Source organism: Glycine soja, chromosome 12 (assembly GCF_004193775.1).
Source record: "Glycine soja cultivar W05 chromosome 12, ASM419377v2, whole genome shotgun sequence".
In the NCBI taxonomy this organism is placed as follows: domain Eukaryota; kingdom Viridiplantae; phylum Streptophyta; class Magnoliopsida; order Fabales; family Fabaceae; genus Glycine; species Glycine soja.
Genome location: NC_041013.1, coordinates 7240131 through 7346977, shown reverse-complemented (window position 1 = coordinate 7346977; position 106847 = coordinate 7240131). Strand labels below are relative to the sequence as shown.

Here is a 106847-nt window from a genome sequence, read left to right as displayed (position 1 = left end):
GTGTATATATATGCAATTAATGCTAGTGTCATTCCACTCAAGCTATTCTATTATATCTCCTCCATTTCTATAGGATGCATGCTAGATTTAGTCTTATAGGAACTCTAACTGCATGGCATATACCAGGCTAATCCACTACCAAAAAATATTAATTATAAAGAATGTGTTAGAATCTAATTCAGTTTTATTTAAAACCAGCCATTCCCCACAGGCAAATGCATGTGTCAACTGCCTGCAAATCTGTATTAATATTAATTGGAAATACCAAACATGTAATTCTACAATAAGAATTAAGTAGTACTAGTGATTAAATTAGAAATTAAACATTTCATAGATTAAAGCTAATGTGGAATATATTTTATGCGTCATCAAAGACCGAAGTCACTAATTAAACCACTTGTGATAAGACAAATAGGAGAGGATTATTTATAAACCGTATCTGATATGCTGATACCCATTCATCATGCAAAATTAGACAAACATTTCATAGACGACTTATAGAAACCATAAAAATAAATAGACCAAAGATTCCTTGAACAGTATCTTCACATCACTTCCCCTTGTTCTTGTTCTTGATTCTGATTTTTGAGAATATTTAATGCGGCCAGGAGAATCCCTGTGAGCGACTTTGTGTAAAGTTAAAGCTGAATTCCTAAGTGGTTTCAAGCATGTGGATTGGAATAATTTTGGCATGAGGACTGATACCGAATCTGTTCCCTTAGATGGACTTAATATTACCACTTGGCAAATTCTCCAAATCATGATATATATGACAAACTTATCATTACATTTACAGCTAAAGGAAAATGATTTTGTGACAGTTGGTCGTATTAAAATAAGGGAGAAAAAACTTAGATCGAATTCTTGCATAATTATCATCAAGTTTTCAAATGAAAAGATATATAACATGTGGATTTTTTTAAAAAAAGAATAAATTCTGTAATATATTTTTAATAGAGGTTATTAATATTAAAAAGATTATGCACACGATGTCTTAATTTGAGAATTTGATAATAATATAAAAACTTGATTTATTTTTTTATTAATTAAAAAAGAACTCTCTAGTGAGTTTGGCAAATACTAATCCAAATATTTTGAATTTGATGATGTCATGCTGGGCATTGCCAAGTGAGAACGTCATGAGAATGGCTTCTTTTTTTTTGCTGGATCATGAGAATGGCATGAACAGATGAAGAGTAAAATATGTTTTTAATTATGGTGAATCATATAACTAAATTTGGTTTTAGTTTTTTTTATATAACTTTATTGGTTGATTTTAGTCTTAATTAAATACGATCACATAACACGTGATATGCCCATATTAAAATGATTGTTGATATTAGATAGGTTTAATTATTTTGCCGATCCTTAAACTTATTATCAAATTCTTAATGATTTTTTTCAATTGATTCTTGAACTTATATATGTTAATTAAAAAACAAATATAAATTTAGAAACCTATTTAAAATGACAATTAATTTAGGAATCTAATTAAAAAAAATTATAAATTTCTGCAAGCCGGTATTTTCACTTTTGTTGGAGGTTCTAAAATGGTTGAAGGACTTAAGAATATCGAGTTTAAAATCCAGAGAGAGAATATTGATTTGCAGAAGTGAGAATACTAATCTGCAGAGGTTGATATTTTTTAATTAAGTCCATGAACTATTGTCATTTTTAAATAGATCCCTTAACTAATTTTATTTTCAATCGGGTTCCTGACCTATTTATTTTATAATTAACTAAGTCCCTATGAAACTTAAAAAAAATTACAAGTTCAACAACTCAATTGACAAAAGTTTAAGAAGCAAACAAAATATTTAGATATCCTCGATAATATATTTGAGTTAGTTTTTAATTTTTTTTATTAAATGAAAAGTTTGTTCAACTGATGAAAAGTTTTTTTAATAGCTTTAATTTCAACATTTTTTTAAATGCTACTTAAAATAATTTTTCTTAAAACTCTAGTTTTTAATTTTTTATATTTTTTTCTTAATATATTTATCAAATTCTTTTATTATCTTTTTTTAATAAAATATGATTTTATTATTTTTTATCATTCTATATTTTCAGCTCCTCGAATCATTATTATTATCAAACACTTACAATTTAATGAATTAGTTTTTTAATTTTTAGCTACCAACTTTTAATTTTTTGCTATCAATTAATTTTTCAACTTTCAATTAATTTTTATGGAACATTAGTAATGTTTAAAACCACAGAATAATTAAAACTATTAGATATGTCACATTATTGTTAAGTGATAATATATGTCCTTTTTAATAATTTTATTTGAATCAAAATAAAAAACGGTTTAAAGGAATGTAATCAAATTTAATTATATATATATAGAATAAAAAAATATATGAACCTAGATTTAGGTCAAACATTTTTTTATAAAAAATTATTTTTTAATAAAAATGTGTAAATTTATTTTTTATGTGTTTGCTAAACTGTTTATTTTTTTAAAAAGAATTTTTCTTTGCTTTTTTTAAAGTAGCTACTCTTATCTTTTTCTTAAAAATGACTACTTTTTAAAAATTAATTTTTAGATTTTTTTTTTAATTTAAACAAACTGACGCTTTACACTAAGAGTCACAGAGATCTAGTTAAATTTGTTTTTCACAAACTTCTTAATACTTATTTTCAATTCCTACAAATAAAAAAACTTTAGCCCTTAACTACAACTCTCTTTATTATATTACTCTTTATGTTATACCACTACTACTACAAAAATTTCATTAATGAAAACACCTTATTATCCGTGTATGTTTTCACTTGTTTTTAAATGATAAATAAGAAAAAAAACCCAAACTAAAACATCCAAAATCCTACATAAGTTTTTTAGTTCTAAAAACTAAACAAATATAAAACAATCTTTAAAACAGATTTCGTAAAACTTGCCAATCAAATTTTCCAGTTTTTAATTTTAGAAAACTGAAAAATATTTTTAAAAAACTAATAAAACAGATCCAAATTAAGTTTTTTCTCCGAAAGCATATAGCAGCGAATGCAACTAAAAAGGGTGGCTTTACCGGAAGAAAAAAAATACTAAAAAGCGTAAAGATCGTGATTAAAAAGAAAAACACTTAGATCTCTTCATGTAAGTAAAATCAAGAGACCTATTTTTTTTTATACAATTAATATATTATATGTTTTACTAAAATGCGGAGGACTTTAAAATTTTGCTGGCAAGTGAGAATGGAAAAGAAAAAAAAATAGAAGACGCAATAATATTGTGAAAACAACGCATACCTTCCTATTGTTTTCTCAATAGAACAATTTCAAAATATTTTTACAATGATTTTTACATGAAAGAGAGAGATAGATAAATAGAGAAAAGAAAGAAGTGCATGTAACGAATAATCTGATATAGAGAAATGGTGAGATGGAAAAAAATGAGTATGTAAAAACTGTTGGGAAAGTTTATTAATATTGTTTAGATATCATTTATATTCACAAAAAATGTGTTTACAGAAATCGAAAACTTTAAATTAAAGCACAGGCATGCATTGATTGATTTGAGAAAAATAGGAAGCGATCGATAAAAAGAATAAGGAACGAATGATAATGAAAATATTTCTGTGAGATATGCGTATAAAATTTGTCTTGTGTAAAATATATCAGAACTCGCGTTGCCCATATTAGTACATCTTAAGGCTAATTAATACCTAGAAATGGTTTTAAATTAGGATTTATAGTAGTTTTGATGGTTGTCATAATCAATTGAAGGACGTACCTCTTTTCGATTTGTCTTCAATATTTGTGAAGGACGGGAAAAGAGATGAAGAATGAAAACAAGTAATTTTATTTCCATCACTATCAAACTGCAAAGTGATGATTTATAGACCAGGCATGCTAGTTAGTACGAAAATAACATACACGAAAATGACGAAAAGAAATCTAACTTATTATAATTTTTCACTTAATTTGACAAAAAAAGGATTTTATGCCATTAACATAGAAGAAATTATTTGATTTAATTTTTAAAAATTTAATTAGTATTCTGCTCACTTTTTATCTGTCATCTTTTTATATATATTAAGAAGAAAAAGTAGTACTTAGAATTCAATGGGGTTGTTTATATTTCTTAGAGTTAAGGAACTTGAGAATACCATTGAAGCAAATAAGTTCTTATAGAAGAACCACAGACAAGATTGTTTAACTATTAAAATGATATATTTTCCAAATTAAAATGAGGATTCTTGTATGAGTAGGGTAAAAGATCCTGCTTATTAGTTATTGGAATGATAATTTTTCTTAACATAATGAATCAAACTTGTGATCTTTATTTTCTTTTTTCTCTTTTAATCATCCAATTCATTTTATAACTTCCTTGTAGGAGTTTGTAATTAATCAAGAGATCCAAATTTGTAATCATCATTTATGTCAAAACAGCCCTAACATTTGCCTTTAACGCAATAATACGATTTGCAGTTGACATATATAATAATAATTCTCTTTTTTTTTTTGGTAAATAGTCAATTTTGTACCTCAATGTGTAATTCATTGAGAAATGCGTTCCTGAAAGATAAAAATATAAAATTTAGTCTTTGAAAGTATAAAAAGTGCGACAAATATGTCATGCCATTAACTTCCATCCGTCAACGTTAATAAAAATAGCCTATGTGATAGGGAGGGACAAATTTATTACTGAAATTATTGCCAACGTGTATTATCAGCATAGGGGCATATTTGTCATAATGTTTTTTTGACTTTTTATCTTCCCACACCGCTGACAAATGTGTTCCTGAAAAAAGAAAATGCAACAAATACTTCCGAACCTTAATAATAGATTGTGACTAATTATTATTATTATTATTATTATTATATGTTTATAATTTAGTGTTCCTATTTATTTAGTACTTATGCAATATATTTTTTAAATTTTCTTTTAATATATATATATATATATATATATATTTATTATTTTGATTTCGTTATCAAACCTTAATCTTTGTTGTTAAATAAAACTTTATCTTATATCTTATAATTTTATCAAATTTCTACTAAATTTTTCACTTTTAATCTTTAAATTATTTCATATCACTATTCCAACTTAAGTGCTCTCATATTTAGATTGAAAATAATATGTTGAGAGTTTTGAGTAGAAAAAACACAATTGACCGTGAGACCAAATTTATTTATTTATTTTAAAAAAAGAATTTAATCAACTATTTTTTTAAAAAAAATCTCACAAAATTTAAACTAGATGAAATTAAAGTAAAATTATAAGTCTTTTTCCTTAATCAATATATATATATATATATATACTTCAAATATGAAAGAATCCCTTGGATAAATCTTATGCGCTTTCATTCAAGACAACACTTATTATAAATAATATGAATAAAATGAAAATAGTTACTAATAAATAAAAAACCCAAATAAATTTAAATAAAAAATACAATAATGCTCAAATTAATACAGAGGTTAACTTTAAAACAAAAAAAATATTTCAGAGGTTTATTTTTTGTCTTTGGGACGTAGAGTTGTATCTCTCGCTGATTTAGGGATTGCAGTGACCTTACATTCTATTTGACATACCAATACGTAATAAAGATTAATAATTAATTGAAGAAACAAAAATTTTCAAGAAATAAAAGACTTTCATTTTTTTTAAATGGTAACTCAATTTTTTTATATCATAAAACTAAAGAATTTTATTTTATTTTGAAAAATAAGTAGTTATATTAATTAATTAAAAAACTAATTAACAATTTGATAGATGAATAAATAGATAGATAATCAAAGTATAAGAATTCAAATCTTATGCTTTATTTTACTGTTTTTTAATCCTTTTTTTCATAATTTCTCTCCTATACAATTCATTATTAACATCCGGATATATTTGTAGCACTTCTTATACTTTAAGAACTAAATTTTGCATTTTCATCTTCCACGTATTTGTCAGCGGGGTGGAAAGACGAAAAGTCAAAAAAATATTATGACAAATATGTCGATTAAATTTTGTATCTTCATCTTTAAATGATACATTCACCAATGAATTACATATCGAACGAAAAAGTGATTATTTACTCTCTTTTTTTCTTCAATTTTTTTGTTCATGACTTAATGTTACTTTCGTACATTATTCGAAAGTTTTATTTTAGTATTTTTTTTTTGTTTAAAACATTAATGTTACATTAATATTTTAAATTTTAATATCGTTAATTTAACATAGTCACAGTTAAACTTTATTTTATTTTAAAAATTATAAAGCGCCAAAATCCAAAACACAAAGTTTTCCCTTCAAACCTAGAACACTTTTCCTTTGCTACCCACAAAGTGGAAGGGATCTGTGTGACGACGTCAAGGACCTCCTGCCAATGTCGTTGTTGTTGTTGGAGGTTGCTGTGATTAACGGCGTCGACGATCCTCCGTGCATGCCCTCGACTGGTTGGGCATATAGGGTAAGTCTATGATGAGTGGGTTTCGCATTCTATCATAACCAACTTATTGGGTTTCTCTTGTTTTGATTTTGCTCATGTGAGTTTTGCATCTTTATGGAATTAGATTTAATGTATATTTTCTCTTTGGTTTAAAATTTGTGTTCATTTAGAGGATATGAGTTTCGTGTCCTTTGAGATGCATTTCCAATGAAATACTGTTGTGTGGAAATGTTTTAATTGATTTTGGGATTTTCAAGAGGTTTTGAATTTCTAAAATTGAGGATGAAGAGTTATTTTACACTGTTGGGTTATGACGGAGGGGCGCAATTTGGATTTTTTTTTCATAAAAGAAGATGAATAAGACTAAAATAGATAAAGAGAGTAGTGTTGATTTTTAACCGTGATTATATTAAATTAATTATTTTAAAATTTAGAACATGAATGGTTTTAAACGTTGTTAACAGAAATAAAAAAATAATCAAATAAAACCTTCAAAAACATAAATAATCAGAATTAAATATTTAAAATTTAATGTATCAAAATTAAATAATATTAAAATATAATAAATCAAAAGTAACATATAATAAAATAAGACAAATTTTAAGGATTGAGATTTGTACGTAAAACAACTTTTATTCCTCATTGTACTTACATTTCCTTGTTTAATTTTTATTTTTTTTTTACAGATGCGATATTAACATATATACATAGAATGATAGATCCACTTTTTAGTGCAGTAATAAACTTTGAAATGAGAAGCAACACATGCGAATCAACCACAATAGACTATAGTGGTCAATCTTATTATAAGAAAGAAAAAAAAAAAAACAACTTGTTAAGATGGTTGTGATTTGGTTGAGCAAACATGATGGCGTTGGTTGAAATGCAAAGCGAGAAATGACCACGGAATGCTATTCCTCACGGGGAGAAGAAAAAAGAAAAAAGTGGGAGAAAAAAAGAAAGTTTCAAAGATTCTTTGCAATGGGAACATGAGAATCTTAACTCAGACTATAATGCCCATAAATCATATTCTCAAGCAAAGAATTTGGTCGGAAAGCCACCAAAAATGGATTCTCATTCCCCACCAATATATCCTTTTAGTTAATCTAATAAGATGCCTCTTAGCATTCTTATATCATGATCTATCATGTCCTTAATGGCTTGCTATAATTTTCATGGAATTGTTATGCTTAGTTGTTGTTTGTTTTAACAATTTAATGGTGATTTAATCTGATAGTGCAAAATATTTTATAATTTTATACTATCTTTTAATTATAAATTATTATTGATATGATTTTTAATCTAATTATCATAAAAATTACAAACTTATGATATATAATGAACTGGAATTAAATGACAATTTTACACTACAATGCATAACTTATTTTCTCTTGTTTTAATTACTTCCTTTTCTCTCATCATTTCTTCGTCCAAGTACATGGTTGACATTAGCACTGCTTTCATAATTGGATGGTGTTTAACTGCCCCTTCATTTGGATCTCCATTGCCTTTTCTATTTGTTTATGTTCCACTTTAGTTTATTTTCTAATTCAATTAACTAAATATTTGTTTTTCACACTATAAAAAATGCCATATATTAACTATTAGACATTGAGTTACTTTTTATTAATATAATATTTGGTTTATAAAAATAAGTAATGAATATAAACATTATAAATTTACATTAATTAATAATATAATATATTAATTAATAGTCTATTTTTTTAAAAGAATTAACAGACTATTTTGTTTAGTACAAAAAATTGATACATACTTTTATTACTATATCAAATATCAATATAAGATATCATATACTGTTAATGTAAATCAATAATATTAATTTGTTAGATTAGTTTAACAAATACAATTTTAATAGTACTTAATATTTTTATTAATAATTGACTATTTTTTAATAGTGATGGTCAGTCTTATACTTATTTTTACATCAATTTTGATGATTTAATTCCATTTTTATATTTGAAACCTACAATTATTTTATCATTATTTTATAGCCTATATATTTTGGATTTGATCGGATAATTATGTTTAGGAACAATTGTTGAAAATGTGCATATATACCCTATTTATAAGAATATAAGTCCATATTATAAAATAAAAAGAGAGAGAAAGAGAGAGAGAGTTATACTCCCAACAAGTGGCACCGGAGCAGTCCTATGCTAAACTAGGTTCCCACTGCCCTTTCACTGTCCGTGTCCCTGAAAAATAATATAAATTTTTTGACTAATTAATTAAGGTGGTTGTTTATTGGACAATTTTCTTTAAACAAACTAAAGATAATCTTGGGTCAAAAATAAGATTAATTTTTCAATGTTCTGCTGTATATTTAAGAGTCTAATATTTTTAACAGATTCTTCATACACACTTAGAATCAAACCACAAATTATTATTTTTTATTCATAAAAATAAAATAAATCAGAAATTTCAAAAATTTATAATAATTCACAAATTTTCTCAATTAATTGAATTAGATCTCCTAAATAAATCATTAATTAATTATGTAATGACAAGGCTATTTGCTTATCCTATCACACCAGGTTAGTATTCATCAGATAATTTAATATTTGATGTATAGAAAAAATTAAATGATATAATGGAACTATTTTATTTTAATTATTAATTTTATGCTTATTCTTAATTTTTAAAATAGGCCTATAATTAAGGAATAAATATGTTTTATTATATTCTAACATATTTATTAAGGTAATATTGACAGTTAAATAATATATATATATATATATATATATATATATATATATATATATATATATATATATATATATATATATATGCGCTCCTAGGAGGATAGTTTTCAAGCCTTGTCTACCAGAATCAATGGGAAACTATTGGGCCGGCGTTGTGTGAAAACATTAATATTATATTTGGATTAGGAATTTTAAAATTTTAAGTAATTTGAAATATCTAGAATTTGAATTGTTTTGATTTTAATTTTGTTTATTTTTTAAATGTTTTGTTTGGATAAATCAATTCAAATTTTTTCTATTTTAAATTTTTTGTTTAGATAGGGCAATTCAATTTCTTCCATATGCAAAATTTCAATTTTATATTTTAAATAGATGAAATTTTAATATTAAACTTTATAGAAAATAAATACAATTTAATTTTGAAATATTAATTAAAAAATATTTTCAATTTTTAATAATTTATAAATACAAAAATATTGATAATTTTAACTAGGGTTGTTTTGTCTAACCATAACCAGTGATGTTTTTAAATCAACATCAACCAAAGCTATTTTTCGGTCGACATCAAATAAGGTTTTTTTTGTCAAAAGTATGTCGGGAATATTTGTTAGCTGATGTCAGTCGGGGCTATTTTTTGGCTCAGGTTGGTTGAGTCTATTTTTCAGCCGATGTTGGTTAGATTTTTTTACCAACGTCGGCTAGGGTTTGTTTGGCCGACACCGGCTAGAGTCTTTTCGAATGACATTGACCAAGGTTATTTTTAGCCAACGTCGGCTTAAAAAATCCTAGCAGGCGTTGACAAAAGAATCTACCCAGTATCGACTAAAAAATAACTTAGTTGATGCTAACCAATAGAACCTACCCGATGTTGACCGAAAAACATCATTGGTTAACGTTGGCCGAAAAATCCCTAGTCGAAGTTGGCTAAAAAACAGTCATGACTAATGTCGGACAAAAAACCCTACCCAACATTGACTATAAAATAGCCTTGGTTGATGTTGGCTAAAAAATAACTTTGACCGATGTCGACTGAAAAAACTCTAGTGAATGTCGACTGTAAGAACCTAGTCGATGTTGACTAAAAATAGTCATATCCAATGTCGGTCAAAAATACCTAGCTAGTGTTAGCAGAAAAAACCCTAATCAACATCAACCAAAAAACCTAGCTAATGTGGTTAAGAAATAGCTCTGGCTGATGTCAGCCAGAAAACCCTAGTCGATGTCAGCAAAAAAATCCTAACCGACATCGGCTAAGAAAATCTAGTTGACATCAACGAAAACACCCTAGCTAACATCGACTAAAAAATAATCCTAGCCGATATTGGCTAAAAAATAGCTTTGACTGATGTTGGCTAGAAAAATCTAGTTGACGTCGACTGAAAATTCTTAACATGTGTCTACTTAAAAGTTAGTCATGACCGATGTCAGTAGAAAAAATCTAACCAACGTTGGCCAAAAAAATCATTGTCAACATCAACTGAAAAAACCTGGATAACAATGACCAAAAAAATCCTTGGCCGACATTAGCGAAAATTTCTCATGACTGACGTCAGTGAGAAAATAACCCTAACCAACATCATCTAAAAAAAATCTTAGCCGATATCAACAAAAATAGCTTTGATTGACATCATACAAAAAAATTATGACCGAAAAAACCTCGACCAACGTCAGTGAAAAACAACTTATGTCGATATCGGTCGTAAAAATTTTGGTCACCCGTAGTTGTGAATGTTGAGCAAGAAAGAGTCCCGAGCAAAAACGTGAGTTAGAATTTCAAATTCTATATTTTTTGAGAAAATTTGAAATCTCATTGTTTTAGTTAATCAAAATGATTCATAAAAATATCAAAAATTAAATCTCCTTTCAAATACTCTATCCAAACAAGTTATTTTATCATGAATCATTTTAAATTTTTTGAAAAAATGAATTCTCCTACTGAATTATTCCATCCAAACACACTATAAGTGTATTTTTTGCAATCCTGGTTAGGTAAGGTTCATTAATGATACCTTGATCACTTTGATACCTAAAGTTGATGATGCTGATACTCTAGGGCAACTTAGACCCATTAGTCTTTGCAATGTGTCTTATAAGGTATTGACTAAGGTTCTTACTCAAAGATTAAGAGAAGTGATGGATGATCTTATTGGCCCAATCCAATGTAGTTTTGTTCTAGGGAGACAAAGGCGGGATAATATTATTATTGTTCTAAGAAAAAGGAAAAAGGTGATAAAGGATGGATGACTATTAAAATTGATTTGGAGAAGGCTTACCAAAGGATGAGAAGAGAGTTTATTAAGGATACTTCGATTGATGTAGGGCTACCAAATTCTTTTGCGAACATGGTGTGGTTTTGTATCTCTACTCTATCTATAAAAGTCCTTTGGAATGGTGAGGTTTTGGATGATTCCTTTAGGCCGACTAGAGGGATTTGTCAAGGTGACCCTCTTTCTCACTACTTATTTGTGTTTTGTATGAAGCGTTTGTCTCAACTGATTGTTGTGGCAGTTGAGAATACATTTTGGAAACCTATTAGGTTGAGTAGAAGGGGCCTAAAGTTATCCCATCTTGCTTTTGCCAACAACTTGGTTTTTTTTTTTTTTTTTGAAGCATCCATCGACCAAGTTGAGATCATTAAACCTTGTCTTGATATTTTTTGTGAGAGCTCTGGTGCCAAGGTTATTTGTTAGAAAACTCATTTTTTCTCTAATAATGTAGGATGGATTGTTCGTGAGAAGATTAGTGATGCTTTTCCAACATACGAATAAGCTTGGCAAATATTTGGGAGTGCAATTACATCATGAGAGAGTGTCCAGATCTACCACAAGGAGTGTCATTGAGAAAATGAAAAGAAGGCTTAGGTCATGGAAGGTTAGAATGTTATCCTTTTCTGGTAGGCTAACTCTTAACTAGATTTGTGCTTACTGTAATGCGCTCCTATGCTATGCAATCTGTTTTCCTTCCTCAAAGTGTATTTGATGAGATTGGTCAGGTTTGTAAGAACTTTTTGTGGGGTGATATTGATCATAGTAGGAGTATGCATTTGGTGTCTTGGAACCAGGTGTGTAAACCCAAATATGTTGGAGGGTTGGGAATTAGAAAGGCTCGTCGTGTAAATGATAGTTTCATGTATAAAATTGTCTAGGATCTTTGTACTAAAAACTCTCATTTATGGGTGAAGGTAGTTAGATAGAAGTATGGTTGTGGAGAGGATATTGTTCCCCTTATTAATAGGAACAAGGTTGGTTAAAATGTTTGGGCTGGAGCTCGGTGCAGAACAATATTAGATGGAGGGTAGGGGATGGTCATGATGTGCTTTTTTGGATTGATAGTTGGGTTCTTGGTGTTGGGTCCTTGCTGGGTAAGCAAATAAGCACCTTGGGTAATCAAGATTTGACTATGAACGTAAGTGATTTTGTGGGGGAAGATGGTAGATGGGATATTAATCTCATGCTACAATTCCTTCCCAGTTCTATGTGTGCGAGTATTTGCAGTTTGACTCCCCCTAATTTTGAGCAAGGAAGAGAAAATATCTAGGAAAAGCACGAATGATGGTATATTCTCGATGCATTTTGCTTATAGTTACCAGGTATTCACAATGGAGCCACTGAAGATTCCCCTGTTCAATTCAATACGGCGTTGGAAAGGTCCGGAGAGGATAAGGGGCTTACTTTGGAACATAGGGAAGAATTGTCTCATGACTAATTACAAAAGGTGGAGAATGGGCATTGCTATTGTTGCAACATGTCCAATTTGTCAGAACCAAGAGGAGTCCAACATGTCCAAATTGTCTCATGACTACCACTAGCTCGGTCCCTTGTATATGGCAAAGCTTTTTACCCCCATCAGTTTTAGCTACTTTTTTTGCAGGTGACATCCATTTTTGGATGCAAAGAAATCTTGACAAAGTGTTATCTGGTGTGTAAAATTTATCAAAGTTATCAAACTTATGTGTAAGTTTGATGAACTTGTCTTGAAAGAAATAAAAGAGTACAATCAAAATGTGAACAAAAATTTAAGAAGTTGAATGCGGTATGGAAAGAACAAAAATACAATTATTTAGTAAAAATTACTTAATTTGTTATAAAAATATATTCCTTCCGAGGAGTAAGTACAATTTTTATGACTAACACAAAGGTCACCAAGTGCAACATGAGTGGTCCCAAATCTTTGGGATGGTTCTTGATCACTTGTGGCGTAGAAGGAATAATTTCGTGCTTTAGAATACTTTGACTTCTCCAACCATTATCTCAATCCAAGTGGAGTGTTCTTTAAGGTATTGGAAAGCTTCAGTGGGGTTGAAGGATGATTTTAGCATTGGCCCTGACTCTATAAACCATTCGTCTATCCATTCTTGGGGTTCAGCAAGCTTAGGTAGAATCAAGGTCAATATCGATGGTGCAATTCGGATTAGAGATCATCTTGCGACATGTGGTGGAGTTGCTAGGAATCATCACTATGGGCGTTGTATGTATAGGTTTATGATTCATCTTGGGAATGTTCATGTGATCTTTGAGGAACTCTGGGTTATTTTTCATGGTCTCAAACTAGCTTTGGATAGAGGACAGTGGAGTCTGATGCTTTCAATTTGGTGAATGACATTCGAAATATGGCAAAGCTTCCTCTAAGGTTCTTGCTGCTTCATATCTCCAGGGATAACAACTTAGTGGTTAAGGAAGCCTTCTCTTCCAATGATCCTTCTTGTGTACACACTAGTTCCCCATTGAAGCGTGGCGCGAGACTTCTTATGGAAACAACACTAGTTTAACTGCTTGTTGTCTTTATTTGAACTAGCCAAAACAAAGCGTGCTGCATCCGCATTTCTACTCTACTGTCATATTTTATTATTGTGGTAAAATTTATATATTTAAATAATATATTTTATTAACTGTAAATTCATATACATATTTAATTTTTGTTTAATATGTTTTGTAATCAATATATAATTTTATTTTTATGTTTCTTTATTTGTTATGATAATATCATAAATTAATATATTATGTTTGTAAATAATGTTCATTTATACACCGTTGATCAAATTATTTGTGGTACATTCTTAAATATTATTTTATTTGATAAATGCATTTATCAAATATTGAAATGGTAACATTATTATGTCACATGTTAAATTTTTTTTCTTCTTGTTTTGATTTTTAGTTATATTTGCTCTTAGGGTGCACATACTTCAATTATAAGGATTTTTTTATATATTTTTTAAAGTAAGATATGCGGTACCATGAAGAGAAAAATGGATAAATATATAAAGTAAATATAAAAAATATGTGTAGAAAGTAAAGATTATCTAAACATTTTTCAAATTGTAATTACAAAACAAAAAAAAAAATCATTCAAGTCATGATCCTTTTCACAATGTTTTTAAGTTTGTTATAATTTTTTAAACATTTATACCCAAAATTAACAAATTATAGAAATATACAATGATGTTTATTTTTCCGCTAGCGTTTGATAAATAAGAAATTTTTAGGACAATGAAAAATAATTAATTAATATTTTTTATTTACTTTTTTTGAAGAAAAAAAATTAAAGATATTATTATGTTGAAGTTATTACAAGAACATGTTAATTTAAAAATATTAAAATACATTTTTCTGTTGTAACGGAACATCCATGTTTTAATGGTTTACATAAATTCATTTCATAAATTATTTTTAAGAGGAAAAGTCATTTTAAACACCTTACAAAAGTTCAATAAAATTATTTCTAACATTATAAACTATCGATTAAACCATTTCTTCACAATTTGATGTTCATGATCTAAATATAAAATTCAGTAATTTTAATATAAATTTGTACGATTAAATACTATAAGAATGACATGATCAAAAACAAAGATATATATATATATATCATCCTATTCTTCCCAAGTATGTTTCTTTTTTTCTTTTTTCTTTTTTATAGACTCATAACATGTAAACTTTAAATATTCCAACTACACACAAAAATGAAAAAAAAAAATCTTATAATAAAAAATAAAAAAATTAATAAAAGACAAAATTAATTAAAAATATAAATAAAAATAACACGTAAGACCACAAATAAAAAATCTATATTCCAAACTAAAACTAAATTACCCAGAATATGTTACAAATTTGAACTTCAATTGCAACCATACTTACCTACCTCATTGTCATATCTAGAAAAGAAAATTCTTTCATAAGTTGTCCAATGTTCCTTAATGATTTAGTATATCTAGAAAAGAAAATATATTACTTCATGCATCAGTATCACAAAACCAATCGACTATAAAAAGCACCGAAAAACACTTTATTTGAAGGAAGCAATTGAAGAATCCTAGTGACAGCTCAAATGCAAAGTGCATAAAACCTAGTGCATTATAGGTTATCATATACCATGCTAATTTGATGCTAAAAAAAGGGGTTATGTTTGTGTACCCGTTGATCCTTGTCTCCTTGGAGTAGAAGATTGGATCCTTATTTTTCCTATGAATGCCAAAAGATTAATATTATATTTGGATTTCAATGAAAAAGAGGATGAGTCTTCAAGAAGGAGAGAGATGGAGAGTGAGAGAAGATGAAAAGGAGAAAAGGAAGAAATATGTGAGGGAGATGGAGGTTTCTCGATTTCAGTTATAGATAGGATGTCATGGTTAGAAAGAGAAACAAGAGAATGCAATTATAAGATAACAAAAGATGGGAGAGTGTAAAGTTACCAAATACGAGAAGATCTAGAGGGTGTAGTTATTTAGTTTTCAAGCATCGTTTCAATAAATTGTAAGTTAGAAATTTAGGCATCACTCAAAGAGAATAATGTATAACTTATGATATTTGAGGGTAAAAGTGTCCAAAAAAGTGGAGGCCAATCAGAAAGTATCCCCTTTATCTATTGTTATAGATAAATATTCAACTTACTACCTAAAAGTGTAACGGACTCTTACATGAATCCTTCAAAGATAAAAAAAAAACTATTTTTTTATCCTTAAATGTGTAAAAATATCAATATTTTAATCCTGTTGTTATTTTTGTCCATCAAGTGTATCATTTTGTTGATGTGACATATGAAAATTGAAATGTTATGAGAAAAAATTGAAGTAAAATGTTAACTCAACAGACTAACTTATCATGGAAATTTCAATGAATTATTTTGTCAATTTTGAATTTTTTTACCTATTAGTCTTTCCCCTTCCTGTCAACAACTATTCTTCTCCATAAACGAAGATGTACCATGACTAAAAGTGGTCTTTGGGTATTTTTTGTTTGTTCGTTTTGTTAATATAAATTCTTAATCTTTCTTTTTCAATTTTACAAAATAGTCCTCTTCTCTAAATGAATTCAAAATTAAACCTTATAATTCTGAATCCTATTCAAAACCAAAATTCAGAACCTACAACAATTGAATTAAAACCAAAATGACAGCAAATTTGCTACATATAAGTGCGATAAAAAAAATTCAATGCAAGTAAACAGAGAAGAAGGCAGTGAACAAAGAAAAAAAAACAAAAAATAAGTTAATCTCTCTTTGCTTCCGCCATGAGCGTCACCGCATTCCTGGATGCAAGTTTATCAGAACTAGTATGTTCTTAAAGCTTCAACCTCAACACCATCCTTTCCCACACCATTCTCTTCAACTCTTTGCAAAGGATGACAATCGTGCACTATCACCATGCCAAACTTCGTCTTCTCTTTCACTCTAGCTTGTCGGTGAGCGCGAGTTCAAGAATGAGCCAACACCATCGTGTCAAGGCTAATGTCGTTGACATCAATGTTGATGACATGGATCGAGACACAGTAACCTATGAAGCACGGACACGCCACCGAAGTGCCGCGTCCCGCATCGAAGACGCACCAGACACACAAACGGGTGCGGCTCCGGTGCGACGCGATGTCCGTTGCCGCCGCCGTCGCTGGAAACGATTGGATGCAGGAAACGCGTGATCGGACGTGGCCCAACAAGTGGACACGCGCGTCCAAACGCGGCCCAACCAAATATTTTATTATTTATTTAAAAAAGACTTACCTAAAACGAAAATCACGTCTTCTCCTTGCCGCAAGCGAACCTCCACGTCGCCGCCTCCATTTCCCCCTTTGCAGGTAGGCCTTTCTTTCTTTTCTGAGTTTTCTCATGATTTCATCTGCTCCATCGCCTCCATGTTTCTGAGTTTTCTCTCTCGCCTCTTTTGTTTCCCTGTTGATGCTTTTGCCTGATTTTATGATTTCTAATTTCAATTGATGCTTTTGTGCTTTATGGTTTCTGGTTTTATGGTATTTTCTCTCTTTCTCTTTCCATGTGCAGTGGTACCCATTACCCAATGTCATTTGATAGTTACAAGAGAGTTTATTTTTATTATTTTATTTAGATACTTTTTTGTTTTGTTGTGTCATTTGATACATTCAAACGTTTAAAGGTGGCCTCAAGCACGTTACAGCAATTATCATATTTTCTAAATAAAAGTTGTGCCATTTGATACATTTAAACGTTTAAAGGTGGCCTCAAGCACGTTACAACAATTATCATATTTTCTAAATAAAATAAATGGGTGGATGTTAACATATTTTTGTAGGATTGAAATTTTACTTTTTCTTCAATTAAAATTTTAAGGGTTTACTTGTGTTTTTATTTTTTTATTTACTTTTTAATTATAAAATTGTCACATTAGTTTAAATCTATTTTTCGGTTTTAAAAAAATTATACAGAAAATATTAAAAATAATAAATGAAGATGGAAAATAAAAACACAAATAATAATGGAGCTTTAAAGTACAACACAAAGATTATTATTATACAAGTCCGGGTAGGTGTGGGGCATCAATTAAAGTATACTATTCAGTTTCCCCTACCTTAATTTTTATTATTTTATTGTAGCTTGTTAGCAAATAAAAAATAAAGCCTTGAGTTTTGTGATTTTTTTTTATTTTCTTATTTATTCTTAAAAAAATTATTTTCTAAAAAAGTATCTAAATTGTTTAAAAATAAAAAATAAAACAAATATAATTTACAAAAACTAAAATTATTTTGAATAGTCCTATTTTGAATAAAATTAAGCTACAACATGGCCAATAAGACAAGAACAACATTGATTAGAAATTGCTTTTGTTGTTTGTTTTTTACTTAGAAATTGTTTACATTGATTTTTAATTTTTTTAAATTATTGTAGAGATGAGTGCTTCTAGTCCTAGTCAAGCTAAAGAACAAGATGATGATACCAAACCTTTATGGACCTATGTTACAAAGATAAAAAGTGTAGGTGGTGGTGGAAATTATGAGATAAAATGCAATATTTGTGATTTTACCTTTAATGGATCTTACACTAAAGTGAGGGCACACTTGTTGAAGATGACTGGAAAGGGAGTTAGAGTTTGTCAAAAGGTAACAATTGACAGACTTATAGATTTGAAGAAGATAGACAATGAGACAACATTAAGGGTGGAGAAGTCAAAAACAAAATCTGTATCATTGCTTCCGGTTTCTACTCAACACCAAATGGATACAAACATTCTTGGTGTTGATCCAAAAAAGAGAAAGACATCAACTGTAGAAAATTCCTTTAATTTGCAAGCTAGAGAGACACTTGATCATGAAATTGCTAGGATGTTTTATTCTTCGGGGCTGCCTTTTCATTTAGCAAGAAATCCTCATTATAGAAAGGTGTTTGCCTATGCTGTCAACAATCAGATCAGTGGTTACCAACCTCCAGGTTATAATAAATTAAGGACAACATTACTTCAAAATGAGAGGAGACATGTGGAGAACTTGTTACAACCAATTAAAAATGCATGGAGCCAGAAGGGTATGAGCATTGTTAGTGATGGATGGAGTGACCCGCAAAAAAGATCTCTTATTAATTTCATGGCTGCCACAGAGAGTGGACCTATGTTTTTAAAGGCCATCGATTGTTCAAATGAGATCAAAGACAAGGATTTCATTGCCAAACTTATGAGGGAGGTAATTATGGAGGTTGGGCACTCAAATGTTGTGCAAATAATGACGGATAATGCAGTCGTTTGTAAAGCAGCAAGTTTAATAATTGAGGCTGAGTTTCCTTCCATCTATTGGACTCCATGTGTTGTCCACACATTAAATCTTGCTTTGAAGAACATATGTGCAGCCAAGAATACAGAAAAAAACAATGTTATTTATGAAGAATGTTCTTGGATCACCCAAATTGCGGATGATGCAATGTTTGTGAAATTTTTTATCATGAATCACTCTATGAGACTATTAATTTTCAATTCATTGAAATTACTATCCATTGCTCCAACAAGATTTGCCACCACTATTGTAATGCTCAAGAGATTCAAGCAATTGAAGAAAGGACTCCAAGAGATGGTCATTAGTGACCAATGGCCTTCTTATAAGGAAGATGATGTTACAAAGACTAAATTTGTGAAAGATACTTTGTTGGATGATAAATGGTGAGATAAGGTTGATTATATTCTTTCTTTCACTAGCCTTATCTATGATGTTCTTAGAAGAACTGATACAGAAGCTTCATCTCTCCATCTAGTATATGAAATGTGGGATTCAATGATTGAAAAGGTGAAGAATGCCATATATCAATATGAGAGAAAGGAGGAGAGTGAAGGATCAACCTTTTATGAGGTAGTGCACTCCATATTAATTGACCGTTGGACTAAGAGTAACACTCCTCTCCATTGTTTAGCTCATTCCTTAAATCCAAGGTAATTAACTCTATACTTTTTTACTTACCTTTTTTTTTAGAATTACATAAATTTCAATCATATATATATTTTTTTAATTATAGATATTATAGTCATGAATGGCTAAGTGAAGATTCTAATCGAGTTCCTCCACATCAAGACTTGGAACTCACTCGTGAAAGATTAAAATGCTTCAAGAGGTTATTTCTTGATGTGGATGTAAGGAGGAAAGTGAATATTGAGTTTGCCAACTTCTAGGATGGAAGAGAAGGTTTTGATGATCTTGATTTTTTAAATGATAGAGGTCAAATGGATCCAAAAGCTTGGTGGCTAGTTCATAGCGTTAATGCTCCAATACTTCAAAAGGTTGCCCTTAAGCTACTTGCATAACCTTGTTCATCTTCATGTTGTGAAAGGAATTGGAGTACATATTCATTCATTCATTCTTTAAAGAGAAACAAGATGGCACCACATAGAGCTGAAGATTTAGTATTTGTTCATAGCAACCTACGACTTCTCTCAAGGAATACTCCACAATATCATCAAGAGGAAACTAAAATGTGGGATGTAGCCGGAGATGATTTTGGATCACTTGATGATTGTGGTATTCTTGAAATTGCTAGTTTGTCTTTAGATGAACCAGAGTTAGAAAGTGTTTTTTTCAATGATGATTGCTAGTTTGTGGAATTCTTGAAGACTTGAAGTTGCTAATTCATCATCTTGCTTTATAATTTTTTTTTGTAAAGAAACAAAGAGTACAAATTGTATAATGAGGTCTCTTAGTATTTTTTTGTGACTCATTATCATAGGAAAAGTTCTTTTTAGATGATGATGAATATATAAATCTTGATTTTTAATTTAGATCTTTTATGCATATCACTCATATTTAATTTTATGTAATTTTATTATATATATATATATATATATATATATATATATATATATATATATATAGTCGTGTCCGTGTCCTACATTTTGGACATTACAGGTGTCCACGTGTCCGTGTCCGTGTCGTGTCCGGTGTCGGTGTCGGTGCTTCATAGACAGTAACAAAACCAAACACAAAATGCCTTCATGTAGTCACAAATCCAACAAAAGAGAGTATTATCTAGATCTCAAAAATCACCAACCTAAATTTTAATTTTTTTACACTAATTCATAAAACCAAATGCATAAGGATGCCTTCATCATTGTCGTTAGCGGCCCCAATGACGTTGGCAAGGACACCCTCATCGTGAGCCTCCGCGATAGCTGCCACAGACTCCATTTGCATCCTCTTTAGTCGTGCGCCTCATCGTGACTAGACTAGCGAGGTAGAGGATGGTGGCTTGCCTTCCTGGGTCGACGACAATATTCTGTACTTTCATCGAAGAGGTCAAGGTGGCACTATCCTCGTTGTCGTTGTGTTCATCCTTGCCTCCTCCCCAACTATCTTTCTCCATCTAGCATTTAGGATTAGGTTGGTGTTGTAGAAAGAGGGGTATACATGGAAAGATGGGAGAGAAAGAAAAAATAAAAATAAATAAATAAATTATGATGCTTGATTTAAAATGGAAAAGACTATAGGGTAAAAAAAAATTAAATTTGACAAAATAGTCCATTCAAATTTTCATGACAAAATAATTTTGCCAAATCATCATTTTATTTCACAATCTTTTCTCGTGACATTTTAATCCTCACATCTCATGTCAATGAAAATGTTAAATTTGATGGACAAAAGTATTGACTTTACTAAAATGTGGGCATTTTTACACATTGGGACAAAATAATTTTTTATTATTTAAAGATTCATTTGTCAATGAATTAAACTTTTAAGGATTAAGTTGAGTATTTTCTATATTTATTTTGAAATTTCAGCTCTTTGATGGAAAAGATGTGGTAAGGAATATAAAAAACTTCAAAAGATAGTAACGAGATTTTTGACTTTTTAGTCTCACTTAAGTGTTTGATTGAGGTGAAAAATGTAAGAAATGAAAAATAAGATTATTCACTAGAGATGAAAAGAGAAGAAATATTTGAATTAAAGTGATTTAGTAGATAATAAAAAATTAAAATTAAATATTTTTACAAATCCTATTCTACCCATGTTATTTCATATGATATTAATTATTGTTTCCTGTTGGAACAATAGTTTATGGCAAACCGAAAAAATTACTGGCTGAGTCACGGACAATGTCGCTTTCTTTAAGACATTTCGTGGCACTGCCAAACATTGTGCAAGCAGACTATCAACCACGACATCCCCAAGATAAAACAGCTCAGATCACTGTATAAGATTCTCACTGCACTGAGGGAACATTTTCTAGAATTACACCCTCTTGTATGACTTGAAAAGTCACTCTAAAGCCACCAAAAAATATGACTTGAAAAGTCACTCTAACAGCCAATCGAAAATATGACTTGAAAAGTCACTCTAATAGCCAACCGAAAAATATGACTTGAAAAGTCACTATTATAGCCAACCGAAAATATGGCTAGAAAAGTCACTCTAATAGCCAACCAAAAAATATGACTTGAAAAGTTACTTTTATAGCCAACCGAAAATATGACTTAAAAAGTCACTATTATAGCCCACCGTAATTTTAGAGCGACAGAAAGAAAGAGGGAGAAGTTTGCCGGAAATGCATCAGCTGAAATATGGGAGGGAGAAAGAAAAGTTGAGAAAATGATTCTCAACTGAGGCAAAGAAAAATGAAGAAATGAGCTCTCTATATATAGGGAGTGAAACACTATTCAAGTGTTTATCTTGAGCGATGTGAGACTTGAAGCCTTTTTTTCTTCTTTTTTTTTTCCTTTCTTTTTTTCAAACTTTCATCCACATTATCCTTTGTTCTAACATTTCCTTTTTAAAAAAATATAATATTAAATGACATTTTATTTTGTTATATATATAAAATGTATTTTCCTATGCTTAAATCCAATCCTGTTGGTATTGAAATATTCGATTCTCAGTTCCATATTCAAATATGGCTGCATCTTTTTCGAATTTGATAGAAACTATGTATTCTTTCCTCGTATTTCTTCTCAGGTTTGAGAAGAAATCTGCAAGCATGGACCCCACTTATTTCGTACGGAACGCACGAAATGCTTTCTTTCTTTCCTTTTCATCCATGTTTACACACTTTCAACGCTTTTCTTTAGTTAGAAACGAACATAGCTGTAGTGTTACGGGATACAAAAGAAATTGGAGCATCAAGTCCATACTAAGCGAAGAAACTAAGTATAAAACTTAGAATACTACCTTCATATGTTTTCATCCACGTGTGGTCACATATCATATTTCATATAGGATTCAATTTCATCATTATTATTTTGCATTTAGAAAATATTATCAAAATCTTTATATATTTATACACAAGAAAAAAACATTAAGAATGCGAGATATCAACCTAATAATATTAAAAAAAAACATTGAATCACGTCAATGGAATGAATGGTCCTAAATTACCCAATCAAATCTTTAGCAGAAAAAGTTCATCCTCTTGAATCCTAAATTTTCTTACTTGTTTTTTTTTTAAAAAAATATTTATCTCAGTGTGTTATATTTTACGTGTCTAATTTGATAAGTTAAGTCTAAACTTTTCTCTATACTTTCATGAAAAATAATCATCCCATTTGTTACATTTTTTCATACTTTCTATATTTGTAAATTAAAACATTAATAATTTATTTAAGTCAAGAAAGAGACAACCATAAATAAAAAACATTTAAATTAAAATTATTATGATAAAAAAATATAATTTCCCCATGATTTGACCTATTTTCTGAAAACTCAGTTCTTATAAGGAATCATACTAAAAAAATGAGAAAATATTAAACCTTATTACAATGAACTCTTTTTTTTGGACAGATCATTACAATTGACAAACTTCAGTAGAAAAGTAACACCCAAAAAAGAAAAGTTACTCAAACAACCTGTGGACTTGGGACCTGTTTGAGTTACATTAGAAATCAATTATTCACATTATACACACATTTTAATGTAAAATTGGTGGCTGGAATTATTTTTGGCACATTTTAATTATATTTAAGGATTTAAAATCAACTCTAATAAACTTCAAAACAAAAATAGACACTTAATCCTTCTTAGAAATGTCATTCCACTCATCTCTTTTCCCAGGGTAAAACGTGCCACCAGGAAGCCTCTTCCAAAATGTGCAGTCATGGAGTTGAGAAAAGTAAAATAAAGGATACATTGTCTGCACAAATGTCCTTTAACTAAAAAAATTCAAGGGATACCGTTACATCATACTGTGTACACTAGACTTTCCAAAGGGTAGTCCATAACTCAAGGAAGGGATACCCTTGCATTATAACCAATATTGCTTTTGCTTCTGAGATAGGTAACTCACTCTCTTTTAACATCGTGGTATATATGGCGAACAAATAGCAATGAAACTCGGAAACTAATGGCACCAAATATTAGGAAGAAAGCATAGCATAGGCATGCATTATAGCCAATAAAGAAGGATAGCTGCAAGAATCCACTCATATTTGATCTCACATAGAAGTAGACGCAATACCCAAACATGAAAATGGCTGTTGAGCCACCACACAGCACTGATCTGCACCCACAAAAAATAAATACATTAGTGATAAAGCCTCGTACTAAAGGGTGCCTAATGTTTATAGATTTTTTTTCCCTCCCAAATTTCTTATGGAAACATCATATAACATGTGAACATTATAAAATATTTGTACTCTTTCACAATTTTAATATGAATCAAACCATTTGAAAAAAAATTCAATAAAAGAATATGCGTTATTAAAAAGGAGAGAAAAAAGTACAGTGGGGGTGAGGGTAAGGTACCCTTAAGACTTGAAAGGAAGAACTAAATCAAAACAACAATAGATAAGGAAAGTTGGAATGTAACAAGGCAGCCAGCCTTATTCCTTTTTTCTTTATAAACCTTTGAAACAATTAAATGTATTTGAATTGATCATAACATAAACATTTTCTGATGGTGTTTTCCACAGTAGTAATGGCTGTCTAATATGACCATTTCCTCTAATCCTCTCATCTCCTATGTACAAGCTTTGATATTAAAAAAAAAAATACCTTATATCTTTATCTTTCATTTTGTAAGAGGGATAAGAGTTGTGATATCAGAGTGAATCTTAAACAATGCGAGGATCAATTATAGATTTCAGTTATCAGTTAGGATGTCAGGGTTATCAAGGATCAAATATTACCCAGGCACACAAACAAGCGAGGGAGGAGAATAGGGGAGAAGAAAAACATTAAACGGAAGCAAGCTGCAAGCATCAGCAACAAAACATACCTCCACCACCATTCATGGTCTTCCGCAGATAGTTGAATGTATGTCAAGCCAATACTGACAAGTGCAATGATCAAAATGACAGGAATGAATGTGGCAAACAAAATGCTAGGAAGAGTGTATATTTTGTAGCCCCACATACTAGCATATGCCTGGTGTAGTTGCAGGACTATTGCACTAAAAGGCACAAGACCCCCAATAAACATTAGAAATGGTGTTCTCCTGTACCAAGCAAGCTGTTGAATATCTCTCGGATGTCTCTTTGTGGCAGAGGAGCTTTGAAATTTAGATCTAAAACGGTATCCAATCACTCCACCAAATGCAAGCAATGGGATGGCGAGAAATGTTAATAAAACAAGAATCACAATAATAGAGCCGAATGGGAGTCCAATTGTAGCCCTGTAAGATATTGCGACAATGTTGAGGATAGAGGCTACAACAAACACTGGTCCAGTGTAAAGAATTGCTGCTAGACTAGCACTCCTTTCCTGGAATTATAGCCAAATCACATATATTTATAGGTAGTTAAAAATAACATTAAAAGTGTAACATTTTTGTCTTTCTTGTGGAATTATGTAAAGAATTACCCATCCATTCTCAGCAAACAGGCCATGGAAGGATGCTGCAGTGTACCCAGCAAAAACAGATGAAAGAGCATACAGCAAGACAAGCCAATTTAACAGTCCTCCACGATTGTAGGGATAGAGGGTGCCAATAAGTGCTAGAAACAGCAAGACACAAAGCCTGAAAGAAAAAGGGCATGTCATTTTATTTCAAAGGAGGAACAAAGTTATAAGCCAACTAGTTGTAATTATTTTTTTCCAACATTACACGAATGAACAGTGATAAATGATTAATGAGTTGGCTGTATGATAAGCTAGACATCTAAACCACACTGACTCCAGATCTCAAGTGGGAATAGAATAGATACTGCCTACTCACAATAGAAAAATGACTTTGAATTTTGGTTGAATCCTGATGTACAATTATTAAAAACAAACTATGTCCATTGTTAAGATGTATTTAGTTAGAAGATAGGTGGCAAGAGGTAGAAAAAGAAAACTATATATGAAAGGTTGCATAAGTAAAGCTGGCTGATAACCTCCACAGGAGAATTATAAACAAAGTCTGCCTCAGTTTAGTTTAAAGATTATTAGGCAAAGAATCAGAAGGAAGAGCGATCCACATCATAAACATAACCATACATGTGAGGTCAAACCGAGAAAAACATAAATCAACTGTAAAGAGAATGCTTTTGGCCTTTGCTATCACTTGATAGTCTAGATTCAGATTGCTAAAGGATTTGAATAAAACCTAGGTGGGTTGGTGCATAGATGAAGCTATACATCACACGCATTGATATATTATAGTCATGACATTGCCATGTAAAGACTGGAGGTTTGGTACATGGCTTTTGGGGAGAGGATCGGGGAATATGTATTTTTACCACAAAAGTAGCTTACAAGATTAGCAATTGGGTACCAGTTCCCACAACAGCAAAAAGTAAGGATGAGTTTGGAGGAGGTCTGAATACATCGCCATGTTGGAGGGACTTCCAACCAACCTCATTATCTTCTTCATTTGCATTAGAATACCTAAATTGTAAATGAAAAACTGTTAGGCTAACAAATAAAGACAGCCTGATTATATTCAGCTCTTATAGAATTATGAATAAAGAAGAAAGTTACTTTTTCAAATCACTCCTCAGATGCCGCATATAAAGCAGGGCAAGCAAACCAATCAAAAGCAAAATGATGACAATTGAGTTAACAAACGAGAACCAATGAACTTGCTGGTGGACAGGCATCAACGAAGCTCTCAAGTATCTGTCCATCCTGTTCTCAAAACGTACTTTAGTGGCATTCCAGATAATAGAATAAGTGAACTTAACATCAACACCAACATCTTTAGTAATATCTGCAGCGCGATTTGGATCACCAAATGCATTTACTTGTATGATCCGGTTCCCATTGTAAAGAACATCAAATTGAACATGTGTAAAAAGGTAATAGTTAGGTCCTCCTCCACCAGGTGTCCACCCATCCTCTTCAAGTTTACCAATGAACCCCCATAGTGGAAGATCGTCCAGATAAAACTGGAAGTAAAAGTCGCGGTTTATAGCTCGTTTAAAGGTTGCAATTTGATCAATTGTAAGCTTCTTTTGGCACCAGGTCTCATCAATCTTGTCCACCAGGAACTTAAACTCATACAAAGCATTGCTCAAACGGTCACCATTGAGAACTTCCCCAAGGGACTCTTTCTTTCTGACAATTGGGTCTGTGAAAAACACAACCTTTTTCACAATCCAAGTGGTTCCAAATTCCAATTCAATTTGATCTCATTTTTAAACACCACGAGATTAAGCCTTAAACCTAAGACCAAGAGTAACTACTAACCTGGGGTGCAGAAAGGCAAATCATAGTACTCATATGTCTCACTGCAACAGAGAAATTGTGTAAATAGAAATTCAATGAACATAAACATGAGGAAAAGCAATGAGAAAATTATGGAACCTGGGGTTGTTGAAGGGTCCCACTTTGTTGACAAACAATGGGACAAGTTCTCCAACATTGTACAGGTGATCGGAGGGTGAAGATGAAGAAAACTCAAGAGTGGCGCAGAGAAGAAGAAGAAGGAGAAAGAGATGGTGGGGTTTAGCCATAGATGCAGGTAGTGAAGCCAGATGCAGCGATCTCGCAGAGTCAAATGCTTACATTACAGCCACCCTAGTCATGACAATTTTTTTTTCTTGTCAAAGAAAATATCTGAACTTATAAAAATTCATATTTTTTTTTTCGATCAATTCTATAAAAAAAATTGTACGATCAAAGGAATAGTTATTGCCCTCTAGAATTTTTTTAAGAAAAATTATATATAATCCCTTTTAAGAAGGGTGTTCAGTACAAACAATTATCTGTTCAAATTTTAAAAAAAAATAATTTTATGCTATGATTGGTTTAAAATTTATTATTTTTAAATTTTAACGATTGAGAAAAAATGTTAAAACATGTTTTTGATACTTTCGTTTTAAAAAAATGACATAATTACTAGTATAATCTTTAAATATATGTTTTAATTTGATATTTGAAAATTTAAATAATTTGTTTATAACATGATTTATTTGAATTTCATTTATATTTAAAATATTTTTAATTTTTTACTCAATATTCTTATTTATTTTTAATCTTTAATCCTATTTTTTCTTAAATGAGAATCGTATAAATTGATGATTAGAGATTTATAAATTTATGATATCTATAAAAATAAAAAATATATATTAATCATCTATATAAAAAACATCATTTTTAAAAATGTTAGTTTTTTAATTAATTTTAAAGTCTCATAATTTTTTATTCTAAATTATTTTCATTTCATTTTTTAGTTTCAATTGTTACATTTTTTATATTAAATATTGTACTATTAATTTTATACTATTTTAAAAAATATTTTAATCAAGTTTAAAATCAAATTAAAAAATACAATTAAATAGACATTATACTTTTATTATTTTAATGAACATAATAGTTAAAATAAACCATCTAATATAAAATGATTCAAGAACTATATTTTATTTAAAAAATAATAAAGTTAATAAATATCTTAAGGATAAAAAGATAATAAAATATAAAAAGAACTATAAGTTAATGCTTTAATAGTGAAGGTATCTCAAAAGGCCCACACACATCAGAATGTACTAAATGAAGTAATCCTAATGCCCTTCCTGGCAAATGTGCATTAAAAATATGCCTAGGTTGTTTACTAGCAAAGCATCTTTCATAAATTTTTTCAGACACACATATTTTTGGTAATCCTATCACCATCTCATTAGAATGTAACTGGCTTAAGCTTCTAAAGTTTAAATGTCCAAACCTTAGATGCCGTAACCAGTTCTCTTGATCAGTTACTGTGGTTGAGAGGCACTATACTTAAGTGGTTTTGATATTGCCTTGAAATGTTCTATTCTTTGAAATAGGTGATCTCAACACCAATCTCTGCCTTGGATCAAACAGCTCCAGTTTTTCATTCTTCATAACTATTAAGAAACCCATTTTCAATCAGTTGCCTAACACTCATCCGATTAAACTTCATTCCTGACACAAATAATACATTTTCTATAATAGCTATTTTGCCATCATTACTTTTCACCACAATATTCCTTACACCTTCAGCAACCAAAGTTCTGCTGTCAGCCAGCTTGATCTTGGTCTTTCTGCTAGTGTCAAGATCAACTAGGAAATCTTTGCAACATGTCATGTGATTTGAACACCCAGTGTCCAAATACATGGCCTCTACAGGTGAGTTTCCTTCAACAGTAGTTACCATCAGTAAAACAGGATTTGAATCTAAATCATCATCATGTGCCACATGTGCCTCTTGATCATCATTTTTATGTTTTCCTTTGCCTTTTCCTTTACCATGCTAGCATTCAACTTCATAGTGGCCCCATTTTGCACAGATGAAGTGTTGTATTTTCCTTCTATTTTTTTTCTTTTTGTATCCTTGATTTGAGGGACCAACTTCTCCCTTATGAGAGGATTCTGGTTTTTCTTCAACCTTTGGCTTGCCTTGGTTGTGATTCCAACCCCTTTTGACAAACTTCCCTTTGTCTTTCTTTCCTTTCCACCTCTTTGATCCTCTATTCACTTGGGCTTGCTAAGCTTGATCAACCGCTTTTGCTTGATTCCTTTGAATCAATTTCAATTCATGTGCCTCCAAAAAACCTTGAAGCTCCTCAATCTTCATATTTTATACTTCTTTGGATTCTTCAATGGCTACAACGATGTGATCAAAGCTTTGATTCACCGTGCACATGATTTTTTTCATGATCATCACGTCTGTGATTTGTTCATTGCATCCTCTCATCTGATTGACAAGATTTAACACCCTGCTCAAATAATCTACTACTCGATGTCTTTCTTCCATCTGAAGCAGCTCGTATTGCTTCCGCAACAATTGAAGCCGCACCTTTCGAATCTTGTCTCCACCAATGAAACATCTTTCCAATATAACACATGCTTCCTTGGTTGTAGATGCCTTCAATATCTTATAAAAAATACTCGCATCCACGCTCTGATGAATCAAGAACAAGGCTTAGCTATCGTATTTTACTACATCTTTGTACGTGACTTTTTGTGCGTCTGTAGGATTGTCTCCTAATTCTGGGTAGCCCACTTGAACAATCTTAAGAACATCTTGAAATCGAAACAAAACCTTCATTTGAACATTCCATCATCCAAATTCTTGCCATCAAGTATTGGTAAATTGCTTAGAAAACCCAAATTCCCAACCATGGTTGCAGCAACGATGATCAACAACAACAACAAACATTTCTCTCAGTTTCAGCGGAAGCTCCCTTGATTGCACAAGGCTTTGATACCAAATCTGTTGGAGCAAAGGTGATTCACACGCACAATTTCTGTTTAGAGAGGAATTAAGAGAGTGAGAAAGTAAATGAAATTGGGAATGCAACTTGCATTTTTGATCTCTACAAAATGATTTACAATGAATAGTTTTTATACATGGAAGGAGTTTACATCATGAGACTCAATTAGTTGTAACTACCTAACTATCTAAGTGCCTTTCCCTCCTATGCTAACTACCATAAACTAACTCATGCAAGCTTTTGAATTAGTCTATTTCATCATATTGGACCCATTTGAATCCTATTGTATTTTTTCCCTAACATAATTGCTCTCTTACACATCTGTATTTTGTTTATACTTGGAGCTCGATGTTACATATTTAATTTTGTCTTTTTTATATTTAGAATGCTTAATTAAGTCTTTTTATTTTTGAAATTTTCACTTAGTTCCTTTGTTTTTTTAAATGCTCTAAGATAGTCCTTTATTTTCTTAAAAATATCTTAATGTGATCTTTTTTCATCCAATTGAGGCGGGTGATGTTAAGTTATAAATTATAGCAAAAAGGATCAAATTGAGACATTTATAAACTAATAAAATAAAAGATTACATTGAGACATTAAAGGACCATGAAGCATTTTAAAAAACAAAGAACTTGATAACATAAAAAAATAAAAAATAAAAACTTGATTGAAACTTTCAAAAATAGAAGAATCTAATTAAATATTTTAAATAAATAAAAAAGATTAAATTAATAATTAAGCCAGTAAAGCAATGACAAAAAATATTATAATTTTTATGAATACTTGAAAGGTAAAGTTATAAAATAGTTCAGGAATTGGTCCCACTTAAAATCAACATCTAACATTGACCGGTCATATACTTAAATGCGCATGATTAATTCTGTTTTTCACGTGATTAACTATTATTAAACATTTAAATAAATTAATGGTTAATCACTCATGAGATAAAATTATCCACTAATAAACATTTCAATAATATTGTGATACTACTAGCCCCACAACGATAATCAATACAACCAAATTTATTTATTTATAATCACGTATGAGATAAAATTAACCTATATATATATATTTATTATTTAATTTCATAACACTATTAAACATTTTGGATATAAAGTTAATCATATTTACACATGAATCATAATTTTATGATACCATTAATCATATATATTAATAATTATATGTAATTATATTAATTTATTTTAATTTTAAATGAAATAAAATTAATCATGCTTATATACATAACTAATTTTTTTATTCATACGATTATCAAATATTTACATTTAGATAGTAGATATATGTGTATAACTATCGTAGAAGAAATTGGAGAATCTTTTTCCCCAATACAAATCTAGTAAGCTGACATGATTGAATAATCCAATATGCAAGCCTCATCCATTGGATATCACAATTTTCACTACTAAGAACAGTACCACTGATTTTTAAAAATGCATCAAAATTCAAAAGTAAATAAGACAAAAAACAAAAAAACAAAAAACAAAAAACATAGCTGCTTGGAAGTGGGAACCATTGAACCTAGGCTAGCATATGATGTCGTATTGAACACTGACGGAGCCGGTATCTTGCATTGGATTTATCTTGAATTCAAATAATACCAAAAAAAGAAAGAAAGAAAGAGAGGTTCCTTTCAAAATATATTTACACTTTTTTTTAAATAAAACATAAAGTAAAAATTATCAATTAAAAGATAATAAAATAAATTCAAATAGTTTAAAAAACGTTTCCAATACATTTTTTTATTACTCTTATTCCTATTATAAATTTTTGTCTTCAGTTACTTTAGACAGACCAATAAAACTTAACAAATAGATAGAAAAATAATTTTATAAAATTAATCTTTTAATTATTAATTTATTTTTAGTTTTTTTCATTTATATCATTAATATTATAAGAAAAATAAGTAAAAAAATATAATTAATATTATATTAAAAAATTAAAATAATAATTCTTACACGACGATTATTAGAAATGGAGTATGAGTTAAATTACACCTAATTTATTCAACAATAAACAACATTAAATGTAATATTTCAGTCAAAAAAAGCATTAAATATAATATTAAAAACTGTATTAGTAGCATTTAATTTTTCAACTTTATGATTAATATAATAATAAATTAATAGTATTTTAATTGATAAGTATAATTAATATTTTATCCATCCAAAGAATTAAAAGGATACAATTGCCAGAACTCTAGCCAGAGACAGAGTGTATCTGTAACTGAAACGCGCTGGAATCAAATCTTAGCAAATCCTAAATCAAACTCAAAGGATCGAACTTTGGTTTGAGATTTCATCACTGATTGTGATTCTCTTCTCCTACAAAACTTGGCACCCGATCTCTCTCTATAATCAAATATCATTCAACAATAATCCTCATTTGTTATTCCCTATTTTCTAGGTAAATAAACAAACCACTTTCTCTATCTCATACTACCATTTTCTATTGTTTTCTAATCATTTGTTATTGTTATTGTTGTTGTTAATTTCAATTTTGATCCTAAATAAAGTCTAATTCCCCAAATCCCTCTTCTACCTGCTTGATTAAATCTTAAATCTTGATTACTTACTTTCCTAATTTTCGTGATTCCTGTTGCAAATTGATCCAGTGAGAAGAGATATTCATGAGAGATGTTGAGCATTTGCATCTGGTGAAATCCATTTGAAGATTCTGGCGTGATTTTTTAGGGTACTTCCGAAATCGCTCTTCGAATTGAATCGGAGGATTTAAAAGAAGTGTTTTTTTTTTTGTTTGCTTTTATTTTCTTCCTTTTGTTGTTGTTTGTTTGTTGTCAACACAACATACAAGAGAAAGTTGTTGATAGATATAGCTTTGTGAGGGGTTTGCAAGTTGGAAATTGCAGCATCATGGACCAGCTTCCTGTTGAAGTGATTGGGAACATTCTGTCACACTTGAGGGCTGCAAGAGATGTGGTGATAGCTTCCGCATCATGCAGGAAATGGCGACTAGCGTGCTGCAAGCACCTTCATACACTCTCCTTCAACTCCAAAGATTGGCCCATTTACCGGGATTTGACAACTACCCGCCTTGAGATTTTGATCACACAAACCATTTTCCAGACCTCAGGGTTGCAGTCCCTCTCCATTTTGATGGAAGATGTGGATGAATTCTCGGCTTCCACTGTTACTGCTTGGCTCTTGTACACCAGGGAAACTCTCAGGCAATTGCATTATAATGTCAAGACTACGCCTAATGTTAACATTCTTGAAATATGTGGCAGGCATAAGCTGGAAATACTGGATCTGGCTCATAATTCCATTGTGGGGGTTGAGCCTAATTATCAGCGGTTCCCTTGTTTGAAATCTCTTTCCTTGAGTTATGTTAGTATATCTGCATTGGATCTAAATCTTTTGGTGTCTGCATGTCCGAAGATTGAAACTTTTGAACTTGTCAATCCAGAGATTGCAATGTCTGATGCACAGGTGACCGTTGAATTGAGTAGCTCAACGCTGAAGAGTGTGTATGTAGAAGCAATTAGTTTGGACAAGTTTTTATTGGAGGCTGATGGGCTTGAGTGCTTGCACTTGAAAGATTGTGCACTCGAGTTTTTTGAACTCATTGGCAAGGGGACCTTGAAGCATTTTAAGATTGATGATGTTAGTGTTATACATCTTGATATTGGTGAGACAGTTGAGAATCTTGAGACTGTGGATATCAGCAACTTCCCAATTATATGGCCAAAGTTTTACCAGATGATTTCAAGATCGTCGAATTTGAAGAGGCTTCGGCTTTGGGATGTAATGTTTGATGATGAGGATGAGGTTGTGGATTTGGAAACAATCGCGACTTGCTTTCCCTACCTGAGCCATTTATCTCTGAGTTATGATGTGAGGGATGGAGTGCTTTACTATGGTTTACAAGGCTCTTCCTATCTGGAGAGTGTTGTTGTCTTGGAGCTTGGCTGGACTGTGATCAATGATCTTTTCTCCCACTGGGTTGAGGGTCTGCTCAAGCGTTGCCCCAATCTGAAGAAGTTGGTCATTCATGGGATTGTTTCTGAGGCTAAGTCTCATGAAGAATGCCAGATGTTAGCCAATTTCACTACATCCATGGTTGAGCTGATGAGGAGATACACACATGTAGATCCATATTTTAAGTATGAATAAGATTTTGTTAAATACCTTGTTATAGCTCGTGCTTTCTTTTTAAGTCTAATTGTGTAGGCATATTGGCGGGTAACTTATTGAATTCAAGAGTTATGCATAACTTTTAACTTATTGTTTGGAATCTTCATCTAGAATCTGTGACTGACCAACGATGATAGCTCATGGCAGACATTTAGAACTTTGATCCCTTCTCAGTAAACAGAATAGTCATGAGTTCTGGTAATTTTAATATTATAATTAAGGCCATAAATGTAAAATATGAAGCCACTGCAATGGATTCAATTTTGAGGGAAGAGAGTTATGATGAGTGGCGGCATTCCAGTGGCCTTCCAAGGTATACCATTAAAAATATTTTGCTCAGGAATTTCATATTTATTTGTTTCCCTTCTATTTAAATCTATTTTAAGATGTGAATTGATCAAACTATGCATATTTGGATAACCCATCATGGCACAAACTTACTTTTGGCTTCTCAAAATATATAGCGGCATTGGCTGACTATTGAAAGTATCCACTCATGCTCAAGCCTTGACCTGTGTTTTGACACATAGATGACCATTTTTACTTCACATTTTATTGTTCTTTATCTCTCTCCCTCTCTGAGCAGGGGAGGTAATGGATTTAGGCTCTTCACTCTTGAGGAGTGCAAGTTTACCCCTTTATTTGCTGGACATGTTATGGCTGTCTTTCCTTCTCTTGTGTGCCTTGTGCTTTTCTCTGCAGCCTCTTGTGTGGCCATTATTTTAGCTTGAGTATGTGGAGGAGGCCATGGTAGCAAAGCCCTTGACATGGTTATAAATTTGTGATGCAGTTGAAGTGTTGAACTTTAGATTTCTGTCATTTTTTTTTCGAAGAATGGACTATTGATTGCGAAGCTGATACTTTAACTGGTTTTTCAGTAGTGTTATCTATGTCGCATATGGAAAGCAATTTTTCTTTCTCAGATGTATATGCTGCAATTGGGAACAAGTTTATTACTGTGACGTATTCTTTGTGTCTATGCTATTGTTCTTCCATTTTGGTTTGTTTATGCACGCTTGTGTTTGCACTTTCTGAGATAGCGACTATAATCATTCATACGTTGCAAAACTTGCTAGTCTTTGTTTGGCATGATTTACAATGATTGGAGAGATGGATAACTCTTTACTGAGATGAATATTGTTGGCTAATGTAAGATGATGAAGTGGCGTCAAATAGAGCTCAAGTGATGATAACATGAAACTATAAAATCTTCTTTCAGTACGCTATCTGCTACTATGAAGAGGAACATAAAAACATGTTTTTGTGCAGATTTTCAGAGTAACAAGTGTTGCTCCTTTTCAAATACTCCCTGGATTAAAATATCAGAAAGCTTACAGTTTAACAAAAGCGTCAACTTAAATCCAAAGGTCATATAGCATCAGAAGAATAGCATTTGGAGGTGCTATATTTTTTGCACTAGGGTGTTTTCAAAATAGCTTTTTCGTTAACTTCTGATCCATCCTTCAGTGATCTTAAGGACATATTCATATCAGTTTAGTGCATGTAAATAAATTAAGCCAGCTCTAAGTTTGAACCTGAAGTAGTTAAGTAAAAGCAGAAAATACTCTTTTTCAATCCATTGTATTGAAGAATTGTTCAATTACATAATATCAATAAGAAGAATGTTATCAACATAAAACACTCCCTTTTAAACATTCTATTTGAGGCTCTTTAATAATGGTCTCACTTTTTAGAAATTCTATTTTTTTAAAAAATTATTGATGTGGGGGCGTAATTTAGTAAAAAAATAAAATTAAGAAAATGTTTAAAATTGTGCGAGTAATATTTTTCATATCATTGTATGCATCACAAAAATCATTTTTAATCGTTATTTTTTGTGGGTTTGATATATTGGTGTGATTGTAATGGGTAGGGGATGTTTTTATGGGTTTTGATTCCCATAGGTAAGCACTTTCTTTGTTTTCTCCCTATATCACTCTAAACATATATTATGTTTAGTTTGATTTTTAATGAAATTCAGTTTGACTTAAATAAAATATGTAAGTTTTTTGACGGTTAGATTATATTTGGTTGAATGGAGAAAAGAAAAAATGAAGGGATTTTAATGGAGAGGGAAAGGAAGGAATTTTAACGGAGGAGAGAGGAAATGGAGATACTTTTTTTTTTTTTATGGAACAAATGGAGATACTTAAAATTTAGTTTTATTCTTATTACATCATTTGAAACCTTATTACATAGCAATGGTTGACACCATGTAGCAAATAATTCAATACAACTTTAAAATAGATGCGCAACAATGGCAAACATCATGTAACAAAGTATAGAAATTTACCTGAATGCAAAAACAAATGGATGGAGAATAACTGGAGATAGATGGCGGGTGGAGATAGAGGATGACTTCAGCAACAATAGGGACGACATGGACGGATCATGCAAATGGAAAAATGGTAGCAAAAGAATAAATTAATCATATACCTAAAATGCAATGAGGGAAATTTTGTATTTCAAGATAACAGTAAGGATGTTTTAGTTACTTAATTTTTTTTAGATTCACATTTCCTTTGCTCCAAATCCTTCCAATATTGGAGGCTAAAATTGGAAGAGAATAGATTTTGCTTCCCTCCATTCTCCTTCAACCTTTTCTAAAGATTGAACTAAACAAGAAAAGTTTTAATAAAATCTCGCTTTCATTCTCCTCAACCGAACATTATCTTAGACTTTGCAAGTGATAGCAAATAGTGTATTTCTTTTTATATCCCCCATTTTCTCTTTGCCCCACTTACATGTTTTTATGTTTTTTTTATACAAGTACCCTTTTGGGAAACTAATTTTTAGAAGGTAATTTTGAGGAAATTTTAGATTTCCTAGAAATTAATTTCCTGAATGTATCAAATACATTTTTAAAATTTATTTCCTGAAGGTATTAAATGCCTTCTTGGTGATTCAACTGAAACTAGTTTCTGTTGTTTATGAATACACGATGCCAACTAGTTTCCATTTTGTACAAAAAAATAATATAATGAAAAATTGTTTTTGTGGTATTTTTTTTTTAAATTAACAAAACAAAAACTTGTTTTTTTTTGCATTAAGTATTTTTTTAAAAAAATTAACAAAAGAAAAACTTGTTTTTTTTAAAGGTATTTTTATTAAAAAAGGTGGGATGTGGGAATAGGAAAAGGGGGAGTTAGAATAACATGTGCCAATATAGATGTAGTGAACTTGGGTAAGTAGCCTCTTTGCTGGCCCATGTATTCGCCTATTTGCAAAGCAAAATGAAATTCCATGACACGGACTCTTCTCCATAAATATTTGTTCTTGGAACTTTCCTCTCGTGCATAAATGGATGGTTAAAATATTGATAACCTAAGAACAAAAATAATAATAACAGGGTCCCCCCTCTCCTATGTACAATAACTCCATTTATATGCGTTACTTTCTATGCTTTTTATTATTGGATATAAGCTATCTAGGTTCATCTTGAATTTGATCGGGTCAAACTATTTGGGAAGATAACAAACCAAAACAAAATAAAAAGGAATGGGTAAAAAAAAATTGAAATTTAGAACAACTAACAAGCTTTTATGGATTGCATGAATATTTTTATTTAATTAAAATTTATCAATAAAAGTAAATCAAAAATAGGAAAATGTTTTCGGTATTAATAATGAATATTTCACTATATTAAATAAAAATAAACTAAAGAGATAAGAATTTTAAAATCAAATAAGAAATTATAAAAATAAATTATTCAAATCAAAACATATAATCTTTATTGATATGGTGCATCAAAATTCAAAATTAAATTACCTTACTGAAAAGGAATAAAAATATAAAAAATTAAATTAAACATTTGATGTAAGAAAAATAATGTAAAAGGAGTCTAACTCAGTTAGTTGAATTTGAATATATAAACTGCTGTAAACTCTCTGATTTTGTCTTCAATCCTTACTAATAAAAAATGTCATTACTAAATGAAAAAAATCTAAAAAATATTATTATTTGACAAGTAAGACTTAAATTTGTAATATAAGGATAAAATGATAATTTAATTTAAATTAAAACATATCATAAACTTAATTTATTTTTGTGGGTCACTGTGATATTTAACAAAGAAGACTTAAAATTATAATAATATAAGAACAAGAGGGTACACTAATTTAAATTAAAACCTACCACAAACTTAATTTATTTTAAATCAACCACAAATATACTTTTTTTTTTCCTTTACATATTTCTGAATTTAAAGGAGACATGTAGTATTGGTGTTGGGGTCAGTTCAAGATTCTCATTTCCGGAGGGGTCCATTTTATGACTGCTAATTCCCACACACGGCATCTCTGCTTGATCCAGCAAACGGTCACACAAACCTGCTCAATGTCAGTGTCAATGCAATTGGTCTAGCAAAGGGGCCATAAGAAAAAGAAGAATAAGAGAAAAGTTATAAAGAAAACAATGTTCTTTTAGTTACTTGCTTAGACGACAAGTAAATGACATAACATAATATAATGGTTTGAACATAATCAACCAATGAATAATTAATTAATTCTAGAATTAAGAACAATTACCTCTCTCTGGAGACAGGAAACTGTGGATCTCAAAGAATTACGGCTCAAGGTAATGCCATATTCGTGGAATAATCTGCGGTCAAGAACCTTCACACAAAAACACTTCCATGTGAAGAACACAGCTTGTAAGGTATATTGGGAACAAAGGTACATACATACTTAAAATACTTATTGACCTAATCCTTTAGGAGTTTAGAGAATTTATATTTTTGAGCCAAACCACCTTTTTAATGACCAATCATTGACACCATAAAGGAATAATTGGTAGGAAGCTATAGAAAGGTATTAGATGAGCATAAGATTTAATATTTGATTTTACCTCTTTATAGGGTAGATCGGGTATATTGCCTAAATGTCTCCCTCGTCCCTCTTTTTCTCTGTCTGTTCCTACTATATTTTCATAATATATTAAAGTTAAAGTTTTATGTAGTATCAGTTTATAAAATTTTATATTATCAATCGAATAATCAAGATTCAAACTTGATTTTTTAGATTATTATAAAAATCAATAAATTTATCGGAGATGTTAGTTATAGTTAAATAATTGTGTATTATATATTTATTTCTTAAATTTTTTTTTTTTTCATATAAATGTTAATTTTTTAGTTTTTGTTAAAAATATGAATATATGAAATTTGAATTTGCGACTTCTTCTTCCGTTTCTTCCTTCAACCTTAAGTTTCCCTTTTCCAATCATAAAAAAAAATGTTGATCTTAATTGGAATTATATTTACAAAATTGAAATTGATGAAATAGAATTAAGACACTGTTTGAGAACTAGAAGACAAAACATAAACTATATATAATGATGGATTTATGATACTAAAAAAAATGAAAATAAGTTGCAAGTAGATTCATGATTGTCCTGTGTACCATATTGCTCTGCAGACATATATATGTCTGAGTGGAAAAGAATCTTAAGATGGCATGGTTTTAGGTGATGACAGGGAATGGATGTTGACTTATCAACGAAGGGGAAAATACCAAACAAATCCATCTCATAGCAGGGATTAAATACACAAAGTGGGTGTGCTTGTGGAATATTATTCTAATGTTTTGGTTGAAATGGAATGAGCACAAGTTTAGGGTATGATGTGTAAAATAACTCACTTTGTTATGGCTCTTAGTTGTAAAAAATAAAAAAAAGAGTGAAATCCATCACCCCCTAGGTATAAAAGGATAAAAAAAATCACCTTTAAGAGCTTTCTCTTTTCGTCCTCTTTTGCCATCTTTAACGAGAAAGGAAAAGGAAAAAAAAAAGCAAGAAAAACAAACTTGTCTCATCTTGATCTTGTAGTACTGAATATACTGTGTTCCTACATAAATGAATACATGACTTTTTCTTATTAAGTACATGCAGCCTGTTGAAGCCCCCACGAGAGAACCAATAAGAAAACACAGGCGGTTAGAGGAGAGAGAGAGAGGAGTAGGAGGAGGAGTCAGTGATTGCAGTGGTTTTTTGCAGAGGACCCCACCCCTTTTAGTTAATTTGATTTGTTTTTGTTCAATATGAATGAGTATTTTACTACACAATTTATGTGGAGTTGTTTTTTTAGTGTTTTTGGTGTACATTATAAAAGGATGAATGAAGTGGTATAGACTAAGAAGAGGTGTGTTCGAAAATCAGTTAGGATGACATTAAATATGGAAGAATTGTACTTTTCAATTCATTGGCAAAGAAGAAATGTGAGTGCTGAATTGAGATGAAAATGGCTTCTGTTGGATGAAACTGAAATTCAAACACACGAATTCTTTCCATTTAACATGTAGTCTTAAATTTAAATCTTTTGGTAACATTAAATTAAACGCATGTTTGAAACAGTAGTGCGTTCAACCAGAAATTGTGTTCATTCATGCGTTAAAAGCAAAGCAATACATAATTGATGAAAAGGTAGTTGTTGGAAGCTAAAAAATTAGTAGGTAAATAAAAGTTGAAAAATTATCTTATTTAATTATAAATGTTTAGTAAAATTATGTTGAAAATTATAAAATTATATAAAGATAAAAATAATAAAATTTTACATTAAGTAAAAAATATTAAAAAAATTAATAAATATTTAACGACAAAAAGAAAATAAAAAAGTTAATTTTTTAAAAAATACTACTTTAAATAATATTTTAAAAAATATTATTCACTACCAAGTAAAACTCATTTCTCAAATAGTCAAACAAAATTTTCAATAATTAGGAAAAAAAAGATAGAAACTAGCTAAATGCTTAAAAAAACACTTTTTTTTATGGTGATACATGATTTTAGCAAAAGGAATTAATATGAATGTTTTTTTAATAAAAACTTTATCGTTTATAATAAGTATTTTTTGTGTTAATTTACAACCCAAATTAAAATTTCACTTTCCTAATATATACTAATTTTTAATACAATTTTTTCTTACATGAATTATGGAGGTGAAACACCAATTTAATTAAAGAGCAATACTAATTTCTATACTTTATTTTATGACATTTTCAAACCCCACAAGCTTAGAGAGACTGACACAAGGTTGCTAAAATGCTAGGAAAAGATTTGGGGGTACCACACTTGACACTAGCACATAATGAGTTACTAAATCTGAAGTATTCACAACTAGGGGCAGTGATAAATTAAAGCAAGCCAAACACACTTATCAATCAGGTTTCTTCCTAGAGAAGGAGAAAAGAAAGATAGGGACACCCCATGAAAGATAAAATGTTGCAAAGAGATACATGAGAAAAAGACCGGACCCTCTTCTTGTGGCAACTTATATATTACTTTGACAAGAAAGCTTTGATCTTTCGCTACTGTGTGAACTTGTCCATATAGTATTCTTTTTGTCCATAGAATCCCAATTAGAAAACAGAGGTAATTAAAAGTCATATATGACTTCCTGGTTTTCATACTCAGAATTTCTCTCTATTTATATGGACACATGCACACACTTCAATTTTTATATTCTTCTACTTTGGTAATCAAGTTTTGTTCTTGTGATGAAATTGAGTTTCTTCAACTTAGTTAGAACCTTTTAGTTTCAGCTTCAGAGAAGGTGAGAATGGTCTAAGAAGCCTTGCATGGCGAGCCAAAGAATTGGAGAAACGGGTTTGTCTGAGTCGGGACCTTCAAGTCACCATGTTCCTTATGGAGTTCTTCATGGGATTAGTACTTCATCAGGCCTAATGTATTCTTCAATGTTTTCTCTATCTCAGGGCTATCAACACTTAGAAAAACTGAGTTCCTTACAAGGAATTTTTATTGTATAGTGTTTCTTCATTTTTATGAATTAGCCTTGTTTTAATTTTCATTTTTTTTACGCTTTGTTTCTTAGCAATCAAGGGTCTGCTTTTGATTTTGGGGAGTTGGAAGAGGCAATTGTTCTGCAAGGAATTAAGATAAGAAATGATGAAGCCAAAGCATGTATGTTTCATTGTTTCCCTTTCCATGGTTCTCCTTTTGATGACGTTAGAAAAGCATAATAGGCAACTCTTTCTCCAAAAGCATAGAGAAGAAAGAAGTGGGAAGAAGGAGGTTTGAACATGCCTAAAGTGCTGAGTGTGGGGGGAGTTACCATTTCCCATACCATAATGATAATAAACTTGGAGGATGGCATAGTCATAGAAACTTGCATGATTTTCTGACTCCATGAGTCATGAGTATTGAAAAGGAGGATAAGGTTCCTCCACCTTTTCATATGATTGATGTTCATAAAGCCTTTATTTTTGGTGATCCTCTGAGATTTTCCTTTTGTGATTGTAGCAGCTTTATTCACAGGCAGGCCTTCGGCCACACTGGAAATGTTCCCCTCATGGCCAATGAGATTCCAGCAAACCTCAAGAGTACTACTCTATCTCTCTCTCTCACTTCTCCATCTTTGACCAATCCATATCCATAGATGCTTAAAACTAGCGCAACTTCAATAATATCCCAATCTTTTCAATTTTTTTTTTTAATTTGATAAGTATATGGTTAAATTCAAATCTTCATTTTCAAAAGTCTAATATTCTTTCACAATTGGCTTTATTAAGTACTAACAAAGAAATGAAATATTTTTGGTCGATTCACAAACATAGGGAGGTTCAAAGTCCGGAGGGGAAAGCACTGATTCAGGATCAGGAGTGAACACTCTTTCAACCAAAAATGAGCTAAGATTTGAAACAGAATCTCCAATAAGCATAAAAGCATCTCCTTCAGATCATCATCAGGCTTTTGATCAGCACCTTCAACAGCAGCAGCAACAACAACAACAACAACAGGAGACAGCAACAGCAGGCACATCATCACAGAATCAATCAGCAGCCAAATCACCTCAAGAAAAGGTTCTTAATTAATAACAACTATTGTTTCCACTGTTAATCTCATAGTTTTCTCTCTTTCCATGTCCCCAAAACACTGGGAAAGTTGACCTCTTTTATGCAATTATTATTACTGTGTTGTGTTGGTTGGTTGGTCTTTCTCTCTCTCTCTCCCTCTTTGTGCAAATCTTCACAACACAGATCCCAACAGCCCTCAGAAAATCAAAGGGACACAGAGTTTCTCTGATTCCTGAACGATTTTCTGATGAATGTCCGACATGAAAATGAGAGAGAGAGGGGGGGAGAGAGAGAGAGAGGGGGAGGGAGTGTTAAACGTGACAAACAAAAAAACAAAGTGAGAATCTTTTCAGTACTTATCAATCAATGTTTCTCTTTTTAATAGTGACCCACTCCCACTTCACTTGTCCTCCTCCTTAGACAAAACTTGTGTGCTTTCTCCAAGTTAATTGTGGAGGAGTTACAAATCTATTTCTAAACCACAGTGTATACACCAAAACAATGGCAGATAAAGATGCTTTTTGCTACCCTTATCATGTTGATGATTGCACATCACCACAAGAGAATTTGCCTAATAAAGGGCCTTCTCATTCAGAAATGCTTCCCAAAAATTCTGTGAGCAAATCACATTCTTTTATGTTATCTTTCACTTTTCGTTTCAAAGCATGGTATCTCTATGAATTTTGCTTTAACCAACCTCTAAGCTAGGATGGATTTTAGTAATGTTGAGCAACTTTCTTCTTTTCCGTCACTGGTTTTTATTTAGTAGCTAGAAATCTACAAATTTTCTGATTTTTAAGTTCCTCAAATTTGAGTGCTTTAATTTAACATTTGAGTTTACCTTTCTATATTTTTCCTGACCCTTTCCAAGTCTCTTTTAATTCTTTATTTTTTGGAGTTCTTTTTATTCAGAGGAAAGGAGCTGGTTCCACATCAGAGAAGCCACTTGATGCAAAGGTGTTGAATGACACACACAAACACATTTATTTATAAATTCATAATATTAATATTATATTCCAAGGTATGTTTTTGTTTTTGAATTTTTTTTACGTGGGAGGTAAGTCAAGATATTCTTGTTTGGTTTGGATTCAGACACTGAGACGTTTAGCTCAAAACAGAGAAGCTGCAAGGAAAAGCCGTCTCAGGAAAAAGGTGTGTCCCATCATTTAATTAGAATAGAAAAATATCATATATTATAATGACAAATGTAACATTGTGGAAATGTGTTGTTCCATTGCAATAGGCTTATGTGCAGCAACTAGAGTCAAGTAGATTAAAGCTCACCCACCTTGAACAAGACCTTCAAAGAGCTCGCTCTCAGGTTCTTTTCTCTCTCATTACACACACAAAATACTGCTAATATTTTTTAAAAATTATTTATTTGACTTGTTCTTATGATTTGTGTTGTTTAATTTATTAGGGTGTGTTTATGGGATGTGGTGGTGCTGGTGGCAGTTTAAGTTCTGGTGAGTTTAATTAACTGTTTCTCTTGTTGGTTTTTCAAATTCAATTTCATTTTCTAATACTGCCTCAAATTGGAACAAAGATAGAAGAGGGTGATTATGTCATATTTTTCTGGCACATGATATGATTACGGAGCATGGAGAAACTTGGTACAATGAGTACATGAGAGATTTTGTTGGCGTGATCTTTTGACTCCTTTACTTTGGAACATGAGACATGGAATTTAAGAGACTCCGTAGGGAGCGAGCAGCAATTATTGTTATATACACGTAACTTCTTTTTATGTCCTTTGAATCTTCTATAGAGCCAAAAATAAAATAAAAAGAAGTTAAATTTAAGATTTTGAAATGGACTTTCAAAATCTAGAATCAGGTGGAGAAAATCTTGGAATTTGACCAAAATCTGTCGCCTAATTCATGTTTGAATTCACATTATTAAATAGGAAAAAAGTAAATAAATAATTAAACCAACAAACAGTGGACCATTATTCTAAAAAGATCTTGATATAACTTACTAAAAAGTGATGAAGATAGAAAAATTGTGCGACCCTTTCTAAACACGTATATAAAGGCTAGTTTAACTTTTCAGCGAATTATTGATCCATGATAACTGGTTTTTCCCTTTTTAGTAAAAGAACATGATGTACGTTAAGATTGAAAGAAAAGGTTTTGAGCATAGAATAATAATATCCCCCTAGATAATGCACTTAAGGATGATAATCCGTTGATTTTTTTTATTTATTGATAAGATGAATTAAATAAAAATGTGGTAGGTCTGTTTCATTACACGACCATATTTGCACAGGTCATCAAACAACCTACATTTTTAATTTTAATACAAAAATTATCACGTCACACATTATATATATTCACCCAACACATGGCACCAATAATTAAAAAAAAAACTTTATACTATACCAAAATGTCACATAGTAGCAAATGCAATGTTATTATTATGGTAACTAGTGGAGCATTAATTTGTGGTACGGTGTTGTAGGAGCTGCAATGTTTGACATGGAGTATGCAAGATGGTTGGAGGATGATCAGCGGCACATGGTGGAGCTCCGTTCGGGGCTGCAGGTGCCGCTGCCGGACGGCGAACTAAGAGTGATTGTGGATGGATATCTGTCTCATTATGATGAGGTTTTCAGGCTGAAAGGGGTGGCTGTTAAAACAGATGTGTTTCATCTTATTAATGGCATGTGGACTTCACCAGCTGAGAGATGCTTCCTCTGGATAGGTGGTTTTAAACCATCAGAGCTCATCACAGTATGTTTTATCTATATATGCATTTTTTTTGTCCCTTAAGATCACACTTCATCTTGCTCAATCAAATGTTATAATAAATATATATAATAGACTAATAAGGATGCATGCGTCAATACTTATATAATTTAATTTAATAAATATATATAATAGTCTTAACATAGAGTGAACTCGTTTTAGAGAATTTATTAAATAATAATGATGATGTTGTACTTAAATATCCATTAATTATTTAACAAGAACGAAAAAATTAGTTGTGTTAAGAAAAATATTAAAAACATATTTGAGGAGAGAAGAAATGTTTCTTATTAGACAAAGCTTGTTTTTCTCTTTTTCTCTTTTCTCTAATGCCTTCACGAAATAAATGCCTCTAAAGAGTATCAGAAAAAAAAAAAACTCCTCTAAAGAGTAATGTGTTGCATAATTAATATGACAAACGAATTAACACCTGAAAATATAAATAAACATATAGCAAATAAACCTTAAAATAAAAATAGGAGTCATTTTAGAGGTGAGACATCCGCGGATAACGGTTTTACAGAAAACCCAGGCAGTAATTAACAGTAAGATTAGTAATTTCAACTACTTAGATTACAAAATAAAAACAAGAAAATTTTAATTAATTTTTTATTATTATATATTAAGTCATTAATAGCATTAAAAAACATTTAATATATCCACTTAACATATTATTTACATAGTGCATGTTATAAAAAATAGATATTCATGAATTTATGCATGTATTTATTATTTTGGTCAGATGTTGATACCACAGTTGGAGCCCCTAGTGGAGCAGCAAATTATGGGCATACATGGACTCCGGCATTCGTTAGTACAAGCAGAAGAAGCTCTCACTCAAGGTCTTGAACAGCTTCAGCAGTCTCTTGTTGACACCATCGCCGGCAGTCCCGTCGCCGACGGTGTTCAACAGATGGTGGCAGCCATGGGTAAGCTTGGCAACCTTGAAGGATTTGTTAGTCAGGTAAATTAATTAAACTAGTTATAAAATTCTCTGTACAAATATATAATTATGTGCCATAAATATAATGTAGCATATTTTAATTAATTAGATATAGAAACAAACACAAAAGGGGGAGGGGGTCATAACTTTTTAAGCCAAAATGTCATACTATTGAATTGATTGATCGATCACATTATCTTATAGCTAGGGCTACATATATTTTTCTTATGTCTTAGTGTTAAAGTAATATACTTTAATTTTTGTTCACTCAATTTGGTGAGGAGGTTGACGTAAAGCCTCAGGTGACATCTGCGTCAAAATTATTTGTATAGCACAATTTCTATTTGACTGACGATAGGAGAGAGAGAGTCTTTATACATTCATGTCAAAGTTAAATTTGAATTTATACATGACTTATCCATCCCTGGATTTCTAGCTTTCAAAGTACAGCAATTGGTTTAAGAATTAAACTTGTCGTGTTTGAAATTTGGATCGGAAGAGAAGCCATTCAATTCTCGCTGGTTTAGAATTCTATGGTTTTATTGTTTTTGACTTGAAACATTTTTAAGGATCACCCCATTAATTAATGACACGTACTAATTTCAAAATCTAAATAGGGATAATGATGTATACGAAGTGCTACTAGTAATAGCTGATGAAATGTTACTTTCTAGTCTATTCTGTTTCTTTTGTTCATTCATCCGCTCTTTGCATGTTTTGCGCCGCAATTCTGCCTTGTCTTATACAAGAAAATTGAGTATATATGATCCTTAGTTTACATCTCCTTATCACTTAATTCAGCTTGATTAATTGTAACATGTCCATAATTTACTCTTTTTTTTTCGTATAGGGCTAAAATATACAAAAAGCCAAAGCTTGAAATATACTCTTTTTTATGATTAATCCTTACACACTTGTCATCTGATAGACATTACTTTAATTCTTAGATAAGCATCATGGCCTGGTAGAGTCTAATATTGTCTCAAGCTACAACCCTACTTCAACTTCTTTCAATATGATTAAATAACTTAATAATTTCACGTAAATAATTGGGTTGACTTAGATCACCTACTACATGTTGGACACGTATTTATCAGTATATATCATTATATTTTTTCTGGGTACTTTAAATTAATTACTTGGCGAGCTTTCTACTAATATTTAAGCTACATGCATGTTCATCTAAATGTTTGATGTAGTTTTTTCATCTCAAAATGTTCCAATCAGAAGTTGGTCGAAGACAGTGACGGGGGGATGTTTATGCATAAACCCTAGGTAGACTTACAATCATCAATATTTTAAAAACCAAATTGACAAGTGATTCCTAATTGATTAAATTCCAGTGTCATTAAATAAAAAGAAAATATAGTACTTTATACGTGTATTAGAATCAGTCTAATTAGTTTATAGATAAGACAAGTTCATATATCAGTATTATCAACCCTTCGAAAGCATAGTGCTCTTGTCCATATTTGCCACTGGATTAGCTGTAGGGACCCATCTCATGCGGTAGTTGAGGTTTGATTAGTACTAGTACTTGATAAATTATTATATCTATAATTAATGAATGAACTAAATACCGTAGTTTCTTCTGACTTAATTGTTTCAGTTCTCACCCAATTAATTAATCAATTTGTGTTTCTGAATTGAAGGCTGATAATTTGAGGCAAATAACCCTTCACCAATTATGTCGATTGCTGACAGTCCGTCAAGCAGCACGGTGTTTTCTTGTGATTGGAGAGTATTATGGCCGTCTTAGAGCCCTTAGTTCTCTTTGGGCATCAAGACCACGAGAGTAAGATTCACACACCATATCTTAATCACTTTTAACTTTATATATATATATATATATATATATATATATTAGTTTTTCCTCTTTTTAATAATTTAGACTTTCAAAATAGTTCTTTTTTAATTGAATTCTTTTAAAAAGTATTGTTCTTATTTTCTTAAATCTAAAATACTCATTTTCTATTTATTTAAATTTGTTATGTATATTTTCTTATAATTTAATTTTTTATTTGTATTTTTAAAATTTACTTAACTTCAAATTTTCTTATTATATGAAAGATAATTGATAATTCTATATATTTTATAAGAAATAAATTAGACTTAATTATACTTTTGATTCATCTATAATTTTTCAATTTTACAAATTTTATCCCTCAATCTTTTTTGTAAATTGATTATCCACTATTTTAATTATACAATTTCAATTTACCTATTAACTAAATGAACATCCAATATTTAATGAAAATATTGATGCGACTTTCTTTTTTATGCATAAATGTGACATTCTAGTGCATTGTTATGTTAGCATATATGATACTTTATTGTACTCCCACATAAACATTTCTATTAAATATTAATTTGATAAATAAATTAAAATTACACAATTAAAATAGTAGAAAATTAAATTCATGAAGAAAAAAAATGAAAGGATGAAATTTGTAAAATTAAAAAAAAATAGGAGGATAAAAATGTAATCTAGCAAATAAATCATTTTTAATTTTAATATCTTTTAAAATGTATAACGCTTGGATTAGTCAAAAGAAACTTGCATGGATGGTGTTGATTTCATTTCCTTTCAAGTTTCAACACTTACATATATTTGCAACTAATTCCAAACATGTTAGCTCCATTTAAATTATTGATTAAAAGATCACAAAAAAAAAAAAACCATAGTGACACCCTTTTCCTTTGGTTCAACAGGACATTGATAAGTGATGATAACTCATGCCAAACAACCACGGAATTGCAAATGGTTCAATCTTCTCAAAATCATTTCTCAAGTTTCTGAAATACATATATATATATATATATTGTGTAGTAATTGAAACCCGGTGCAAGTGGATTTCTTTGGGCTGCTTTAGAAGGAATGGAAAGAGTGTCAGCGTCATCAAAGAATTAATATCTTTTTTTTTTCCTTTCAATCTTCTGCTCTTGTGTCTCTTATGTTTTGTTATAATTAAATGGAATCCGAGTTTTATGTGAATGACGAGGAAGCTTCTACTTTAGCTAAAAGGAGTAGAGAAATTTAATGTTAAAGGAACAAATATGACATGCGAGATGTAGATATATATGTAAACATAAAATTGATGCTAGTCTTCTATATAGTATATTACATATAGCTAGCTAGTTGCTTCTTTTAATTTTCTTTTACACACACCATATATATTTTAAATTAATTAATTGTATATGATGGCTTTAGAAGTATGAGGTGGCACAAATTGGGAAGAGAGTTGCATTTATAGTAGTGGTTTTGGTTGAAAGTGGAGTATTCTATATATATAATGAAGAGGACGATGAATGGAAATTAACAAAAAGGATTTATATTTATATATAAATTAAGAACGTTGTCTGGTTTTGGTGGTTATAGCACAATTTGCGTAGAACTGTAGCTGAAAAGAAGAGATTGTGTCTCTTCGTTTATTTGAAGTGGTTTGGTTACATATATATATACAACGATAAGATTGATTAATTTATTCGAAAAAGAAAAAAAGAAGCGAACGAGGGAATTGCGCGTTTGTGTCTTTGCAGGCACATGTGCCTCCATTTGTGTGCGTTGAAAAGGAGAGTGTGGTCCATTTTTGTTTGCATGTAAAATCGACAAGTGTATATATATGTATGTTTCAGTCTCATAATTCATTGCATGCGATTGACACACCATCAATGAGTTCCACCTAAAATATTTTCTTTACAAAACAGAGGAATCAATTAGTATAAAATTATTTTAATTTAATTTATAATATCAAATAAGAGTAGTAGTAAGTGTATAGTTGTGTTCAATATTTAGAAAGAATTTTGATATTCTTAATGATTCTATTTAATCCAATAAAAAATTGTTGGTGGTAGAAGACATTTGTGGTCTCGTATAAATTGTTCTTAATTAAACACATAAAATAGTTAATTAAAAAATAAAAGAAAAATAAATCACACGAATTGTTATTATTATTATTAACTTTTTCATACATAATAAATCCTTCCTTATATAATTCCATTTAATTATTATTAATTGTTAGTTTTTTTTAGAATGTCACGGGAGAAATTTGGATTTACAAACTCTTTTTCTCATCTTTTCAATCATATTTTTTCGACTATCAAATTAATCTTGTAATTCTATATGAATATGCTGTTGAGTATTTATGAATCAAGCTATAAGACCTATTTTAGTGAATCTAATGCATGGGATGAGGATAACGTGAGATGGGACACTTTATTTATGAGAGGGAAGATAGACTAGTAAGAGTTAAGAGTTAGATAAAAAGAAAGGTGTAGTGTTAAATTATATATCTTGTAGTGCTGACAGATATGGCACCTTCGTACATATATACATGCATACGTACCATGCATTGTAGGCATAGCCTGTTAATTAGCCTGTCACTTTTTGTTCCCATTCTTTGAGTCTGAAAATTAATAATTAGCAGCTGGAAGTAAATGCTTTCGCTATTCTTCGTTCATGTTTCCACATGCATGCATTTTACACCTTTTAATTAATCCTCAAAGGTTGAGTGTGCGATGAATGGTGATGTACGTACGTGTGAGTGGAAAGGGACTATACATAATAACACAATTATTACATGCATGCTGAGTACTTGAATCACTACTGTGTGCGCACATGCATGTGAGAACACATTTAGTTCCAAGTGAAATTCATGTGTATGTGTTGACCAGAACTCGTGAATTATTTAAACAACAAACAATTGCAATGTTACTGTGACATTTTTATAATCTTCTCTCTCTCTCTTTTTTAATCATCTAAAAAATGCATTCATTAGAAATATAGCTACCTGTGATACCAATATAAGATACAAGCAAGTCTGTTTCAAACATATCTGTTACAAAACAATCAACTTAATTAAACCTTAATGCACTAAATGCTTAGGGGACATTAAATATAAAGGTATTAAATATTCTAATTCCTTTAGGGGGGAAAAAGTAAGTCTTCAATAAATAATTTTTTTCTTGACAACAAGGTATTCCCACATCAAAAGTTATATAAAATTAATCTCTCGAAAGAGTAGAGTATTAGTTAAGAAAAAAATTATCTCTCCACATATACTACTCTATTCACACATGCAGGAATTAAACTCATGCATATGCTTAAAGAATCTAAACTATATGTTACTTGTGTCCTTGTGGGTAAATGATTTTCAATATGTAGTAAATGTTTTTTAATATTCCCTTAGCACCTGAAAAATAGTAAGAAAACTTAAATATATTCTCTGATTAATTGCTTCAAATTAAAATAATTTAGAAAGCATATATTAAATGGTTTTTATATTTGTAATATAATAAATATTTTTTGTGTTTCACAAGTCTAAAGAGGAGCAATCACGTACTCCTGACCTTTGGGAAATATGTTGATCCTTCAACACTCAATACTCTACAATGGTGACCTGCAAAACCAACACTCAAGTTAGAATGCATACCTTGAGGTGGCTTGATTTAGGGTTTTTATAATTTCTGTCTTTAGTCACCGGTGTAGACAATTCATTAGGCCATTATTGGGCTGAACCGTAATCTTTAGTGTAGAACACTCTTAGGGTTTTCATATCCAGTGTGATAAAGACGTTGCTTATTTTCTTTTTAGCTCTGATTTCCTTCTATTACGGTATTAATTAGCAGTTTATTCATATAACACTTTATTATATTTTATTTTTTATAAGCCATATCGTATTGAATTAGCATTTAGCAGCCTCTCATATTCGATCGTTAAGAATTTCAAGCAACCTCCAATTGGATGTAGGAATAGAAATTAGTTGACATGCTCTAGAATAATATTGGTTGAACTAATATTTTACTCGGAATGCTGGATCCTTCATGATAATTTTTTATTTTATTTTTATAGTTCTATTAGTTTACCCTGGGGATTTGTCTACTACTTTTGAATCAATTATGAGCTATTTGGATTAAATTATTAGGAAAGATAGCAATATGGGTCATTATCAGCGTGCATATATATTAATCGTCCAATCTTGATGAGATTTTAGAGGACAACTTTATTTTGTATCTGTTTGTTTAATGCATACGTCTCTTTAGATTAGGTACCATATTATAATTATAATTTATAACAAAGTAATGTTGCTTTTGTCATTACTTGTAATGCATGAGATTGAGAGAGTGGGACCTGTATTAAAGTATTGAAATGAAATTAAATAGTTAACTATATGAATGAAAGAAAATATTTGTGTTTTAAGTCCTAAAATGGCCATACTTTATGTTACCAAGGTTATCTGATGCTTGTTGCCGTGAAAACTACCACTGAAGATTAAATTATTAGTGAATCATCTTGTTTCTGCCCACAATGATACGATATACTCATATAATGAACTTCTCGTAGGTTTATATTGTATTGCAAACTGGGGAATCAATTTGGTTAACTGTAAGTTTTGTTGAATGCTAGATATAACTTATAAGTAGGTAATTGAAGACATGAGCCGCAAACTATTGTTTTCGGCTTGTAGATACATATGTAGGTATAAATGAATGAGATAGTAAAAAAGGAAATACTCACTTTAATATAATGCACTTTGATTTTATTATATATATATATATATATATTTGAATTATGCCTACTCTTATCCCCTTCTCGTAGGCAACACGAGAAAAAACAGAAGAAAAAACAAATCATTTACGTGCATATATGTTATATCTTTTTTTTTTATCCATTAGAATCAAAATCAAGTATCAAATGATTTATAACAACTCACACATATTTGTTACATATGATAACAATTATAATGAACTAGAGTAAAAATTATTACATACACCGATACCCTCGTTAAATATTATGAATATAACAACAAATAATTCATAAGTAATAAAGTGATAATGCATATACTTCCAACAAGAAACATATCTGTTATGACTAGTATTCTGAAGGAGATTGGGCAAGAATCGCTTTCAAAGAGAGCCCAATCTACGGTAGTAAAATTCTTGAGTGGTAACTGATTTATTCAATATTTGTTTAACAATATTGTAATTTGTACTAAGTGATACAGTCAATCCATAGTTAATAAGTCGGTAACAAAAAAGTCAGAATTTGGCTAGTATCATGGCATTTTGTAATGAGAAGCTTTCGGAAGTGTATTATAAATATGTAAAAGACCAACCCTTTTTAAATTAAATTTTCAATATCATTTGTATGAATTAGCATATATATATTAACGTAAATAACATAAAAAGTAATTTCATGTTTGCCTTTCATGATTGAGCTCGTTCTATTACTATATCGTAACAAAACAATCTGATAAAACAAAGAAAATAGGAAGTTGAAAATAAATCCAATCAAAAAATGAAAAACTAATCTTCAAAAATAAAATCAGGATGGCCACACAGTACAAATGACTATAAAATTGAGTAAAGGTGACTTATTCTCGCAAGCATTATTTGTTTGCGTTTTACAAAGTTTACATGATTGAATGCAAGCCAAATTAAGAGAGAAGCAACAGAAAATAGGGAGACCCAAAAACTACAGTCAAGACAAATCATTTTTCTGTTCAGTTATATAACGTAAGCGAGTAAGTTGTCAATGGCGAGTCTTAGGTTTCTATAGAAGGGATTAATTACTAATTTTAATCCTAGAAAAACTTAATTAAAAACTCATTCTCCATTATTCAGGAGAAAACAATCAACATTGTGCGAGTTTCGGTCTACAAGAACAATAAACATTTTACATAGTATGGTAGCTGAAGTCACAGCTTCAGAAATGAAACCACTCTCAGGCTATAGCACTTTAATTAATCTAATCTCCTATAGAAAAGCCATTTCTGAGATCATGACTTTAACACAGCAAAACTAGTTTGATTCATGGGAGAAGGGAGATATCTGACAGCAATTTCATGAAATCCATGATTGTAGCTTCCTCTATACAACGTCCACAAAAATATCAAATTGCAATTTTAAGTCACTCCCCATCTCCCGTTCACCCTATAAATGTGTCAAAATTCATAATTCCAATCACAAAAATTTCCCCTCCAGAGAAACCCAAGTATACCATCAAGATCTTGACGCCCCACAAGGTTCACTGAGTACATACAAACTCTCCTTCAGATATAACACGTGTACATCCCTTCACATAAGCATATTTAAATCCGATAGGTCATCCATTGGAATATCAAGGCCAATAGAATCATGGTCTGGCAAACCATCTTCTTCAAAGTTCAACCATGAACTAAGATCTTGCGCACCACCAAATTCTTCTATTGAACTTAAGTCAGGTAGCGGCAAATTCCCAAAGTCATTGGATTCCTTTATTTGAGAAGTGTCCTGGTTACCAGATAACGTAGCCCCATCTTTGCTATCATTATTGATTGTATCATGAATTGGTAAACGAGCAGATTCCTTTGCTTCCATAAACCTATCATGTCCACTAGCAGTACTCTTTTGCTTCTTAGCTTTTGGTTTGTTCTCATTTTGGCTACTGTCCAGTGACATGCGTCCAGCTCTGCCAATAGAATTTTGTCTGCTCTGATCCCGGCTTTGATTCCTCTCCCTCTCGCTTCTCTTTCCCTTCACTCCACCATGAACAGCACCATCAAGATTTGATGCTCTTGAGGAAGAACCACTGACACCACCATTGACCAACATTTCCCTCTTCTTTTCCTTGATAAACATGGACCCATTCTTGGATGATGCTTGCTCTGATGACTGAATTGAACCTTGAAAAGAATCAACCATTCCCCTGTCTGCATAGTCTCTATGGCAATCATATTTCTCAGAAGCACTAGAAACTGCACCTGTAGCAGTAGATACAAAAACAATAAATTAAGGGGGCGATAATCCAGATAACCAACCAACACAGACAAATCTCTTACATGTTAGCAAAGATACAGTCAATGAAACAGTACTTGCAAACAGGGTGATTACTTATTAATGATTTCTAAGACCTAATATGTTATAAGAGTAACAACACACAACTGACATCAAATACAAAAGTAAACAACAGCAGAACTCTGAAATACCTGATTTTCTGGCTTCAATTTGAACTGAAGCTTTGTTACATGTATTGCTGGCTGTCCCAGAGACCATGCAATCTGCAGGTTGTGCATCCTTCTCACATGAAGGTGGGGTAAACATGATATTTTGTAGGGTAGGTTCACTGAAGCAGTTAACGCCAGCTTCTTCATATCTTTTACATCTTCCAAGAGTACGTTTGAGAAAAGCCGAAGCAACTTGTTTAGACACCTTGTGAACTGCACCTTTTGAATTTTTGCTTCCACGGCATGCCTGCAAATATTATAAATTGATAAAGAACTCACTATTACAGCTGATGAGATGAGTTGACTCATTCATTAAAATAATATTACCAATTGCCAGTGACCTTAGGTTTGTAACCTACATTACCCACAATTCATCTAAACTGATTATCCAGAAAAGGCTACATTAAATGTGGATAAATTGTCTATCTGTGAGCACTAGGTTGTCACACAGAAGACAGCAGGTCATCACCAATATCATTGAAACTAGCAAGAATTTGTGGGGAAACTAGGCAGAAATGGAACAGGAAAGGGAGGATTGGGTGGAATGCTATGCATTTCAAATCAAACATGAAAATAAGATAAAGAAAATAATTCAAATAACTACAGAAGTTACTTACAAACTTGTGGACCACTTGCATGTATGACTAAGAAAAGATAACCAACAACACAAATTAAAGGACAGAAACCCAATTTCTCAACAGAACAAGCAAGAAAATTATATGGTTTAGTAACATCACTAACATGTAATTATACACAATTGAATTACTAAAAGAAAGGATAGGACTAAGACTAAACAACATAAAACTTCAAATAATCTTCAACGCTATTTCCAGCTATCATAGTGGTGACTAGGTTAATTCCAAAGTACACAGTATTCAGCCCATTGATGATTGATCAATAAATAGCCAACACATATTATACTACTGAATAATGTCAACCAAAAAAAAAAAAACAAAGAGGCCCCGAAAGCCAACACCATCTGAAATGCAATCTTTCGAAATCTACAGTTCGTTCTAAATCTACAGTATCTACAGAATACAAAGCAACCAAATATTTGTACAGAAGGTCTAAAAAGTGTAATCAAGTATTAAAAAGCACGACATTTGATAACTAGAGGAATGTTTATTATTACCAATCTTGTAAATCTTAATAAAATCAAGTATCAAAATGGTAAGGAAATTTGTAAATCTTAGTAAAATAAATAAAAGGTTGATAGAGGAATGTTTATTACCAATCTCTTTCTGTAAGCCATTTCAATAAGATGGTCAAATGCAGCTTGCTCAATCTTCCTGCACAATAACAACAGCAATCATAATAAGCATCAATAATATCTTAAGCACAAATTCAAGAAATGGAAAGTGACAAACTACAACAAAAATGAAAATGAAGATACAAAGAGGGATCAGAGGCAAAACATGCAAAGTATGATTAGCACTTACTGCCTTTCCACATCCCTCCCTTCTTGAACAGCTCTATCAATCTTGTCCAAGTTATTCTTCTTACTCCCATTCTATTAGTCAATCAAAATAAGGGATAATGATATAAGAATGGACCAAATTTGAGGTCAATTAGATAGACATGGTCAAAACTATCAGGGAAAATTCTTTCAATACGCACCTGTTCGTACAGTGCTTTCTCAAGTTTCACAATATCTTGATTTATAGCTTCATCTTCCTCGGCTAAATCAGGCTGCACCAAGCAAAGTAAATTTAAGGAGTATGGCCATGAATCTAGTAAGCTCCAAATAACTGTGATAATTGCAATTTCATATATGAAATAAAAGCCTACCAATATTTCAGGATATAAGCCAATGCTCTGCAACTCAAGCAGCAGTCTGTCATCCAGTGGCATCAGCTGATACTGGCCATCAGAAGAAGGAAAGCTAGGAACAGTTAATTCAGCAGGCTGCAGTTGATCAAGATCATTTGAACATATTTCACTGGTGAGTGTGATATCTGAAAGAGAAAATTCTTCATCTCCCTGCCAAACTCCAGTGCTTTGTAAAGAACTGGATGTGTTTGGGTATCTAAATGTGTTGGACGTGGTGCTCTTATCACAAGATAGTCTATCCAACATGCAGTTCTTCTGAACTTGAAGATCCACCTCTGATTCAACTTCAGAATCCATTCTATCCCGATCTTTGGGTTCAAAATCAATTTGATTACAAGAACCACAGTGAGAATCATCACTAGCACATTGTCGAGATATATTCTTTGCATCACTTTGGTGATATGATTCTTCACTTTCATCTTCTTCGATTAGAGCACAAAGAAGTCTTTGGAATACTGGGGTAACCTTGTCCAGTCTTTCCATGTCCTTCTTTACACCTAAAGCATCAAACTTAGTTGATTCTTCATCACAGTGACTTCTCTTTCTTTCCTCTGAACCTTGAGTGGGCTTGTTATTTATAACAACACTCTGAGGAAACACAAATTTACAGGTTACCACATTCCTCCAGATGAAAATTGTGGTGTAATTGTGAAGATCTTAAATTTACTGATGGAGATCTACACAGTAGTTCTTTATTATTGATAAGGGGAAAGATATAGGATAGTTTATGTATAATGCCAAACACTTACCAACAAATCATGATCAATGCCAAACATATTAGATAAACTTTTATCAAATTCCTCAGAAATATTGAGCTGATTCAGCAACCAAAAAACAAAAAAAAAAAATCAGTAAGTTAGAATATATTCAACATATTGAGAGTCAAATGGTAACTTCACATTTCCAAAAAGACATGACATGTTCAAGACCCAGTTGCTACCTGTTGCTTCAAGTAAGATGCATCATCCAAGCTGATAGAAGCAAAAATAGACTCCATTTTCTTCCAAAATGGACCCGAACAAGCAAGGTCTACATAAAATAAGCCACCAAACTAGTGAAATCTAAAACTGAATATAAAAAAGAAAAACATTTTGGAGAAGGTAAAATGGTTCAAGAGGCATACTGCTAGCATTATGAGCAGCATTTGCAGCTTTATATAATTCTTCGTGATCATCATCAGGTTCACCTGGACAGTCACATTTCAATATAGTGTGAGAAAACATAATCAAAAGCAAATATAGATAAAAATATTTAACAGACTACATGTTAACCTCGAAATAAAATTATACCACAAATAAAGAAAAATAAACTTAATGATAGAACAAGTAATATGTAGAATAATGAAAATATAACTACTGAAAATTATTTGATATGCTAGCCTCTACATGACTGAACAGTTCAAAGTGCTACAACACAATAACTTGCGAAAATATTCCAGTTGGGTAAAACCTAACACACTAATATCACTACCATATGTAAGCGAATTTAGCCACCACTACCCTAAAACTAAAGTTCCCTAATAAACAAAGCTTAGCTTATAAATATCAACAGTACCTCCAAAATCAGGAGAACTAATGTTCAGTTGCTTCCCTACACGAGTCAAAATTTTGCGCTCTTTCTGCTTTTTTGAAGGAGGGCGCCCATATTTGCTGCATTGAACAAAAGGGTATGAGGACAGTTTTGGAAAATAGAAGTAGAAAGGATGAACTAGATCTAAAAATAAAATCAACTTACGTTCTACTCTTATCATTAGGCTTCATGTCCTGTACTGGCTTCATTGTTGGTACATTCTCTGACTTCTCCCTCCCACAAGGGAGGCCAGGCCTTACTAATGATAAATTCCTTCCACTTCTTCCTTGTCTCTGCACACTATCTCCAGATTCATCTGTTGATATCTTATTCTTCTTCATTTGAAACACAGAAGCCCCAGCCTTATCTGCGGCCATAGCAAAGTCACTTCCATTCACAGCTTTCTCTTTTATTTTGTTTTCCCCCGCTCCAGATTCTTCACTTTCAGATAATCCAAAGGGAGATGAAATATCATCAGGCGGTCTTTTATATTTTGGAGTACTGTTGTCTACACTGCTAGCAAGTTGAAATCCATTGTTGCCATCAGAAGAAGCTTTTACATTGAAGTCAGAAGTTAGACAGCCTTCGGATGAGACCTGAACTTCAAGATTGCGTGAGGCAGGAGAAACTACTTTCACTCTTCGTGAGCGTGAATTTTTAGGTGGCCTCTGACCAACCCACTGGGTCATTGGATGAATAGAAGAACCTATGGATGTAAAAGCTCTTAATTATTTGCCATACTAACCACTGACACTTTATATTAAAATTTGAAGGCAGTTACCAACCTGGAAATGTTGTAGATGAAGGTTGAATGTTAGATGATTCTAGTGCACTAACTGAACCTGTTCTTGGTGCCCGAGATACCTTGTTTTTTATTAGCGTGTTAGGGCTGCTAGCTGGGTCCTCCTGAGTGTTTCCCCTATTTATAGAAACATAAAAATTAATGAATTTGTAAATAGTTATCAACACATATAAATGTAGACAAGGACCAGTCTAAAACTTTGTTGTGTTAAATCTTAGCATAGAATCTCACGAAATTGACTGATAAAACAACTAGTCTGTAAAAATATATTAAGACCATGGTGATGTCAAGATATGTTCAAACCTATTGCTTCCTTTTGCAAGAACTCTCTGCTCAGCTATGTGTTCCCTGTGAAGAGAAATGCCTTGCTCACTTGTAAGCATCACGCGAACACTTGTATTAGTAAGCTCTGAAGAGCCCTCAGACTTCATTCCACCAGGTCCAGACTTCAATCTGCACCACAAAAACCTTATTAATACAAAAAAATTATGTTTTGCTTTTCTGTTCTCCAATAGCAAAAGTTGCATCAAACCATTTGACAATGATGTGACTACCTAAGATTTGAAGAGTCACCCAAGTAAAGTAAACAACATTCCAAAGAGGAAAATTGCTGGAGGAACAGATTAGCAGGAGAAAAAGCCCAAGCAATTAATGTAGATGAACATATATCTAATGCTGGTTGCGATAGGTTAGTCAATTGCAGAATATAAACAAATAATAAACATGAAATTCATACCTAAAAGAATGGAATTTTCCAAATGAGTCTAGCATATAGTAGTGAAGCTAATTCAACATAATTAACCTTGATGCATTCATCATTTATGAACGTAATATACAGAGAGGCAAATAATTCATTTATCTATGGCTAACAAGCTCACGCTTGGATGTATTCCTGCAATCCATCATAACATAATTTCACTACAAATCACACCAAGCAAGACATTTAGTCTTCCAGGTATTCCAAGGATTAAAAAAAGACTTTTATACAAGTAATTATTCAGAGAATGGCAAAGTTTAGTATAAGTACTTTTTTAACCAAATCTCTCTTTGAATAGAAATGGTGATTATCAGACACGTCTGCATTAAATATCAATTACTTTTTCAACTACAAAATAATTACAACGTGGAAAAAACAGCATGTCCAAGGGATCATTCAAATCATAAATATTACATGTGACTCTGAACAATCACCAAACAGGAAAAAAAAAAGTGTACAGAAACAACGGTTGTGCATCAGAGCTTTATCTTCCAGACCCCCAAAATGATAGTTCTACTTTTACCAAACAAAACAAAAAATGCTGCAGAGGCCTACACTCCACTTCTGTTTAATGGCCAATGAAGAGAATGCAAGTTGGAAAGTGTTTTCCCCCTTCTAAACAAGTAAACAAAAGGAATGCTTTGAAAAAGGAGCAAGAGCAACAGATTACTGAGCGAACCAGATAAGTAAACTGATCACTGATGATATTAACAGTACAACTATTGTTATTCTGAGACATAATGGGTTCCTTTGGAATGCTGCACTTCACACTTAACCGAGATAAAGTGAAATAATCTTCATATATGATATACAGAAACACCTTAAAAGCCTCCAACACACTCTCCAACTACAATTAACATTACATTTGAAAAATATATATTGCAATTTAAAAGAAAGAGAAAAATAAAAATTAAATAACTACCTGAAACCCTGAGCATCATAAAGTCGCATTTTCAAATCAGCATTTGCCTTTGGAAGAACAGTTCGTTTTACATCCCTTTCACCAGTTATAACTCTGTTTCCTACAGTTCCAACAGACCTCCTCTTCTTTATTTTTTGATCCAACCCTTCACCTCCAGCAAGTAATCTGCGAGTTTTCTCTTCATTTCGAACAGAGCTCCCACAAAGTGTCTGAACCGGATTTCCATCCTTCTCTGTGACAATCCGTGGCCTTCCGATAGCAGCAGACCTACTTTCCTCCTGGGAGAATTGCAGAGTGAGCAAAGTCATGAAGAAAGATGAAAGTAAACACAAACAGATTATTATCATAAATTAATAAATCTAAAACAACAAAACAGCATAAAATTTGTCCATTTTTAAAATCTGACATTAGTATTATTGTTTATCAATGCTTTACTTGGAGATTGACATGATAGATGATTCAAATTATTCCATCCTAAAATGTTTAAACTAGGCTTGAAGCAACTTGAATCCTTTCTTTTGGGATTAAAAAGGAGCTTGAAAATTTAAATGAGCAAATCAATGTGTATATAATGCATTCCTATTTGGCCCTCAAAAATATTAAAAGTCCATATAGTTAAAAAGGATTTAACAACATATATGACAGGTCTGCAATAAAGTATTTTAATAAAGGCAAATTATACAGATAAAGAATTAAAACACAGAAGAAACAATAGTGCAACACATACGCACCCGCACATCTGCCACTGATGTACGAATTCGCTTGTTCAGCATTGAATTTGAGGCCCTTGCTTCTGATCTCTGAGTTAGATTATCATTAGGGGTTTTGTGAATCTGGTTACCCATCTTTGTCAAGTTTACTCCACCTCCCCTATCACTTGATAAATCAGTCCTTTGTCGCTTCTTTATGTTCAATGCCTCGTACTTTTCCAATTTAGACAAAGATTCCCCAAACATTTTTGATCTATCCCTGGTCAACATTATACACTTATCTTAGGACATCAATATGAATATACTGTGTCATAAAGTAATAGGTAAACACACATAAAAAAAATAATAGGTAAACAATTTACATTTGAAACTAACACTTCTACAGTAGAGAAAACATAATCGCAAGTATTTTACAGATCTTAAGGTTGTATACAATAAAAAAGGGCCAAGCATATTGATATTGTCACCAATTACACCCTCATAAAAATTATACCAACTGTAAGAGAATGAGAGCATTCATTTCACAGCTGACCAAACCATACTAAATGTGTTTATCACTCAGCCTTACAAATAGAACTTTTCAGCTCTGAAGAGTAATGTTACAGGAAATTGGGTAGAATAACAAGTATATACCTTGCCTTTCTGGAGGCATCTTGTACACTTTCTTTGAAGTGCTTTAATTCCCCTGAGGCTCCAGGAGCCATGGGTTTAGGATGTGGACCTCCAAAAGAATGGTCTTCAGATGTGTTTCCAGCAGAAACACCAAGAACCCTCCTTAGCTCTCCTGTATATTTTCTATTGCCTACTGTAATTGAATCTAGTGGCAAACACTGGGGCAAGGGTGGCATATCTGAAGAAGTTATCCCACTGTTGCTGCTGCTACTGTTCAAGTTATTCCCAGAACTCAACATTAAGGCGTCAACCTTACTAAAGCTTAGAAGGCAGGTCAAAAGAAAGCCCCAAGATCAAACTGAATCTCTGAATTCCCTCCAGAAACCTAATAATGCAGAACAGAAGTATTCATTAATAACAGCAACAATAGCTAGATAAAGGTCCTGTTTGAATAAACTTCTCCATAAGCACTTGTAGGATATGAAAATAAGATGTTAAAACGAATTGAGCTTCTCTCATAAGTTAAAATCAGCTTGCACTTAACTTTTATAAAAGTTCTCTCATCTTCTCTAAAACAGAGATGCATAAGTTGATTTTAACTTGCCAGAGAAACTCAATTCATTCTACCTTCTTATTTAATTCTTCTGTAAGCACTTAAAAAAAAGTTTTTCCAAACAGTGCTTAAGGACATAATATTACAGAGAAATTAATAACCAGTCCATGTAAATCTCTGCATAGATTACTCGGTATACCACAAGATCACAACAGTTGAAACTAACTGCCTAATAAAACACCTTCACTGGATGATGCTCAATAGAGAAATGCACAAGTTTCCAGTAACATTGATGAAAGTTGACGCTCCCTAACGTACATTACCAATTCCACTAAATCCAAAATACCGAATTCCACAAAACGAATAAAACTAAATGCAGAACATCGCATAATAGCTCAGACAAGACAAGTAGAACCGCAAAACGAATTTCCCCTACTCGATCAAAAAAATAAAATAAAACGAAATTGAAGCCAAATTTTGCAGTAAAACCGAAACGGCAACGAATAAAGAGAAAACTAACTTGATAATAGCAACCGTAGGGTGTAGGAAGTTGTCCGGAAGATCGGAATTAGGGAAACGAGAGAGAATCAATTGGTTCGAAAAAAAAAACCTAGGTTCAATTGGGGGAATTGGGGCTTGGAGGTGAATTGATGAAAACGGGAAACAATGATTGAGAAGAAGGGTACCTCCTGGAAGTGGAATTGAACAAAAAGGGCAGATCAAAGTCGCAGAGTGAGTCACAAAAAGGTAAAGATATATACATATTATAATATATAGTATTTTTATATTATATAGACAAAAAAATGAAGTAGTACAGTAATAAGAACCAAAATAAAATAAAGTACATGAAAGAACCAAAATAACGCGGGAGGGTTCTGACTTGGAATGTACATTCTACTCCGCCTATACGGTACGGTATCCGTATGTGTTGGTGTATCTTTGTGAATTCAATGTAAATAGTAATACAACTAATTCCATTAAATATTACATCCTCCATTCCTATTTATAAAACACAAATTTATAATACTCTTGTTAGATTGTCCTTCCTCTCTTAATGAGTTCATACCGATAAGCTTATGTGATGTGACTTTGAACATTATTTCTAAAGTGTTGGTTAATAGTATCCAATTCTCTTAGATAATCCGATAGGCCCTTTACAAAACAATTTTATTCCAAATAGAGGGACTTCTGATAATGTAATTATAGCTCAAGAGATTACTCATCATATGCACAAGACGAAAGAAAAGTCTAATTTTTTTTATACTAAGTAGTGATTTCGAAAAAGCTTATGATGGAGTGGATTGGGATTTCTTGAATTTAACTCTCAATGAGTTTGGATTCCCTCAGGCTATCATTAACTTGATCATGAATTGTACTATGGGTATTTCTTTATCTCTTAAGTGAAATAATGAGATTTCTGAAAGTTTTAGACCAACTTGAGGGTTGAGAATAGGAGATCATTTATCTCCCTATCTTTTCCTATTGTGTATGGAGAAACTTGTTCTGTTGATTCAAGAAAAAGTTCAGAATAATAGTTGGAAGCTGACAACCATTACCAGGAATGACCCTAAGGTATCCCACCTTTCTTTGTTGATGATTTCCTTTTATTTGTGAAGGCAACATCATTTCAAGCTAGACTTCTGAAGAAGATTTTAGATGGATTTTGTCTTACCGCTGGTTTCAAGGTGAATATCCAAAAATCTAGATTTTTGCCATAAAAAAAATTGTCAAGAACAAAGGTCAAGATAAATATGCATAATCAATGTAAAAAAGTATTGCCAAAGGTTCAAATTTACCTCTGAGATCAAAAGTAACACATTTTAATTTTGTGAGAATAAAAATCATATTTTAGTCTACTTAGACTTAAATAAATTTTAACTACATGTAAAATAGATCATTTTGATTTTACTACTTAAACTATGATTTTTTAGTAGCCACATTTTTTATGTTTGATAGTATCCATCTTCATTGAGAATTCATTATGTGATATGTAACTAGTGGTATAACACTTTATTAATTTTTCATGTCATTATTAAATGATTTGTAATTGATGATGTAATATTATGTTAACTTATCACATTATTACTAAATGGATCTCGCAAATTCTTGGTATCATGACGAACATTGTTAAGTAATTCTAATTCAATTTTAAAGATAACTACAAATTTTAAAAAAATGTGAATTAATATGAAGTAACAAATTTAGTTGATCTTAAATGAACCTAATAAGTGGAATGGAGAAGTACTTTCAGACTACTTTATCCTAGATGGCCGGAAATCATTCTATTAAACTTTGTTAATACATGACGAACCTTTTAATATTTCTCATGAAGTTTTTAGAAAAAAAATATATACATAAATTTTATTGGCAACAAAATGATGTTTTTGTACTGTTCTAAATTTTTAGAAGAGGATGAATTAAAAAAATTGTATTAATCTTGTAAAATTATTAAGATTTAGTAAATATTTCAACATTGATCATATTCATTTGTTTTCAGAATTGAAAATATTGAGAAAAGTGTTAAAATAAAAAAATTATTATTACAATAGAAAAATATAAAATATATTAAAAGATTTTTTTTTCAAATGTATGCTTTGCTTATAAAATGAATATTAAAATATTACCATACCTTCAACAGTTTGTTATAAAAAAATATTTCAAAATAAAAATAATTAAATTTTATTTAAGATAAACAATGTCTTAACATAAATTGAATAAAATAGCCACTAAGAGTGGAATGTTAGAACTATTTGATTATAAAGCATTTATAAATGCTTTGTATCTTAAAAAGCTTAAAGACTAATATAAAATTGGTTAACTAATATTACATTGAGTTTTTTTTAAAAAAAAAAATTGCCTTAGGCCGGCAAATTTCTAGTTACAGCCATATTTTTTCTCTATCTGTTTTTTTTTATTGCAATATATTATCTATCGTGAGGTGTCCATGAAACACTTTTCTTAGAATTATGCAAATTGGTTTAGTTTGGCGCTTTGTACTTCGAGACACATTATTAATCTTCCCTCATTATGTGCAGTTTTGATGACTTGTACAAAGGCAATAAACTATTTAAGACTAGATTCATAAGATATATTAAAGCATAATTGAATCATTCCAAGTGTTTAATTATTGTTCAAATTTTGTCCTTTCACAGTTTCACTTGATCATTCTGTATTCCATTTCTTCAGATATCCTGAAGTACATTTAAACTTCAACAAGCTGCTAACTGAAACAAAGTGGAAGTTATTTCAAAATTTGCATTTCAAGTTCAAAAATAAATGATCTACTGAGGCTCCAACTTTGTGTTCCAGTTGCAGTGAATTACATGAACACCTATTGGATAGAGTAGTGAAAGTAGAAGAAATTATTTTCTTAGGGTCCGTTTCGGTTTGTGAGGAAAGAAAGAGAAATGAGTGGAAAGTTTCAACAATTTGATGAGTCCCACACTTTCATATACTACTTTAATTTAAATATTTATTTTACTTTAATTTAAATATTTCTTTTCAATTCTATTTTTTTCCATTTCTTTCCACTATACCAAACTGTACCTTAGGATTATGACTCATGACATTAATCTGGGTATCTCCTTTTCACCCTCTTTCAGTTTCAGGTTCAAGTAAATTTTGATGTATGCTACCTATAACTAATGAATTTGCTATATTTTCAGCCAACAAAAATGTCAGAAATCTGAGTTAGATTTCACCTTAGTAAAGATAATGTTGAAAAGAGAGTAAAAAAAAAAAAACATGTAAGCATTTCTAGAGAAAAAAAAAAGCAATTTACATCTATGGCATTTTCCTCCTTTCAATCAACGAATGTGATTTACATTTGACATTCTCCAAAGGAAAAAAAATAATCAACAATAAAGATATTGTATTAAGAGATCATGGTAAATCAAGATACAAATACTTCTGGTCTAGGTCTATATGAAAGATTTTCTTCTCCAAGTAAAAGTGCCTTCAGAATGGCCTCACATAAGCCACTATAGTGCACAATCAAATGGCCACCATCTGGAACTTCATGATATTGTATCCAAGGCAGCTTCTGTGTAACAAACCTTTGGATTTGAGAGGGCACTACCTTATCTTCATAGCCCTGCCAAATGTGAGCTGAACTTCTATTATCAGGGAATGGATTACTTAGCTTCAGAGGGTCAAATTCCCAGTTGCCAAAGGCCACCATCCAGTCACCCCTTAGAGTGTCAAAAACAACTTGTTCCCTTAATTTGTTCTGTAAGTGGGAACATACCATCATCACAATTACCTCAGAGGTTTTACCATGGTTCTGTTTAGATAAATTTCTCAATAAATAGTACTTGTTACAGAATTAAATAAAAAGAAAAATAAAATAAGTTTGTCTCACAAGTTAAAATTAGAATAAACTAATTTGTCTAAACCCTCTCAGAGTCTCATTTAGATTATCTAAAGGCTGATTTAAACTTATGCTTATGCACAAGCTTAGTTTATGCTTATGAGAGAAATTTAATTAATTTTACCTTCTTAATTTTCTTTTCCTACATGTACTTATTGAAAAATTTGTCCAAAAAGTGCCTATGTATATTCACATAATAGAACTAGTGAAAGAAACATGTAACTTGCCTTGGTAAGCATTGGGAAGCCAGGAATTGTCTCTAAAATATCTATATCTCTTTTGTTGAAGAAAGCTGGGTTTTTTTCTATGACAGAATTTGAAGGGAGCCACTTTTGAGTCACCCACCAGTACAACAATCTAGGAAAATAGTTTGCAAACCACATGGACCACTTGATAAGTTTCCTCCTATAGTCCTCTTTTATCAGACTCTCAGGGAAGGAAGGCCATAGATAATTTATCACTGGAGCTATCATAGCCACACCTGCTAGCCTGCACAAATTTTGACCTTGTGGTGAAATTAACAATCCATTTTCAACATAAAAAGGGAGAATTTTGACCAGTTTGGCTTGAGAAAATGTTATTTTCACAAATAGTTACAGAAAATGACTTTGTGCTTTTATTTTTACTTTCTTTCTGAAACCAAACATTGTTTAGAAATGTAATGTCGTTTTTATAATTATTTGTGAAAATAAAAAATGAAAATTAACATTTTCTGAAACCAAACATATGTTTAGAAATGTATATTTTGAGGCTTGTAATTTGCCTGTTGGGGATGTAGTTCAAACAACTCCATGTAGCATATGATCCCATTGAGACACCAATCAAATAAAATTTTGACCCTATCTGTAACAGATCAGCAAGCTCTTCAATGTCAAGTGCTTCACTTTTCAGTGAGCGTTTGGGGTTTGGATCACTCTCTCCATACCCAGCTCGATCATATTGCAGAATATATATACCCAATTCATCTATTAGTTCCTGTAGAATCAATGTCAATGTTATCTTAGTGGGGAAAAAAAAAGAAAAACAAAAAGGTTTAAATATTAATAAACATTAAACACCTTCTTTGTATCCAAGTATCTAATCAGAACTTCAATGTCTAATGGTTTCTGCATAATTTTTTTTTTCAATCAAACATGTCTAATTAGATCTAATTTTACTAATCCAATATAACATGTCTATTATTTTCAAATCAGCAGATGCAAGTTTTGTAAAGAGATATTGAGATTAGTATATATATACTTGGGGTGCCAGAAAATTCATATCTTTGGAGCTTCCAAAGCCATGTACAATGATGATGCTGTGTTTTGCTTGGTCCTTGGGGACACCCTTTTCTCTATAAGCCAAGTACCTCCCATCTCTGAGTCTGACTCTTGGTGGTGAAACTGGAACACCATCATCTGATGAATCACTGTTGTTTGGAGGGGGGAGTTGAGTGCCCTGGTAAAACATTCCCACAAGACCTATGAGTAACACTATTGCTGCTCTTGAAACCATCAATGAATGAAGGAATAGAGGGTAGATCTAGGATACATTTTTTTAGTACAACAATGATCACATAGATGTGCTGGAACAAAGGAAAAAAGGTGAGAATATATATGCTTACCTGTCACAAACTGCAGATGTTCTCTGTAAGAAGTTGGGGGATTTTCAATCAATGGTTTATAGATAGGTGTTTGTGTAACTGTGTTAGTTTTTCCTCTGCTTTTGACTTATAGATCTTGGGGAGCCTTCATGATGCATTAGAGATGAACGAATTTGACTGCTTAAAATGGAATTTTGTGCAATTTGACTTTCTTTAGCCTTAATCGTCTGTTGAATGTGGAAACTTAAGATTTTAAGAATTTGAAATATCAGAAAATATATTGCTGTATGTATTTTCTTTTATTTTTCTCATTTAAATATATCATAAAAAAAAAGATTGCACAATTTTTAATGAATAAATTATATACATACCAAAAATTTACATTGTTTTATAATCACGTAATTTAAGTTTATTAATTTTTATAATTATCTAAAAAAAGTGATACCGATGATTATTTTTAATTTATTGATATTATAAAATATTTTATACTAATTATTTATAAAAGTTAAACTCATTTCTAGTACATTATTGTAAATAAATTATTTATTATTAGATGGAATTTTTCATTTGATAAGCTTCACCGATAATTTTATTAGTTTTACTAAATTTCAGTGAATAATAAAATCTGCAATTAAAATAATGTGATGGTTGTAATAAAAAAAAATGTGCTGGTTCTTAAGTTTTTACTATAGTGAATATACCCTACCAAGGTTCCATTAGACACCATCATTTTTGTTGCCCTATATGTTGTTAACATCCTATTGTGGTTCAAACATTTCATGTTAGCTTTGCAGACTGGGCCACAGGGGTCTAGTCTATTCGGCTTTACCTCGAGGATTGTCAGATTTTTCTGCATGTTAATTTCTCTCACGTAATAAACTCATCTTTATTCCTTTTCTTTTTACATTTTCTCCTTTTAAAGAATTTGCTTTATAAATCAGAATCAGTGATATTTTTGGAAACATGTGTTACGATTAAGAATTTTGTATATGTGGGAAATTTTCTTCATGTAGTAGCAGCCAACTACCATTATATATATATATATATATATATATATATATAAAAGCAGCCACCCACCATGATCCTGTTGAAATAAATAATTTATTTGATCAAATAATTTATTTCTTTTACGGCTATACCTTTTAAAATATTTTTTTGTCACAAATAAGAAAATTGTCAACTAGGAATCTCAAATTGCTAGACTAGATCAAATCAATTCATGATTCATGTATGGATCAAATATCTTCTTTTCCTTTAACATGATTAAAAATAATTTTAAATTGTTTTAATAATAGTCTGAATATCTTTTTAATTACTAAATAAAAAGGTAATTCATTTTATTTAACTTCAAGTATTACAATCATTAAGATTTTTAGAAAATATAATTAAGATGTGTTTACATAATTTTTTTCAAAGAAGAGACATTTATGATGTAACTTTTTTTAACTTTTGAAAAATTTATATACTTTATTTTATAATTCGACACATATTTATTATTTAAAAAATATCTCAATATTACTGGCCTTATCAAAGCTCAAATAATAATGACTATTGACTAATTAAGTTCGGTAGGCCACATAAAATATCACGAATGTATCTATGGCCATCATTGCTCCTACATTGACATCATAGATTTTGGGTTTATACCAAAATATTAAGAATATTCTTTCAAAGCTTATAGGATAATTTCATCGGAAGCAATTTCATTGGAACATCTTTGTTTGCTTAAGTTCAAATTCTATGGCTCTTTGTTGTTGTTGGCATCTTGTGTGCTGAACTTCACATCCTTCCAAGTTTCAACCCTATCCCTGTTGCCAAACTCCAAAGTCCTAACTCACCTTTTGCCTGACTTGCTTATTTTGGAAAAGTTATTTCAGTATCACGGGAATACAATTTGTATTTTCCCTTTGTATAAGTTTGGCTCTAAAATCTGCCCCTAGATGTTGCACTATGGAAACATTTGGAAGTTTTCTTTTTTCAGAAAAATATTTTATTTTTTAATTTATTTTAACAAGTTTGATGACTACATTTGTGGTATAGATTTTTTTTACAAAAACATGTTTTTTCCTTCTCACAACATTGAAAATGAATATTTTTCATCATTGTAAAAAATTTGATATATTTTTTATTCTCATCAAATTAAAATGTATCATTTTTTATAAGGAATAAATTTCAGTTGTATCTAAATTTATTATTATGATTTTTTATATCAATAATATAACTGATGTAAATAAATATTTTTTTATATTGATTATTGTATATAACTGATATTAAAAAGTTTTACACATAATTTCAATGATATGAATCTTGTTTCGGATTAAAAATATGATATATTTTAATTTTACTATAATAAAAAAATGTATTACAAATTTTACAACAATAATTTTTTTTTTACTTTTATAAGATGAAAAATATATTTAAATCTAAATTTTTACTTAATAATAATTTATTTAAGTGTGTAAATAAATACATCCCGTATGTCATAATCAATCATTTAAGGTTGTAAGAGGAAGTCTTTCTTTCTCTAAAATCTATTAACCATTGATGACTGCCGACGGAACTAGGGTCTTATTCTTAGGTAAGTAGGACCAAATTCTTATTTTAGTAGTATTAATTATTATTGATTAAAAAATATAACTGAGTCTAACTTTATTGATTTGAAAATCATAAAATATAAAATATAAAAAAAAACTACAACATAATTGCTTATATTTTTTTAAGTAAAGATGTAAATTTGCATACTCTTAATTATATGAGTGTAAATTAGTCTAACCAAATTAAACACTAAAAATTTAAATATAAATTGTGAAAAAAATAAATGACTTAAGTTTAATTTATTTATTTAAACGAATCTAATTAAAAGATTGGATTTACTTCTTTGAAAAAAATTAAATCTTGAATTTGGCTTGTTTAACTTATTTATAATAAATTATTTTTTAATCTTTGAATTTTTTTCTAAATTTTTTTAACTTTATCAATTTAATATTTTAAAAGAACTTTTTTAGAAGAGTTTAATTTTTTTAAAATAATTAATACTATATTATAATTTACAGATAAAAATCATTCAGCCAAAAAAAATTACAGATAAAAACATATGCTAAATATGTTATATTATATTGTAGAATTTATATTTTACTATGTGATATAGATATAAATATGTAAAAGAACTATTAACATGAAATTTGTAAAGCTTGTACTTAACTTGTTAAAATAATCCGAGTTCAATTTCATATTTGAGTTTGTTTATTTAATTAAATATATAAATTTGATCGAATATTTTATATTTAACCCGATTCATTTACATCGCTATTCAATTATATGTAAATCTATCTCTTAGATTTTTTATCACGTTAATATTAAAAGAATTATTATTACTATAAAATTTTAAAAAATATTAAAAGGGAGTACAATTATATAAAGTGTTTATCAGATCAAATTGATTCGATAAATCTGATAATTCAAATCAAACTAATTAAATTAGTTTGGGTTGATTGGTTAATTGGTTCGTTTTACTTTAATTATGAACCAAACTGATTATAATTGTGCTCAGTTCTCAAATAAATATTTTTTTAAATTGAACTAAGCTGGTGACTTGATCTATTGTTTTGTAACTTTAGATTAATACATATTTAGACTTTGGTACGTATTTTTTTCTCTGTCTACTACTTTTTTTATTGTTCATTCAGATTAATATTATTTAGTATTATTAAGTGTTTGAATTTGTTTTCACAAAAAAGTGTCTTAATTTGGTTATATTTATTATGCATTTTTTTTTCATAATTCGAGTAAAGAAGTTGATGGGATGTATAAAGTGGTAATTATAGAAAAAAAAAATAAATACTTATTAGTCATGAAAATACATTTTGTCTTACCTTGCATTAATATAAAATAATAAAAAAATATACAAGACAGATAACAATTAGAAATAAAATTTTGAAAAATATAATAATTTATTTATTAGTATCATAATTGTTGATATGAACCAAACCAACTTAATATTAATTGGATTAGTTAAATTTGACCAAAAATATTTTAAAACTCTGAAGAAAAAAACCAAACCAATTAAATATGATCGGTTCGTATTTAATTTTATTCTAAATCCAAATCAATTTTACTTGTAAATATCCTACTTCTATAAACGTAAGAATGAGCTAGACTATCTTCATTAAATTAAATGATTTTTAATAACCTTCTTGCATGCTAGGGATGACAGGGATATTTAGTGCTCTCTTCATGTAGTTGGATATGAAAAAGAGTCATCAAATAGATAGTATTTGCTTGCCTTATTTAAAAATATTCATCTTTATGTTTGGTGCTAAAAGTTTATTGATAGTATTTGCTTTCCTTATTAGAAGAGTCATCAATAGATATAATAATACTTAACGTCACTTTTAGTCCATTAAGTTTTGCAGTTATTTTATTTTGATACATTAAATTTTAAAAGTTTCACTCCGGTCCTTTAAGTTTTAAAAGTGCATCATTTTGATCCTTTTGATGGTTTAACATTAACGAACGTTAACAAATGTTCATGTGTTCATTAAGTTGCCTTGTTGGCCTGTGCATCATGTACACGTGTTTTGCTAATGTGGAAATTAATATAATTAATTTTTTTAATAAATTGAAACATTGCCTTTTTATCGTTGTAGGTGGTAGCGTTAGGTGTCTTCTTCAAATGGGTTATGGTTCTTCTTTTTCTTCCAATGGATTATTCCTTTTCCTTTTCAAATTAGAGGGTACTTTCTTCAGTCCCAAATTGGAGTTTAGGATTCTTGTTGTAGCTTCAAGTTGCTGCAACTAAATGGTTCTTGTTGTCCACATTCTTTGATTTAAGGTTTTATGTTGAGAGGTATTTGGGTTTGGGGTGAAATTGGTGCAATTATTAAAGGGATCCAAGGTCCACTATGAAGTTCCAACTATGGAATCACATAATTTTGGTTTAAGGAACAAAGGGAACTCATCGAATTTTGAAGGATTGTCATGGAATTTTAGAAGATTCAGGGTTGTTTTCTATGAATATGAAGAGTATGATGTTTTGCGTGCTACTAGAACAAATGACCACTTTGGGAGGAGATTTTGGGGCTGCCCTAACTACGTAGTAAGGGTTTTTTTTTATTTCCATATTTGAAGCCTTATGTTGGATCTTTTGGTTTTAATGAGTTTATTCTACTATTTTATTGTCATGTTAGAAATGACAGCTTGTGGTTTTTTTTATTGGCATAACGAAGAAGCTTTGGACAACAAAGATCTAATTATTATGAGGTAGAGGAGAAGAATTGTGATCCTCCAGAATAGTTTAACTTTTAGTAGGTAATGGTTGAACATGGTTGTCATTGGGTGTGTTGCCATGTTAGAGATAATCGTGGCTCTTATGTTTATGTTGTTCCATTTACCAATGACATACAACAAGTACTTGAAGTAGAATTTGAGCTCTATATTTGCAATGTATTTTGACAATGTTTTATCCTAATTAAAGTGACTTTTGGTTAGATTTACAATGTATTGGCTTACAATTTGGCAATGTTCTGGTTTATAATTCTATAATATTCTAAATATAAATTGATAGTACTATTTAAAATGAGTTTATGGATTTACAATGAGCTCTTTATTTTTAAAACTTAATAGGCCAAATTATAACAAAAAATAAAACTTAATGGAGTAGATTGTTACAATTTTAAAACATAATGGGCCAAATTGAAACTATTTACAAATGTAAAGAATGCCAATGAAGGTTTTTAGAACATCACAAAACATCAACAACCAACATTTAAATGAGTCATCTATAATTCCATAAACTTATAAGTTCGAAATCCAAAACATGACAATATCTCCAATTCCATAATATAATTACTGATAACAATAAGTCATAATAACACATCATAAGTCATAACAGTGAAATACCAAGTCATAAAGCCTTTTACATAAGCTTAACCAAGGAGTGTTAAGTCAATGCACTTTACAAAAGGAAAGTTAAGTCATTTCACTTTACAAAATAAAACCTAAGTCATTTCATTTTACATAAGTGATAAAAAAATGTGTTTGCAGAGCTTCTACTTGGGTCCAAAAAGCATAGTCTTCATGCATCATTTTCCTTATATGTAAGCATCATTCAACTAAGGTCACATTCATCCTCTTTGTCTGGAGTTTAGGCCTCATTGTTTTCTTGGTTGGTGCAAACTATTGGGTTTCTGATTGTGATGGTACAACTTGTTGGGTTTGGGATTGGGTTGGTGCAGGTGGTTGGAATTGGGTTGATCCAAGTGTATGAGACTGGTTTGGTGCAGATGTTTGGATTTAGGTTGATGCAAGACTATCTTTACAAACCTTTTTGTTGTGGCTTGTTTTTCTACACTGTGAACATTTTTATGTCATTCCTCTCCTAGACACTCTATTTGTTGTGGATGTAGATTCTCCAGTCTACTTCCTCCTATTTTTCTTGGATCTGCCAAGTATTTACTTCACTATAGGTGTTTGCACATCTATGTAGGGAGTTTTCTTCCATTATTTTTTACCTAATAGTGAGTAGATTATTGGCTGGTATACTGCTTCATAGTGTTGTATTCTGAAATAATCTACAATGAACTCTTCAAGGTTGACATTCATGTGTTCCATGCATGTAATGACATGTACACATGGAATGCTTGGAAGCATCCATTTCATACAGGCACACTCTTTTGATGCAAGGTTGTCAGTGAATTTGTCATCCAACTGGCTTATGTGACTGGAGCAGTCATCATGCATATAAATTAACAATAAACAGAATGTTAAGTATGCATACTTTAAAGTAGATCTCAAAAAAAGGCCAAACATATAATACAAAATTGACACAATGTACCTGCATAACCAGTTTTGTGTGTTAATAGACTCAAGATCCAACCACTTCTTTATCTTAGGTAACACACTTCCTTCCCATACAAGCACCTTTATTATATTTGAAGCCCATCGTTCCATTAAACATATCCTTATATCATCACACACGGTTACAATTGGTTTGTGTCTGGCCTCCACAATTACACTCTTAAATGCCTCAGACATGTTATTGAGTAACATGTTTGTCTTTGCATCATGTGTAAACCGATACTTACTCCAATGTCTTGGGGGAATCTTCATCAAGTACCTACAACAACAAATCACAATTAATATCGTTTAAAATATTATGAAACAAATAATGCAAAAATAATATTATTAAGTTATTTCATCATTGCCTTATAAGCATATTTATTTTCCTTTCTCATTTCCTTTTCCCATGCCTTAGGATATGTAGTTTTGGCACACTTCCACAACATCAACTTCAACTCTAATCCATGGAATTGCTTCCTGAAATTATTGTGAAGGCGTCTAAGGAAAAATATTTGTGTCATCCTTAGTAGTTTTTTCTCAATAAGATTACATAGGCCCTATAAGAATAAAACACGTGTCAGAATAAAACTTAATGGACCAAAATGGAATGATTAATAAAATCTCCTTTTGCAAATATAGAAACTCAAACACATGCAAATACAATTGTGTATGAAAAAAATAGAGTAAAACTAGGTATACCTTTTGTTGATATGAAATTATGGTGTAAGTCTTCTTAAAATGGCCTTTTTCACCAAGATCATTAAATAGTAAGTCTAGAAACCACCACCATGATTATGTATTTTCTCCATCAACCACAACAAATGCAATAGGCAACATTTGGTCATTAAGGCATCTGCCAACAACTACCAAAATTTGCCCCAACCCTTGAGGAAACAACCATTAACACCAATTATGGGTCTGCACATCTTGAAGTTGTCCAAGCAAGCCTTGAAGCATATGTACATTCTATGAAAATTGGGATGCTAGGCCTTTCAATGTCCTCCTAGTTGTCTTGCACTTCAATAGCATAAGTCTCTGTGGTTAATATGATTGTGAAGCTTTCATTAGACCTCAATAGTTCATGGAAGTAGTCATGTAACCTTGTAAATTATTCTTTGAAAGAGCCATGAACCAAATCTTTTGCAATTTCCCTAGCCCTAAATGCTTTGGTTCTACTGATGCTAGTATTATGTTGTTCATGAACCCTGTTTCTAATATCTTGCAGACTCATTTTAGGATTCTCTCTTCCTCTTTGGAACAATTTTTTGCTTAACCAACTTGTCTTAAGGAACTTAATATTATATTCCTTAGAACAAGTATGTTCATCAAATCATGTCCTTACCTACCTTTGCACAGTAAACATACCAGAGACAGTCAGACTTATTGATGACCTTCACTATTGTCTTATCATTTCTATCAATCTTCAAATCTTTCAAAAAGTGCATTGCATATATTATGATTACATCTTTGAAATGATACACCAACATTTCATTTGTAGTCAGACATGCTAGATTGAGGAACAAATGAAGGGAAAATTTCTTTCAAAATTGCATTAGCTTCCCCATCTGACTTTGCCCACTATCCAATTTTTCAGATTGATAATCAACATCATTGTCATCATTGTTTTCAACACTGCTAGTTGCACCATCATCAAATTGTCTCCCTCTTTTCTTTCTTACATGACTTCTTATATTTATTTCTTCAAGATTTACAAATTCCCCATCAAATTCCTCTGTATCATTGGTTTCTTCCTTTAGATCATTAAAAACAATGTTGCTAAAGTCATCTAAATTTTCTTCATTTGGATGATCAACATTTGAAGTCAAATTTTCTTTCGTATAACGCACATAAGGCCTACACACATTCTTCTGACTTAGCCTGACTCTAAAAGTTTGCTTCACCTTCTGAAATATTGGATTTGTTGGAGAAGTCTTTGGATGACCCATTTTCTCCTTTGGTCCATAAGTTGACAATTTTTCTTTGGAAGGTTTTTTAGCTTGTGAACTTATTGGTCTAGACTCAACATTTCTTAAAAGAAGTTCTTGACTTGGTATATCAAATGTTGAAGTTCTTATTTCAGTTTGTCCAGGTTATGGAGTTGCTATTGTAGGCTCTAGAATTGGCATTTAATATTTTTCCATTGGTACTTCAAATTCAGAAATTGAAACTTCAGGTATAGAACTTTGTTCAATTTGTTAGTGCACTTCTACACTATGTTTTGTACTACCATGGTTACCTTCATTGTGGTCACTTGCAATGTGATCACCAACTGGATCATGAACATCTGCAAAACAAGTATCATAACCCAACCAAAGAAAACAACAACCACGATTAAAACCAATTGCAAACAAGTATAATTAAAACAAACAACATAAATATATTGACAACAATTTATAGAACTATAAAAGAATGATTGCCACTAGCTTCAACTTGTACATCATCACGAAAATAGCTTGGAACACAATGGATAATTTCAGCCTCTACCACTAGATATTGAACATAAAGGTGGAAAATTCTCTGCCTATCCACAATGTTCACCATCTCTAAAGCACCTTGATCATCAATAAACTCTTTCAAACAAACATTCTAGTCCTCCCTACCATAGTGACACCATAACACGACTCCTTTTGGATAATTCAGTTCCTTTAACATCTACAAAATCTCAAAATAAGACCACTTATCCTCAATGCAATCCCAAAGAGAGTTAGACCCCTTATACTCCAAATGATTATTATTTCTAATGAATTTACTCCCATGGTGCACTATACATTTGAAATAACTATCCACCATGATGACCACTATATTCAAACTACAATAACCTGCATCATTAATACATTATACTAGTCAGGGAGCACAACACACTTATTACACAAACCACACACACCATTACTAACCTAACCAACACTTATTAACAGAAAACAAATTAACCCATACATGAAACAAAAACCCTAAAACAAAAAACTTAGACAACAAGCATAACACAACACAATCAAATACCTCAACCCCCAACACCCCCTTTAATAGACGATATAGTAAACGCACACAATAACAAACCCCCCTTTAATAGACGATATATTAAACACGCAATACCAAACCCCAAAACAAAAAATTCAACAACCACCATCAATTACCACAAAAAAACGTGCACAATCGCAGACCAAAACCCAACAATGTATCTCTGCAAAAACAAAAATAAGAAAGAAAAAACCCAACAACAAAAACAACATGAACGACGTACTTGTTAACAATGAAGGCACCGCTACCGGCAGAAGAAGGCAATGATCACGACAACAATGATGATCACGTCCCCTAGGTTTTTCTCATATGCAACCTTCATTTCCCTCCACTTCTCCCTCAAGTCAGAATGCCACTTTTGCTTCCAATGGGTTTCTTACTTTGCAAACTAAGAGATACCTTTCAAAATGATGTCATTTTGAAAGTCACGCCGCATCAACATCTTACTCAACAACTAATGGACACGTCACACGACTCTATTAATTTTTTTTAACGTTTCTCATCAAAGGACCAAAATGATGCATTTTTAAAATTTAAAGGGCTAGAGTGAAACTTTTTAAACTTAATGTACCACAATGAAACAATTGTGAAGCTTAATGGACTAAAAGTGACATTAAGGCATATAATAATAAGGGTGTTTAGAGTTTGGGTCAACCTATGACCCAACCCGATTCAATTATATTGGATTGTGTTTCTAAATTGTTTAAGTCGAATTCGACCTATCTCAATTAAGACTCGATCATGAACAGGTTGGGTAACATGTTTTTATTTTTTGAACCCGACCCGACACATACCATATAATTTAATTTATTATATATATATAAATTAATTATTAAATACAAAATACATTAGTAATTTTTAGTTCACATAGTTTATTAAATTATTAATTTAAACAAAACATGATTTTTTTTATTTATTTTTTAAGTTATTTTTATCTCTGTCTTGATTTTGTTTATATTTTCACATGCTAATATCATACTTTATTTTTATCTAAAATAAAAATATTGTATTAGCATTTAAATTATTAATTTTATTAGTCTAATATTTTCATAATTTAGTCTCTTTTGAGTGTATTTTGTCATTATATACTTAAAAAATTGTAGGCAAAAACATATTATTGTTCTAAAAAAATATTTTATGAAAAATAAAAAAATATTTTTTAAATATTCAGACCCAATTATCTCAACTTGTTTATGTTTGGGTTGAGTCTAAAAAAAAATACACAAACTTGAACCAATCCAACTGGTAGATTTTTGATTGGGTTGGGTGATGAAATTTAGTCAAACCCAACTTGTGAACATTTGTATATAATAATGCTGTTGTGGTGCAATCTTGATTAGGCTGCTGCTTCCTACACCTCCTTTATGGATTTTTCAATGGTCAATCCAGAATGTAAATTTACATTCTGGAATACACCCCTTTTTTGAATTCCAGAATTACCAATCTGAAATGTAAAAAATAAAATCCAGAAAGGATGCAAGAAGCAACTTGGAGGTGCAGGAAGCAACATCCTCTTTGATTATTTGCTTCGTGTTATATATGATGCATATTACCCAGGCCCAATGTTATAAAAAAATTATCAAGGCCCAAAACACATTGAATGACAACAAATTGTCTCAAAAGTCACGCGACGAATGTTGGACTCATTGTATATTTGTAATTCTATTTTTCGATAAGTGCAATATTTAGTGTAGAGCCTATAAAAGCAATTCCAATATTTACACTAAAAGTTAATAATATGGTCACTTGAACATGGATGAGACTTTCGTTCAGATTTATCAAATTTTATAAAATAAAAAAAAAAATACTTGTAATAGGGAATTTGTGTTCCGAACATGATAACACTCAATTACAAGCGCACCTAATAATATATATCAAATTTTAATAAATAAAAAACTGATATAATTAGGATTACATATAATAAGATCAATTATGCAGAAAAAATGCTGTCGCTTTAATTATCGTGGCCTATTTCCATCTCAATATTCAATTGCACACACAATGAAGTTCAATTGGTGGCCTCATTGGGTACCAGTTTAGTATGTTCCAGATTATCTGAATTGCAAACACAATAAAGTAAGCAATGTTATGATACCAATGAAGGAAAAGGGGGTGAATTAGACATCTAAATGATCTGAATTATTTAAGTTTGATTATTAAATATTCAATGAAGCTTGTTTACTTATAAATAAGTTTAAAATTTAAATGAATTAATTTCAAATATAAATTTGACATTCATAGCTCCCAAATAGCTTGTTTTATTGTACATGTATTTATTATCTGCATAATTATAATCCATTATTATATTTACTCGTAATTTTAGCAGTTGTTATATATTTTTCTAATAACATTCTTCTTATCTACTACGGAAGGTACGGATACATAATGCAGTCCATATGTGTTTGTTAATTTCCTTAATGTATAATTCTGTATTTTGATTATCTAGTAAACATTTTCAAAACCATTTGACACTTTCCAGTTTCTCCTTGATGATTGCAAGCTTACAGTCATGTGCTTGGTGTCAGTGAACTTTATCTACCTGAAAATAACTTGATAGTTGCTCGGTTCAGCACTCCATTAACCAAAGGAAAAAAAAAATTCCAAACAAACTCAACAATTTGGAATGTGACATAAAATTCGTGACCAAAATGTGACATAAAATTACGAAAAAAAATAATTAAAAGGAGTTCCTTTCTTTTTCATTTAAGAATTCCACAAACCTCCATCATTTTAAAATTATCATGATAAAAATTCAATGTGTTCGAGACAGGACTATTGACTTTGACCGAACTTTAAGTAATTCTGATCAAAATGTAATCCTTGTGGGTTGAAATCTGATGTGTGTTGATAATAATATTGTTCTTTGACAGGGCTTGAGATGCCGCGGACAAGGGGTGAATGCTTGTAAAAGATACTCTACCATTGAAGTTAGTAGTAATTTTACTAAGGTGACAATGTATAATAAATGCTTGGGTACCTATTATATGGATGTTAATTGTATTTATAAAGATTTGAGGTGGGTTGGATTTTTCATGACTCGAGGCCCAAGACTTATCAGTGATAATATTATCATATTTTATTCTAGTGTATTAACAAGATAAGTTTAGTTCACAATAGCATAATAAGAATTTTGTGCTTGAGCAAGGGTGTTGCCCTCATTCAACATTTAAGAAATTAGACTAGTACACAACAATGGGCCAAGATCGCTTGCAAAACGTATTGACCTTCTTAGCTTAATTCCAAACAAGATTTCATATAAATCATTCACATATGCTTCTATTTAAATATAAAAATATGAGGGCACCTGCTATTTACACCTCTTTTTTTAGTACACCCAACCCCCTTTTTACATCTCTATTATATCCTTTTTACTTAAAGGAGTATACCCTTGGGAACCCATTTTCCTTTTCAAAAGTGTCTTTCCAGAATATCATATATCTATTCTAGAAATATATTTTTGAAATTATATAAAATAGTTTAAAAAATACATTTCTAGAATAGGTATATGTTATTCTAGAAAGACATTTACGATATTAATAAATATAAGATCATTGCAGTTGTAAATGCTTATCTTACACCCTAATATTTATTAGTCTTATTTTCATCCTATAATTAATGTTCTTTAAATCTTATCTAAAATTTTATTTTTATTCTATCTTTATTATTCTTTAACCCTAATTATGAACTTCATCTTCACCTTATGGTATAGAAAAAAAAATGATTTTGGCAATGTTATGCCAAAAGTTATACCTAACTTCGTCAAAAGTGCTGAAATCTTTGGAGATGAAGTGTCAGGATCCATTAAGAAACTTGTTCTTGTTGATAATAAATTAAGTTTAACTTTAAAATTTAATTTATAGTATGTTTTTTTTATATTCTTGTTATCGTGCTTTTAAATTAAATAAGATTTTAATTATAATATATATTGACAATATGTATTTTTTTATACTACAATCCAATAGTAAATTATTATATAACTGGAAATGATTAACTTTTGTAATAATTATTTTAAGAGTTGCATTTAAATGATATATATATATATATATAAAAGAGAGAGAGAGATTCACATCATAAATTTTTTGCTAGCAACTAGTATATTAAAATTAAAGTTTATGTAACAATTATATAACACATGAAAATCTTTTTTTCAAAAAAAAAGTACAATTTGTTCTTGGTATCTTTTTGATAATTCATTGTATATATCTACCTTTTATGAATCATTGAATTGGAATATGATATGTGAATGGTTAACCAAAAGGTAGATGTGGTGGACAAAAAAAATTACTGTGTACCAATACATAATAGATGAAGGAAATGTATTGTTGGAGACATTGGAAAAAGTGTTTTATAAATACAAATTGGTGGCAAACCTTGATGGAGGATGCATAATCAAGTCCACTGTCAAATACTACACCAAAGGAGGTGCACAACTAACAAAAGAGTTTATGAAGGATAACTAAAATTACATAATAAAGATGAGGTTCAAAATTAGTGTTGAAATATAAGGTAGAATAAAAATAAGATTTTAGATATAGTTTAAAGAACACTAATAATAAAATAAAAATAAAACTAACAAACATGGGGTGTAAGATAAGTTTTTACAACATCAACATCTTAAGTTTATTACTATTATAAATGTTTTTTTTAGAATAACATATACCTATTTTAGAAATGTATTTCTAGAACTATAATATATAATTTTGAAAAAAAAATATTTCTAGAATGATGATATTCTGGAAAGAAAAATGGATACCCAGGGGTGTATTGCTTTAAGTAAAAAAAAAAGATATAATGAGTAATTAAGATGTAAAAAGAGGAATTATGGATATACTTAGTAAAAATGGATGTAAATAGCAAGTGCCAAATATGAGTAGTCAATAAATCACTTGGCACATCTCGACAGCCACTAACCGAGTGTCCACACTTTGGCTCAAGGATGAGTGCATATCCTCTAAAGAATAATAAAGCATGTGATAAAATTTTTGTAATAGAGTTTATTAGCAAGATTAAGTTTTTTATGTATAGATAAGTGCACCTGTTACATTTGTTTTAACATCTTGATATAAACCTTCTTGTATCAGGAAGACTTTTGATTTTCTCTAACCGCGGAGTATGTCTCGTTTATTGTTGTATCATTTTGAATTTAATATAATTTACATTTTTCTCAAAATAAAATAAAATAAAGCATGTGATAAAGAATAACATAAGACTCTTCTCGTTCCTTATAAAAACATTTCCTGTGCGGTCAACAAATCTATATATAAAGACATCGATGCAAGGGTTTTGATATCAAAGCTGTATAAAGACAGACGTAGTTGATACATGATATTTATGTATGTGTGCGTGTTGATTAGTAGTTGGGTGAAGTATAATATTAAAATAGATCTAGTGTGGTCAGATCCATTGTAAGAATCTTGTTTTAACAAATAGTTTTGTTACTTCATCATATATTTTACCATTTTACTTTAGAGGATCTGTATCCGTTTAAGAAATTCAAGTTTTCCAACCAACCTTAGAAGCAGTTTATTTTCGACCCAACATAAGTCTTTCATCATTTCATGTGTTGCTCCCTCCCTTTTTTTAGTGGAAAAAAAATTCTTATAATTTTTCAGTGTCAATAACCAAAAAGAATTTAAGTCGTTTAAGCTAATTTACGAATTCTCAGCCAAGTCTATTGGTCAAGCTCTCCGAGGGTTTGGTCACATACCATTTGAAAAACTACTACGTACCCCCATTTTTGTTTTGACCATTATACAAGTTGAATCACGAACATCCAAAATTTTGAAAAGGAGAGGCAAAAAATAAAATAAATAAATAAACCTATTTTTTTAACACGTTCTTGACTAATCTCAGTGTATGTGAACAAATATAATTTTTTTTCTTTCAATAAACTGAAGTTATTCGATTTCCTGATATGAAAATTATTAATTTCCCTTAAATCCAATTGAGAAATTAAAATAGACTAGCCAAGTATATGTAAATTTTAGACAAAAATTGACTATAATGCTAATTTTAAAAATCCTATATGTTTGCAAAAAGGATAAACTAGAAACAAAATATGATCAATTACAGTTGTGCCTATTTTTTAATTTTTTTTAAGAAAAGATTGTTAAATTAAAACCGAATTGTTGGGTGTTTTGTGCATTACCATATTGTTGGGTGTTCTTGACTTGGAAGATTTCCTCGTAAAGACCAGCTCATTGGGTTGGTGACGCAGTTCAAAGACAGTTCCCAATTCACACTAACTTAAGTATAAATCACTTCCTCTTTTTTTTTTTTTTTTTTCTTTCTCCCAAGCCGGTTGTTACTCGAAAGGTTCATCGCAATGATGAAGGCTTTGAAGTCATGAGGTTTTGTAATTTGGAAATAGACCAAAACATGGAATCAATTTTCAATGGAGTGCCAGCATAAGTCTAGACACTTATACCCAATTAATCTCTTTAATTTCTAAAGCTTTGTGTGTCTCCCCATTGAAATTACTTGTTCTCTGGTTGGTATTCTCCCATTAACTATCCCAACGCCTCAAAACTGCCATATATTGAGATGATAAATTGATAATGAGAGTTGAGTCAAGGTCAGTAACGTACAAATTGCTTCCATTATGTGAATAAAATTAAGTTAAACCTTTTGATCTTAATATAATTTTGGAATGTGATAGAAGTATGCCACTAATTAATTTAAGTCCCTGACCTACCACCATGATGTAAGGCTATGATGTCAACTTCCACTACCATCCAACATTTGAACTTTTGCCATTAATAACCTTAGATTGAAAACGGAGAAATTTTTACACAGAAATTAACCATAGATATGTATATGGGATTTTCAACAAAACTGAAAAAACTTGTACACATATCTAAATATCAATTGAATAAATAATTCTTTCCGTCCTAAACTATGAGACATAGTTAATTAATTTATATTTATTAAAAAATTAGTTAATTTAGTTATAAATATTAAATTATTCTATAATTATAATATTTTTTTTCAAAATTTTAATACCTAAGTACTGATGGTGTAATTTTTTTTAGAGAAAAAAGTTATACACTAAGAATATAAAAAGTTAAGGTTAAAAAATTATTTTATATTACTAATGCATAATTTTTTTCTCTTTATTCAATTTTAACCTTAATTTTATTGAAACCTTATCCATCTTTTTCAATCTTCATAGGAGAGAAAAAAAACAATTTAAGATATTTGAGTAAAAAATAATTAATACACAAGAAAATTGAAATGAAGTTTTATAAAAAAAAAGGACTTTTTTTTTCCTTCAAATCTGTGTGTTATAAATGGATGGAGGGAGTACATGCTTAGAGAAAAAATTCTAAGAAGCTAGAGTAAAAGAGACTCGAGAGATCTTAGCGAACCTTATTATACATGGCCTAAGCATTAATGAGAGATTGCATCTATTTATATCGTGCGTCCTTTAACAATTTTCATAACCATTTTATGCTATTTGTTAAAAGGATGTTGCATATTGCATTACTTTCACAGTTCACAAACGTGTGGAGCGGTGCTTATTGCACCTTACACATGTGTTATAAGGCTCTGAAACCCAATGTTAAGCCTGAATCATTAATATTTGTGGGCATTGCTAGCCCACTAAAACAATTCAGGTACAGTCTAATGGTCAAGTTTCATTCTATTATCTTTAAAGACTCAGTCACCTTTAAGGTTATAAAATTTGAAAATTTATGTAAATTTGTGAGAGTTCTATAAACTTGATTCGTACACTCAATTCGTAAGAATTTACTTCATATAAAAATAATAACAAAATATTTATAAATAACATACTAATTAAATATTTCAACAATATAATAAAACAAAACAATAGATCATAAAGTTTAGAATATTAGACAAGTGGTCTTAATAACTTAAGAGAGGGGGTGAATTAAGTTTCAAAATTTTCCCACTAACAAATTTTAATCCTATTTTAAATGATATATGATAGACTCTAAATACAAAAAAAGAAGGATCAATCAATTTAATAATATTCTTTTAACTGCGCAAGATAAAGTAAATTGCAATAAAATAATTGAGATAAGAGAAGAGAGAAATACAAACTCAATTTATACTGGTTCGGTCACTTTCTGTGCCTACGTCTAGTCCTCAAACAACCTACTTGAAATTTTCTACTATCTCTATAAATCATTTACAGTCTTTGAACACACCTTGGGATCCCTCACCCTTATGTTCAAGATTCTTGTTCGAGCCCTGCATAACCCCGAACTTTATCGGAAAGTGTACCAAGTCGTTAAAGTAATAATAAAACGGTAAGAAACCGAGTATCGAACTCTGGGAACTTGTTTCATTTGGTGAAGTTTCATTCAGCAAGCAGACATTGATATAAAGTCATGTAAACATAATTAAACCAAAGATGTATATGATGTAAATCTAAAATAACTACAAATGCGCTTATCAAAACGGGAGAGAAAACAAATGATTAAAACGTTGGGTCCTTCTACTGAACGCTTGATGTAATTAAAATATTTTTTCTCTATTTAATGTTATTTCTGTGTTCTATGTTGAGGACTAAAATATCAAACACCGATTCCTCGCGTGAATGGACTAATTCTAATTAAATCTCATTCTCGGATGTCTCGTCGAACTTAGCCTAACTAAACAACATTACAATCATAGCATATCAAAAACTAAAACCTTCCACTCTATGTCTAGCAATGCAGTTATCTAGCCCTGCTCTATCCAGTTCTAAGGATTAATACATTTTCCAATGCTAAAAATCCTAACTTTACACACCAATGGATGATCAGACCAAAAGCATGCAATAATTAAGTGCAGATAGAAGCAATGAACACATAAAACAACTTTAAATAGATAGTTAAGAATTTACATCAAGTTTCAACAGAATTTCCCAACAGAGATACTTAGCCTTTCATCGCAAGACAACACCTTTCAGCTACAAGATGAGGATTTAAGAAGAAAATAACAGATTACACAGTGGTGAGGATGTCTCCTTCACCTTTAGGAACCTATAAATTACTCCTAAACCTAAGATCCTCTTGAAAGCTGAGGTTTTTGGCTTCCTTGCTCTGTTTTTGTGCCTTTGTTCTGCTCTCTACGTTCCAATTCACGCTCTCTCTTAGCCTTTATGCTTTGATTTTTCCAACTTCAGCCTTAAAAAGGGCTTTCTGTCCTTGAAGGCTCTCTTAGCTCCATTTTCGCGCTTAGCGCGAGTTAGTGAATATCCCCTGAGCGAGCTGGGTACGCTTAGTGCGGGAAGAGACAAACGCCTTGCTAAGTGAGCTGATGACGCGCTGAGCGCGCAGATGTTTCTCAGATTCTCTTCCTGATTCTCTCAACTCGCTAAGCGGGCTGAGTGCCTCGCTTAACGCATGATTCTAGCTAAGCACACAAGCCTCGCTTAGCGAGACACCATCTGCAAGCTTTCACAATCTTCATCCTTTTTACCTGAAACTGAAGTTGAAACACATTAAATTCACACTATTGGGCATTTCTACTGAACAAAATTAAACTAAACCTAAAAATATGTACAATCCTACAAAAAGAACCATAAATTGGGGAAAAGATAAACATTTTATAAAATTTTTCTATACAAAAGTTAGTTGTAAATGACGACTAACAATTCTCACAAGTCAAGAGACAAACAGTTTCTTGATTACAACTGAGTTTATGAGATGTACAAATTGATTTCTCTCCTTTAGAGTAAATGATACAAATTGAAGATCTTAGAAGAATTCTCAATAGATTTGCAAGTGTTTGGCCAATAGTTGTTTATAGAGCATTTGACAATTAGTTCTTTTAGAATATCTCTCTTTTACTTTTCAAAGTCCGACACACATATATATAGGCCCATTGTGCCTTTTCAAAATGGTTTGAAGAGATGTGTTTTTTTAAAAAGTTTTTCTGAAGTTTTCTTACTAGTAATCAATTACAGGATTCTGGTAATCAATTACACAATTATATTTCTGAAGAGTAATGACTTTTCAAAGGTTTTTTTGAATTTTTTCCACTGGTAATCGATTATAGGATTCTGGTAATCGATTACACAGATAAAATTCAAACAATTTTGTGTCATTAGTTAAAAATATCTTCATAAACTCTCTGGTAATCGATTACACAGTCTGATAATCGATTACGAGTTCAAAAATATCTTTTTGAACTGATTTAGCCTTTGATAAAAGAATGTTTGATACTAAAGATGTTGAGGCCAAACTAAAGCAATCAAATTGAGATTCTTTAAACAAATATACTAAGTTCTTATCTTAGATTTACTTGATCTTGTTCTTTTGACTTGATTCAATCCATGCTCATCAAGTAACTTTTTTGGCATCATCAAAACCTGCATGATATTTATTCATATTCTCTCCCTTTTTGATGATGACAATCATCTTTAGGTAATACTTTAACATAATCAAAACCTGCATGATATACATTTACATAGAATATTTAAATAACCAAGTCTAGTAATAATACATCACTACTAGATAATAACTTGTAGAGGTTATAGTATTGGTAGATCATTCTCATCAAGGGTTTGTTGTTATTAGAGAACAAAGGTTTGATATTATTAAAGATGTGAATTTTATTTTTGAGAATAACACACTAAGTGAAGGTATGTTGAATGCTAAATAGAGAAAAAAACAATAAAAAATGACTTATATTTTTGTCTAATTTTTTTAACTTGCTAACTCGTTGACTCGATGATAAACTTGAGAGTCTATCAAGTTTACTTAAATTTTATAGAGTTTGTCCGGAATCTACTAAAAAAAAGTTTACTCAAGAGTCAACTCGCAGAGGACAAGTGGACTCGTAAACTCGTAAAAGTTAACGAGTTAACTTGAGAGTTTAATAACCATGATCACCCTTATAAATTTAAATTTAATTTTGTATATCTTATTTGACCAAATTGGTAGGACGATACACTGCATAGAATAAATACACACAATACTCCATTATCACACCTAGGCTATACATTATATGGTTTGTTGAGGTTTCTTGAATCTCTAATTATTATAATTTCTTAGAGTTGTTCTCAAGTGTGGACCTCGCTACTATTCAATTATAAATTGTTGTGTTTTATAATAATTATTTTATGAATTATAAAAATAAATTTTAATTAGTTAACCGTGTTAAAACTTTTAGACTAAAAAGTGTATGCCTATTAGAGTTATATTCATTTGAATGCTCATGATATGAAAATTTTACTTAAGAACTTCTCTTGCAAATGATATATTTTTCTATATATGAAAATTAAGAATAATTTTACAAAACTTCAAGAGTTTTGGTCTATTTACTTGTTTTTATATTTAGTTAATATATATTTATTATAATTACACAAATGAGACATTGTTTTTACTCAACTTTTTGTTTTCAATTTTTTCCGGATATTTTCAATAAAAATAGCATGAAAAAAATTATTATATATTTTTATAATGATACTAAAAACATATCAATTAAAAATAAAAAATAAGTCAAACTAGCTCTTCTGTTTTTTCAATTCCTTCTAAAAAAGAATATATGCTATATTGAACATATATGTATATCATTGGAAATTTGGAATAGACACTTAATTTACTTATAATCATGATATAACCTTAAAATTTGAATTAAGAGTTATTTGTTCACAATAAGTAGCATTTTTGTTTAGTCCATTCGTCATGTTTCACTTGCTCAACCCGACAAAACATAGTCACTCCAATTCACAGCCACACGCATCCAAGTTCACACAAAGCTATCGATGATAAATAGGTTTAATACTATTTGTTGATTGATATATAGATCTATCCGAACCTTTAAAGTCGGAGAATTTCATAATGAATACCGAGACTCAGTATGATTTAATACTATTTGTGCAAGACAAGTCTTGGGTGGCTGTATGTATAGTTACAATCTTTCATTTATTTTCTTTAGGTGATTTAATTAATGTTGTATTATATTTTCTTTTATCTCAATGAGTTTGACTGTTCTTTTGTGATTCTACAATACCAAGATTTTCACAATATAATTTTTCATATATATATATATATATATATATATATATATATTTCCACCTCTTTCTCTTAGAGAAATTATTATATAAATTGAGATCATATGATTTTGATCAATTCTCATGTGACATTATTTTTTTTGTAAATTAAAAAAATGCAATCATGTATTATGTAAATATTGATCGAGATTGTGTGATTCTAAATCATACAATAATTTTTTTCTTACAAAAATAAAAAATTGATTGAATGTAAGAATGTGACTTTCTTGAAAATAAAATACCTAAAAATATATTTTCATTATCTTTTAATAAATATGTGAATAAATATTTCCATCATAATATTCTTGAAAATGATTAAAAAATAGCATTGGAATAACCATTCTTTTATTTATTCCGAGAAAAGAAAAGAATGATTCAAACAAAAAATTTCTCTAAAGGTGTACTTATATATGGGTATGACTTTAGGGTTAACTTTAACTAGCTCAACCAAGATAGTTTTAATTCTACTAATTAATTTGTACAATCACACTGGAATTGGTACATTAAATTGATCAAAACTCTTGATAATCATTACTTACTTGAAGAAGGTAGCTATATATATCTTTCAACATTTTTTAGTCCAGGCAACGCACTAATATTTGGTCCCTTCTTTCCCTCCATCAGCTCCACCAAGACGCATTTTCCTTTAATTGCGGACAACTATTTTGAATAATCCAACAATAGCTTACACATTTGCACCTTACTAATACTACTAACACTTATGGGATCGAAGTTTAAACAAAAAAAAAACATTTTTTTCCTGTGGGGAAGCTTCCTCTTGGACATATATTTCTAGAAATATATACATGTGTGCAATTCAAATATTTGGAATTCAATATTTTCGGCTCAACAAGATAGCTAGCTAGGAACCATGAGAATGGAGATTTATGCATACGAATGTTAATCATGTACTTCGTGACTCTTTGAAGGACATCCGGAGAAGAAAATAATTATGCGTGTGGACTGAGTTACATTTCTACAGAGGGTTATATGTAAGTGGTGCTACCTAGAGATGCATAATCTAATGAGAACTTTTCCATAAAGATATTAATCTATCCTTTTAGGATTATATCCTTTTATTATATTAGTCTGGTATTGTAAAAGAAATGCTTAATGAGAAAAGGGTTATTTAATGTAATTGTAAAATTTTAAACAGTCGGTAATCTAATCATAACACATCATTTGATAAATTTATTAACTTTTAAAATAATTATCTTAAAATAATTAAAACAATGAAATGTGATTGAATATCTGTTGTTAGTGTATAGACATTAAACTCATACTTAGAGCATCTTCAATAGATGTTGTTCTTACAACCTGATCTTCTATATAAGATCTGATCTTGCCAAGATGTGTTGTTGGAGTAAGAAAGTTGATCTCTACCGTGGAGATATGTTTTTCTACAAGAATAAGCAAGGTCTGCACGTATTTAAAAAAAATGATATTTTAATATCTCTATATAAAAAGTGTAAATAAATATTAGAAGATAAGTATATTGTGAGATCTATAAAAAGTGATTTAAAATTATAAAGTTTGATATTCTATTTGAGTAAAAAATTAAAGAAATCTGTAGAGTAGAGTAATATGACATTGCGAGATTCACCTAAAAGTTAACTAAGACTACAAAATTTAATCTTTTGTTTGAGATGTTCTTAATTATGTTTTTAGTTTATGAAATTTAAGGTGAATTCAACTTTGACCTATCAAATTTTTAAAAAGATCATTTTAGTCCTTTAAAAAAATATGATTTAGTTCCGAAAATTTACTATTTAAGAACTAAAAATCATTTTTAAAAAAATTTAGTTCCTCAAATTTAGTTTTTAGGCGCTAAAAATTAATTTTTTCAAATTTGAGATACTAAAATGATTTTATTTTAATTTGAGGGGGCTAAAATTGAATTTATCCCAAATTTCAAGGACCGAAAACATTATTAAGATTAAAATAAATTCTTAAGAAAATGAAGCTTAGAATTTATATTTTATGCATTGTGAATGTAAATTTTTTATATTTTCAATTAATCAGAAATTATGATTCATATGACTTTTAAGCATTATTATAAATAACCAAACCTATGAAAATACATTGTATAATGGTGGATTGGTAAGAGAAAGCTGTCCAGCTAATTATTTATGCCTTTGGTCGTTATGTAAGATAAAGGGAATAAGTGCCAGCGTAGAGCATACAACATGCTTAATACACTAATTAGGGGCAATCCGACGTATATTTAAATTAAGCGTAATATTAGAGAAACATAAAAAAAAAACCCATGAATTAAGCCATAGTTAAAAATACAAGTAACATTTGACATTAACCAATATTTGTAATCTGCAAAATAATTACCTGCGGTTTTTTATTCCTAGCAATTTTCTGGGGTTTCCAAACAGCAGTTAAACTATTTCGGATTTTTGAATCACAGTTAATTGCCTATGATTACTAAATCACGGATAAGTATAGTAATTACTTGTAGTTGTTAACAACGTACGTACTATTGAGTATTGACAACACGTTTATCACAAATGAATTACCAACAATTCGTTGCAACCATGGCTAATTTGTTTATGAGGGTTTAAAGTTTAAAATGCAAGTAAAACTATATGTGTAGCCTTACACGTCCGTAGTTTCAAATGCAATATGATATGGTCCATCTCTGTAGTTTGACACAATTTCTTATCATTAATTAAGTTTTATATTTAGTTCGTTTTCTTTTAGTATGTTCAATTGTATAAAAATTACAGTCACGTAAGCTTTAATTTAAGGAGGATGTAAAAATATATCATAATATTTGTTGTATCTTATATTTTTTTGACCAAATTTGTTGTATCCTATATAGCATTAATTTGGTAAAAAGAATCTTTCATTCTTCTTGGGAGTCAGATTCGTAAAAATAAGATTTCTGAAATTTTTTATAGAATATTTATTTTTCTGAAATTTTTTATAGAACATTTATTACTTAACTTAGAATAATATTTTTATTTTTTCACCAAAAAAAATCTACCTCACCAAAACAAAATATTTTTATTCCCAATAAAATTTTATTTACAAGTTTCATAATTTTTATTCAAATAAAAAAATTCCTAATTAATCTAATAATTTAAAAATAACTCTTAATTAAATTTTTTAAGAAAATATGTTATGCGTGTAAAATAATTTTACATCTTCATTTAATCACAAATTATTATGACTTGATAAATTTGTTGATCGACTTATAATATAATTATTTTAAAGTGATATCAACAATAATTTTTTATTGATCGATCATATAAAAATAATTTACACTATATTAAACTTAATAAAAAACTAATTAAATGAGTTATCAAGTGGGAAATAGTGATAGTTGTGTTACCAATAGGATTTGATAAAAGAAAGTAAAATAACCATAAGTCCTAAATTTTCATATAAAAGGATTCTTAAGAATAGTTTATTCTTAAAAAAAAAGAAAATAAATTTATAAATAAAATTTAAAAAACTATTTCACCTTCATAGGCAACAATAAAACATTAAAACCTTTTCAATGAAAATAAATTGTAATTTTTTTTATTAGGAAAAATTCTAAATACTTTTAATTTCATAAACACTTATTTATTTTTTATTATACTATTGTTACTATTCAATGATGATTACTAATATCAAGATTATTGTCATGATGATTATTATTGTCACTATAGTAATTGTTACCTCTATAATTACTACTATTACAATTGTTAAATACAAACTTTTATTCACATGTTACTTTTGTATGTTACTCTATAGTAATTTGTAATTTTTAGATTCTCTCTGTATTAATGTCTATACTTTTTTTTATAATTCCTAATTTGCTTTCCATATTTAATATGAATGATTATGAGTTCTTTTAGAGATCACAAATCTTGTAAGGAAAATAATTTTGTTTGAGTAGAAAAAAATTATAGTAGTTAAAAAAATACAATAAACAACAAAGTTTTTTCTCTGATGATAATTTATTATAATTATATACTTAATATTTAAACTCAAGAATATTAATTACATTAAAACAACTTCATAGTAATTCATGCATGGCGGATATAATTATTATGAGTTTAGTACTAGCATAAATAAGGATTAGCGTTATATATATATATATATAACTTTTATCATATACTGTCATAAGACTCATTATATAATTTCTGTTATTTTCTTTTTCATCTTTAATACTTAAACCCCCATAATTTTAAGAGAAATATTATTTAATACGAACATTTTTTTCGTGCAATTTGCACGAACCTTGTTTTGAGCGCTTGTTTTTTCGTTAAAATCTATTTCATGTTTTTTTAATTTGTTTAATTATATTATATTTATTTTAGAAAAAATGGTATGGCACATGAACCGTTCGTGTATTTTGTGATTACGCTATTCGTACTTAATAGCGGCGCTCTAAGTTTAATATTTTATATATCATTGTGATCATTTGCTTACATTAATTAAATAAGGATTTTAAAAATATTATGGACATAAATTGAAAAGCGACAATTGATGTTGTATCTCTTTGTTATTAGTTGGCCGGTAGAATTAGGTAATCACTCTTTAATTTTTATTTTTTTTGGCTTTAGTGGAAGAGTTAGGTAAATAAAGTTGAAATGACTATGCTGCAGTTCATTACTTTATGGGTCTCACACTTGCTAATGAAACCTCCTTTTATCATTCTTAGCTGAAGAATGAAAAAAGCAACATATTTCACCACTTGATTAATTGTTTTTCTCTTGTGAAGAGAGTGGCAAAATTGCAAATTCTCACCCGATAGGGTGCTACATGAGGTTATCTTTAAGAAAAGGAAAGGTGCATGAAGTTGCTAAATAATCATCCACACCACACATCCAAGGATGATAAGAAGAAGAAAAAGAAAACAAAAAGCTTCATTTTGTTATATCATAATCTGCAAAAGCTTGTCCTCCACTATCACTACCCTTCAAATAAACTAAATTTCCAAAAGGCGACAAATGATTCAAAAGGTTTTATCACGGGAGTGTGTCACTGGAACATGGTCAAAAAAACAGAAAGAGGAAGAAAAAAAACAGAGAGAGAGATGGGAGAAAAAAAGAAAAGAAAAGAAAAAAGGTCTCAAGGTAACGTATTTCCGTGCCTAGTATGCGTAATTGCGTATAGATCGAACACTTCATTGTCAGAATCTTCAACATGTTCAACAGTAACAACCGAAAAATTCTTTCATCTATACGACCATCAATTTGTGTTCTTCCTGTTAGTTGGTGGCTGGCAGTTACTATCAATTAATTAATCCTTCAATTCTTAAACCTTGTTTGTATAAAGAGTTAAGTCTTTTGAATATCAAAAATATAAAAGATTCTCCTAAAGGTAATTCCGATAGGTTTTAAGTATATAAATTAATCATTAATAAAATTAATAAATATTCTACATCAATAATATAATGATAAAAAAATATATATTGAAGTGTAATTAAAAAAATATTATAATTATATTTTAGAATTCTAAAATAACCAAAGTTTTTTCTTATAAAAAATATATTAAAACAATCAAAGTTTATGAATGGAAAGAGTAATACAACCAACTTCAAACGATAAATATTGATCAAATTAATGATAATGTTTAATATAATGTAAAATAATTTGAGATAATAATTTAATTATAAATCATCGTTAAAATGACTTTTAAAATAATTATTAATAAATTTAAACTTGATGTATAAGAGTTAAATGACGATATAAAAATATTTTATACTTTTAGTATATAACCTAATTTTTTCCTAAATGATATAGATTTTATGTCTACTGATAGCTTCTTTCTTGAAACAGCATGTTGAAGATGTTGTATGCATAGGACAAGAGCCTTCTACTCCGCTGGTCTTAACCAGTCGATCACGCATTCAGCTCGATTGAAAGGATTACTGCCATTTGGCAATCAGACATCAGCTAAATTCCTACATTGCAAGCAACTTATGCAGCTGCAAAACTTACACATGACAAGACATACTACATTGTATTTCGAGACCCATACCACTGATAAAATGTACAAAATCCTCATACATAAAGGACTAGTTGTGCAAAACTTATGCAACCTCTACAACTTACACTTCTAACCACATATTGTTTTTTTTCCCCAAAGCTCAAACAAAATATTTTTAGTAAGATGTAAACAATTAGCACAAGTTGTGCACATCCTACCAACAAACACAAGTTCTAACTACATAATATTTGATTCTGTCGAATTTTAACTTGAAATTGGAGTCCCTACAAGTACGACATCTCGTGTCACAAACTTAGAGAAAGAGGATATCACCATACCTCAAATTAAATGTCAAAATTGTTGAGAATAAAACTACTCACACACTCAAGAAGGAAGAAGATAAATGAGAGGTGAAGAAATAATAATTTTGTATTTATTACTTGAGTGTACATGCATTCATTGCCTATCTTACAACACTCGTACATAAACACCCATTTATACATTACACATATAGATGCATATATCTAACTAACTAACTAGTTGATTATACAACAACCACTAATTGATTGAACGATGCACAATGGATGACATTTAGTGTACGAGTCCAAGCCTTAGATTGGATGACCCATACTAGACGACCTAAGTCTTAGATTGGACAACACACCTCTTGTGTCCGTCAAATTAACTAACAACACTTTTCCCTAATTTGAATGACTCAAAGAGATAACTCCTAACACATCTCTTAGATCTCTGAACTTTTCTCCCTTCAAGGCCTTAGTAAAAATCTTTGCAACTTGTAGTTCTGTCTTGCAGTACTCCAAGATCAATTTTCCTTTATTCACTTGATCTCTCAGAAAGTGAAACCGTGTTTCTATGTGTTTGCTCCTTCCATGTGCAACAAGATGTTTAGCTAAGTTTATTGCTGATTTGTTATCCACAAACAACTTGACTTCTCTTGAGTTCTTTACCTTGATTTCTTGCATCAATGTGTTAAGCCATACATCTTGACAAGCACTCATTGAAGCTGTAATATACTCAGCTTCACATGAGGATAGAGCCACTATAGATTCCTTCTTCGAACACCAAGAGATTGGTACTCCTCTACACATAAAAACATAACCTATGATACTTTTTTAATCAGATTTGTCACCACACTAATCTGAATCAGAGCACCCAAGCAGTTCAACTTCTGAGTTGTCACTCACTTTAGGAAATAGAATTCCAAAGTCCAAAGTCTCTTTCACATAAACATTATTCTCTTGGCTACAAGTAAGTGAGGCACTCTTGGTGTCTCCATAAATCTGCTTATTAATCCAACACCTCCTAAATCAGGTATGATGTTACATAGATATGAGTGATCCAATGATCTACTTGAAGTAGGTAAGATTTATAAGTTCCTCAATGTCTTTCTTCTCAAGTACCAATCCAATTTTAGCTAGTGTGACAATTGAATTACACTTGAACATGTTGAATTTTTTCAACAAGTCAGTTACATACTTGGTTTGGTGCATCATAATACCATTATCTATTGTTTTGAATTCAATCCCAAGAAAGTAGCACAAGAGCCCCAGATCACTCATCTCAAACTCCTTCATCATTTTCTTCTTGAACTCTTCAATCTCCCCTTCATTGCTTCAAGTCACTCCTAAGTCATCTACATAGACACACAATATCAGCAGTTTGTACCAATGACCACTTTCAAGACTTTGAAATACACTCTATGGTTAGATGTTAATTTAACAAAGCCTATTTGGCTTAGAAAGTTGTCAATTCTTTTGTTCCAAGCACATGGAGCTTGCTTAAAGCCATATAAGGCCTTCCTCAATCTGAGTACCTTCTCATGTTGATCCAAAATCTCAAAACCAGAAATTGGACGACACAGGCTTCCTCATCCAGTGGTCCATTCAAGAAAGTAGACTTCACATATAATTGGTGCATAAACCAACCTCTTATATTTGCTATAGCTATGACCAATCATATTGTTTCTATCCTTGCCACAAATGCATAGACCTCACCATAGTCAACCCTAGGTTTTTGTAGAAGTCCCTTTGCCACTAGTATGGCCTTGTGTTTGATCACATAACCATTTGGATTCACCTTCGCTTTATAAAACCACTTTAATGCTATGGGTTTCATGTCATGAGGCACGTTGACAAGTTCCCATGTTTGATTCTTCTCAATAGACTTCAGCTCCTCTTTCATTGCATTCACCTATTTCAGATTGTGCATTGCTTCATTAAAGCTAATTGAGGCAGATTCAATAAATAATGCATAATGCATCAATTCTTCTTTTGACTCAACTGTAGAATCTGACACTAATTCAAAGTTATGTAGGGTTGATGAAATTTATCTGGTTCTGGTTGAACTCCTTAATCTAGTAGTAACACTTGTGTTGTTTTCAACTTCATCAATATTGTTATGATTTATCAACATTCTGGTTGATCCCTTCTCAGTTTTTGTGTTCTAGTCCCAGCTCTTTAATTCATCAATCACAACATCTCTACTGATTACAATTTGTTTATGTCTTGGGTTATACAACTTGTAACCACCAGTAGAGTGATACCTACAAGAACCATCTACTCACCTTTGTTATCCAACTTCCTCCTTAATTGACCAGGCACATGTCTAAAGCATATAGAGCTAAACACTTTAAAGCGAGTCACATCTGGTTTGGTGCCTGCCCATGCATCTTCTAGTGTTTTTCCACTTAACCTCTTAGTTGGGCTTCTATTTAGAATATATAGGCAGCATTGGATGATGCTTCTCACCATATTCATAATGGTTTTGTTCTTTATCTCAGCAGTGCCATTATGTTATGGAGTGTAAGGTGGTGTTTCTTTATGCACGATCCCTTCTACCTCACAAAAGTTTCGTAACACATTTGACACATACTCACCACCTCCATATGTTCTTAGCACTTTTATATGTTTGCCACTTTGTTTCTTAACCATCCTTTTGAAATTTTTGAATACATCAAATACATCACTCTTCCTTTTAATCAAACAGATCCAGAATTTTCTACTTAAATCATTGATGAAGGAAATAAAATACCTATTTCCACTAAGACATTAAGTTTGAATGGGTCCACAGACATCTGAATAGATCACCTTGAGCTTCTCCCTTGATTTGATTGAAACATTTTGCTTGAAGGTGTTTTTGGTGTGCTTGCACTCTAAGCATTCCTTATATACTTAATTCGGCACTTGAATGTGTGGCAACTCGTTCACCATATTATCCCTATGTAAGAGGTTTAGATCCTTGAAATTAAGATGCTCAAACCTATAATGACAAAGCCACTCACTTTTTCTAACTGTTGTGGCTAGACATTCATGTTCCATAACATCAATTCCCACCTTAAAGGTTATGTTCTTTGACAGAAGAGCCTTTAGAATCAGTCTCTTCTTGTTGTCATACACCTTTAGCACATTATCCTCCATTTTCATTACAAACCTTTTCTCCAACAATTGACCAAGGCTTAGGAGATTACTCTTCATTCCTAGCATAAATAGCACACCAAAAATGAAAGATTGTTTACCATCATTCCATTTGATCAACACTTTACCAACTCCTTCAGCCCTTAGACTTACAAACCAATCTCTTTTGCCTGTCATGTGAGTGGTACAACCAGTGTCCAAGTACCAAGATGAAAAGTTATCAATCTTAGTACTAGGGGTGTTCAAAACCAAACCAAACCGATCCAAAAAATTGAAAATCATTTAAATCGAAAATCATAAAAACAAAAAATATGAAAAATCACATATATTATGCAGTTTGGTTTGACTTTCGTATTTTGTTATAAAAAAATAGAATCAAACCGAACAAACCACATATTATTGATTTTTATTATGATAATTAATAATAAGTATTAAATAATTTATTACTTTTCATTTGCTTTTATAATCAAGATGCATATTTTACTTTCATATGTTAAAAAGGATGTACTAATATTGTTAAAAAAACTAGTGTTAAATATCAAGTGATACACAAATTACTATTATGTTACAAAAAGAGTTAACAATATTATTTTATATTAATGCTAAATAGAAGTGAAGATAATAATTTTTAACTAAAATATGTTAAACAAAATTTAAATTCATTTTTAAAATTATATAGCATATATAATTATTATGTAAGTTTGATTAATAGATTAAAAAAATTTGCGAAAATTCAAACTGAATCGAACCAAACCAAACCAAACTGCAAAAGATTGGTTTGGTTTGATGTGAATTTGATGTTATATTTAAACCGAACCAAACTGAACCACATCTTTGTTTTATATTTGGTTCAGATGACTTTTTGTCTAAAAATCCAACTAAATCACACCGTGAACACTCATACTCGCTACTTGTGGTGACCATCAACAACACTGGATCAGAATTTGACCCATCATCATGAGCAAGATTTGCTTCATCATTTAATTTTCCCTTACCTCCTTTGCCACTTCTACACTCATCTGCAAAGTGTCCCCATTTATTATAGTTGTAGTAGCACTGAATCTTCCTCTTATTGAACTTCTTTTTCCCACTTTTATTTTGATATTGGCCACCATTTCTTTTCTTTGAAGATTCACCTTGATCAGGATCAATATGACACTAATCTTGACCATTTGATGATTCACGGCTTCTTCCACCTTTCCACTTTCCTTTCCCTTTCTTGTTCTAGCCAGTTGCACCTTTGTTTTAAAATTGTATTGAGCCTGGAGAGCTTGTTCTTGAGTTTTTTTCACTATTTTTCCTCTCATTTATTCGCTGCTTGTGTGCTTCAAGAGAATTGTGCAACTCCTCGACCTTCATTGAATTAAGATCCTTTGATTTCTCGACCGCAACATGATCAAATCGAGGAGTCAATGTTCTCAACATCTTGTCAATAATTTGTTGATCAATCAACTCTTCTTTGCATACTTTCATGGCATTGACGAGAATTTGAACTCTGTTGAAATAGTCAACAATGGACTCTTGATTAGACATAGACAATAATTCATATTTCCTTCAAAGGGTTTGTAGCTTCACCTTCTTTGTCTTGTCAGCCCCTCTATACATTTTATTCAAAATATCCTAGGCTTGTTTTGCTGTTGTAGCTTGGAAATTTTTCCAAAGATTGCAACATCAACATACTGATGAATCAGGAAGTGTGCTTTAGAATCAAGCTTCTTGAATTCTTTATACTCTGCCTTTTGTTCCTCTATTTCATTTCTTTCTAATTCTCGAAACCCAATCTTAACGACTTCTTCCACCCCTTGGAAGCCGAAGATCACATTCATCATTACACACCAGTCAACAAAGTACTTTCCATCAAACACTAGTAAATTTCCTAAGAAAACACCACTTGAACCCACTATGGCTCACTGCTTGGATTCTGCTAAATTGCACGCCAAGAAAATGCACAAGACATAGATAAACCTACACTAGACAAGATTTATCATATAGCAGAAAACCTCATACACACACAAGTCCATGATTGAATTTTCTCTAGATACCAATTAGTTGGGAATGAAACTACTCCCTCACTCAATATGAAAGAAGATATATGAGAGAAGAAGAAATAATGGTTTTGTATTGATTACTCAAGTGCACATGCATTTACTTTCTATCTTATAATAATTGTATATAAGTGCCCTTTTATGTATCACACATATAAACAAATATATATAACTAATTATACAACAAACACTAATTGATTGGATGACACACAACATACGACACTCACTGTACAAGTCCAGGCTTAAGATTGGACTACCCACACCAGACGATCCAAGTCTTAGATTGGACGAAACACCTCTTAAGTCCATCAAATTAACTAACAACAAGAATGTCGTGGAGGATTTAGATCAAACATCCCATCTAGTTAAAGTTTATCTATGGACAAAAATTAATAATCTATTAATATGATCATGTGTTATTATAAATTTATGATCTCTATATTAATCCTTTATTTTTTTTATAAAAAATAATTAAAAATTAATGACTATATGATATTTTTAATTATTTAGTAATGATCGAAAGAAAAAATGAAAGAGGAGAAATGACCTATGAGCTAACTAATAAACTAATTAGGGGATTTTAAAAGTTTAACTCAATTGATTGAATCAGATGTATAAGTATTATAAATTTTTTGGAATTATTTTTAATTCCTACAAATAGAAAAATTAATAAACTTATTATACGATGTATATAGAAATTTTCAGTTGTACCGTGAAAATTATTTTCTTAATTCCCTAATTGTGTACAAATAATACTTTTTACACGTTTTATGTACTTTCACGATAAACGTAGAACTTATAGAGATAGAGTGTGTATCACAATATTAAAATGTGAAAAAAGTTGGAATTAAAGATTGAGAATAGTGGGGAAAAAGAGAAGTGAGGACATATATATACTGACGATATGCTTCCATCATAAACAAAAAGGAGTTTTAAATTAAAAGAGAGAAAAGAGCTAAGCATATGCATGTGTGAGCATTTTGTCTAAGTCTAACAAAGATGCTCTTACAAATCTTGTCGGTAAAAATCATTTAATTGGCTCCACTCACCTAATCACCGTTCAATTCTGTTTACCTCTAAAATACAAAATACGTGCTGGACAATTTGGCAGCCAATGCCCAGTGGCGTGCATGGCCTCATTTTTGTACGTTTCTTGATAGATATGGATTTGATTATTTGAATTTTGTAGAAGGGAGAATATGTGCCATGTGTCTTCATACATAGGCATACGCAACCCATATATGATCTTGGGAATTTATGTCACATATCACCTAGAGGTCAAACTTTGTAAGTATGAAAACATTAAATGTTTGTATCATCGTTGAGCTTCATGTTTTATTATTATTATTTTTAAATTGAGAGTATCTCTTTTTAATTGGATGAGCATATAAGTAGTATAAGGAATACTGAAAAAAACATACACGGTAGATCACTCTAATAGTTTTTAAGCTACTTTAAATAGCTTATAAACTTGTTAGACCAATTGAGTAGTGTTAATTATTTACACAAATAAATACATTTTATTATATTCACACACTGATCAAAGATCAAATTGACAACTATAACCCATCCCAGCAATAAAGTCAGGTCTAAGATCTAACTTTAATAAGGTCCATATATCATACAAGTAATATTGAAACTACCTCAATGAAATATTATCTTATTATATATGCATAAGCCAAATACCTCAAGTAACGTGTCATAAAAATATTACAAAGTTTTCTAACTTTCTTACCTTTAAGTAAATATTTACCATGTTGTGGATAGTGAGTTTGTCCATCATATGGTAAAATAACATGAAATTTGATCTTACCAGACCGTACCTAATGGGATATCGGGCAAGAAAAGAATTAATGATCTTAATCGTTTTCATGTCCAAAGCACAACCAGCATAATATCATCTTGGACACAAATAAATCTTCTACAAAGTAGATTCAAAGTGTGTTTGGGTGTACGTTAATAGTGTGAATCAGGTCCTCTCTCTCCACATCTAATCCAAAAAATACACAGAAGCTACTTATACTTGCTTTTGCTGGACTTGGATTCATTCAGCTCGAACACACAAGCAAACATGAGCTCATTCTAGTAGCTAGGAGTCTGTAGTAGTAATGCCATGAGGAAGTCAAGGAGGTTGATACTTCCATACATACGTGTGTGAATAACACGTTAGACTGAGGAGTATAACACATTCAAATGGTTAAGAGTATCTCATAATTGATAGTCAGTAACTAATCTTTTTGAGATGAAAAGACTATCAAATAGGTTCTTTCTCTTTTAATGAAGTTTTTTTTTTCATATGCAATAATAGAAATTAAACCATTAGGCCTTAACAATATGTTTAAGTTTAGGGTGTAAAAAAAATTAATTTGGATTAAATTGAATTGTAATCGAATCTAAATCGAATTGATTTTTTGTCTGAACGAATTCAAAAAAAAAAGAGTACACTATTTTATAAAATCAATTCTGAATATTGATTTTTTTTTATTGAATTAATTGTTACACACTCTTAATTTAAGTGACTTAACTATCAACTATTGGTTGAGATCGATGTTTTATTTATTTACTAATAATGGTTGTGAGAATGAAGTACACATTGTTGGATACTAGATATTGATATAATTAAACTAAAGTATAAAAAAGATAATCCTTCTCTTACAAACTGATTTTATGGGATTGAATTAGACTCTAATCAAAATTTGAAAATAGTATAAAAACTATTTTAATAATTATTCTTGAATTTATCTTATTACCACTTATGAAATGGTTATCTGATGACACATATATCTAATCCTACAAAGTTTTGTGTGGACTAAATTAAACCTGAACCTAAATTTTAAGGTATGAAAGCGATTATAATGTCCCAATCTGGTGTATGTTGTTTTATTATAAAAAACATTTATTGATCTACGCATTCATTGCAAAATTCAATGGTTATATCCTGTTCATTTTTTAGGGGTATCAATGTGTTGTTTCTAAGAAGAACCATTTCGCTTGTATAACATTAGATCGAAAAAGAACTTTTTCGGTGATTTTTTTAGAAGATAATTGTTATTGGAAAATTTTCTTAATTGAACAAATAATTAAGAATTTAAAGAAACATATGCCAGTAATTATTTGAAGAAAAGAAATCCTTAAATTAAGCATTTACTTTGAAATATAAATTGTTTAGTTTCGTGGAATGAAAAAATATTCATAAGTTGAATGCAGCCATCATCAACCAACAATTAGGCACCATTTTCTTCCCATAAATTATTGACTTATTGAAGTTAAGCAATGTGTTCTCATATTATAAGCACTAGATAACACTATGTCAAGGTCCTTGTTGGCTTTTGTTCGTCATTTATAGTATTTTTCTCATGTTTAGGTATTGACTAAGTTAATGACGTCTTCGCGTTCATCCTTATATTTGAGATCACTAGCTTAAGGTCAATGTTTGAGAAACTGTGTGCATACGGGTCACATTCCACGATATATAGAATTTGCAGAAAAAAAAATCACGAAGACAAATACGCTTCACATTATACCACCCATCTGTGTTATCAAAATCTAAACAAGAGTTAAATGCACGGTAAGGGAGCTTTACCTTCAAGAAAATAATCAAAGTTCAAAGCTTCTAGCTAGCTTGAAATAAATAAATAAAAATATTGTTTTAAAAAGGTTGGCTATAATTTCCCAAAATTTCATTATGAACTTATATAAATATTAGACCAAATCTGAACTTCATTAAATTTGTCAAATATGGAGTTCTGGTTGTATAATAAATCAATCTCTTAGCCTTTCCCATTATAATTTCATGGGTTCAAATTCTC

General features: G+C 30.6%; 6 protein-coding genes and 1 long non-coding RNA gene across 15 annotated transcripts; 4 read left to right on the top strand and 3 right to left on the bottom strand.

Moving 5' to 3' along the window:
- The first annotated feature begins 11228 nt into the window (after positions 1–11228).
- LOC114379512 lies at positions 11229–14011 on the top strand. The gene is made up of 2 exons (XR_003659508.1): positions 11229–11551; positions 11831–14011. It is a non-coding gene; the product is annotated as an uncharacterized LOC114379512 (long non-coding RNA).
- A 4235-nt stretch (positions 14012–18246) lies between these two features.
- Positions 18247–19506, top strand: LOC114380324. The gene has a single exon (XM_028339326.1). The coding sequence runs from the start codon at positions 18247–18249 to the stop codon at positions 19504–19506; it is 1260 nt and encodes a 419-aa protein (XP_028195127.1).
- Positions 19507–23799: 4293 nt separating this feature from the next.
- LOC114380241 (transmembrane 9 superfamily member 5) lies at positions 23800–27780 on the bottom strand. Its single transcript, XM_028339246.1, has 7 exons — positions 27541–27780; positions 27424–27464; positions 26716–27304; positions 26491–26622; positions 25615–25771; positions 25031–25515; positions 23800–24313 (listed from the first exon to the last, which is right to left on the bottom strand). Exons 1-7 carry the CDS (start codon positions 27687–27689, stop codon positions 24097–24099), a joined length of 1770 nt encoding a protein of 589 aa, XP_028195047.1. The 5' UTR covers positions 27690–27780; the 3' UTR covers positions 23800–24096.
- A 4838-nt stretch (positions 27781–32618) lies between these two features.
- On the top strand, positions 32619–35545 carry LOC114377989 (F-box/LRR-repeat protein At1g67190-like). Its single transcript, XM_028336482.1, has 2 exons — positions 32619–32831; positions 33040–35545. The coding sequence occupies exon 2, from the start codon at positions 33299–33301 to the stop codon at positions 34556–34558; it is 1260 nt and encodes a 419-aa protein (XP_028192283.1). The 5' UTR covers positions 32619–32831; positions 33040–33298; the 3' UTR covers positions 34559–35545.
- A 6146-nt stretch (positions 35546–41691) lies between these two features.
- LOC114380536 (transcription factor TGA9-like) lies at positions 41692–50228 on the top strand. Of its 4 annotated transcripts, none has more exons than XM_028339641.1 (13): positions 41692–41944; positions 42109–42257; positions 42405–42493; positions 42833–42912; positions 43147–43392; positions 44299–44343; positions 44479–44538; positions 44630–44707; positions 44807–44852; positions 45847–46118; positions 46876–47097; positions 48729–48871; positions 49789–50228. In XM_028339641.1, the coding sequence occupies exons 2-13, from the start codon at positions 42151–42153 to the stop codon at positions 49874–49876; spliced, it is 1476 nt and encodes a 491-aa protein (XP_028195442.1). In that variant the 5' UTR covers positions 41692–41944; positions 42109–42150; the 3' UTR covers positions 49877–50228. The 4 variants fall into 4 exon arrangements, with proteins under 4 accessions (XP_028195442.1, XP_028195441.1, XP_028195443.1 ...); XM_028339640.1 differs by having other exon boundaries at positions 41693–41944; positions 42115–42257; XM_028339642.1 differs by lacking the exon at positions 41692–41944 and having other exon boundaries at positions 42001–42257; positions 42836–42912.
- Positions 50229–54648: 4420 nt separating this feature from the next.
- Positions 54649–64593, bottom strand: LOC114379383. 3 transcript variants are annotated; one of them, XM_028338026.1, is made up of 17 exons: positions 64502–64593; positions 63284–63647; positions 62672–62909; positions 61941–62218; positions 60565–60714; positions 60245–60378; positions 59625–60165; positions 59445–59539; positions 59014–59076; positions 58831–58919; positions 58640–58705; positions 57849–58478; positions 57678–57749; positions 57500–57570; positions 57292–57349; positions 56043–56307; positions 54649–55817 (listed from the first exon to the last, which is right to left on the bottom strand). In XM_028338026.1, exons 2-17 carry the CDS (start codon positions 63559–63561, stop codon positions 55153–55155), a joined length of 3693 nt encoding a protein of 1230 aa, XP_028193827.1. In that variant the 5' UTR covers positions 63562–63647; positions 64502–64593; the 3' UTR covers positions 54649–55152. The 3 variants fall into 3 exon arrangements, with proteins under 3 accessions (XP_028193827.1, XP_028193826.1, XP_028193828.1); XM_028338025.1 differs by having other exon boundaries at positions 64336–64564; XM_028338027.1 differs by lacking the exon at positions 64502–64593 and adding an exon at positions 63977–64253.
- Positions 64594–67578: 2985 nt separating this feature from the next.
- On the bottom strand, positions 67579–69987 carry LOC114378615. 4 transcript variants are annotated; one of them, XM_028337261.1, is made up of 6 exons: positions 69788–69987; positions 69424–69644; positions 69243–69290; positions 68948–69159; positions 68412–68673; positions 67579–68043 (listed from the first exon to the last, which is right to left on the bottom strand). In XM_028337261.1, the coding sequence occupies exons 2-6, from the start codon at positions 69631–69633 to the stop codon at positions 67708–67710; spliced, it is 1068 nt and encodes a 355-aa protein (XP_028193062.1). In that variant the 5' UTR covers positions 69634–69644; positions 69788–69987; the 3' UTR covers positions 67579–67707. The 4 variants fall into 4 exon arrangements, with proteins under 4 accessions (XP_028193062.1, XP_028193064.1, XP_028193065.1 ...); XM_028337263.1 differs by having other exon boundaries at positions 69424–69621; XM_028337264.1 differs by lacking the exon at positions 69243–69290 and having other exon boundaries at positions 69424–69621.
- Between the last annotated feature and the right edge of the window lie 36860 nt (positions 69988–106847).

Coding starts and splice junctions, on each gene's coding strand:
- LOC114379383 (XM_028338026.1), bottom strand. CDS start 63,561: ATGTTGAGTTCTGGGAATAACTTGAACAGTAGCAGCAGCAACAGTGGG. Junction 57,571..57,677: donor AGAAAGCACTGTACGAACAG/GTGCGTATTGAA, acceptor ATTGACTAATAG/AATGGGAGTAAGAAGAATAA. Junction 57,350..57,499: donor GGGAGGGATGTGGAAAGGCA/GTAAGTGCTAAT, acceptor GTTATTGTGCAG/GAAGATTGAGCAAGCTGCAT.
- LOC114380536 (XM_028339641.1), top strand. CDS start 42,151: ATGGCGAGCCAAAGAATTGGAGAAACGGGTTTGTCTGAGTCGGGACCT. Junction 46,119..46,875: donor AACCATCAGAGCTCATCACA/GTATGTTTTATC, acceptor TATTTTGGTCAG/ATGTTGATACCACAGTTGGA. Junction 47,098..48,728: donor TTGAAGGATTTGTTAGTCAG/GTAAATTAATTA, acceptor TCTGAATTGAAG/GCTGATAATTTGAGGCAAAT.
- LOC114380324 (XM_028339326.1), top strand. CDS start 18,247: ATGAGTGCTTCTAGTCCTAGTCAAGCTAAAGAACAAGATGATGATACC.
- LOC114377989 (XM_028336482.1), top strand. CDS start 33,299: ATGGACCAGCTTCCTGTTGAAGTGATTGGGAACATTCTGTCACACTTG.
- LOC114378615 (XM_028337261.1), bottom strand. CDS start 69,633: ATGTTTTACCAGGGCACTCAACTCCCCCCTCCAAACAACAGTGATTCA. Junction 69,291..69,423: donor TGAATTTTCTGGCACCCCAA/GTATATATATAC, acceptor AAAATTATGCAG/AAACCATTAGACATTGAAGT. Junction 68,044..68,411: donor GCTTCCCAATGCTTACCAAG/GCAAGTTACATG, acceptor TCCCACTTACAG/AACAAATTAAGGGAACAAGT.
- LOC114380241 (XM_028339246.1), bottom strand. CDS start 27,689: ATGGCTAAACCCCACCATCTCTTTCTCCTTCTTCTTCTTCTCTGCGCC. Junction 27,465..27,540: donor GGACCCTTCAACAACCCCAG/GTTCCATAATTT, acceptor TCTCTGTTGCAG/TGAGACATATGAGTACTATG. Junction 25,772..26,490: donor GGTACCCAATTGCTAATCTT/GTAAGCTACTTT, acceptor TTTTTCTTTCAG/GCTTTGTGTCTTGCTGTTTC.